The sequence below is a fragment of the Pecten maximus genome, chromosome 14 (genome assembly GCF_902652985.1).
Source record: "Pecten maximus chromosome 14, xPecMax1.1, whole genome shotgun sequence".
Classification (NCBI taxonomy): domain Eukaryota; kingdom Metazoa; phylum Mollusca; class Bivalvia; order Pectinida; family Pectinidae; genus Pecten; species Pecten maximus.
The window spans coordinates 34,098,428-34,238,704 of NC_047028.1; the positions used below are offsets into that span (position 1 = coordinate 34,098,428).

The window sequence follows — 140,277 nt, forward strand, 5'->3', positions numbered from 1 at the left end:
GTTCAAAGCCATCGGTACTTAACTCCCCTTGATGTGAAGATATAAACCTTGGAATTATGTGCGTGGTACAGGTTATTTACATGTCGTATGTAATATTTGTATATAATATCATGTATGTTCATGTTGTACATGTCTGATACGATTGCAGAAAAGAGCCTGGCAAAATGAAATGAAAAAAAAATTAATCACTTTTTTTCATGGTACATTTTTTCACATCGTTGTGTACAATTGTACGGTAATGAAAGATTTGAAAGCAGAGTTGAAATGAGACGGTCGTTTTCGTTTCTTTTTGTACCAAAAAGCGGCCAAAAACAGCCACGGTACAGAAACATATGAAACGGCCCGACATAAAGGTTATTTGGTTTGACAAATAACTCCCAGATATAGTTGTCATCACATAGCCTGTCAATTAATATCCCGGAATGACTGACTACTGGATGATTCAATCGTCATGTATACTGATGTGGGCCAGCAGAATGGTCAGTTGTCTCTTTTAACTTTTAAATGACATTTTATTTTAAAACTAACGTCTTTTATAATTTTTCAAGAGACGAATTATCTGAACTTACATTGTCAATGTATCCAATCTGCCTCAACCTCTCGAGTACAAGAAACTATAAATACCGATGAGGTCCGTCTTGGATTGATATTTTTCACTAGTGACAACATTTCCTTTTTCTGATTTGAATAATCAAAACCCTGCATACAAACGACAATGGAAAAAGTTAAAAGTGTATCAGGTATAGATTGCTATAGCAATGTAACAAAAAAATATCTAACAGTATTTTCAATACGTTTGGCAGTTGCCAGGTACTGACCGTAGGCCGGTGGGTTTTCTCCGGTTACTCCGGCTTTACGCCACCTCCAAACCTTGCACAACATTAAATGACACTGGCTGTTAATAAGGACGTTAGACAGAAATAAACCAAATCAAAAGCATCTTAAATAATAACAAATGTATTTCACTCGTGTGGCTAATATTTTGATATTTCACGATTGCGCAAATATCGAAATGTTATCCCCACTCGTAAAATATAGTTGGTTTTACTGAAGACACTTTTAGATACCATCTATGTCTCTAAAATGGAAATGACGACATTATACAGGTTTAGTTTGATAATTGTTAGCCACAAGGTGCACCCCAAAACATACACTATAGTTTCGACTCGATTTGTGTCCTCAGAAGTGATTAATACACTTTGCGGCTTGTTGTGTCGGTATTATCAAACCTATACTATTTAGGATCAGCTCTGGTCATCGTGTTGGATAACGACATTCTGATGTTCTGTTGGTACAGTTTTTTACTTCCTTTGGTATCAAAAAATGTACAAAAAGAAATAAAAAGAAAGTGTAACGCGGTACATAACCTTTCACATTATTTTGCCGGCTGATACCGGCTATCTGTACATAAACATCTGAATGTAAGCTGTAGTTCTTCTAAATTGTTTATAATCTTTCTGTAACGCATATAGTACTAAATGATTTGAATTTTAACAATTTTTTATACCATTGTATACACTTGTCTATGGTACAAAAAGATGTGAAAAATGTGGGAGGCGACGGTAATTACGTGTTAAGTCTCCTTGTGATAGACCCAAACGTTTGCTGATTGTTAGTGCTACCTCACTGAAGCATACTGCCGAAAACACCCAGCAGGATACCCCACCTGGCCACATTATACTGACAAACAAGTTGTCCCACTCCCAAAATTCTGAGTGCTTAGCAGAAATAGCAACTACAGTTTTTAAAGACGCTGGTATATCTCGGCTAGGTAACAGAACCCAAAGCCTTCCTCACAGGGGCGAATGCTCAACTGAAGACCAATAGTGAGGCATTGCCAATGGCGACATTAGGAAGAAGAAGAGACAAGATTAGATCCCAAATTTAGTCGCCTCTTCCGATCATGCAATGGGGACAGCAAGCACAATTCGTTCGCACTACCTGCAAGGCAGCCAAATACATGGAGAACAAAAGTGAGTTATTTCCATAAAGAGGCAGACTACGTACGAAAAAAACATAAAATGGAGTGGTGAAGCATGGTGATGATATTGGTATTTTATTATTACCACGCTTATGAATTGATATTCCGAATGTGTAAATATTACCTACATAAAAAATAGACAGGATTAAAAATATACATGACATTACGGAAGAGGCGCTGTCATGTTGCTAGTTTTCGCTTGATCTCTAACAATAGACCAAACATGTTTCTAATGAAATCTTATTGAGATAAGGATTTGTCATCACTTCAGAAACTTTAATAGCTAGAGGGGTCATAATAGCTTTGTCGGTTAGAGCGCAGGTCAGGTAGCCTTAGGTGACATTCTCATATTCGTGGTTCAACTCTCCCTATCCGTGTAAGTTTGTGATTCTCAAAAAAAAACTGACATACGGGCCGGTCTGTGCTGTCGCTGCTGTGTTCATGGGCAAAACACTTAATTGATCTAGATGTTTTGATTTGTTTTGGTTTGCTTTCGTTTAACGTCCTATTAACAGCCATGGTCATTTAAGGGCGTGCCAGGTTTTGGAGGTGGAGGAAAGCCGGAGTACCCGGAGAAAAACCACCGGCCTACGGTGAGCACCTGGCAACTGCCCCGCGAAGGTTTCGAACTCGCAACCCATTGGTGGAGGGCTAGTGTTTAAGTGTCGGTAGACATTATCTACTCTTCCACCGCGGCCTCTAGATGGCATACGACGAGCTTCAGTATGTTGTTCGATGCGGAAGTCACTAACTGCTACAAGGAGACCCCTCCTCAATATGACACCTTTGTTTGGTTGCTAGATAGTTTAATAAACAAAGTGAAGTATAAGAGCTAATTGTAAATGAGTTGGCTTAAAATATGGTGATGAGATTGTGACGTTTATATATTGAAGATCCTCCAATGATTTTTGCCTTTATCAATCATCAAATTAAAATAACGATGTATCTATCTGTAGTTATTTAGTATGAAAATCGGTTTTTTTGTTTGTTTATTTAATGTATTTTTATTTAAGGCCGTATACGTTTGTTATATCCGACTGTGTTTCCTCAATTGACATAGGCAGGGTTAAAAGGTCACGTGACCGCACTGTAAAACATTGTAAACAGTGAGATATTATCTCATTTTTAAATTAACATAAATTGCTCTCCTTCGCGTCCATTCGAATGAAAGTTTATTTGAGGTGTTTGACTAACGAGGTCAATATCTTAACATTTTCTTTTGTATTTCACACATGTTGTTTGCTGATTATGGTAGTACATACACAATAAACTGGTTTTATAATAATTACTATTGCATTTGTTTATATTGAACATCAGTTTTGCTTTTATATGCCTTAAAAGTAAATGTACATTGTCGATGTTTTCCTCTGTAATAATTTAGCACATATATTGATTATTAATATCTAATATATAATCCCAGTGTGTTGTTTGATATGGTTCACATTCAAGATGAAATAGAATAAAAATCGTCGTTAAATGATATAAATATTTTTTTTTTGTGATCAGTACAATGTATTTACTTGCAATTTAAGTTAAAATAATATGCGCTTAACTTGATAAACTTACTATGCTGTTCTTTAATGTCTTTACCTCATTCTATAAATCCAAATCCTTCAGCTATGTTAAGTGACAAACTGTCTTATGTAACTTTGTTGACCGGTGCCATTGGAAAATTTGTAAACGTATACAACCGGTAGGCTATCACTGCAATGCTTAAACATAGTGCATCCAATGTTGTATTCCTTATGATTAATGACGATGAACATCATCGACAATCATCATTTTCAAAATTTGAAAACATATCTGAAAGTTATAAAGAACGGAGTCAAAGAAGAATTCAGTGAGGATAATTTAGAACGGAAAGGGAACCCATCATCACACCAACTCATGCATGGAAGTGGGATGGAACTGTATAGTCCTTTTAAATCACTTATTTGTCATAAACTACACGTCGTCCGCTGTAAAGACAGAGTGTTATTGTGCTACAGGTAGTGAGCAGGGGGAGTGGATGGCATGTTCATTTTAATACGTAGAAGTTCATTTGCTCATACGACTTTATTTACATTCTAAGTGCTGATACTTGTCTATATACTTGTATACATAACAATGGACATGTCAAGCTTGTGTTTGTAAGCCAATGATAACAAAGCGGGGAGGAGTCTGAAGACTGGTGCCCGTCAACTGGCGTAAATAAACAGGTAGCTGTGATGCTTTTCAACACCAATCACCTCCGCTCGAGTTGATCCGGCAGTAATATATAGATTGCAGACATGGTAGTTAAAACGTGCTTAAACGTGGTAAACAATAACACTGGAATGTGACCGGTAATTTAAAGTGCAGCCACACTCGTCATACACATGTAGCTGTGTACACCTTATTTTTATTTTAGAGTTATTTCATTCCATTCACTAGCTAGTAGTTCTCTATTTTATTGTTGGCTCTTGGGAGCTTCAAACTAGTTGAGGAGTAGAGATAGCATTCAAGCGCTATTTTATTAACACAGGCTACAGAAAGTATTATATGCGATATGCAAATTGCCTTTTTGAGGATCATGTTAAAGACAAAGTAAATATTTTTTTTTGTATCTGAACCTTGGTGTATCAACCAAAACGTTAACACTTATGATGTAGAATTTTTTGTAAAATTAGCAGATATCATATCCAAAATTACAGCGAATACTTGTGTTGTTGGTTTTGTATCTTATTTCCTACCAGTAAACGAACACGAATTCAAACGTAATATCATTTTCTCTTACGAAAATAATCTCAACAAGCTTCCGTATGCTACAGTATGTACATATTACACAATTGATGAAATACTTGTTTGAGGTATGGGACTATTTGTATATCTTCGGGTACAGACGGGCAGTATGTATAGGTTGTTAGCAATAAATGGACACGTAAACGGTAGTCCATTCCTCTTATTGCACTCTACGATTAGGTATTAGTAGAGCACTGCTTATTGGGGAACGTTATTGATATATTATATTAGTCAGAAAATCAACACCAAGCCCATAAACATTTTTTGGTGTGAAAAATTAACGTACAGTACATTATTTATCAATGTAAAATAATTTAGTAAGCCATACATGATATATTGAATTACCATGGCAACCCATACGCTTTAATCTTTCAACGTATTTTTATAAGGAATACGTAGTTTTATGTGCATAGGACATGAATGGATATTTGTTTACAGATGAAAATAATAGTATGAATGTATCACTATTTCTGAGTGATTTGGATGAAGAATCTTACTTTAGATCTATCTATAGAGGAAACGCATTGCATATTTTAACTGCATTGCTCTATACATGTTTAAAACTTAGTTTTTTTTTTTTTATTGTGCTATCTGAAAACTCATATCAGTAAGGTGGTTATTCTACAATCACATTTTTAATGTATAAAATATAACATAATTAACTACCATTAACAATTTCACAACGTTAATTATTCTGGCAATATAACGGGCTTTTGTTACCAGGATTTCGTTCAGAGTGAAAGTACTAAAGGATCATTTCTTGTGTATTTTATGATTATAATTATACAAATTATTTTGTGATTTTGTTTTCATTGTTTGTTTGTTTGGTTGTTGTTGTTGTTTTTTTGGTTTTTTGTGTGTTTTTTTTTTAATTATAATGAAGGCGGTCTGATCAGTTAAATTGTTATAATGTTTAGTTTAGATGACATCTAGTATGATCCAAACCACATTCTGCGAATTAACACGAGTACTAACTTGAATTACGTATAATGAGAAATGAATTGACTAACCGACATTTTTGTCTTAGTAAACATAACGGTGGATGGTTAATGATGATTTAGCCTTTCCTAATGGAGCCTTTCTTCACATCTGTTTTGCTTGTTCATTGAACAAATGATAGTTTTGTACCACAGTTATAACATTTTGTCTGGGTATAGTATAGATCTCTGATGACAGAAATTAACTTAACTGTAAAACAATAACACTTTCAAAATATAAATGAGAGTAGATATATCTATATAAAAACGCAAACTACTCAAACAGCAATATGACTAATATCAGCTACGTCTGATTTATAAATACGTAAAAATCACACATAAAAATGTAACAAGCTAACTGGAGTAAACGTTATCGGGCACCAACGGATGGTATAATTGATATTTAACATCAGTTATCTTTCGAGGATTTTTCTGTTTCCAGTTTCCTTCATTTTTCTGATCCCGCGGTTGAAGCCAATAGGCATCCTACTTTATTGCAACATTGTGTTTAATAAAACCCGACCATAATCTGTATATCCTGTTTTGTGTTTTGTTTTGCTGGATTTCTATTGATAATAAAAATAATTTCGTTAAAATGATTCAATCCATCATATGAAGGCCATACTTCTGTTACACGTTGTGTTTACAGTTTAATCTAAGATCGTTAGAGTTCTGTCCCTTAGCTGATTAAATGTATTTTAGAGTTACTTCCCGTCGGGACCCTCTGACCCTGGCCAGATGGCGCTTTGATTACCACCCGATATATATCCGGGCTGGAATTCGACTGTCTTATACAAAACCGAAACTGAAAGTTGTTGTGCTTATATTCTCATCAATAGTTGTTTTCTGGTAAATAAAATCTAATACACATGGCTATATCATATTAAATTGATCAAACTCGTTAAACAATATGATAGCCAACGAATCTTAAGCAAATTATTGAACTCGTTTAATAAATCTCATGACATAGCCACTCATGTAATATCCTCTATTTAATGATTGAAGGGTTTCCAGTCTTGTGATTAAATGTTTCAGGTCAACAATATTCTGCGCCACGTATCGCATGTCCTTGGATACGACAGCTAGCAACAGGCAGAGTATCTTTATTCATGTACTACGTTGTATTTCGACAGCATGTACAGGAAATAATGAACACTTACTGTATTTCCTGCTTGTTGACGGTGGGTGATTGATCTACAATAAGTATAGGACTACTTACTCTATTTCCTGTTTGTTGACAGTGGACGATAGGTCTATATATAGTTCTACCTTCTGTTGATTCCTTCAATATGTCAGCCTCTTGAAAATATAAATCAGAAAAAAAGGAACTTGTCCTTTTAATCAGATATGTTTGTAAAGTATATACACATTGTTGTTCTTTCTATAATATTGTGTACAGCAAACGCGAATTTATCTTTGAAACAATACAACCAATCAAAGCTCTGCTGTAATGTTCTTTACAGACGAGCTTCAGTACTAATGTACTAATGTACGAAATGTGACAGCTGGATATTTCTGCATGAATGTAATAATATTGAATTCGGTCATGTTATTCGGTATATGACTCTGATGACAGTTTTATAGCAGGTCAAAGAGTTCAATATACCTAGAAAGTAATGCTATTTATTTTGTGACTAGTCCCCAGCCCCGTGGGATGATTTTCATTTCATATTTCGTGTATATATTAACAATTGTATACAGTTTTCCACAGGTTGGCATCACTGACGAGTCCTAGAATCAGCTTGATATTAAAGTGATTGAATCATAGGATACCAGTTTAGGTGTGTTTGGCCGTCTCGCACATCAGGTATTATCGGCCTTGAGAGAAGATTTTTGAAATATCAAACAATTTGACTCATTTTGGTACCGCCCTTTAGGCCCCCGGGGTAGGGGATAATACAATTTCCTATTTTGTTAGACCTTTGTCACAGTAAATTTCATCAAAAATAGTAAACGAGTTTTAACAAGAAGTCGTGAACATTTTAACTGAGAACCGACGATGGACGAAGCCTGATTAGAAAAGGTCACTGCGCTTCGCACAGGTACCTTAGATCAATTAAAACAAATGTTTCCATACCGCCCGCTATAGACACATGCGTGATTACAGTACTGATGGTGTCCGTTCTGATGCCAATAATATTGATATGGAAAATATTTCTAGATGTTCATAGAAAAAAATGGCAGCCTCCTACCCAACTATATCGTTAAATACAAACCAGATTATAATCCCTCCTATCGCTCTGGGAAAGATTTACCAGATGCAGGCGTCTGCGGTTCATTATGTTTGAATGTTTATGTAAGATCGGCGACAAAACGAAATAAGTCACATTTGATACTTATTTGGATGTCCGATGTCCCAATATGCTGACAAATACATAAAGTATGCTCACAATGTTGTTGAACAGATGTTATGCGTGCATGGGGATTGTCTAAACTAAAGTATCGGCGTGCATGTGTAAGTCTTGATCGATATCTCCGCCTACTTTCGCTTAGCGGAGCGAGATGAAGCACCACACATTCGACTGTCAAACTAATATACCTAGAGCTCATTAGCAACTTCACTAATTTAAGGCCACTGTTAACGTTGACGGTCTGATGTTCATCACTGTTATTATTCGCCCATGTATTGTCTCTATTATTCATTTCCTATTTGGTACAATCCTTTTGCAACGGAAAAACAAAAGTGTAACAAAGTGTAACAAAGTGTCTCTGACTTCAGTCAAGCCTCTGCCCTGCAGGTAGGGCGTACGAATTGTTCCTGCTGTCCCCATTGCATGATCGTAAGAGGCGACTAACTTGGGATCTTACCTTTTCTCTTCTTTCTTAACAACTTTCTTCTTCCTAATGTCCCCCTTGACAATGCCTCACTTTTGGCCTTTAGTTGAGCGTTCTCCCCTGTGAGGAAGGATTTGGGTTCTGTCCCCTGGTCGAGACATACCTTTTAAAATGGAAGTTGCTGCTCCTGCTTAGCGCTCAGAAGATTGGAAGTGGGACGACTGGTTCGCCCGTTGTCAGTATAATGTGACCGGGTGGGGTGTGCTGCTGGGTGTTTTCGGCAGTATGCTTCAGTGGGGTAGCACTCTAAATCGGCAAAAGATCCGGCCTATCACAAGGGGACTTAACACAAACATACCGCAGTCTTTCAAAACACACATACGCACTCATCACACGCATACATGTCGCACGCACGGGAGGCCGTCCTTAAATGACCTTAGCTGTTAATAGGACGTTAAACAAAATAACCAAACCAAACCAGTCAAGCCTTAATGAATGTGTTATGTGTGTATCAAATTAGCTTGAACAATTAACCGAATAGTTACAATGGTGGACATCAGACCGTCAACGATAACAGTGGCCTGAGAGGTAGTGAAGTTTCGAATGAACTCGTGGTATAATGGTTTGACAGTCGAATGTGTGGCGCTTCATCTCGCGCTGCTAAGCGAAAATAGGCGGGAAATACCTATCAAGACACATGCACGCCGATACTTTAGTTTAGACAATCCCAAGAGCTATAGGAGTGATTGGAATCTGGTTTGTATTTAAAGGGGGGCCGAGACTATAAAAGGAAATGGGCGGAGCTTATTTCAAAATGTTTCACTTTTTCAGCAGGTTTCAGCTCAGAGACAATGTTTTTTTGTATACAGTAGACATCAATAATTTATTATGCTGAAAATTGGCATGCAACTGCCTCTAAGTATGATTAAAATATCTGCTAAGTGTCATGTTTGAAAAAAAATGTATTAAAGTAGAAATTTGAAATACAAATGTTGAAGTGCTGTTTATTTGGCAGTTGCTTGTTCCATATAAGGAATGTTGACCTTTGCTAACCCCATACAACAACATTCTCAAGATTTCCCCACGTGGCCCTATCTCATGCACATGCTGTGTGTGTATGTGTGTGTATAAGTAAAATTGCATGCTTACATACCTTATAACAGAAATGTTTGGTATTACATTATTTCCCAAATTTTTGAAATGATCCCATACCGATATATCCATTCACCAAGAATTTAATCACAAAGTTGTTTTTTCATATTCAAGTTAATTCACAAAAATAAAGTAGCAAATATTTTCCACTCTGTATAGTGTTGAAACTTGATGATCTGTCTTCATGTGATATTGTAACCAAGTACTACAGCCATTTGTGTCCCATGTATGGTGTCCCAGGAGGATTTGGATAGAAGTTTCTGACTTGCATCAAACACAATCAGGAATTATTTCACGTTTTGTCCACACACATTTATCATTGCCACCTCTACCAATTAATGCACTTTTTCTGCGCTTATATATGTTGTCTGTCCAAACACCTCTTCGAGACAATAGTGTCCGATATTTCTGATACCTGGTTTTTCTTATAGCAGAATTTCGTGGAGGTGCAGGTGCACCATTTCCAAGCCATGTCTGCACATCGGTAGTAATGCATAGGTTACATTAACTGTCTTTACAATCTTCTATTTGATCTTCTTGATCACTTATCAGCCACACCAGTTATTATATTATTTATATTAAACTCGTCACATGCTGTTTCTAATGGTTCCAGGTTATGGTGGTCAGCAGTATGTGTTGTGATGACATGCTGTGTTTCCTCCTCAGATATATCCCAGGGGTTACTCACCACAGCATTATCAAAGTCCCAATCATAATGAGTGAATAGGGATGAAATTACATCTATCTGTTCAAGTGTTAGTCTAAGTTGTACAACCCTCCTTTCATCTTCCATATCTCAAGGTGATAAACTTATGACTGCTGTGGTCAAACTGTTCTGGACCAAGAAAGATTTTGGCGCATTGACGTGTTGGCGGGAGATGACCGGATCTTGGTCAGTTCATTCTGATAGGGAGTGTCAGGATGTGTTACATCATACAAATAAGGTTAAAACAGTTACATGATGTACATAATTTACTACCTGAAACCCCTTTTCAATAAGTAGATACCTTCCGGTCAATGTATAGTAAATAAAAACCCTGTTTTACATATGGGTCATTCATAGTAAAAATTCCAGAGACCAATATGGCAGAACATAATTCAGCAACTACAAGCTCTAGAGAGAGTCATGTTTCGGACTCGGGTGAAATGATGAGAAGAGGAAATGTTAGGAGAAAGGAAAAAACTAACAAGGCAATTCTTGGAAACATCAAATTTTACGTAAATTCTGAAGATAAAAAAACAGCCATGTTTGACAAAATGGACAAAGCTAAACGTGTGCTTCGGGGAAAATTGTCGAATGTTACAAACACAGAAATTCTTAATGAAGCTCTTGACCTGTACCTGAGGACATATGATGACAGCAGCACAGATGACATCAGTGACACTATGTTCCATCAATATTTGCACAGTGCCCAAGATGAAACAGACGAAGAAATTTTCTTGGTAACAAACTCCGCAATAAGAAACATGTATGTTGGAATTCATCAGCATAGTCAGATATGCAGAAAAAAACATTGATGTGAAGGACATACGTCGCAGTGGACATGCTGGGAAAGTTACTTTTATGTGCGAGGACAAACACACTTTCAAATGCGATACTTCACCTCATATAGAAGGCGGGAGGTATTATGTCAACCTTCGGATGATGCATGTTGTATTTGGCAGTGGACTTCGATTTACTCAATATGAACGTATGTGTAGCAGTGCAAATATTGGGTTGTGCTAAGAATCCTTTTTTGGAAATGTACATGATGTTTACTGTAACGTAACAGGAGAAGTAACCGAAACATGCATTAAGGATGCAATCGATGATGAAGTGGCACATACTATCCTCCAGTGTGAAGTAGAGGATGAGGAATATAAAGGCATCAACATACTGACAGATGCAAGACATGGATGGAGGAAGAATGCAGCCCAGTCTGATGTCATTGCATTAGGCTCTGCAACGCATAAAGTATTAGCTGCAATCACAGTCACACGTGATGATGACCCTGTGAGTCAGAGACACGAACTTATCGGTGCAAAAAAGATATATGATCATTTTGATGAAAATGATATTAATATAAATATTCATGGCCACGACAGAAATGCATCTATCAATAAATACCTGAGGACTGAACAACCTACTGTGACAAATGCGAATGACACTTGGCATGCCACGAAAGGTATTGCGAAAGTGCTGAAGGTAGTCACAGCGGGACCTAAAAAGATGCATGGAGTGACATGGCATTGTGAACTTTCAGATAAAGCAGGGTCAATCAAAACTCACTGTTACTTCGCAATGAAAAATTGTGGTAAATCAGCAGACAAATTAAAAGAACTTCTAATAAATATTGTAGAACATTATAAAAACAATCATGGCAAATGTTTAGAAACTTCAAGGTGTAGGACCGATGGAAACTACATCCCTTCAAAGACCATCATCAAGAACTCAGATGCTGAAAGAATTCTACTGAGAGCCATACGTGGACTTCAAATTTTCAAGTGTGCATCTGACTATGTTCACTGTATTGATACTCATTATGTGGAATCATTCTATAATGCTGCTCTAACATACCATGATAAAAGGATTGCGTTCGGTCATAGGGAGTACCAGAGGAGGACAAACATGGCAGTCCTGGACTGGAACGGGAATGTGGACAGGGAATACAGCTCTGTTTCACTATATGAGGAGGCAATGCATCCAAGAAAACGTGTTGGAAAAAAAATTATGCCCAAAAAGTTACACTTTCCTTGAAACAATATGGAAAAAAGTTACAGACTTTTACTACCAAATCTAGGTATATTGGTTTTATTGTAACCTTGAAAGTAGACAGTGAGGTGATTATAACATCCATCACAGTGGAATATAGACAGTGATGATTATAGTGGAATATAGACAGTGAGTGATATTCATCACAGTGGAATATAGACAGTGAGTAATATTCATCACAGTGGAATATAGACAGTGAGTGATATTTATCACAGTGGAATATAGACAGTGAGTGATTATAACATTCATCACAGTGGAATATAGACAGTGAGTGATATATGCTTTTCAGTACAGTAATAATTATCTTTAATTAACTGTCTTCCACAACTATTATACTCATCAATGGATGTTTTATTATCTATATCTCTATATTCATTAAGTAAATTTGTGTAAGTGAGTTATGATTATTTATAGTAACATACTAAATTATGTTTTATCTCGAGGACACTGTAGGTAAATGTACATAATGTTCTCAGTGGAAATATGATTTATCCCTTTGATATTCAATTAATAGATAAATGGATATAACAGTATATCAAATTCCTTACAAGATCATATCTAGTGTGTCCATATTATTATATTAATGATACTACATATGTAAATCTTTACAAATTATTGTACACATGTGCTATTCCTTCGTTAACTAGTTAAAGATGAATAATTACTACTTTATATGAAAATCATTAAATTATCATAATATATTTATAAATATGTATATCAATTGTTTGTTAAATAAAACAATGTATTTGTACATATTGTATGAAATATTATTACACTGTGATAGCCTGTAGCTATCAGCCAGCATCAGACCCAGCTGAGTGACCATGCACAGCCATGTGTCTGTGTTTACGAATACAGTGGGTGAGGCTATTTTTATTGCTGCCAAGCTGTAAGTCCCTCCTCCCACAATTACACGCTTGACTCCGGTAGGGGCCCAATTCTAGCGGGCCTTTAACGATATAGTCGGGTTAGCGGCTGCCATATTTATCTATGAATATTTACCAGAAACAGACGCATGTACATTTAGAAAAAATCCCCATATCAATATTATTGGCATCCTTTTATACAATCACTGTAATATCAAACTGATTCCAGGACTCGTCAGTGATGCCAACCTGTGGAAAGCTGTATAAAACTGCATACAATTGTTAAAATATAGACGGAATATGAAATGACAATCCTCTCCCGGGGCAGGGCGACTAGTCACACAATGAGTAGCATTACTGTCTAGATATATCGAACACTTTAACCTGCTATAATACTGTTATCAGAGCCATATACCGAATTACATGACTAAATTCAATATTATTACATTCATGCAGAATTATCCCGCTGTCACATTTTGTTTTAATTAGTACTGAAGCTCGTCTGTAAAGAACATTACAACAGACCTATATTTGGTTGTATTGTTTCATAAAATCTTTTTCGCGTTTGCTTTAGACAATATTGTAGAAAGAAACTACAATGTGTATATACAAAGATGTTTTTACACATGAACTTTGTTTTGATCTGTAACTGTGCACAATATTGTTTGTTAGATAAAGGAATAATTGTTATCATCTACAATTAAATAATGTCTTCGTTATTATTTATTGCTTATTTTCGGCTATGTTATCAAGCCCTTGTTCTGCATACAACCGATGATAGTCGGGTATTTTGTCACCGTATTCAAACACGGATAAGTCGAACCATCTGATAAGTCGAATATTTTGCTTGGTTCCCTCGACTTCGACTTATCCGAGTTTTACTGTACGTTACAAACATATCTGATTAAAAGGACAAGTACTTCCAGTATTGATATTTAACATTTCCTTTTTTTCTGATTTAAACTTTAAAGAGGCTGACATATTGAAGGAATCAACAGAAGACTGACCTATATATATCGTCCACTGTCAAAAACGGGAAATATATCAAGTAGTCCTAGACCGTCAACAAGCAGGAAATACAGTAAGTGCTCCTTATTCCTGTACATGCTGTCAAAATACAACGTAGTGCATGAATAAAAATTCTCCGATGTATGTCTGGTGGTAATCAAAGCGCCATCTGGCCAGGGTCAGAGGGTCCCGAAGGGAAGTAACTCTTACATACATTTAAGCAGCTAAGGGACAAAACTCCAACGATCTTAGATTAAACTGTAAACACAAAGTGTAACAGAAATATGGTCTTAATATGACGGAACGAAATTATTTTTATTATCAAATAGAATCCAGCAAAACAAAACACAATATATGATATACAGATTATGGTCGGGTTTTATTAAACAAAGTGTTGCAATAAAAAAGGATGGCTATTGACTTCAATCGCGAAATCAGAAGAATGAAGGAAACCGGATACAAAAAATTCTTCCAAAGATATGGAACTATAGTGTACCAATATAAAAACTGTAATGTAAGTGTTGTTTGATAGACCTCCAACTACATATGTATGGTTTGGTTTGGTTTACTTTATATCACGTCCTATTAACAGCTAGGGTCATTTAACATGTGACATGCATGCGTGTGTCATGTGCGTTTTGGGAGGTTGTGGTATGTTCGTGTTAAGTCTCCTGGTGTTAGGCCGGAACTTTCCCGATTTATAGTGATATCTCAATGAAGCATACTGCCAAAGACACCCAGCAGCATACCCCACCCGGTCACATTATACTGACAACGGGCGAGCCAGTCGTCCCATTCCAAATATGCTGAGCGCTAAGCAGGAGTAGCAACTACCATTTTTAAAGACTGGTATTTCTCGGCTAGGGGACATAGCCCAAAACCTTCATCACAGCGACGAACACTCAACTAAAGGCCAAAAGTGAGGCATTGTCAAGGGAGACATTAGGAAGAAGAGAAAAGAAAATATCCCAAATTTAGTCGCCTCTTACGGTCATGCAATGGGGACAGCAGGTACAATTCTTACGCCCTACCTGCAGGGCAGTATAATGAATGCATCCGAACAGTTAGTTGTTAAATGAGCATCTTCTTTAAGATTCTGAAGTTATATGAATCACAAAAGTAAAGAAAAACAATCACCTTTATTATATTTTCTCTGATTCCGGAGACATTGTACTGGAGTCTATGCATTCATCTGATAACATTTAAATAACTTCCGGACTTTTTTGGGAGGCATTTTATGTTTATAATATTACGTTATAACGATATAACTGATACACTTTCTCTATTATAAGTAAAACAACATAAAACAAAATCAATAAACAACATACACAAAAGGAACTTAGCCAACATAGTTCATGCTGTGTGTTTGCTTATGGCAGTTAATTATGTAATATTAAAAAAAAAAATATATCGTGATTGTAGAAGAACACAACAAAGTGAGCATTCCAATTTCATAATAAACAACATACTAAGTTCTAAACATGGCAATTGTATCCTAAACACAGAGCAATGCAGTTAAAAATAGACATTGCGTTTCTCTATAGTTCAATCTCATAGAGGAATCCAAATCACTCATGATAAACATTATATTACCTGCATGTACATGTAAGGAATTTATGGAGGGTATTATTTTCCAATCAAGTATATTGCTAATAAAAAGACGTTTAAAGAATAAAGTAAATGGGTTGCCATGGTAATTCAATATCTCATGTATATCGTACTAAATAATTTTACAAAAATAGTGTAATGTACGTTTATTTGTCACAAGAAAAAATATTTATGGACGAAATCCACGAAGTTTATTTATCAATTGCTTTTAATGTTAACAGTTATACGTAGAATAATACTTAACTCACATTGAAAGCAGATATTTGTAGATGGAAGAAATATCATCATTGGTTCAGAATTGGTTTCCAATAGCGATGCCCTTACCACATAATAACAAACAGATTTTGTAATATTTTGAAGAAAAAAACAAAACAGCATCAAGAGCTCGGTATTTATTTGCTGACTAATATCATATATCAATATAGTTCACAAGTTGACAGTGGTCTAGTGATATTTAATCATAGAGCGCAAACAAAAAATGGTCTGTCGTTTATGTGTCCATATAATGATAACAATCTATAAAATGCTGTCCTTCTGTATCCGACGATATATATATATATATATAGTCCCATACCCCAAACAATTATTCAGTTATAAAATATGTAAATACTGTAACAAACGGCAGCTTGCTGGGATCATTTTCGTAAGAGAAATCCATCCAATCAACTACTATCATCATGTTCCTGAAAATAAATTATCACATTAAAACGTAAAACAATCTTTATATGCACTCAACATCATTATCATAATCATCATCAGCATTGATCGATCAGTCATACCATCATCAATTATTATCAGTTCAATTGATTTCATATATTATAAAATGAAAGTACTAACAGATGGATGCAGATAATGTTCTACCAATCGGTTACATATTAATAATACATATATATGTCACATACATGATATCAAAAAACATAATTACACAATGTTGAATACCCTGTTTTGTGAAATGTCTCAAAATCCGACTGAAAATCAAAATAAAATGAAATAATACAAACGAACTTTGTCAGTTATTACATATACAGGCAAACACTTCCTCTTTTTTATAATATTAATCCGAAAGAGTTAGTAAACAGTTTCTGGGGATAATGTGTTTTGCCTTCACTAAACTAAACAATAAATATCTTTTAAAAGATAAACGGCATAGTTTTAATGCTGGTGGTTATAATATAAAACTGTTAGTGAAACAAATCAACGAACTAACGTGTTTCAACACGGATAACAAAATTATAACAGCTTGAATCATTTTTGGTGATAATAAGACCACATTTGAATCAGGATTATAATTTTATCAATGTGCGGTTTGAAAAGATACATCCACTTATTCAGCTTGCGTTCAATCATAACTGTGTTTCGTTTTTAACTGCATAAATTCATTTTGCATTTACCGCTACATTGACCAATCACATGCTTAATCTTGACCAGTAACGCACCTGTCGCGTCATATCCGGGGCCAAAAGAATATGATACGGCTATGCCGAAAAAAAAACTGAAGGGTAAAGTGTGTCATCGATTTTGACTGGGTGGCGTATGGTACATTGTCGGCTCCAACTAGTCTTATCTACGTATCAATCTCTTGGCATCGTGGCAGCACTTGCTTGAAAAATCTTTGGTTTGACACCAATATTCATATTTTCTATTGACCAATCAAAATGCTTCTTAATAATGAAACTCTTCTTCGTCTAGAAAAAAAGATGACTGCGCGCATGTTCCATTGGCATTGTTTGCTACATGCTATATTGTTAAACAAACCATAGAACATAATATGAAACAAACAATGCAGGGAAGAGCGCAGCTATCTTATCTAGCAACATACGTTGGCTCGAGATTTAGCTATGCTATAGTGTGGTTGCAGGCATCTGCATATGTTAAGTGTTTATGAAAAACAGCCTTGTTAATTAACTTAATACTAACAAGTCAATTAGGTTTTTGTCAACATAATTCAGATATCTGTATGAGACACTTCCTGTCAGCCTATTTTATTCCCAGACAAGTTCTCGTACTTAATGAGAAATAGTGAAAACAAGCTCAACTGTCAAAATCCAAGATTGCCACTTATCAGCCATTGTGTTTCCTCCATCACTCGACACCGAATGGTACAACTAGGGACCAAACGGAATCTACTTATCATGTTTCAGCTATATTCTCCATTGCTTCTGAAGATTGGTTTGGTTTGGTTTTATCTGTTTAACAACAGCTAAGGTCATTTAAGGACGATCCCCAGTGCATGCGATATGCATGAGTGTGGTAAGTGCGTATGTGTTTTATGAGGCTGTGGTATGTTTTTGTTATGTCTTCTTGTGATAGGGCGGAACTTTTGCCGATTTATAGTGCTACTGCATTGAAGCATCTGCCGAAGACACCCAGCAGGACATTCCACCAGGTCACATTATACTGACAACGGGGGAACCAGTCGAGCCACTCCAAATATGCTGAGCGCTAAGCAGAGTAGCAACTACCATCTTTAAAGACTCCAGTATGTATCGGCCAGGGGACAGAGCCCAAAGCCTTCCTCACAAGGGCGAACGCTCAACTAAAGCCAAAAGTGAGACATTAGGAAGAAGAAAGTTATTCAGAGAGAAGAGAAAAGATAAGATACCAAATTTAGTCGCCTCTTACGATCATGCAATGGGGGCAGCAGGTTCAATTCTTACGTCCTACCTGCATGGCAGTGCTTCCGAAGAAAAAGTTATAACAAACTCTAAATGTCAAAATCCAAGATAGTTCCAATTAATACGGAAATATTTATTTTTCTGAAACCACGACAGAAGAATGTGAACAAGGAGTTATCATAGAAACGTTAGAGTATTGTTTTTACACTGTCGCATGTGCCGAGTCCCTGTGAATGCATGTATCTAGTCAAATGTGGAACTAGGCGTATATCTAGACTTCATTTCAATTGATAATGTTAAGTTGATGAGATACAATAAGCTAGCAATTTAATTGTTCAATTACAGATGTTATTTTATATTGTACACCCTTTTCACGAAATTCGCTATGGGTGGTTGGATGTATTGCGATTTGCGCCTGTAATGTAAACAGGTGTACAGGTGTGTAGACAAACACGTTACCTGACACGATCACCACGTACACCTGCTCGTGTAGTTCACGTACAGTCCAGTCACAATGACATGTCGTGATGAACTTTGATTAGAAAACTGATTACAGACGAGTCTATAGTCATTTAGAGTGCTTTGTATATAAACATGTGTATCTGATAGTTGTTTATAATGTAACAAACCTTATCATCAGCTGCATCATTTGTATTTATACTGGTCTAGATTTAGCTACAAAACTGTTAACATGTGAACAATTGATCACATAGTTACTTGAATATGTGTAAACCACAAATCAAAAATAAATGATACAATCCCGGTGCTGTCAATGTAAAATTGTAACAAAAACGAATGGTCCAAAACAGCACCCTGCTGGACACAGTAGTATTCCTAATCAATATGTTTTGTTAACACACCTGTGAACAAATGGAACTACCCACTATTCCACTAAAAGGTCAACTCGACAGGTCATACTGGTTTGACTTATACATGGACAGATATGAGCTTCTACGGATTTGGTATACAGCACAAATCTCCCGGGCTTGAAGAAACATATATTTGAACAGGTAAATATTTCAGAAAATCTTACCAAACGCATTCCTCTCTAAATACTGCATAAATATTTGATGATTTAGGATGTCAAGATGATCTAAGCTATTAGTATGTGTGTGTCAGTGTAAAAAGTGCAGGGTAGGGGAGGGGCATCACGCCGTACAGTTGTATGCCTGTGACATTTAATGTACACATATGTCAATTTAATACGACATAATCCAGGAACAAGAAACGGACTAAGGCAAGTATGGTAAGAAAAATCAGGAACTCGTTTTGGTGAAATCTTTTGTATTTTGCATTAGTTATCGGAAATAAAGAGAAAAAAAATAAATGTATCAATATGTGTATGATGCATGGATCTCCTTTTGCGAGTGGGAACCAAATATCTTTATTTTTAAATTCATACTTTTTGTTCAATAAAATTATTTTGAAACTGAAGAAAAAAAAAATTCATAGATATAGAGATATGTAAGAACTATTAAAGCTTTAACAATTCAATAATTTTGACTTACTGCTACTTTATACAGATTTCTAATGTTGTAGTTAACCCTCAAAAGGAAAATAAACTATACGTACAGGAATTTCTTTACTCTTTTCAGAGACTTGTATGAAAATACGGAAACCAAAACAGAAAGAATAACGTGAGTCTCTCTGCATGACCCCCCTGTCCGACGACGATATATGTACATATTTTCGTTACATGTTAAAAACTGAAAACAACATTGTGATATATTTATCAACTTTTGCTTCTTTTACGAATTCAAAAAAAAAAAAAAAAGTAATAAATTGTTACAATTTAGCAAACACAAATCACATCATCTTTTAGCATTGACGAGTTTGGAAATAACCATCCATACTTTAAGCTGTATTAAGTAGAAGACAAATACAGGTGTAGCTATGGTAAAAAAAAAATCCTAGCTATGATTTCTCACGGGAATCAATACGTTTGTTTACGTGTAACGGGCACATGTACACATCTCGTTATTGTCTGTCTGTCTATTTCATATCTTTCCTATACTAGTTTATACAATATTTTTTTTATTGACGAAAGGAAGAGAGCCGAAAGGTATGTATGTGTAAGTATGGCCGATTTGTACAAACACCTGTACGATTATCACCTAAATAAATATTTGTCAAAATCCTTGTGTTTTCTGCTTTTTATTGGTGCACGGTAGTTTGTGAAGACAAAGAGCACGAAGTCTAAGAGGAGAGCACAGTAAGTACCAAGCATGCGTCCCACTGCCCATTTCCTGTTGTTAATAACACTTCCGGTTCCTGTCATCTTTCTACTGTTCGTTATACAAAATGAAATGTATTGATTGTTGATACTAGTAAAAACAAAAATGAATGACATATTTTTCTGACTTGTTAAATTTCTTCATTATCATATACAGTATGACATACGACACACAAAATGAAACTTTATGTAGACAACGGAAGGTTACAATGTATCATTTCAAGTATCCGTCCTGACGGACTAACGCATATACATGTAGTCTCTTTATGAAACGGTAACGGGTCGGCGTGGTTTGCACATAGCGCTAAAAAGGTCTCTGTCACTCGGCTGTCACAGCATACTTTGGCTCAGAAGGTAAAGCCAATGGTCATCACGTTCGATTCCTGTCAGGGAATATGTTTCGTGACTTATGTCTTTTTGACATTAATGTTAGGTTTTGATGATTATAACAAAATGACCGTCAAGGTGGTAAAATGTCCGCCTCAAAACAAAGATAATCGTAAAATAAGTCATGCTTGTCCTCAAGTTTGGAATTGAATTAGGCGATGAAAAAGTACTCTATCACTATACGAAGTTGAACTATCCGAGTCATGTGGTTTAAGTTTGGATATTTCAAAATCGAGAATTTTCTTCCCTGCGTGACTTTTTTGTGTATATATATGTTTAGGACCGAAGTGCAGTGTCATACAGGAGCGCAATTGTTAACATTCTCTGACCAACTGTCTAGGGAATCGTTTTACTTTATCATCAAAGAAAACATTCAAAGGAAATGTTAAAAACAAGTACAGTACATAGTGTACACGGGGAGATATGGATTATTGTGTCGTTCAGAAAAGAAGAATTTACTGAAAACAACATCAAGATTGAAGAAAAATATATAGAGAGGATGTTCGTTTACAGTATCCAGTATTCACGAAGGTATATAAATTAGACACGAACATTTTGATTACCTTTTTGTCTAATCCACAGAATATTCTGACATGAAGTTGACCATATCTCGTCGGTAGGTAGGAAATTTTAAGTGTTAAAATTGTATTCACCCAGCACTGAATTAGTTGTTGTTGCTGTAGTGCCGACTCAACTGCCGTCCTTCCCACCCAGTTTTTTTCAACAATGCTACCTCGATACCATACTTCACGTCGGATGTCATCAGCTAATCCGGTCGCCGATTGTCGCTTCTGTGTCGCTCTGAAACTGCGTACCTGTCGGAATATAACGAGCATGATCTTCTGCCGAAAAGAGGGATACTCAGCAAACAGGATTTGTCCATTTTGATCTTGGTGTTGGCTGTTCTTAAAATGAAGCATACGTTGGCCCGACAAATTCAGCAAATGTATTTAAATAAAGACTCGAGATCAGTCATTCCTTTTCTTGATGCTGGAGACATTGTATGCGTACATCATCTGACAGGAGATCCGGAAATTCTTCTTTAACGGGTTCTCAGTATAGCACTTTATCTGGCATTCTAGTTTCCGCATCTAGTAGTTTCATTTAGATAATGGTATATACGTATGACCACTGTTCACTGTTCACCAATGGGCATATCATTGAGTACTTTTATTTAGAATATCTAAAGTGAACTCTTTGATGATAGGTGGATGTTCATTACAACAAATAAGCAATACATTCAAACTTAATATGAATCACAAGTTAAGGTACGAGGTGTAGAAGGGTTTTATCAGATATATGTAAGAGATTACTCTGTAAAAGCATTAACGTTACCGGCCATAAGGAAAACGATAATCATTGAAAACACTCGCACCTTCGACGGTTTGCCGGCTGCCTATGCACTAGTACTCTCTCTCCAATAAGACACTTCCAACCGCCGTCGATACGTTATGACTCGGTGTCTGTTCCAATAACGCCGTGTCATGCGTCGTAGCGTATGTCGGTGATCGGTAAGCGTTTTGTTCTGGAGATTAGACTGAATTAAAATTTGGTTCTCCAGTGCTGAGTGCTTTTAGTTGATGACTTCATATGCATCTGGGGGGACCCAGGGTGATTATTCTAAAATGAATAAGATGTTGCTTACATATTACAGAAAATACGTTAAGGATCTGAGCCTTAGCCCCTATATCCTCAATTAACAAAGCACATTGATACATTCCCTTGGTAATACGTTTTCGATTGTTTAATATGATGTCGATGGCCGTCAGTGCTTAACATGTGTGAAAACATTCCTTGAAATAAATGCCAATTGCCTTCTATCTGTCTACTGGTTGATAGCTGGGTTTTATAACGAATTATCATTTAGCTGTTCTCATTACATGTGATTAACATGTTGATGGTGTAAAGGATTCAATTTAATGATTATAACAATGTACTTCGTTTAATAAGCAATTGCCATTTAAATAAAGCGATATGTTGTTTACTATTAATGACAGGTTGGCATCGTTTGGTATAATACAACCTTCATGTTGACATCGTGATATGTTGACATGTTTATATTTTATCGTGCTGTCAATCAGTCATTATGTTTATCACGGTGTAGGTTAAACAATTAATATATGATTAACTGTATTTTACAAATATTTACGTAAATATCTAATAAGCATACGCCATCAAAAATAATTTCAGGTGACCTGAGCGTTTTTTCCCTTGCAAATTACAACAGAGACAACATGCTAAGCAAAATACATATCTATTGTCATCACAGTTAGAACAATAAGATATTAATTAATGTAATTGTTATTCATCAAACATAATAAACATAGGATTTAACGCCAGTACAAGTAACATTACCTTAAAAAGGAAATTCAAAACAAAAATGATAAGCATTAGCAATTATCAATGAGGATGAAATCAAGGTACATTATCTAGCATACACAACGATATATACATATTAATGAATTGTAATTAATTTGACTTTAGAATTAAATCCATGTGACATTTTTGGGTGGAGACGACAAATTTCAATATTTATGATTTCTTGAATTGAAAGAATGTATCATCTTCTTTAAACAAATAAGGCATGGTTGGTAAATACGTACCCAAACATCACGATAACGGTGTCTTTAAATCTTTCCAGCATGTTCTCTTTTTTGTAATTCGTAGAAAGGAAAACAAATCCATTTAATTCAATTTCAAATCGGGTGTTATTATTTCGGTAACAATACTTATATTTTTGTTTGTTTGTTGGTTTGTTTGTTTGTTTGTTGTTTTTTTTTTAATTTGTTTCTTAAATAACGAATCTCTTACACATGGCTTTGCACAATAATTGAAATCATCAGTTTGATATCACGTTTTCCTGCATCATGATTTCTCTGTCGACGTCTCGGGTGTAATTTCTCTGTTTAACCCTAGAGTATAATGTATAACACGTGTTGTAACAATATAATGACGTCACGGTAACATTACAACGACATCACGTCGACAAAATTAGTTGAACAAAAAAACAAAAACAAAATCAAAAAACAAAACAATACCGTGAGAGCTTCACAAAGAAATATTAAACCACGTGGGAAATGTTCTCGATTGTTAAACTTGCGGCCGATAACCAAGCAGATCGGTCCTTGAATGTGAAATTTCTCAATATTACCCTTATGGTATATATTTCATCAATCATAAACATTGTACGCAAGCCTGTGACGATGAACGGAGTGTATAATGACATCTCTTTAGCAGAAACTCTGGATTTATAAATTGTCCGTTGTATCGACTGGGAAGCATACGTTTGATTGTGAATAGTAGAAGTGGATGATATATGTATTAACAGATCTTGTTTATGTAAAAAAATTTAACTAATTTGATCCACCTGCGATGATATTTTCTATCATAGTTGAAACTAAATAGGTTAACTGGTTGATTGTATTTCCTGAGAAAATAGGTTCCATGATAAATTTAGAGTGCGTAAATTCTTAATTGGGCTTGTTACAGTTTTGAAAGGTATTACCTCTTAAAATAGCCTGATTTTGTACTGAAGGTTGTATGAACTAGTTCTGCTCTATTGAAGTCATTACACAAGCTACCTGTCACACAGAGACTTCAGACAGGGTAGTGCACAATATATGTGGTATAACAGTGTATTAGAGCCTGCCTAAACACAGGGCACAATAACACTGGAATGTTAGCTTCAAAGTACAGTAAAACCTGGATATAACGAACTCACAGGGAACATACAATTTTTTTCGCTATATGCAAATTTCGTAATATGCATTTCAACATTCAGAGGTGTTGCCAATCGGGAACCGTCGGCACTTTCATTACGGAAATTATATATATATGTTTGTAACAAATCAAATAAACATGTGTATATCACTGTTAAATATTAATTTTATTTATTATGATTATTTGAAAAAAAATTCAATACACAAATTTCATTTCACAATCTATATACAAAGTTACGTTTATGTAACGGTACAGTAGGCATATTACCAATGCGAACAGGTCATGCGCATATAAGTCATTTCGTGAAAAAAATGGTAATCTTACACTGAAAGGTCTTTTTCGCGATATTTTTTGGAAGAATGATTGTAAGGCTGCCAAACTGTCAAACAACTCACTCATCTGGTACGTCCTCCTGTGCTTGGAGGCTTAATTGAACATTAGACAAAATTTCCAATGCGTCAACATAAGTCGGAACCGGGCGCGAGTCAACGTCACTGTCATCACAGTCTGATTCCTGTCCACTTTCGCCAGTATCGCTAGACTTAACACATTCAACAATATTGTCAAACGTATCACCACGCTCTGTCACAATGTGTGTTTAATGAAATAAATACGAACACTATTCAGAAGATAAGTGTTCACGAGTTGTGTATACTTAGGGGTACTTATTAAATCACCCGTCACGGGTCTCCTACTTTTCCGATCATTGCCTTAGGAACACACCCGAGAAGTGCAGAGTACGTAACATCCGGTGAAAAATCACTCGTCGGACCACAAAATATGTTCGTTAAAAACAAATTTTCACTACAGGCAATTTCGTATCAAGCATATTTATTTGGTAAGAACAAAGAAGGAGATTGCCGGGGATAATTATTTTGTTCGTAATAAGCGAATTTTCGTATCAAACGGGTTCGTAATAGACAGCCACAATCGTCATACACACATGTACGTGTGTACACTTTTCAGTGTATGTAAGAGTTAGTTCTCATAAACCACATTTAAGACTTATTTATCTTTCCCTTTTTTTTTTTTTTTTTTTCAAGCCAAAGTATCTTGATACATGCTTCACGTACAGTTGTGAATAAAACTGAATACTACCACGTGCCAGCAAAACAAAAGTCTGTTATGAAGAAACCGACTGCTGACGGAAACAGGAATTAAATGAAGCATGGCATGAAGAATGTTGTAGAGTGATGAAAATATTGATGTTTTATGTTTAATACATGGCAGCATACTTTATTCATTTCAAAGAGTCTTCGAATAACGTATATACTCACTCCATGTTTTACTTTATATTTGATTGTAAGTAAAAGTTAAACTACGTCATAACGTCATAATATTGAAAAAAAAGGATATGGCATTTTCAATGCACAAAAAAGTAAAAAAAAAAAAAAAATAATAATAATAATAATAATAATGGTATCATAGATTGATGAATCTTAAAAACGTTGTGTGCTTTTAGATGTTTTAGGTCTTTGTGTGTTTAAATTTTGATTTCTTTAGTTTTCGTTATGTGACGTAATGATATATTTAGACCCCGTGTGTTTATGAAATGTTAAGATATCGTGTGCTGTGTATTTACATGATAATGTTCTGGTTCTTTTGTCTTAAAGTTTTCGACCTTGTGTCATTAGGCGTTGAACTCTGTAGAAATCATCTGTTTACGTTTTGTTCCCCTTTAGACCTCATGTGTTAACGTTACGAAATCTTGTGTGTTTACATAATGATGATTTCAGTTCACGTGTCTTAATGATTTCTTTAGATCTTATGTGTTTACGTTTTGATTTCTTTAGACCTTATTTGTTTACGTTTTGATTTCTTTAGACCTTAAGTGTTTACGCTTCGGCTTCTTTAGACCTCATGTGTTTACGCTTTGGCTTCTTTAGATCTCGTGTTTTACCGCTAGCGCTTCATGTTGAATTTGCCTTTGTCCAGTTGGCATTCATCACCCCATAACTTCTAAATGAAAGCAGTTCAATGCTTATATTTACATTTGACAACGAATTTGAAAGGCTATATCAAGGAATTTTACTCCGATAATGAATAAACAAATCATTATCGTCAAAGACGGAACAGCATTTTCAAAAGCCATATTTTGTTATCGCCGACGTAACAATTATGACGTCACTATAATAATGACGTCATAATAAGGATTTGGAAGTTATGGACTCATAACTTCCAAGTGAGCTTGGTAAAGTTATATAGTGGGGCTGCAGTGTAAATGTAAATATGTAATGATGTTTTCAGTCCCATGTGTTTATGTTTCATATCCATGAATTGCTATCATATTTCTGTTGATGTACAACCGCAATCTGACCGTTGTCTACTTTGTATAATCATTATCGGTCATATTTTTTTCCATTGTCTGTGCTGTACATATATATTATAGGCAGAAGATTAGACAAGCTGCCGAGGAATGTGGAAGCTATTTATTTCTATTGTAAACTGTCTGTTAATCAAATTAAAGATATCATCAATACAACTAAAGGATAGACAGTTACTATTATCACTTCTCGTTTAATTATATTTATTATGGTAACCGGGATAATCAGAAATGTGGAGGTAAAGAATATAAAGGGCCTTACAAGGTCTTACTGATAATTTTCCCTCTACTGATAATAGGTCATCCGCTTAGAGAACGAAATTTAATAAGGTCTAGTCCAAGCGTGGACAGGACTATTGTTGCAGCATATATAGAAACAAGTTGCCTTCCTTTAAAAAAGGAAAGCAATACCTGGGTTATATTATTGTAGTGTTAAAAACGGTAGTATATAAGCAGTCTTGTTATGGCTCACTCCCGTAAATGACCAACCCGCATAGATGGCTCTCTCCCGTAGATGACCAACTCATAGATGGCCCACTCCCAAAGATGGCCCACACCCATAGATCGCACACTCCCATAAATGGCTCATCCCCGTAGATGACCAACCCTCATAGATGGCCAACTCCCATAGATGACCCACTTCTATAGGCGGTCCACTCCCATAGATGGCCCACTCCCGTAGATGACCAACTCCCATAAATGGCCCACTCCCGTAAAGGACCAACTCCCATAGATGGCCCACTCCCATAGATCGCACACTCCCATAGATGGCTCACTCCCGTAGATGACCAACCCTCATAGATGGCCCACTCCCATAGATGGCCCACACCCATAGATGGCCCACTCCCATAGATGGCCCACTCCCATAGATGGCCCACACCCATAGATCGCACACTCCCATAAATGGCTCATCCCCGTAGATGACCAACCCTCATAGATGGCCCACTCCCATAGATGGCCCACACCCATAGATCGCACACTCCCATAAATGGCTCATCCCCGTAGATGACCAACCCTCATAGATGGCCCACTCCCATAGATGGCCCACACCCATAGATCGCACACTCCCATAAATGGCTCATCCCCGTAGATGACCAAATCTCATAGATGGCCAACTCCCATAGATGACCCACTTCCATAGGCGTTCCACTTACATACATGGCCTACTCCCGTAGATGACCAACTCCCATAGATGTCCCACTCCCGTAGAGGACCTACTCCAATAGATGGCCCACTCCCGTAAAGGGCCCACTCCCGTAAAGGGCCCACTCCCATAGAAGGCCTACTACCATAGATGGCCCACTTCCGTAGAATTCTCACTCCCGTCAATGACACACTTCCGTAAACGGCTTACTGCAGTAGATGACCCACTCCTGTAGATTGCTCACTCCAGTAGATAGCCCACTGCAAAAGATGGCCCATTTCCGTAGATGATCACTCCCATTGGTGGCCCACCGCAACGCAACATCCGATAACTAATGATATAGGCGGTGCGCGACAGGTGTAGAACTGAAACTGAGAGCTACTTTTTATCTAACTTTATACTTTGTGCCTAGCATCATTCGTAGAATTGTGCCCAGTACAAATACTACAGATTTCTGATACATGAATACATTTTTGTCCATAAAAGCGAGACACAAATTACTTCAGAACTTTACCTATGGACGTAGATCTATTATTCTCATTATATTGACTATTCAATTCAATGGATTTTTTTACATATTTTTTTTCTTTATAGTCCAGTACGAAACTGTGAATGTGTTTGGTCTCGTAATTAAACTTGTATGTAAATTGCTGCTATATGTGTATCCTCATAGTGTTTCACTCTCTGCTGTCGCTTTTAAGATTTATCTTTTGTAAATTTAGGATTTAATTGGTAGTGAGATACAATGCGATGTGACAAGCTGCGCTCACCTCACTGACCTTTTTTAAGTAATCCATGCGTACAGGCACTTTTCTCCATTGGCAAAATCCTTAGCTCGTTGATATTATAATACTGTTACGTGAGAATCCATAACATTAGACGTTAACAGTTCTTGAAAGGTGTGGAGATAGACAAACAAAACTTATTTGATATATTCTTCTAACGTGTTGATGTAAACTGATTAATATATTGAAAGGTTTCCAAATGCAATTAGTAGTACACGTGGGAGTTTTATTTCACCAATTCGCAATAGATATGGTATAACTTCGGTTGAAAAGCCAAATATTTTTCTGTTTAAAGTTTCCACAACACCTTCAAAGCTTAGTTACACATGTGACGTGTATTGAGAACACGTGCACGACCACTTTTATGATTTTGTTAGTGTTCATGTTTCCCCCGGTTTTCTTTCACAGTGAAACCTCTCACCCAAAAGTATTAGCTGCTCAATTATTGTACAATAATGTATATAGTTAATACCGTTAAAAATGTTGTCAACCTGAAAAACTAATTCGCATGATATAACTAGTCCATGAAATCCTTGATATTATATCGATAAGGAAATTGAGACATTTGTTTTCTTTTAATCGACACGAGGTTTCGACCTGAAGTATGCCGATCGTGTCGATAAGTAATTCATATATGTCAGTATACATATAGAGGACATTGAATGGTTTCCCGTTTAATATAACATATATTTCACGAGTTTGACAGAATACCGATATTTTCACGAGCGCAAAGCACGAGTGATAAATATCCAAACATTCTGTCATATGAATGCAATGTATGTGATATTAAATGGGAAACTTCAATTTTCTTTTATTGCATTCCATATACTTCAAAACAAAATTGAAAAAAGCAGGAATCACTAATGACGTCATCTCTTTGTGACGTACTCAACGTCAACATGACGGCGCCATTTTGAAAAGACTGAGCAGCGCAATTTAAGCGTTTTCTGCTGTTATCGGAGAATCTGTGCATGAATAGCTAAGGTCAAGTGAGTATTTTGTCAAAAACAAGTCCGAATATTTCAGAAAAAAAAGTAAAATAACAAATGTATCTATCTCCACTTCGACTGGAAAAATCAACAAGTTTCATCGAGGTGAATACAAAGGTTAGCTCTGATTGGTCTAAAATGGAAAACTTATATTTTCACTGCAAAATCTTATAGTTTTACTGCTCATCGCTGCAGTGAAAATACAAGTTTTATTAGTTTGATAAATTTCTGTATTTCACTGGCAAAATGCAATAAAGACATTTATCAATCTAATCTGCTATAAGCAGTGAAAATATAATCTCGTATGACAGAATATTTCGATATTTTTCAACCAAAGTATACCACAGCAGACAAATTTGATTTGAGACTGTATTCAAATTAATATGCATCAGCGTGGAAAACAAGAATAAGAATAAGCATAGAAAAAAAGCACGAACATATTTTTTTGCAAATCAAAAGAACATACCACTGGAGTATTATTTAAGTGTCCCTGAAATAATGACTCTGCAAATGGAAAGACATACATATTTTGAGTGAGTGTTTCTATTAATTTATATGGAATATTTGCTTTAAAATCAATACGTAACCTATCCAATCCCGTATTACCTATTCATAATTTATCTTTGTGTGTATTTCTGCTATATGATCTACTACACATGCAGTAATAGTTCATGCTGCACTAATGCTGGATGTAGTTTTAATGGACCAAAAGGATGTCAAGGATTGGCTTGTTTACACAAACCTCGTACAGGGGTACGGACCAAGAGATGACCACTTCAGGACTCATTTCGCTTCAGGACTCCTTCTCTTGAAGTTGGAGACATGACACGCGTACGTCATATGAGAGGATATCTGGAATTTATGTCGGTAATGTTTTCCCTTGCAACACTTTCTCATGCGTTACCGGTTAGGAAGATAAGTAAAATCATATTCATTTATAAGAGTGTTTTTTTTTTTTTTTTTTTTTTAGATGAGAGGATTCAGTACAATTGTCACAACCAAAAATAGCATACCATTCAGTACATGTGTTGTTCTAGAGATGAACAGAAAATCGTGTTTCTATTTGATAAATATTTAGAGTTGTATTTCAAACGTCGAGATGTCACTATAGCCATAATTTGTCTTTTCTTGTTCAAATTTCCATTCTACTTCTAGTAGATAACAATCATGGTAAAAAATACTCATTTAGTATTTCATTTCAATGTTAAACATAATTGCTGTAATTTTTGTTATACGATGGACATACAACGTAACCTCATTTTATGTATAATATAATTTATTAAACTCAGTGATCAAATTTATCAGAAAATGTTTTCGAATTCAAATGATATCAGTGATTGTTGTTTAATTCTGTATAGCTTTAATATTAAAGAAAGGTTTCGGAATGCATATCTCAAGACATATTTTGCGTTTAATATTAAATTCCTATAACGAATCAATGTTTATCAAACCTGAACATATCTAACACCAGATTTATTGTTTACATCAAAATTCACTTTTTATCTGGTAGCTTATTTTATAAAAAATGAATTATTGAAGTGAAAAAGAACATGTTTTCTTGCAATCCGTTTATTATCAAAGTGTAGGTAGTACAACATAATACATTTAATCAACACGATAAGATACCATGCATATATTTTATATGTACAACATGCTAATATTAAAATATATACATATGTATACAGATATATAAAATGGACTGCCTTAACGCATAATTAAGGAACTCGCATAGGGTAGGAATACCACCTATGCGAACAACGTACGGATCACGTATGGGTGTGGATCCTTCATATAATAAGCAAGCAGAGATCATACTTAACATGTACAATTAGGTATCGTACCTAAAGGGTAAAGGTAGGGATTGTACCTAAAATGTAAAGGTATGGATCGTACCTAAAATGTAACGGTATAGATCGTTCTTAAAATGTAAAGGTAGGTACCGTACCTGAAATGTTAAGGTATGGATAGTATGTTAAGGTAGCGGTCGTACCTAAAATGTAAAGGTAGGAACCGTACCTGAAATGTGCAGGTAGGGATCGTACCTAAAATGTAAAGGTAGGTACCGTACCTAAAATGTAAAGGTAGGGATCGTATCTAAAATGTAAAGGTAGGTACGGTGTCTAAAATATCAAGATATGTACCGTACCTAAAATGCAAAGGTATGGATCGTACCTGAAATGTAAAGGTAGGAATCGTACCTAAAATGTAAAGGTATTAATCGTACCTAAAATGTAAAGGTAGGTACCGTACCTAAAATGTAAAGGTAGGGATCGTACTTAAAATGTAAAGGTAGGTACCGTACCTAAAATGTAAAGGTAGGGATCGTATCTAAAATGTAAAGGTAGGGATCGTACCTAAAGTGTTAAGGTAGCGATCGTACCTGAAATGTAAAGGTAGGTACCGTACCTAAAATGTAAAGGTAGGGATATTGCATAAATTATAAAGTAAGGGATCGTAGTTAAAATGTAAAGGTAGGTACCGTACCAAAAATGTAAAGGTAGGGATCGTACCTAAAATGTAAAGGTAGGGATCGTACCTAAAATGTACAGGTAGGTACCGTACCTAAAATGTAAAGGTAGGGATCGTACTTAAAATGTAAAGGTAGGTACCGTACCTAAAATGTAAAGATAAGTACCGTACCTAAAATGTACAGGTAGGTACCGTACCTAAAAGGTAAAAGTAGGGATCGTATCTAAAATGTAAAGATAGGGATCGTACTTAAAATGTAAAGGTAGGGATCGTACCTAAAATGTAAAGATAGGGATCGTACTTAAAATGTAAAGGTAGGGATCGTATCTAAAATGTACAGGTAGGTACCGTACCTAAAAGGTAAAAGTAGGGATCGTACCTAAAATGTGAAGGTAGGGATCGTATCTAAAATGTAAAGGTAGGGATCGTACCTGAAATGTGAAGGTAGGGATCGTATCTAAAATGTGAAGGTAGGGATCGTACCTAAACTGTAAAGGTAGGGATCATTCTTAACATGTCCAGGTAGGGACCATACTTAACATATCCAGGTAGAGATCATACTTAACATGTCCAGGTAGGGACCATACTTAACATGTCCAGGTAGGGATCATGCTTAACATGTCCAGGTAGGGATCATACTTTACATGTCCAGGTAGGGATCATACTTAACATGTCCAGGTAGGGATCATACTTTACATGTCCAGGTAGGGATCATACTTAACATGTCCAGGTAGGGATCATACTTTACATGTCCAGGTAGGAATCGTACTTAACATGTCCAGGTAGAGATCATGCTTAACATGTCCAGGTAGGGACCATACTTAACATGTCCAGGTAGGAATCATACTTAACATGTCCAGGTAGGGATCATACTTTACATGTCCAGGTAGAGATCATACTTAACATGTCCAGGTAGGCATCATATTTAACATGTCCAGGTAGGAATCATACTTAACATGTCCAGGTAGGAATCATATTTAACGTGTCTAGGTAGGACTCATACTTTACATGTCCAGGTAGAGATCATACTTTAGATGTCCAGGTATTGATCATACTTAACATGTCCAGGTAGGTATTATACTTAACATGTCCAGGTAGGGACCATACTTTGCATGTCCAGGTATGGATCGTTCTTTGCATGTTAATGAGAAATTGTACTTAACATGTACAGGATGGGATTGTACTTAGGATGTATATGTATAAATCGTACTTACCATGTACGTATGAATTGTGGTTAGCATGTTCAGATAGATATTGTACTTAAAATGTACAAGTAAGGATCTTACTTACATGTTTAGTTGACTAAATTAAGGATCATATTTACTACAATGTATGACAATAAGCACATAGAAATACATATACGATCAATACTTTTGAATATCAAATTTTGAAAATTTTAAAATGAAAAAAATAAAAAAAAAATAGACACATTCAAGATACATTTTTCTTTAGAATATGAACATATACATACATACATATATATGTATCATAAAAATACAATCAAAATGTCTAATACAATAAAAGTATAAAAATGTATACATACATTCCAGATAAACTTTCCATTAGAATATGCACACTATAGATATAAATATATATCATAAACATACCATGAAAATGTCTAATACAATAAAAGTCACATTTTTTTTCTGTTCAAATTACTACCGATTGCATTGTTGTTATGCCTAATTTGCGCTTAAAATTGCTACTCCGAGGCCAATTTTTCAACTTTTTAGTTTAATTTTTATATATATCAAGGCCCATTACATTGCTATCACACAGATTTTGCTTCGCAAATTTGCTAGAATTGCAAAACCCCGGGCCTTATTTACCATTTTTATTCGGTATTGTCATCCATTTCACAGGTTCTAATTGCAATCTGACATGAAAATGTTTAAAAAAAGCGAGAAGTATGCTTTACAGTATTGTTTTCCCTCAAATTTGCACAGAGCAAAGGTCAAAGGATATCAGACCGTTGATAGAAGTCCAGGCCTCAAAGACTGTGTACTCTGAATGTCACTCGTTTACCTCCTCATAATCACGATTTACCATGAGCTACCTCGTTTTTTTCCCGGCTCTCAAAGACAAAGATAATAGTCAAACGAATTGTTGCTCTGGCATTATTCATTAAATTTTACGTCTTGTGAATAGTAAACTTCAAAGTGTGACGTCATACAAATTTAAAATCCTGCTTAATAACACATGCAAGATCCTACTTGATGGGTAAAAAGAGATCTGTTTAACACGTATTAATCACGCTTAAAGCATGTACGTACAGTTGAGTGTAGACTAAAGGTTACACCGAAGTGCACTCCGAGTGCACTCCATTTGGACTTGGAGTGCACTCCGTTTGGACTCCAGGTAAACTTGGAGTGCACTCCAAGTGGACTCCGAGTCTACCTGGAGTCCTATAAGATACCATGCCTACCCCAGTTCTATAATCAGACTTTATCATATATATATATTAATACTTTGATGCTTTTAATATAATTTACATATAAATAAATAGATATTTACAAATTATGCTTTTGTTCTGTTAATATTACTATTAACATTTGTTTAGTCTACTGGGAATATTTCTTTTATTGTTAATATATGGTAATAATGTCTAGATCTATATGTTAAATTTATATTTATTATTTAATTTATTTATTAAAAGACAGTTATACAATTTATGCTATAATCAGGTTTCTATGAAAGTTAATTGCTTATTATTTCATATTTCATTAAGATGTAAGTAAATTGTATTTCATTTTTTTAAGGAATTGAAAATTATTTCAATTAGAATATTTCTTACTATACATATATCATGAGTGTAAAGGAAGTTCAGATAATATATCTATATTATGTTATTGATTATTCAAAATACCGAAAGTTTACAGTATTTAATGAATTATGTATGTGTTTTCTATATAAGACATTCTCTACATATATGTACATGTACTCAATTCAGGCAAGTAATTATAAAATAAACAATCATTTTAGTTTATATAGGTTATATATTTAAATGTATCATCAGAAAAATATACATTTACAACTGTACATATTTACGAGCATTACCTAGTTAAATTAATATTCTGACATAACGTACACACAAGTATGTAGTTCTGGACTACCCATAATAAATGACAGTATCTGTTTAATTGCTATTATTATTGCCCATGCATGACTGACTCTGGCCTGACACCCCTGATATTGTGCCAGGTGAGTTTTAGGAGCCAGCTACAGGTTTAGTTTAGTTTAGTTTATTCAACTTGAAGCCTTACGGCTCATAAGTATAACATAGAAGCATCAACATACACATATATACAATACGTAACTAATTGTTATAGAGGATGAACAAAACAGTAGGCGTAACTGGTGAAAAGCATCCGAAAACATTGATTTTAACAACAAAAACATAATCAGAGTATTCAGGGGGGTGGACAAAACAATAAACATAACTGGAGACAAGTACCTTAAGTCATTAAAAAAAAGTAAATAATACAGTTTGTAAGAGTAGATAGATAGTAGTTACCAAACAATAGGTATAACTAATATAAGTATATAGGATTTTTCAAATGCAAATATATACTTCGTGAGAATAATTACATGATGAACAAACAATATATATAAATAGATATAAATAGAGATAAGTAACTAACATCGTTAATACAACACTAAATACAAAGTGTACATAATTTAGATGAATAGTTAGGGTATGAACAAAAAATAGGTATAGCTGGAGATAAACACGTACAAACGATATTGATCTATACTAAAGGTTGGAATCCCGACCGTAGTAACCAGCTTGACTATAAATATTTTCCAAGATTACATAACTCTTTTTTATTGTGAACAGAAAGCAATTGGACAAGTTTAAAAGAAGACGGGTGATTCCAATAATATTTTTAATGAATCTTTTTCGAATATCAACATATAGTGGACAAATAAGGATGAAATGGAATTCGTCCTCTACTTGGTTCTGGTTGCAATAACGACATAACCTATTTGACCTTGGAATATTACGATACCGGCCTTCTTCTATATAAAGCTTATGCGATGAAAGTCTTAATTTCGAAATAAGTTTACGATACGGATCAGGAATAGATTTTGTTAGATAGAATTGCAATGTGAAGGTGTCAACAATATATTTATACAGATAACATTTAGAAGATTTTTCAATAAATTCATTTCTTGCTTGAATAAAAGCATCAATCAAACTCTGCTTAAAGCAATGTAAAATACCTTTTCATTATCAACATAATGAGTTAACCAGACACTACCGAAACCAGAAGATATTAATATTTTTTTAACTTGGCAACGCCAATTACAATTTCTGTGGTTGCAATCCTCCATATCTTCATAAACCGACTTAAGAACAATATTCTGACATTTGATCAATTTCAGCCAATATTTTATTATTCGACATTTCCTGACGATATGCAACGGCAAACGTCCTAATTCCGAATATATCCTGAAGGAAGGCGTACTTGTCTTAACAACAAGGATCTTTCTCAAAAAATCAACATGAACCTTTTCTACTTTGTCTGCAACATGGAAACCCCATGTTTCGCAACCATAATTGAGAATAGAGGAGACGTAAACATCAAAAACGTTCAATTTAGATTCTACATTAAGGGATAAATTATTACAAATTTTCAACACATTATACATACATTTACGGCCTTGTTCTGCAATAACACCTTGAGTTTTTGTGAACTTACCATTAAAGTTAAATACTATACCTAGGTAGTTAAAACGATCAACAATCTCTATTTCATTGCCATTAAAGTAAAAAATTTCGACAACTCGCAATCTACCACTATTACGAAATACAACAATTTTTGTTTTATCAGTATTGACTGTTAATTGCCAATTGTCACTATATTGTTTTAAGGAATCTAACATTTTTTGTAAGCCGGGAGCAGTTTCTGAGAAAAGGACAGTGTCATCTGCATACATAAGAAGAAAAAGTGAAACATCTCTTAAAAACAAAGCGTCACAGGAGGAATTAATTAGTTCATTTTCGAAATCATTAACATACATAGAGTAAAGAAAGGGAGACAACCCCTCCCCTTGCATCAAACCTCGGGAGCAAGAGAAAAAATCAGACAATTCAGACTTAAATCTAACACATGATTTCAGACCTTTATATAAAGACTTTAAAACATTTAATAATTTCCCTCTGATTCCACTCTGGAAAAGTTTCAAAAACAATTTATTTCTATTCACGCTATCAAAAGCCTTGCGATAATCAACAAAACAGCAATAAAGTTTACGATTGTTTGAAAGCATTTTCTTAATTATACCATGTAAAGCAAAAACAGCATCATTGGTTCCAAAACCAGGTTTAAAACCAAATTGGGCATCAGAGACGATGTTATTCTCTCTAGACCAATCCAACAATCTATTGTTTAAAACACTAGTAAATAATTTAGATAAACAGCTTACTAGAGTTATTCCTCTATAATTATTTGTATCGTTGGCATCGCCCTTTTTGAACAAAGGAAAAATTATACCCTTTGACCATATTGAAGGAAAAACACCAGCATCAAAAATTACATTAAAAAGTTTGGATAAAATTGGAGCAAATGACTCCTTATATTTTACAAAATAGTCATTAAGAATATTATCAATCCCAGGAGTTTTACCCAATTTGGCACTTTTTAAAACATTCATAACTTCATTATCAGTTATAGTAGAGTCTAAATCAACATAAATCTTTGAATTGTCAAAATCTGAAATATCTGGATTATCGGAAACAACATCACCACTGCTAACAGCTTTGAAATGATCAAAAAAGTCCCCAAGAGTCAAGTGGTTTGTTGGACAGTTGGACTTTTTCTTAAAATATTGATAAAAAAGTTTCGGATTTTTTTTACGTAACAAGCTTAGACGGTCCCCTTCTGATCTAAATTACTTACGTTTAACTCTTCTTTCATAACGTTTATACGTACGTTTGGCTTCAACAAGGGACAACCTATTTAAAGGGGTTCTATCAGATACAGGTACTGCCCTGGGTTCACAGAAATACCTGTGTCAATACTGTCACTGTATGGCTTCAAATAATAAAGCTGTGCAAAGCAGGGTCACAGAGTTATAACCTCGGGCCAATTAACAGAACAGTAAGATTATCTCCTGACTGAAGGAAAGGATTGTAGCTCCATTTGAGAGGCCTTAATCAAACCAAAATTACATGTATAAACGCAATACAAGTGTAATTAAGGTGGAAATGTCAAGATAAGTTGTAAAACCATTAACAAATTGGTTAACAGGTTTAAGAAGACAAACTCTATTGAAATGAAGTCATTCTTTACTGAAACGTATTGGCTGGTTTATGCAGGTGTCCGGTATGTAGAGGTACAATGTTGAATGATACAAGTTTAATCAAAATAAATGCAAATCAAATAAAGAAATGATGCAGTTCTTATCTTGTTATATTCAAAAATATAAATGCATATTGCTTAAAAAAATTAGTTGTAAAGAAAGAGATTCAAATTTAAACAAGAGTCCCATGGGGCCTGTATCGCTCACCTGGTTGGATTTGACCAAGTGTCAAAATAATGTACATGTTCAATTTGTCAATACATATACAAAAATGTACTCTCTGAAAGACCATATGGATTATTTTTACACAATAATGGTGTTTAAAGAAACTAAGTCCCTTAGGGTGGGGAAAACCCTTTGGCCTATTTTTACATAAAAATTGTGTTTATCCCTTAATGCCCAGCGATACTATACATTGTACATAGTTATGGGATTGAGGGTCACAGTAACCATTTATGCAAAATCTGTTCCCCCATCACCAGGGATGTTTCTGACCAAATTGGGTTCAAATCCATTTAAAACTCAAATCTCTATTTCCCCTATTTGGCCCCTCCCTTCAGGCCCCTTGGGGGTCAGAGTCAATATTTATATAAACTCCCTTTCCCCCTTCCCCTAAGGATATTCCAGACCAAATTTGGTTCAAATCCATTCATAACTTTATGAAAATAACGATTTAAAGGAGTAACCCCTATTTCCCTATTTGGCCCAGCCCCTCAGGCCCCTCAATATTTATACAAACTCTTCCCCCCCCCCCCCCCCCCCCCCCCCCCCTTCCTCTCTGGATTTTCCTGACCAAATTTAGTTAAAATCCATTCGTAACTTAATAATTAATAGCGATTTAAAGGATTAACCCCTATTTTCCCTATCAGACCCCAATCCTCAGTCCCCTGGAGATTCAGAGTAAAACATTATACCAACTCGGTTCCCCTTCTCCAATGAATATTCCTGACCATATTTGGTTTAAGTCCATTTAAAACTTTATGACTAGTAGCAATTAAAAGACTAATCTCTATTTCCCCTACTTGGCCCCGCCCCTTAGGCCCCTAGGGGTACAGAGTAAAAAATCATATAAACTCTGTTCCCCCTCCCCTCAAGGATGTTCCTGACCAAATTTGGTGAAAAGCTATTCAATACTTCAGGAGTAGTAGCGATTTAAAGGAGTGACCCTATTTCCCCCCGCCCCTCAGGCCCCTGGGGGTTGAGAATAAAGATTTAAACAAATTCTGTTCCTCTTCCTCCAAGGATGTTCCTGACCAAATCTGGTTCAAATTCATTAATAACTTTATGACTAGTAATGATTTAAAGGATTAACCCTATTTCCCCTATTTGGCCCTGCCCCTCAGGCCCCTGGGGGTTCAAAGTAAAAATGTATACAAACTCTGTTTCCTTTCTGCCAAGGATGTTACTGACCAAATTTGGTTCAAATTCATTCATAACTTTATGACTAGTAACGATTTAAAGGATTAACCCTATTTCCCCTATTTGGCCCCGCCCCTCAGGCCCCTGGGTGTTCAGAGTAAAAATTTATACAAACTCTGTTCCCCTTCTGCCAAGGATGTTCCTGACCAAATCTGGTTCAAATTCATTCATAACTTTATGACTAGTAGCGATTTAAAGGAGTAACCCTATTTCCCCTATTTGGCCCCGCCCCTCAGGCCCCTGGGGGTTCAGAGTAAAAATTTATACAAACTCTGTTCCCCTTCTGCCAAGAATATTCCTGACTAAATCTAGTTCAAATTCATTCATAACTTTATGACTAGTAGCGATTTAAAGGAGTAACCCTATTTCCCCTATTTTGCCCCGCCCCTCAGGCCCCTGGGGGTTCAGAGTAAAAATTTATACAAACTCTGTTCCCCTTCTGCCAAGGATGTTCCTGACCAAATCTGGTTCAAATTCATTCATAACTTTATGACTAGTAGTGATTTAAATGATTAACCCTATTTCCCCTATTTGGCCCCGCCCCTCAGGCCCCTGGGGGTTCAGAGTAAAAATTTATACAAACTCTGTTCACCTTCTGCCAAGGATGTTCCTGACCAAATTTGGTTCAAATTCATTCATAACTTTATGACTAGTAGCGATTTAAAGGAATAACCCTATTTCCCCTATTTGGCCCCGCCCCTCAGGCCCCTGGGGGTTCAGAGTAAAAATGTATACAAACTCTGTTCCCCTTCTGCCAAGGATATTCCTGACCAAATTTGGTTCAAATTCATTCATAACTTTATGACTAGTAGCGATTTAAAGGATTAACCCTATTTCCCCTATTTGGCCCCGCCCCTCAGGCCCCTGGGGGTTCAGAGTAAAAATGTATACAAACTCTGTTCCCCTTCCCCCAAGGATGTTCCTGACCAAATTTGGTTCAAATTCATTCATAACTTTATGACTAGTAGCGATTTAAAGGAATAACCCTATTTCCCCTATTTGGCCCCGCCCCTCAGGCCCCTGGGGGTTCAGAGTAAAAATGTATACAAACTCTGTTCCCCTTCCCCCAAGGATGTTCCTGACCAAATTTTGTGAAAATCCATTCAATACTTTAGGACTAGTAGCAATTTAAAGAAAAAGTTGACGGACGACGGACGCCGGACGACGGACGCTGCACCATGGCATAAGCTCACCGGCCCTTCGGGCCAGGTGAGCTAAAAATGAATAATTTCAGTGTAATTCAAAAAGAATTAATGAATGTAAATTCACCATTTCCCAAAACCAACCTATAGCTTTATACCCGTAATTAGTACACATTGTTCTCATCCAGGAAATAAGATTATAGAGCCTGAGGTAAAATTTGCCTCAGGGTAGTTGGACATGGTAACCTATGTACCATTTACCTGTAAAACTGACCTGTTGGAACTACATCGTTTTCTATTCCCATTCAGTCAATATCTGTCATGATGTGTGTCACTCATACATTGTATGTAACAGATACAGGTCATGAATGTACAATGGTTGTTCAAGCCAATTATAAAATAATAAAGTTAAATGTTCAAACTAAAAAAAAAAATGCATAAGGTTCGCTGCAATTGGTGTATGGAATGTTTGATAAGTATTTACTTAACTCAAACATGAAAATTATATTAATCTATGTTGATTTACATATTGACCTCTAATACTATGCATGCTTCCATTATAACATCAAAGACATAAAGTAATAGTACCAGTTTGAAATAAAAAAAAAAAATCAAATATTTTTTTTTTAATTTTAATGACTTATAACTGTTTTAATATTATAATACTGTAATAGGAATGGACAATCATATAATTTCAAAAGTGTCAGATATCGACCGTCACAAATCTGTACCTATATATTCTATATGACCTTGGTATAGGTCAGCCTGAGTTTCCTCTAGCCTTAACACCATACCAGACATGGTGTCAATGCCAGAGGAAACTCGGGCTAGGTAAAGGTAAGGTGCGATGACCAGTTTCCATCTAACAATTAAGGGGGTCTTTATCTAGTTAGATGACTGTGTGTACACCTGTCCAGATCTTCACACTTTATGAGGTAAACTTGGAGGAAGGGGTCATCATTGGGGTCAGTGTAATCACGTTTGATATACAGGTAAATATTATTGACCTGGAAGTTGGGGGGGGGGGGGGGGGGGGGGGGGGAGGATGTATCTGATTTAACTGTTAAAAGAACTCCATGTATGACATGGATTTAATGAGGCAGGTATAGCAAAAAAAGTAGGTTTACCAAATAGAAATGTAAGTCTGATGTTAAACTGTAAATCAAAATTACACTTAGATCCAGAATATGCTATCAAGGTGATTAAAAAAAACTTTCTTTTTTGTTGTATGTTAAAATAAATATAAACTGTTGGAAGAAAAGTATTCGAAATTTATTCAAAACAGTACTTAGTACTTCGAGTACAAGTTATGTCCAGTACACAATCAAACTCTACATTTTGAGAGACCACAATCAACTTGCCAAATACATTTTTGTGTATTGCCAATTTTCTACTAATTGACGTGGCTTGTTAAAACTCTTCAAATCAAAGGAATGCTATCATACATTTTCCAACGAAGTGCCAGATCTATTCATTTTATATAGGGCTAACTAATAGAAAAAATCAATTATATTAGATGCTGTTAGTTAACCAACGAAAAATGAACCAACAAAATAATAAGATGATAAATACAAAGATAAAACAATAAAACAGAAAAGAGTTATCGCCCCTGAAACTAAGGTGAAGGGGTTTTTCTCTCTGTCTCGAAGCTTTCGGTATTTTTGATGAAATACTGAGATATATGCAAGTTAGATACACGTGTCGATTGTATTATGCACATGATTGTGTAGGACTATAAATCTTCTTGACTTAAGTGGGGAGGATTATCAAAACTTGGAAGAAATGGCAATGTCGCAAGAGACATCCGAGAAAATGGAGGTCAAGATGGCGGGAAGAACTGAAGGCAAACCATCTTTTGCTAACATCATAAACGCCAGTAGCCAATACCATACAGAAATGGATTTAGCAGAAGGATATGGATCGGCCAAACCAATCTTTTTACTTGAAAAAGATATTTTTGGCCTGACTCAACCGCAAAGGAAAGACTGGCTCACCCACCAGGAACTTTACAAGGCTATTGGAGAAAAGATAGAGGCGAACCATGTATGTGGTCTGCAACGAACAGGGAAAATGTGGCGGATATATGTAGACAATATGAACGACCGGACCAAGCTGCTAACTACAGGTACTGTAATACGCAAAAAACTTGTTCATTTATTGTCCACAAATCCCAGGCGTCAAGATAATAATCCGGAATACACAACCAGAATCCGTGTTTCAAATGTACCCCTTTCGGCCGATGACGGGCAAATTCAAAGAGTGCTCACACTATACAAGTGCGTAATAAAGTCTGTGTATCGAGAGAAGTTGAGGGTAGACAATAGACTAACAAATTGTGATACGGGAGACCGTATAGTGGTAACGGACAAACTAACCACCCTCCTCCCCAGAAGCATGAAAATTGGTAGATATAATGCAACCGTATTTCATTCAGAGCAACCAAGACCAGATATACAGATTGATACCAGTAATGCGATCTGTAAAAAGTGCTTACAGACAGGGCATGTGATCAAAGACTGTAGAAATGTATGGGTATGCAAACACTGCAACATGCCAGGGCATCGTATGATGGACTGTCCCACCATACTGCAGGACACACCAATTGGAACTATACATGATCATGAACAAGAACTAAATTCAGGTCCCCCGGGGGAACGCAATGTGCAATGTGAACAGCTAACTGACATTGACAGCACAAGTACATGCACAGATGCAGATCGCGACAGTGACTCATCGGATGATGAGATAAGAAAAGAGACTATTTCGCGCGCGCGTTCGAGTAAGTCAACCCCAGTACATGAACAGCGCAGAAAGAAGAATGCGAAAAGATCTAAAGGTAGAAAGATCAATCGTTTTTCTCTCGAAGAGTTCATGAGCACTTCTAGTAACGTGAACGGTACCCCAAAAGACTCAAAAACACTGCTGAAACAAACCAGCAGAACTCCACCTTCTCCTCTAGAGGACTCCTCAAAGAAAAAATCCAAGTTGCAAGTGCAAGTGCAGGTGCACAGAGACAGTAAATAGCACCCACATCATGTTCAGTAACTGCAAACAAACACTTTTAGTGTTGAATTGGGTTAATAAAATGAACAAAACTGAGATATTAAAACAAACTTTTATTGTTATCAAAAAAGTAATAAGGATACATGCATGCAACATAATGTATGTGATTGTATCCAGATATAACAAAATGAATAAATAATACGAATGATAAAAAATGATCAACACAAAGATGTACATATACTTTTATGAGAAACTATTAATTTTATATATATATTTAAATATATGTATATTATACTGTTTACATAAATGTAGAAAAATTACATATGAAAAAAATATTTTGTGCAAATATGTATGTGCATGTAGGAGGCATAAGTACAATTGTACATCAAACATGAATGCATATATGCAAAATGAAAAGTTTAATTATTAAAGTATACATGCAATATATATACAAATTATCATTAGCCATGTATGAGAACATATATATGTATATAAGTTGTGTATGCATATCATTATTCACGGATGAGAAAATGTACAGGTATATATGTTGTTTATACATTTTATTATCCATGTATGGGAGCATGTATATAAGCTGTGTATACAAATTATTATTCACGTATGAGAGAATGTACATGTATATAAGATGTGAATACATATCATTATTATCCATGTATGGGAGCACGTGCATGTATATAAGTTGTGTTTACATATTATTATTTACGTATGAGAGAATGTACATGTATACAAGTGTTAGTATAAATGCACTCAAACTTTTATTTAATTATTTTTTAACATATGCAAATTTCATGAATGAAGGAGTAAGAGTAAGTTTTCACATAATATACGTGTACGAAAAAGGCACATATAATTGTATAGATGTATCCAACTGTTTTGAATTTGTTGCAAAATATTTGAAAATGGAAATACACTACGTAAAATGTAGGTGGATACGTGCGAATGCATTTGTGTATGTATGTCACAAGCAATTACATATACGTATAAATGCAGGTGTAGTGCATATTAAGATAACACCATTTATATATTCAAAACATAAAAGAAAGTATACACAATATGTATGCTTATGCATGTATGATATCAACCTAATATTCAAGTGTAAAGTATTTTATTACAAGCCACTGAAGTCAACTATGAATAATGTATTAGAAAGTAAAAGTGTAAAATGTTGGCAGAAAAGAAAAAAAAAGTTGATATATATGTATGGATGTGTATACAATTATCATTACAAAGTATGCAAATTACTGTGCTACATTATGAATACCTGTATATTAGGCATACAGATACCTGAATACTTTATACCTAAAATCAAGTATAGAATGGGTAGTATATGTTTAGTGTATAGCTGTAAATATTATATAAAGATGTGTACATGTTCGTTTAAAGTGCAAACATGTCTAAGTATCAATCTTTAACAAAATAAGTCAAACGTAAAAAAAAAAAAAAAAAAAACACACACAAAAAACCAACAATTTACCAAGAACATAATCATGAGTAATAATACCAAGCACCTACATTTCATAACATTAAATACACAGGGATTAAGAGATATATCAAAGAGAAATCGCCTGCTACAATATATAAAGAAACAAAAGGGTGACCTTATTTTCTTGCAAGAAAGACATTATACACCAGAATTATTTCCACTCCTAGAAAAAGAATTTAGTGGGAATATTTATCACAGTATTGGAAAAAGTGATAGCAGAGGGGTAGCAATTTACATTAGTAAGACTGTACAATACACATTAATTGATCAATACAAGTCAGAGGATGGAAGAATCTTAATCCTAGTTTTAAAAATAAATAACAATATATATATACAATTACAAACATCTATGCACCAAATGATCCAACCAAATGTAACGCTTTCTTTAAAAAGATAAAAGAAAAGATCTCTGAAGTAAGTGTCGGTATTAATATTATTGGTGGTGATTTTAATGAAACTCTAGGAAAAATAGATAGGAAATAACGAAAAAAGCAAACTAAAAATAGAAAGCCTGTTTTTGGTCTGACAGATTTAATTAAGTCCTTTAAAGTTATTGATATTTGGCGTATGAAGCATCCAAAAATTATGCAGTTTAGCTGGAGGCGAAAAAATGGAAAAGAGACAAGCAGGTTAGACTACTGGTTGATAACAAAAGATTTCTTAAATAGGGTAAAGTCATGTGACATTAGACCTGCGCAGATTCGCTCAACTGATCATTTAGCAATATCACTAAAATTGCTAAATGTAGGTGAAAATAGAGGAAAAGTGAGCTGGAAACTAAATAACAGTATATTAAAAGACAAAAAGTACACTGTAAAAATAGAAGATATGTTTGGAAAAGCAATAAGAGAATGTCTAAAGGCAAATTTAAATAAAAGACAAACATGGGATTATACCAAAATTCATATCAGGGAAGCTACAATAAATTTCTGTAGAATAAAAAGTAATGAAAGAAAAGAACATATTTTGTATCTGGAAGAAAAGCTTGTGCGTCTTTATGCAAAAAATGATAGTGTAGAAGAAACAATAACTGAAGAACAGATTAAGATATTAGAAAAGGAAATAGAAGAATATTATGATTATAAAGCACAGGGAGAAAAAAATAGAGCAAGATGTCAGTATGTAGCTAATGGGGAGAGAAGCAATAAATATTTTCTGGGATTAGAAAAGCAAAGACAGTCTAAGAAAGTTATACATGAAGTTCTAGATAAAGACAATGTTTTAGTAACTGATGAGAAAAATCTCCTTGATGTGATACGGTTGTTCTATAAAGATTTATATACAAGTAAAAAACTAGATATAGAATCCATGAAGATTTATATAGAAAATACACATATTCAAAAAACTTTAAATGAAACAGAAAAAGAAATATGTGATGGCGTTCTAACAAAAACAGAATGTACACATGCTATAAAAAAAAAATGAAAAAAAATAAGAGCCCTGGCTTAGACGGTCTAACCGTAGAATTGTATGAACATTTTTGGAATATGATTGGGGACACTATTATAGATGCACTAAATGAAGGGTATAGTGAAGGTGAAATGTCAGAATCGCAAAAATAGGTTTATTGTCATTAATTTATAAAAAAGGTGATGAAACTTCCTTACAAAACTGGCGACCTATCACTCTGTTAAATGTAGACTATAAAATTGCAGCATATGTTTTAGCACAAAGATTGAAAAAAATAATGCCAAAAATTATACACACGGACCAAAATGGATACATAAAAAACAGATTTATTGGATTTAATATTAGGCAAATACAGGATATAATAGACTATTCAGAGAACTTTCATATACATAGTGCAGTTGTATTTTTGGATTTTAAAAAGGCTTTTGATACTGTGGAATGGAATTTTATGCTAGAGGCTTTAAAACATTTTGGATTCGGGGAATCTTTTGTATCTTGGGTAAGAACAATGTATTATGATATATATGGGTGTATATCTAATAATAATTGTATTTCTGATACTTACCAAATATCGCGCGGAATTAGGCAAGGCTGCCCGTTTAGCTGTCTTATCTTTGTGATAGCAGTTGAAATTATGGCAACTAGAATAAGGGAAAACAATAGGATTAAAGGAGTTACGATTAAGGATAAAACAATGAAAATCTCCCAACTGGCCGACGATACAACTTTGTTCTTAAAAGCAGATGAAATTAAAGAAGCAATTAAAGAAGTAGATTGTTTTGGTAAACATTCAGGACTTGAATTAAATAAAGATAAATCTGAAGGAATCTGGTTGGGCAAAAATAAAAACAAGAAAGATGGGTTTGGGATAAAGATGTCGAGAGAAAACATTAAGTCTCTTGGTGTGATATTTGGAGTTTAAAAAAAAGGAAGTAGAGCAAATTAACTGGGGAAAAACATAGACTCTATAAATTATCTAATCAAGAATTGGAAAAAAAAGAAAACTCACTTTAATAGGAAAAAGTACAATAATAAACTCACTAATAATACCTAAAATAACATATCTATCATTAGTGCAACATGTTAGTACTGAACAAACAAAAGTTTTGGAAAAAATAGTATTTAAATATCTATGGGATGATAAACCAGATAAAATTAAACGAAGTGTAATGATAAATGAATATGAAGAAGGGGGGGGGGGGGGGGGGGGGGGGGGGGGGCTAAAAATAAGAGATATTGAAACACATGTAGAAATGCTAAGAGTAACATGGGTAAAGATACTTTTTGATGCAACACAAAAATATTCTAACTGGACCATAATACCTAAACTTTATTTTGATAAATTTGGTAAGGACCTGATGCTTTTTAGGATGAGAATACAATCATTAAGGATAATAGATAATATAGAAAAAAATCCCCTCATTTTACAGAAATGTCCTAGAGTCGTGGATAAAAGGGCCTGTTTCCAGTAATGTTAATTCTCCATAGCAGCCTGCCCCCGTATAATTTCTTATCTAGCTCAACTACAGTTTTTTTCTTTTCCGAAGAATAATTTTACACCTTTCCGACACCCAGATTTCATAATGTCAGTGAAAATGTATTTTTATAAAGTTGTCATTTTGAGCATCAAAGACATAAGGTCGTAAATAAAAGAAGGTTATCTCGAAATTGTAATTCGCAACATAGTATAAATTTCTTTTGATAAATATTTCCAAAACATCGTGTTTATTCATAAAACATAAAACAAAAATTTTCTCGGATGAAAATGCACTTGCAGAGACACAATTATGAAGAAAAATGCCATAAAATTGCAATTTTCTCCCGTTATATAGTTTTGGATGCAAATTTCCATCACAAAATCGGATAGAGCTTTATTTGTTTCATATGTATACCAAAAATCAGCTAATTCCATGTGGTGGAACGTTCTCATATCGCCGCCTGAATGTGGTTGTAAATTGAAAGAAAATGGGAAATGAGTAACAACCTTGTCTGAAACCCTATTATATAGCTCATTATATACAAAATTTTATATTGAATATCAGAGCGGATATTTTCATGACAGTTTTATGATATCTAACGACTAAATAAACAGTATCGATATAAAGATTTAAAATTCTTTTGAATCAGGTTCTTTGTTCATTCGTTTTTTTCCTTAAAGAATCAATGCATCTTGTAGTTCATTGGCGGGTCCACTTTTCTCCACGATATGTTATCAGAAAATATGTCAAGGTCAAGGTCTAAGCGCAAGGTAAATCAAGGTCAAAAATTCAAAATGTAAAATGAGTTAATTTTTGACTGCATTGCAAAGTGCATGAATAATGAAGACGAACGGTGCAAGTTTTATGGTCGTGCGATAAAAAATGACGTAGAAATGGCACTTTGAAAAATGTTTGTTTTCCCGCCAAAATTCAAATTTCCCCCAAAATGCCCTTAATTACCCTCTCCTCTGCTCCAAAATCTTTACATACACAGATATTATATTTGGCACAGTGACAGCATGTACGGATGCCTACAAACTTGATTGCTTTTCAATGACCTTGACCTTCGTTCAAGGTCACAGAGGTCAAATGATCAAAAATCGAAAATTTCAAATTCTCTTTCAAACGGTTAATTTTTATTGTATATTTAAGAAAACGTTTGTTTGAAGATGTTTGCAACGTTTCCAGGTCAAAACGTCAACTTTATCTCAGAAAAAATACATAGGAAAACATTTAACTGCCAAAATTAAATATTATCCTACAATTACACTTGAAATGTTTTTCCTCCAATACTCTGACACCAACAGACTTGATAATTGGCACATATAAAGCATTAATGACTGGCTACAAAAGGTATGCACATATTTGACCTTGACCTTCGAAGTTCAAGGTCACAGAGAGGGTTGAAAGTCAATTGATCGGTTAAAGAAGGGAAGCGAAGAGAAAACGAAGAGAAATCGTAGGTAAAACGTAGAAAAGCGTTCGTCAGAACGAGAACATGTCTGCAATCATTTTCTAGTTGGTAATCCTGTGTTTTGATCTTGATCTAGTTTTGTTTGTTGTTCTGTCTATTTGTCAGCCAATGTCTGCAACCACGGGGACTTGTGAAGTAGCCATCTTGGATTTTTTTTATGAAAAAGTGTTTCTCTCACTTTTTTTTCATATCTGTGTACATATTCTCAACATACCGAGCAAATACTCTCGTGTTTTTGTTAATTATCTAAAGAAAGTGGAAAATCGGCAATTCAACAATAGGCTAATTCAACCCAAGATTTGAAAATGTTCCACCACTTACATATTGATGATTTTTCCTCTCATCAATAGCATATTACGTACTGTTTAAGATGATAAAAATTGGTTTGCATCCAACGCCCATAAAAGGGTGTATTCTCTAAAAAATACAGTTTTTGTGTCTAAAATGTTATCATCGAAAATGGCATTTTTGAGATTGTTTCTTCCATAAAACAGCCAAATGGCGCGATGGAAACATGATTTCTTGTCACAATCATGCCATGAACGTATTCTTTACGGTGACCATCATTTGATTAGATTTTCATTAATATTTTACATAACATGCACATTTTATCAACACTTAGACAGCTTCTGAAAGGTACAACTTTGAGGAACCATAAAAAACAAACCAAGTGACCTAAATCTTTATACTTTATAGATTTGTAACCTCAACGGCATGGGCAATGCACCACCAACAGGAAATTTGAATCAGAGAAGGGGCCATTTTGGAAACAGGCCCTTTAATGCAGAGGAAAGAAAAAATAAACCCAAACACATTCAAAATGAAATAATTTGGGGATATACTCACATTACCTGTGGGGGTAAATCAATCATATCAAAAAATTGGATAGAAAGTGGTATAATAAAAATGGAAGACTTATGTGATGAAACAAGAACAATAAATGATGCCTATATTTATGCGAAACTAGTTATTAAAGGAAATTGGATTGCTGAACTAATGAAATTAAAAAAATCAATACCTAAAACATGGATTGAAGAAATGAAAAAAACTGAAAGGACAGAAACAAGTAGGCCTAAGGACGAAATTGAAAGATTAAGTGAGCATACAAATAAATTCATTTATAAAACCTTACTTAAAAGTAAGAAGGAAAATCCATATTTAGTAGAAAAGTGGAATAACAATATTCAATGCGAGAATAACAATGTACAAGAATGTTTTAAATTTATATTCAAGAAATTGCCTGATAATGTCTTAAAAAATTTTAAATGGAAGCTGATACATAATATTATTCCAACTAGGAAAAATCTTAAAAGATGGCGGATTGAAAGTACAGATGTATGTCCATATTGTAATAAAGTTGATGACAACTTGCATTTTTTCATAGAATGTTCACATTCAGATGAGTTTTGGAATATTTTAACAACGAATTTACATAAAATGGGAATATTTACAAAACTAAGAACATCAAAATATATTGTCATTGGGTATCAACCAGGAAAAAAGAAGTTTCAACAGTTAAATTTTCTACTTGTACTTGTAGGCTATAATATATATAAATCATTTTATGTCAGTGAAAAAAGAACAAAAACAGTAGATATTTACAATATGTTCATGGCAGACCTTAATTTCTACACAAAGTATTTCCATAAGGTCCTGGACCAATAGTTGTAGGTATGGTATGCCGACAGGAACCTGGGCAGATTTTCGTCTTCATGCTCCAAATCCATTTTAAAAATAGATTAAATAAAAAAAATTAACACGAACAACATAAATTAGTTAAAATAATAACTCGACCTTCTTTTTATATAAAAATCACTCAATCATTGTCATTTTTGCAGTTTTTTATAACTAATTACAACACCTCATGGATATTGTACGTTCGAACGATGTAATATTTGTTTCTCGAGTAGATGGAATCACAGGTCTGGCAACGTTAGGCCTACAGTAAGCCTAGTAAGAATCAGAAATAACTTAGTCCAAGTAAAGCAGTATATGATTGAAATTATTCTCAATAATGTAAATTTAAATTCTGAACTGTTTACATGCAGTAACTACGAATAAGACTTACTCGGTAATACTGTAAAGCGCAGTCTTCAAACAACCGCAGTCGATGACACGTGTTGTGGGCAGACGTTATACACTAGTACTCCTACACGTGGTAAACTCAGCAAGGAGCACTTGATTTGGAGTAAGCTCCCCTAACAAGGCTGCACAACACCATTTTAACATGTACGAATAAACGGAATTAATGAAGTATGGCGAATGCTAGCCCTCATGTGTGAAGACATTTTTGTATTCTGTTGGTGTCTTTGAAAATAAAATATTTTGAACCTTAAAAAAAAAAAAAAAAAAAAATATCAACCACACGCCCCAAATCTCAACTAATAGCTAGAATATACAAATCATAATGCGTTATACAGCTAATAGATTAGAATGCCCTAATTAAGGCGAATACCTTATGTATGTTTAAAATAGGTTGAAAGTATCAAAACTTGAAAAATAAATATTTGTATGAAAAAAAAAAAAAAAAGGTAAATAGCTAGTTATAAAACCACTTAATAGCTCAGTTCTAAAACTACTCAAATATGGCCCGCAGATAACACAGTTCTAAGACAACTAAAACCATGGTCTGTATATTCATGTAGATAGCTCAGTTCTAATATTCATGTTGATAGCTTAGTTCTAAAAACCATGGTCTGTATATTCATGTAACAATATCTCAGCTCTAAAACTATGGTCTGTATATTAACGTAGATTACTGATCAGTTCTAAGACAACTAAAACTATGGTCTGTATATTCATGTAAATAGCTTAGTTAAAAAAACTATGGTTTGTATTCATATAGATAGGTAATTTCTAAAACTATGGTCTGTATATTCATGTAAGTTGCTTAGTTAAAAAAAACTATGGTCTGTATTCATATAGATAGCTAATTTCTAAAACTATGGCCATTTTATGCAGGTATGTTTGTTGTGATTATAAAAGTATAAGTTATCATAATACTCAGGATGCGTTGTACACAGTATATGGTAATAAGAATAATAAAACAACAACCTCAATTTTTTGACCATTTTTGACATTATCAAATTGAAACAGATACTGTTGCAAAAACTAAGAAATACAGCTATCACCATGATTAGAAACGAAAAGCAAAAGTATCCTTCAAAGTTCTTCTTACCGACATGAACATCCCCCTGGAAAATGGTGGTGAATAGTTAAATTTCTGCGGAAATGAATTGTAAAGGAAAGTGCATCTTATAGATAAGTCTGAATGATTCAATTTTTATCAAACATTTGTTTCTACAACTGATAACACCCATAGACGATGTTCCATCTTATAAACCTCTTCTCCCAAATCAATTAATCTATGTAATATTAATATTTCTACTTAGCAAGATGTATCTTACTGCTCCATCTCATTAATACTGTATATAAGAAGTCCCATGCCTGGACTCAAAAGCACCCAGACCAACGGTGTATCTGAATCACTTTTACGCCTTCACAATTTCTTTAAATAAATCTGTGCAATCAGGCTATTTACAACATATCCAGAAAAGTGTTTATGCTGAAATGCTATTTTTAAGGGCACTGGGATGAGGAATTGTCCACCTATAGAGACTAACCAACCAATTGTTTTCCCATAGACTTTAGTGTTAACGTTTTGGAGTATTTCATTCAAATTCATGACTTCAATATGACAATTATGGTTTATAACAAAAGTTTAGGGTCTGATATAACACCTAATCAAAAAAAAAAGTTGGGTCCTTCAGCTCAAATTTGCTCCAGGGTAGCCATTTTGAAAATGGGCGAATTTCGCAGTAAAAATTCTCAAAAATCTGAAATGTTTACCTGTTAATTGTTATAACCTGAACTTTTGGGGAAAAAATCAATAGGACTTACGAAATTATTATCAACATTTCTTATTGATAGTTACCTATCAGGCTACATGTCTATTTTCTCGCTTCATAACATACTGGCCAATCAGTGGCTGTCAGACATTTTATCCTGGGCACAACTTTCTATACACAGGGGCTGTTTCAAAAATCTATTTTTTCAATTGGTTGGTTGTTCCCTATAGGCCTTTCTATGTCGCATCATTTTTAGATGTTTTATTCAGTTGTCTATCATCAATTATAATCTCGAAAGCCTAATCCGAATTTCTTCCCAAAGAATCTACAGTTGATCAACTATTATGAGTAAATGATACATTATTTCGACAACTTAATAGAAGAAAAGAGCAAGACTAATTTAATTTTGTGATATTAGTGGACTATTTGATAAGATTTGCTATGATGGACATGTATGATAAATATGAAATAGTATGGTTTAAAGACAATGTGCTGGATCAAATTGATGGACATCAGCGTCTTCATTGAAAACTTTATCAGCTTTGTCAAATAAAATTCAGTCAAATGTCAAAAAAAAAAAAAAAAAAAGATAAAACAGTTGTTACATGTTTAAGGAGTCAAAATGTATAAGAGTATACATCTATCTACAATGTATAAACATTATGTATATATGTACTTGGTTACAGGTACATGTGATACATGTGGACCCAGGTAGGATTGGGGCCTGATAGGACTCCAGGTAAACTTGGAGTGCACTCAACTGTATGTATGTATGTATGTATGTATGTATGTATGTATGTATGTTTAACTTAAAAAAAATAGCAAACACGCGATGCATGTGACCACTCTTGACATTTTGTATTACCCAGTGCGATATATCGACTGAGACGAATATTATACTTCCGAATGGTTGAACACCGAGTCATTACATCATGGCATGCCTGGTCCAGTCATGTTGCCATATATTTTTACCGAATTTACTAGTATAGAAACAAAGTCTTCTAGTGAAGCGAGCTTTGTGACGAAGTTTCCAAGCCGTAGTTATGCGCGTGTGCAGCAAGTAATATAAGGCGTAATCAGATGTTTTGTTATATTCTGGATTTTGGATTATCCTATTATATAGCGAGGTAGTTACATTTTTTTCAAAATATATATATATTGATGTTTATATATATTTCGATGTCTTATGTAGAAATGTATAGAAACATTTATTGTAGTATGTCATACAGACAGCATATAAAACGAATACATCAATGATTAATGATGGACCGAAATATCTATATAAACCATATATAACCCAGCCACCACACAATAATAACACATAAAAGAAGTTTATGAGTCAGTGATAATGATAAAAGGTACAAATACATGTTTCACATTTACATTTCTGTGGCATTATACTATACAATAATAAAATCAAACTAAAAGCAAGATTGTTTAGATTGTTTTCGATGAGACAATAAAGAAAAAACATTATTCGAGATACGATATGTACTCGCTTTTTCGTGATTTTTTTTTTATATCGCGGATAAATTTAGTTTGCTTTTGTTTGTTTGTTTGTTTGTTTTTTCTCTTTTGATTTTTTCCCAGTACATCACACAAATTATGAATATTCTATAAGTGAAATAATATCAATGGGTCTTGTTTAACTGATTTAAGCTACCGTTAGTGAGATTGGTAATATTGTTTGTGATAAAACAAATTTTTTTGTCAGTATCTCAGAGAATAATTTCATTCTGAAAGTATATATCATGTGTAATAGTTTTAATACTGATTCAATCACAAGTCAGTTGATCCTCCGAATTTTCCTGATAAGTGTTGTGCAATTTTATAGCAGTTAATGTCACACATTTTCATTGCTGTCAACAGCCTGCCTATTGTTGCCTGCTGCTGGAATGTGTTTACCCAGGTCCGAAGAAGGGCACCCATCATGTCCTGGAAGTTGTTCGGTCGGTCGTGTACGTGTTGATCTATAATTGGCGGCGACAGCCCGAGCTCAAGACACAGGTTGAAGTACGTGATACCAATGTGTCTCACTATTTCTGTTATCTCATCATCAGAAGGGACTCTGATCCAGACCTCATTGGGAACTCTACCTGTGATAACGAAAAAGATATCTTGCATATGTTAACATTCTGTTCTAATGTACTGATGTCAGCGACTAATTGTTCGCTTAATATTGTATTTTTGTTTGTACTATTAAGCTCACATTATCCAGAAAACATGAAACGGACACGTGTACGTTCGCTGTTTCGTCTTAAACGCAAACGGTACGGAAGTGCTACGGAAGTGCTACGATAATGTTAGGGTAATGCTACGGAAATGCTACGGTTGACGCTCACAAATAATCGACCGTTTCTGAATAATTGTCTGGTTCTTATAAAAAGCGGATCCTACACGAAGCGAACACGTAGAAACGACAGTGAAATGGTGTCTGATGGAGTGAATGTTGTATCGGGAATTGGAAGAACGTTTTATCAAACCGTACTATTATAGAAAACCTCAGTATGCGAAAATGTGTACAACTTTTAGAAACCGGAAATATTTATTGTAATATAAGGATCTTTCAAATTTAAGAAAAAAATATAATTTTCGGCAACAAAAGACAATAGCATTTAATTTCAAAATAAAATCACTCTCTACATTAGCACTGCTGTCGCGTATGTGTTGTCTCTGTGTGTCTGAACTTTATTGTTTTGTTTTTTATGTATTTATCTATATTTTCACTGCATTTATTCACTGTATTTGTACTGATAAACCGTTTAAGTAATACACTAATTGAATTGAAAAACTTGTATCAAAGTGTTAATTTAGGTACAGGTAAACAGATCAAGAATTCTGAACACAGATTGGCCAGGCTATGATTAGACCCCCTATAGGGCTAATTGTAAAAATGAGAAACTGACCAGGTGTTGTGATGACTTACACACCTGAGCCTGATGACTCCTAATGAATATATATATATATATATATATATATGGGGCAAAGAAGTAATTCAAACAGTGTAAACAGTAAGGTTTGTTAAATTTTCGAGGTAATCCGCCCCTTTATCAAAACACAAAAAATTACAAATACAGTCACATAATATATATAAGAAGTACTGGAAATATAGTAAAATACAATATACGCATGCGCCGTTATACTGCCATGTCATACCATCAGTTGATTATGATTTGTTTAAACGATGTAGAGTTATAAGCAGAAGTGGACGACCTGACTCTCATCAAGGTATACATTTTATGTTAGAGGAATTTAATCGTGATATCAAAAAGTGGGTAAGTGTACTCACAGATAGAACGAAATGGCAGGCTGTTATAAGAAACCATTCTTTTTTTTCAAAATTACGTAAAACTTTTCATAAACCCTTGTCTATCCCTGCTGAAATTAATTTCATTGGCTGTTAACAGGAGGCCAAGAAGCGAATATACGCTTACAAAAAGCCGTTAACTGTTATTGCTATTTATCCGAGACCGCCTTGAACACGTCCTTTCCCTTCATATATTAGCGAAAGAGATGAATTAAGAAAAATATTGAGAAAACATTATCTGCATCACCAATCAAAAACAGAAAAATATATTCTATTGATCAGAGGTCAGAAATGTGTGAAAACCAGAACAACTTTCGACAATACAGTAAAGAGAGAGGGAACTATAGTTACGTCACTCAAATTAAAAGGTAGTTCCAGAAGTACTTCCGGTCTAGAAAGTATCTGTTAGGGGTTGACAGAGAAATATATCACGTCTAAAACTAGAGATGGATATGGTGAACTGTGGGAGAATACCATGTCACGCGAGATCTCGCCAGGTCACAAGACCGCGGTCATTACAAATATGGCCGCGAAATGTTTTGAAACTAGCTATAGGCCTATAGACTATATAGACTACATTTTTTTTCTCTGAAGTGCACAGTATGAAAGAAAAATCAGTTCGTGACTGGCGTTTAAAAAAAACCGCGGAAGTGCTAAGTAGAGCACTCTAAAAAATCGTTTTTGAAACACCCTTCTAGATTCTTCGAGATGTATACAACATGTAGCTACATGTGTATTTTTAGCAAGCGCACAACATGTTTGTTTGGTTATCCGAATTATGTACTGTCGCCTCAGACACGGAGTCTGTTTCACACAAAATATTCTTAAAATATTTGTGATCTACTTTCAACGACTTAATTTCTGAAAATAACGATAAAATCATACACAAGATTAGCGTTTTCGAGGAAATACTCGTTCAACGGCGCATCACTTATGAATGACTAACGGCTTGTCAATGTGTAAAAACGGCTTTGATTTCAAACAATAAGAAATTATACAACTGTTTGCAATTTAGCAATATCTGCATACGTATGGGAAATATATAATAAAGTTGAATTTGTGTTAAAACAATTTTATAAGCTTGTCTATCGTTTACGTTGACATTAGGAATAACATTATTTCTTCTGAACATACTCACGTCATTTATATGATTAACTGAACATTCAAATATAGTTTTGCCTGTGTCACAAACAAACAAACAAACAAACAAATGAGGAAATCCCTATTTGAATGTAATTTTACGTTCTAACAACGGACGACATTCTATTGATGTCACCCAAAATATCAACTGTATATACTAGCATGTAGTAACTGTTCAATGCTCAAATATAGGTCTATACTGTTACTCGTTTATAGATTTCAATATTATGCACCTATAATAAATTACAATATGATGTACCTATAATAAATTACAATATAATGTGCCTATAATAGATTACAATATAATATACCTATAATATATTACAATATGATGTACCTATAATATATATCAATATGATTTACCTGTAATATATTACAATATAATGTACATATAATAGATTACAATATAATATACCTATAATATATTACAATATAATGTACCTATAATGTATTACAATATGATGTACCTATAATATATATCAATATGATTTACCTGTAATATATTACAATATAATGTACATATAATAGATTACAATATAATATACCTATAATATATTACAATATAATGTACCTATAATATATTACAATATAATGTACCTATAATATATTACAATATAATATACCTATAATATACTACAATATAATGTACCTATAATATATTACAATATAATGTACCAATAATATATTACAATATAATGTACCTATAATAGATTACAATATGATGTACCTATAATATATTACAATATGATGTACCTATATAATATCCTATACGGCCCCATCTCTTTATAACTTACTGTTACTCGCGGAAGTATTTCATATAATATATGCCCTGATGGCCTCATCCCTGTAACATCTCTAACATACAACACATCCTTGTGTGGAAACCTTACGTCATGTAGCATTACCAATAAATATGATTATATAGTATATAACTTACTGTATCGCGAAGATCGACTGCCAGTCAGTGCCGTATCTGGACATCGAGAAAGCTTCGTCCTCGACCTCTCAGCCATCATTAATACCTCAATCTCGGTTGGGCCTGAACAGTCGGACTAAAGGGACACCCGCCCACGTTCAGGTCAAAATTATGGGTTTTACCTCAGGGCTTTAGGAAAGTCGTTTGTGATTTATCTTATACATATTTGGGCCTGTAAGTGGTCTCCACTTTAACTCATGCAGTTTTACCTCTGTTTCACAAAACTTGATTAGTACACGGAATTTACTCATCCGTGACCGACAATGACAAACACGTACGTACATATATACAAACACTTACACAATATCGTAAACAGACCCGGAGTTTGTCTAGCAGACAAGGTACTCCCTGTCAGACACCTGTTGAGCAGTCATGACGTCATCATTGGTAATGATGTCAATTAAGAAGAAGATTAAAAATTTGAGTTACATTTATCGGTCACATATTAAGTAAAACACTTTTCATAGATGGTTTATTATCGGTTGATAAACTGTCGGCAAGAATTAAGGTAGATTTTCCCATGGGCATGGTCCTTGTTCTGCATGGACGCTCAAACAACCCGAAATATACCCCGAGTTTCCCCTGGCCCTGACACCATGTCTATGGATACAGGATTTTCCATAAGGGCGGCGTGCCAAATTACGTGGGGTCCGGGGAGTATTCACCGGGAAATTTTTTAGCAGGTAAATGCAACATCCTTCATTCTAGTGTATTTCACGATACGACCAACCCCTTCCCCCTTAAAGCCGCCAGTGGCACGTTGCAGTCAGTTGTCACACGTCTAAAATTACCACCATAAGTCTTTTTTAACTTGTTTATATTTACCCCTACACACAAATTTCCGAGTAAGTAATAAGTGTTTCAGTAGTGTGAAAACCGTCGAGGGCTGACGGGTGACCCATGACCTTCACACCCGACAGTGAAATCAAATTCAGGCCATCTAGGCACGTCTTATCTTTTGTAAGCACGTTTCCAAGAAAATATAAAGAAGTTTCTCAGTAACTTAAACTTTATTACGTGTACGTTAATTGAGTTCCAAATATTTAGAAATTGAAATTTCTAATATTCTTTTTAAACATTCCATATGTAACCTTCCTTATCTGGATAGTTGTTAACTGTTTTAACCATCTCACACTGTAGTTTGTGAGCAGTTATTTCAAGTTATAAATCACCGTGTAGTTTGCGAGCAGTTATTTCCAGTTATAAATAACGTGTTTTTTGTGAGCAGTTATTTCAAGTTATAAATCATCGTGTTGTTTGTGAGCAGTTATTTCCAGTTATAAATCACCGTGTAGTTTGTGAGCAGTTATTTCCAGTTATAAATAACCGTGTTGTTTGTGAGCAGTTATTTCAAGTTATAAATCATCGTGTTGTTTGCGAGCAGTTATTTCCAGTTATAAATCACCGTGTAGTTTGTGAGCAGTTATTTCAAGTTATAAATCATCGTGTTGTTTGCGAGCAGTTATTTCAAGTTATAAATAACCGTGTTTTTTGTGAGCAGACAATTGTGGTCATAATCTTATGATAAAGACATGCATTACATTTTGTCCAGTACAACCTTAATAATTCTCCATTTTTGCATTATGTAGTTTCTTTTCCTTAAGCAATTCCTGTATAAACAAATTGTATCTAATACATGTACATGTATATATATTGTGTACATTGTTTATGAACCCTCATTTGTAGTATCCTAATGTAGCAACATTCATCTTACTCTTAGATCTCTAGATCTGTCTGTCTTCCTGTCATTCTTCTTTGCTTTCCTTTCTTTATAATCATTATAAGTAAACTGTGTCACTATTAAAATCGTTGTAATATATATTCTATTGAGAGGGCTTTTATAAGTTTTTAAAAACTTGTGCCCAATCCAATTGTTTCTGAACAATAACATGTGTTCAAATCAAATCAAACAATTTTTTTATATCTTAAAAGTATGATAGAAAATTTTCTAACATAAATTGTTGGACTAGTTTTCCTCTATTTAAAATGATATTTGAAAACTCTTTAAGTACTAATATTACATAATTGATTTCATAGTCCTTATCAATACCATGTACACCAATGATAACAGACATTGGATGACGAGGAACCATAATACCATAGACTTCTTCTATTTTTCTGTGTTGATGGAAACCAAACAGACTTAACATGGAAGCATTCCCAGAAAGAAAGCAAAAATGGTTTCCCTGCCATCAAAACAAAATGGTTTTCCTGCCATCAAAACAAAATGGTTTTCCTGCCATCAAAACAAAATGGTTTCCCTGCCATCAAAACAAAATGGTTTTCCTGCCATCAAAACAAAATGGTTTTCCTGCCATCAAAACAAAATGGTTTCCCTGCCATAAAAACGAAAAAGTTTCCCTGCCATCAAAACAAAATGATTTCCCTGCCATCAAAACAAAGTGGTTGCCCTGCCATCAAAACAAAATGGTTTCCCTGCCATCAAAACGAAATGGTTTCCCTACCATCAAAGCGAAATGGTTTCTCTGCCATCATAACGAAATGGTTTTCCTGCCATCAAAACGAAATGATTTCCCTGCCATCAAAACGAAATGGTTTCCTTGCCATCAAAACAAAATGGTTTATCTGCCATCAAAACGAAATGGTTTCCCTGTCATCAAACAAAAAATTTTTTTCTGTCATCAAAACAAAATGGTTTTCCTGCCATCAAAACAAAATGATTTCCCTGCCATCAAAACAAAATGGTTTCCCTACCATCGAAACAAAATGGTTTCTCTGCCATCAAAACAAAATGGTTTCCATACCATTAAAACAAAATGATTTCCCTGCCATCAAACAAATGGTTTCCCTGCCATCGAAACAAAATGGTTTCCCTACCATCGAAACAAAATGGTTTCCCTGCCACCAAAACAAAATGGTTTCCCTGCAATCAAAATAAGTGTACATCTCTCTTAATCTACTAACGACTCTTTATTAGTTTAGTATTCGTATATACAAGTCTATGTAACATTTTAAATTGAAAGTGTGTCTCATCTGTAATACTTCTTGGAAGTAAATAGAAATATTTCATGTGTCCAGAGGTATTTTGTAACAATTCATGCCATTTCAATTGACTAGTTTCTGGCAAACTTTTTATTAAGTCAATAAAACAAAAATATTTTTGGACTTTGTTATGAGTAGATACGTACAAAATTAATTAACAATGGTCAGTGAATTGGTTGGTTAACTTCAATCCTACTAAAACAGAAACCTTATTAATATCCAAAAAGACTAATTCCCCAAGTCATCCCCCTCTACATATGAACAATATTTTGCTTTCTGAGGTAAGTTCACATAGGCATCTCGGTTTGACTCTGTCCAACAATGGCGGTTGGACTGATCATATCAACTTGATCATATCCAAGGTTTCACCAAAATTGAATATTTTACGCAGATTCAAATTCACTTTAGATCGTACTTCCCTTCAAACTCTGTATTTTACTCTTATCCGACCTATTTTTGAATATGGGAACATTGTTTGGGATAACCTTACAAAAACTCAGTCTGACATGCTAGAAAATCTCCAATTAGAGGCAGCGCGTATAGTTACTGGCGGAACTAAACTCACAAGTAGAGTAAAACTTTATCTTGAAACAGGCTGGCTTCCCTTAGAGCAAAGACGTAAACACCACAAAATAATTCATTTCCATAAAATGGTTCACGGTCTCCTTCCTCAGTATCTACAAGAAATTCTTCCTCGACGTAATAATAGCATCCATGATCACAATACTCGTGTTGGAAATAACTTTCGCCCTCCTCCTTGTCGCACAAGTCTTTACATGAAATCCTTCCTGCCATCTGTAATCCCTTTGTGGAATTCCTTGCCAGATGCAATCAAAAGTGATCCGTCCATAACTAAATTGAAAAGTCATTTGAATAAACCACGCCACAAAGTTCCACATTACTTCCTTAGCGGTAATAGACTGGGTCAGATTCACCATGCAAGATTAAGGATGGAGTGCAGCCCACTAAAATTTAATCTATTTCATAAAAATCTTATAGATAGTCCTCTATGCATGTGTAATCATGAAGATGAGACCAACGAACATTTCTTATTACGTTGTCCACTTTTCGCGCAGTTTCGCTTACGTTGTTTTAGTGCTCTAAACTATCCCTTATCAACTGAAATACTACTCTTCGGTGATAACGAACTCACGTATGATGAAAATCTTTTGATTTTTTCCAGTGTTCAAGAATTTATAATTATTTCTAAAAGATTTGAATGATTGTTTTTATTTTTTTATTCTTTATTGTTTGCACAGCTGTTACAGCAGGTTGTATATCTCATGTCATGGCATAAAATTCCTCTCTGATCTTTTTCTTCTGGTCTTTTCATCTCTCCTCTTTCCGAATTTCCCCATTTTTCATTTATTCAAGTATTACATTGCTCACTTACGTATTCTCCCACTTGCTGCCGTTTACTCAATGTGTCATAAAAGGAAACGGATTAATATAAGTCCTATACTTGTTTCCGAATCCTATTCACATTATGATTGTATGATTGTGTATTGTATATGTATGAATTGAATGAATAAAATAAAGTTTATATTAAAATTAATTAACAGCATGGAATATTAATATTTCCAATGTCATTTCTAATAATATTTTTTCCAATGTGTTGGAATAGCACGTACAATACCATAGTATTCTGTAAAATTAACTACTTATACTCTGGAACTTCTGTTTTTTTTTCTTTTTTTTTCGTGAAATTTTGGTTATTCTACTCCTTGACTGGAAAAATCATGATTTTGGTTTTCTTTGTATACTAAATGAAGGTTGACATTTAGTGCAAGACGATTCAAGTTTATTCAATGATTTTATAGAACCTCAGGAGAATCCGACAAAATTAGCGAGACAAAATTAGCGAGTCGACTTCAAATTATAAGCTTCCAACTTACAGATTTCCAAATCAAGTTATTGTAATAAACTTTTTCATATTCAACAAATGTACTAATGTAGTAAGTACCATTGAAAACACCAACAAGAAATATATTTAAAAAAGATAAACGGCATAGTTTAAATGCTGGTGGTTATAATGTAAAACTGCTGTTGAAATAAATTAACGATATAATGCGTTTCAGCACGGATAACAGAATTATATCAGTTTGAATCATTTTTAATCAGGAATTTAATTTTATCAATGTATCATTTAAAAAGATTCATCCGCTTATTCAGCTTACATTCAATCTTAACTTTGTTTCGGTTTTAACTGCATATCTGCAATTTGCATTTACCGCTACATTGACCAATCACATACTTCATCTTGACCAGTAACGCCACCTGTCGCGTCATATCCGGGGCAAAAAGAAAATTATACGGCTATGCCGAAAAACACTAATTGTTTGAAAAGGTCAAAAAACACATACGAGTTGCTTCCCTTGTACCATTGTCAATATGATACATTGTAACCACAGGCGTCTACTTCTATAAATAGAGAAAAAAATATTGGCACTACGTATGAGTAGGGCCTAATATTTTTTGTCTATTAATACCATCCAAAGGCAGACGCCTGTGATATAACCTATATTAACACAGACAAGTCAAAATATACGTAGTGTAATAGTGTCATTTTTTATTAAGCTTAGAACAATGAAATGTGGGAAAAACAACTTTGATGAGTTGGTGGGCACCATAAAAGCATGGTTTGTTTTGATTTGGGGTTTATTTTTTTTTTTATACTTTTTCATTGTTTTTTTTTTGGGGGGGGGGTCATCGGCACCATTGACAAGGCTCCACAAAGATTACACCAATTACATCTAGCATATACACACAAAGCATAAATACACATTCAAAAGCAATATCATACTATCATACCCACATGTTCATGAGAGAGAGAGAGAGAGAGAGAGAGAGAGAGAGAGCATTACAATTTCTTACCCCAAGTACCTGTGATTATTACCACAGATTTACAGAATACACAGAGGGTCGATCGAGTTATGTCCCCTGAAGAGAGGTATCATATAGGTGGCGCGCAATGCTTATCGATCAGCTGCAGCAGATGACGAAAGTGGAAGAGGGCCGGTGATTCGGGTAATGTCAAACAACGGATTATCTCGGGGAATGGCAGGAAAATCTTCTCTTGACAACGTTACAAAGAGGTGAGCCCTGTTTTTCGCCTTCATGGTATATAAGATAATCAACTGACAACCACCCGTAATGTTTTAATTCCTGGACTTGTACTATTGTTATCGGAGGCCGGAGGGTCGTAGGCCTATCGAATTTGTACATTTGTATCAACCGGGCACTTCAGATTTCCATAAAATTAGCCTTGGGTATGTCAATTAAGTTTACATAAGACACCTGCTGTATCATAATCATTTAACTTTAAATGTTCCAAACTATACACTATATTTATGAAAGCCCCCTCCTCCGCTATAGTGCAGTGTTACCGGTAGGCCTACTGTCTAAGAGTTTGCAGCATGGAACTTGACATTCATCCTCATTTACAAGAATGTAAGAAATTCTCTCATGCACTGCTTATGTATGAGCCAAGAGCTTGTGTATGGCATAGTCATAGCTATGCATTAAAACAGTTACTGTGAAATAACATGTAAAACTCAGTTATATAATTGACTTTGATGCCAAAGACTTCATACATACATCGTAGTCATATTGTATAGCTGTACTGGATTAGGCTAATTTGTCAGGAAGTTTTGAGAATCTTCCTGTGGAATAAGAAGTTAAAAAGCATATATTTGTAGATGGACGATGTCTGGTGTATGTTCCATGTCAGGATCAGAGTAAATTCGGGCTAGTATATATTCTACAATTGTATATATTTTACTTAGCTGTTAGAACATACACTTCGATCTTTGTCTCCATTCAATAAAGCCGGAATTACCATGCGAGAGATCCGGTTTTGATTCGCATAGTACTCATCAGGAATGTTTTTTTTTCGTTTTCATTCTCACATTAATGTATGGTATGTTTGCTGGGTTCATCGCCCCATGAACAGCGAGGGTTATTTTGAGGTGGAGTCTCCTTGTAGTAGTTGGTGACTACCTCACTCAACAACATATATCTGGATCGAGGCCTGTCGCATGGCATCCAGAGCAATTAAGATACCATGACAACAAAGATCGCTCTGTTTCTCAGCTTTCTGAGAAACATAAACCAGCAATGGGTAAGGGAATCACAACCACAACCTCGCATCTTCACCCAATCAACTGAGCTATCTTGACCCTTTCTTTATGTATAGATATTGCCATGTAGTTATTATTGTAGAAATGAGACCTCGGAGGCTCCATAAATATAATTGTTATACGGCAACAATTTAAGTCTACACCTGTAAATATAACTTACAAGCCTAAAAAAATAATACACATGTTTCCGCTTACATGTCAGAAAAAAAATGTCTTTTTCTCCAACACGCTAACCATATGAAATGTTCTAGCCAACTTCGGGCATACTACCGTAATATGCTAACCCTATAGGAAATTTTCGTTGCCAGATGCCGGCATACTACCGTAACATGCTAACTATAGGAAATGTTTGTTGCCAGATGCCGACATACTACCATATACGCAGTCAAAATGAGGTACAATCCTTAAATATCAAATTTGTTCATGACATAATATAATGATTTACCCTGAATCTGAATTCATGTCTCATTTATCAGATCCCACCTATATACTTTACAACATTAATTGTAACTTTCTAGAATTTCCTGTGAGGATATATTCGATCACACATAGTCTATGCGGATCTGGAATCCGGAAATGGACATTTTTTGCAGGATTTTTTTTCCTCTCTTCTGATTTTAGACAATTGTTTTCTAAGAAAAAACATAACTAAAAAAAGAAAGATCTATACTTAATTTCTTTTTTTCTTTTTTTTTTTTCAATGAAACTTATACATGAATTTGATTTAAAAAGAAGAGCCTTCAATTTCTATATTTAGATTATTAAAAAAAAAGATCATTGATTAAATATATGGAATTATTGGAAGTTAAATTCAATTGAACTAATGTTTTTGAATATGCATACATTTTATTTAGTTCAAAATTGATGTTTTATCAGTATATATATACATTTGAACACAATTCATCTCAGGATTTTTATTTGACTCTAAGTATTTTACAACTGAGAGTCACTGACTCCTGATATTTTGATCCTACTTTTATTTACTGTTCAGTAGTTTCATTCACTATTCAGTACAAGTTATAATAACTCAGCTGCATTTACTTGTTATCAAATTGAATACTATTAATCAATTAATTTTTTTTTTTTTTGTTGATGAATGCAATATGTTTAGTAAAAATGTTGTTGCGCGCAATCTCCAGTTTGAGGAAAGTCCTCAAACTGGAGATCTCCAGTTTGCCAACATTTGATCCTTGACAGGTATGCATAGAGTACCCTAGCTAGTTCTTTCTGACAAATCAGTACATTAGACCTAGCTTTTACTTCAAGCTGCTCTGTCTGATCGAGTTGTAGGTTCTTGAAATTATGAAGTTCGAATTCAGCACATGTTCAAATGATGACCACAACAGAAATAAGATGGCTTTTCTTGCACATGACTGACAGGTTTCACTGCATGTGTATATAATTTTTGACAAATTAATTAAGTTTAAATTTAGGATTTAAAAATCTGGAGCCTCCATGTCATAGGAAAGTTAATTGGAATTGTTTATGGAGACTTTTCGTAATCGCAGTAAATTTTGGGATGGCTGTATGTATCAGCAATAGAAGTTCTTTACTTGAAAAATAAAAAATAAAGTGAAAGAGCAAAATTTTAGGGCGACACTATTTATGACAACTTGTAGGTAGTCTCAAGCCATTGTCTTCATATTAATATAACCATTGTGTGCACAGCTTTCATAAATATGCATAATTATCTTCTGTTTAAGATAGCGTTTTAACAAAATTTCTCTTTGCATTAAATTCATGTGATAAAAAAATCATAATGATTAAGAAACCAATTACAAACCACTTGTCATTTTTGCAGGCGTGTTTAAAGTTATCACATGCTTTACTATGGAATGAAATTTCTTATTATATTAGTTATAAACTTCGAGTGGAGCGAGATTTCAAATTCGTTTAATTTATAGTTGATAAATTGTCTCTTTAAAATGCAGTGTAAGATAGCAATTACTTTAGCAGAAAAAGCGTATACATTTTAATGCAATAAAGCAATAACACTTAACCCTTAACTTGTTTTCATTCAACTTTTCAAGTGTTAAGGAAGTTAATTAAGAAAAAGTTCATTATCGTCTATATATGGTATTATGTCCAACTGCCAATCACACAAAATGAATTACCGGCTTTGTGAGAAGGAATTTTAAATAACAACAAAATTAACAAGAAATATCTTTAAAAAAAGATAAACGGCATAGTTTTAATGCTGGTGGTTATAATGTAATACTGCTGGTGAAATAAATCAATGAACTAATGCGTTTCAGCACATATAACAAAATTAGATCAGTTTGAATCATTTTTGGTAATAATAAGACTGCATTTGAATCAGGAATATGATTTTATTGATGTGTCATTTGGAAAGATACATCCACTTATTTAGCTTGCATTCAATCTTAACTTTGTTTCGTTTTTAACTGCATATATGCATTTTGCATTGACCGCTATACATTGACCAATCACATACTTCATCTTGACCAGCAACGCCACCTGTCGCGTCATATTCGGGGCCAAAACAAAATTAGACGGCTATGCCGAAAAACAAATTCCTTGTGTAGGGAAATGTGAACAAAAATTGGTTAAACAAAAAAAACTGTGTAAGACTTTTTTTTTTTATTTACAATATACATTTATATGTTGGAGAACAAAGCAACAACAAAAAAAATTATTATTTGCCAGTTGGTCTGCTTGTCAAAATTTGAAAATATTTGTAAACATATCCATATATATAGGTGGATATTGTAGATACAGCCGTGTGATGTACATGTATATGTATGTATGATTTTGACTGCATGTGTGCTTGACAGGAACATGGCAGAGGAAAGCAAACAGACTGAGTAAGTCTATCAAGGTTTTTGACATTGCATTTACTTTCACCATATTCCTTAGACATATACATATATAGTGAAACCTGACGACTTTACAAACAATGGCCATTGTATTTATCCAGTAATAAATTAGCCAATCCTTCACATGTCTATTGTAGCGCAGTGGAAATTTTAGTTTTTCATTGTAAACCTACACCCTACTTTGGGTATACATGTCCCCATCCCCACCTTGGCTTATTTATATTATGGGATAAATAATAAACAGTTAACTAATAAGATGTCTTGTGGTATATGTAAAAAAAAAAGCAGTAATTAATGAAAAATATCTTAAAACTCCATTTATTTACCACAAATGAGGCCACATTCTTCTCATAATTTATTATTAATTATTGTCAGGTTTCACTTGAATCTTCACCATAATGTTACCCACAACATGAACCTACTCTTACCTGGAAAATTAAATTTGCATCATTAACTTTTATATTAAAGCCTTTATTCCTTAGCCTTGTACTTATTTACCCTTTACCTTATATAGTAGCGTACCTTTTGTAGTTGAATTGAGTACAAATTCCATAACAATATTTTTATTCTGCCTGTGGCGAATGACTTTCTATTGAAGTTAAATCAAAGTATAGTCAGAATGACACCGTAGTACATTTTATATAAAACTGACATTTCGGTGCTGAAGAAAACTGCAGTGTGTGCAACTTCATTGTGAAATGTCAGTAAATGGGGGAAAAATCAATAGGTGATATATATGTCTCCTGCCCGCAGGACATGTTATTGATTATTTATAGGTAGGTAGGTAATTATGTCAGAGTTTGGCAGCTGTGGATGAATCTCTCTTGTATCTGTGGACTGTAATTATGATGATTGATCAACATTAGGTTGTATTGTTAATGTGGATTTTATAATATCTTAATATTGAAAATTACACATCAATTTGATTTGCACATATGTTGACTCTAGCAAAGTTGTGCTGCTTATAAGTTTCAAGATTTATTCCCATATCAATATAACAAAGGGGAATTAATCTCGTTAGTATTTAAAAAATGTAGCACCAAGGAATTAACAAACACTGGACTTGATCAGGGAAAATTGATGTAAATATAGAAAACATTTAACCCTCAATATACAATATACAATTTATTTGATCAGTACAGGGATGGTGTGACTGAGTGCGTTGGAAATGAACGAAAATTGATATAAGTGAACTGAATCTAGTGAATTGATGCTGAAATTGAAAATCATATTACTGGAAAGATTTAAGAAAAAGCATAGAAAAATATATATAATGCAAGTATAATTCCTGATGGAAAGGAAACATTTTTAGGAAAAATTTTCAAATGACATATATATATATATACATTTACTTTTTGAGAAAGATTTTATTACCATTTAATGTTTTTGTGTAAAAAATATCGATTACATGTATGTATAGATTGAAAACTTCCAAATATCCATGTGTTTCTACTTACTTTTTTACTGTATATTTTTTAACTTCATGCTTATCCATGTCAATCAATTTTGGTACCCCATTATCAATTACGAAAACAGAAATTAATTTCCATTAGTGGTGTTACTTTACATGCACCCCAGGTGTCGGAAGTAATGAAAAAATCTCTTAAAAGACTTCATCAGCGGCGTGATGAAGAAATATGACATAGCATGGAGGAACGATATGGTCTAGTGGTAGGACTCTGAGTTAGGACCTGACTGATCAGGTCCCTAGTTTGAGGCCCGACATGGGCTAGGACCTGACTGAATAGTCCCTAGTTTGAGTGACGACACGGACTAGGACCTGACTGATCAGGTCCCTAGTTTGAGGCCCGACATGGGCTAGGACCTGACTGAATGGTCCCTAGTTTGAGTGCCCGACATGGACTAGGACCTGACTGAATGGTCCCTAGTTTGAGGCCCGACATGGGCTAGGACCTGACTGAATGGTCCCTAGTTTGAGGCCCGACATGGGCTAGGACCTGACTGAATGGTCCCTAGTTTGAGGCCCGACATGGGCTAGGACCTGACTGAATGGTCCCTAGTTTGAGGCCCGACATGGGCTAGGACCTGACTGAATGGTCCCTAGTTTGAGTGCCGACATGGACTAGGACCTGACTGAATGGTCCCTAGTTTGAGGCCCGACATGGTCTAGGACCTTACTGAATGGTCCCTAGTTTGAGTGACGACATGGTCTAGGACCTGACTGAATGGTCCCTAGTTTGAGTCCCGACATGGTCTAGGACCTGACTGAATGGTCCCTAGTTTGAGTCCCGACATGGGCTAGGACCTGACTGAATGGTCCCTAGTTTGAGTGACGACATGGTCTAGGACCTGACTGAATGGTCGCTAGTTTGAGTCCCGACATGGGCTAGGACCTGACTGAATGGTCCCTAGTTTGAGTCCCGACATGGGCTAGGACCTGACTGAATGGTCGCTAGTTTGAGTCCCGACATGGGCTAGGACCTGACTGAATGGTCGCTAGTTTGAGTCCCGACATGGTCTAGGACCTGACTGAATGGTCGCTAGTTTGAGTCCCGACATGGGCTAGGACCTGACTGAATGGTCCCTAGTTTGAGTTTTGACATGGGCTAGGACCTGACTGAATGGTCGCTAGTTTGAGTCCCGACATGGTCTAGGACCTGACTGAATGGTCACTAGTTTGAGTCCCAACATGGGCTAGGACCTGACTGAATGGTCACTAGTTTGAGTCCCGACATGGACTAGGACCTGACTGAATGGTCACTAGTTTGAATCCAGACATGGGCTAGGACCTGACTGAATGGTCCCTAGTTTGAGTCCAGACATGGGCTAGGACCTGACTGAATGGTTGCTAGTATGAGTCGTGACATGGGCTAGGACCTGACTGAATGGTCACAAGTTTGAGTCCTGACATGGACTAGGACCTGACTGAATGGTCCCTAGTTTGAGTCCCGACATGGGTTAGGACCTGACTGAATGGTCGCTAGTTTGAGTCGTGACATGGGCTAGGACCTGACTGAATGGTCCCTAGTTTGAGGCCCGACATGGTCTAGGACCTGACTGAATGGTTGCTAGTTTGAGTCGTGACATGGGCTAGGACCTGACTGAATGGTCACAAGTTTGAGTCCCGACATGGGCTAGGACCTGACTGAATGGTCCCTAGTTTGAGTCCCGACATGGGCTAGGACCTGACTGAATGGTCGCTAGTTTGAGTCCCGACATGGGCTAGGACCTGACTGAATGGTCGCTAGTTTGAGTCCCGACATGGGCTAGGACCTGACCGAATGGTCACTAGTTTGAATGACGACATGGGCTAGGACCTGACTGAATGGTCGCTAGTTTGAGTCCCGACATGGGCTAGGACCTGACTGAATGGTCCCTAGTTTGAGTGACGACATGGGCTAGGACCTGACTGAATGGTCACTAGTTTGAATGACGACATGGGCTAGGACCTGACTGAATGGTCCCTAGTTTGAGGCCCGACATGGGCTAGGACCTGACTGAATGGTCCCTAGTTTGAGTGACGACATGGGCTAGGACCTGACTGAATGGTCGCTAGTTTGAGTGACGACATGGGCTAGGACCTGACTGAATGGTCACTAGTTTGAGTCCCGACATGGTTAGGACCTGACTGAATGGTCGCTAGTTTGAGTCAGGACATGGACTAGGACCTGACTGAATGGTCACTAGTTTGAGTCCCGACATGGGCTAGGACCTGACTGAATGGTCCCTAGTTTGAGTCCTGACATGGGCTAGGACCTGACTGAATGGTCCCTAGTTTGAGTTCCGACATGGACTAGGACCTGATCATGACTGAATGGTCACTAGTTTGAGTTCCGACATGGACTGGGACCTGACTGAATGGTCACTAGTTTGAGGCCCGACATGGGCTAGGACCTGACTGAATGGTCCCTAGTTTGAGTTCCGACATCAGCACTTGATCCCGATGTATCCATATAATTCTCTGAATCCTGGCAGGTCAACAATGTGTATCCTTATACTCTGTTGTGTCCCAATTTACTCAGCTGTAAATAAGTATATGATAGAGCAGACTTAGAGACTTTGTGTGTAAGCTTTTAGCATCGAATTGACATTCTGGGCTGTGTGCTCCCATGGGAGGTGAAAAAGACAATGTCTAGTCGCTAACTTGGCCCTGAATAACGATCGCGACAGATAATATTTTGTAAACCGCTTTGATACAACTATATTGCTGTGACCTTCAAATTATTATGATTACTATTTAGAGATCTATTGGTCAAAAGGACATAATTTTTTACACCTACCCCAACCCTTATGTAATCCAATTATCCCTTCTCCAGTCCCCATATAAGGCAAAGGGATAGGGCCAACAGGGGAGAACTTCTGTAAAGATTGCTACTTTAGTAAGACTGAAGTGTTCTTCATCTGATAATTCATTTAAATTGAAGAATTAAATATATTGTTAAAGAACCTAGGAAAAGTACATATAGCAATATTATTGGAACATCATCCCATGGTCTAGGATAAGCCTTCGCAAAATTAATGGAACATCATCCCAGGGTCAAGTAGCCTTGGCCAAATTATTGTAACATCATCCCAGGGTCAAGTAGCCTTCGCAAAATTAATGGAACATCATCCCAGGGTCAAGTAGCCTTGGCCAAATTATTGTAACATCATCCCAGGGTCAAGTAGCCTTGGCCAAATTATTGGAACATCATCCCAGGGTCAAGTAGCCTTGGCCAAATTATTGGAACATCATCCCATGGTCAAGGAGCCTTGGCCAAGATAAGGACGGCATCCAAACATGCATTATTGAACCATGCAATAGAAATAAAATAAAATAATTTCATGCTCCAGTGATCAGCTGGTATTTATTTTTCTGTTAAGATAAGAACGAGACTGACGTATCATATTGAACTGCATGTAAACAAGGTATATAGAATGACAAGGATTATACCCAGGGCCTCTATTGTAAGCCTAGTGCATATGTTACATTGAGCTCCATGTACATATTATATCATTGTGATGCCTTTCAAATGAATATTCTCCCTAGTTCTTCCTTCCACAAATAATTTATGCTATAACACTTTCTAAATTTTTCTTTAATTTTGAACATTTGTATTTCAAGAAGGTAAGGTCAAGGTAATAAGTCAATTTTATGCCCTCTGAAAGGTGATTAATTATATCTAATGAAATTGTGTTGTTGCCATGTGGATATTTGGTACATGATACTGGTATGTTAATGATAATTAGTTATAATGGTGAGGATCACATCGTGAGTATTCAGGGGTCATGTATGTTGATACTGTTGGGTGGTCGGGTGGCAAAGAGGTAACACACTTGACTTTCACCTAGGCGGATGAGATGTGAAATGTGAAAAGGTATGGGGTCACCTCCCACAGTAATTAAGACACACACCCCCACCCCCACCCCAACATATAATTGGTGTCTGTTAATTTAAGTTACCATGGTCTGGCTAGGTCATCTTTAACTCACAACAATATCTTTATAATATTGTATAACAATTTAACATCAATACATACCATATATATGAGACCACATTTAAAAAGATAACTTTTTTCAGGTGTTGAAAAGCCTTTATTTCCAAAAATTATATTTACCTCTACCAGGTCTCCTAGCTAAACTTTGTAGAGCTTCTCATGCAAGTTTTACGAGAACTGCATCTAAAGATGGTTCCACTCTACCCAGACTGTGCCATATTGTGTGGCTATGTAACCTGGACGTTATTTACAACAATATTCAAATTATTTAGAAGTTATAACTCGGCATACAAGCCGAACCCAATGGAAATGGATGAGGAGCAATTGGACCAAAGCAACCCATGAAACAGCAATCACTTCATGATCACTGCAGAGAGAACCCAAATTCAACTTAAATCAAAATTACACTAGAACAAAATGTCAGCTTTCCTTGTAGCATATAACTTAACCTTCCAGAAAAGCATGTAAGATCACATTTACTGATTGTCTATACAATGTTAATACTGCATATGTAAACAATCTTCCAGAATGGAGCCACCTGTTTGTATTATACGGCAAACCAACACGTGGGCACATGAAGATTATATATATATATCCTCGACGTAATACTGTTCCAATGTAAACACATACAGGACATTACTACCCAGCTCAGCTTTGATGAATTTTATGTGATATTTGTGTTGTATTTTCTATGAGTGACTTCCTATGGATGCACAACATTTGTGAGGTTGTAAACCTCCATTGCATATATCTTATCCAAGATTTTCGCTTAATCAGGTCAACAGTTTGACAATGAACACTTTAAGAATTTCAGCTGCAGCATGCATGCATCTTTAAACTCAGTGTACTTCATGGCATAGCCAGATGGAATTTGTAAAAGTTGTCCTCGTGACACCGTCCTAGTGGTCCAAACATGTCAACGACATCTAGATCACAATAAAGAAGTCAAATATTCCTGGAAGTCGTGACGGCTTTATTTCCAAAAAATTATATTTACAACATATCAAGTAATATATTGTAGGGATAATTGTTGTCATTGATATAATAAAATTAAGTCTTATAAGGTTGATCTGCCCGCTTTTCCAGTGAAACATTTGATTATAACAAAAAGCTATAAATATTATTTATTTTACAACATTTGTGTGTAAGGGGTCTTTTTGTGGGAGCTAGCTAGGATACCCGACTTCCCAGAACAAGCCTGATCAGACCTGGGACTATAGATCGAGTGTGTGTTATCACTGCACCACACCCAACCACTTACATAACAAATTAAACATGGTAACTACAAGTCTCTGAATGGCAAAGGTAAATACAAATTTGTCCCTGATTTATATTCAAGGCCCGCGGCGGCCGAGTGGTTAAGGTTTCCCGACACTTTACCACTAGCCGTCCACCTCTGGGTTGTGAGTTCGGAACCTACGTGGGACAGTTGCCAGATACTGACTGTAGACCGGTGGTGTTTCTCTGGGTACTCTGCCTTTCCTCCACCTCTAAAACATGGCACGTCCTTAAATGACCCTGGCTGTTAATAGGACGTTAAATAAAACAAACAAAACCAAACCAAATATACCGGTATGTGAAAATCACACACTTACATGTATCCTTATCAAATATATTGATCATTACACCCTCTCCCACCTACTGTAGGTAAACATTGTAATGTTATGTAATATAACGTGACATCATAATTTTCAAATAAATATTATATATTTTAATAAATTAAATCTGTAAACATAGTTTTACAACAATTGCATGCAGTTAAATATATAGTTGTCCTACTCCATTAGGACAGACAGGAATGAAAAATTAAGTATTATTATTATTCATGTGGTGACTTTCTTAAACCTTGTGATTCTTGTAATATATACTGAGACATGTTTCAGAGTTATGTATAGGACTAGCATTGAATTCATCTCAATATTTTATATATGTACAGTGAAGTGTTAGTTATTGTGTGTAAGTCCGATAAGTAGGTAATTGTAGTCCGGATGTCTACTTTATATCTATCGACTACTGTACAGACGGTCTCCTATAACTTGTGATGTTATATCTGTGATTTTCCAGGAATTCTATTTCAGCCTGCAGACTTGTATTTAATCTTACTTAGCTTTATTGTTTTTTTCCTGATATCATTGGTAAATGATTCACAAGCTTTGAGGGACAGCTAATGGAGTTTCATTGTTTACATATATATACATTTTGTGATTTTATGTTCAGTACAAAACACTTTGTCTTATCGTGATTTCAAATATACGGAGATAATGCAATATTTTAGAAAGGGTTGAATCAGCAACAAATCAGTTTTCACCATCATTTTTCAGGAATATTGTTAAATAGAACTTCTACGGGATTTAGGGGAAATTTTAATGATTTTCCAGGCACTTCCCGCGTAATCAGGGATGGTTGACATCTATGTAGAAGTGTCTGCGTTAGAAAATTTTACATGGTGGGAGTCTTAAATCTGTACAGTATTGACCTGTAACTATAGTTGACTAATATCAGAGCTGAAATACTTCAGTAGTCTTCAGTTGGTAATAAACAGAGTATATAATATATATTCAAACGGTAGACCAGCATTTAATATTCCATTCCAGGGTTCCTACATAAATTAAACAAAATCTGTTCAAGGCAGTTTTCTCAAATATGAATCAAACATCCACCATCTCTCATGCATAAAGAGAACAAAAAGTGGTACAAAATTAAAATATATACCAACCACACCCTTGGTGTCAAAACAATACAATATTTGGAAACAAAATTAAATACCTCAGTTGTAGATATACAACAGTATACATCAGTGTCTCTCAATCTCTAAGTTATTCTTTATTCTTCCAATTTAGGTTGTTTAATTGTATTAAATTAATCTCTCATTTTAATTTGAGCCTCATTTTTTTGATAATTGAGGGTGTGTCGACAAAGAAACCAACAGCCCTCAGGTGATATTCCTGATTGATCACACCCTAGAGATTGACAGAAATTATACCCTAGAGATTGACAGAAATTATACCCTAGAGATTGACAGAAATTATACCCTAGAGATAGACAGAGAAATTATACCAAAGAGATTGACAGAGAAATCACACTCTAGAGATTGACAGAGAAATTATACCCTAGAGATTGACAGAGAAATTATACCCTAGAGATTGACAGAGACATCACACCCTAGAGATTGACAGAGACATTATACCCTAGAGATTGACAGAGAAATCATACCCTAGAGATTGACAGAAATTATACCCTAGAGATTGACAGAGAAATTATACCCTAGAGATTGACAGAGAAATCACACCCTCGAGATTGACAGAGAAATTATACCCTAGAGATTGACAGAGAAATTATACCCTAGAAATTGACAGAGAAATTATACCCTAGAGATTGACAGAGAAATTATACCCTAGAGATTGACAGAGCTATTATACCCTAGAGATTGACAGAGAAATTATACTATAGAGATTGACAGAGAAATCATACCCGAGAGATTGACAGAGAAATTATACCCTAGCGGGTGACAAAGAAATCACACTCTTGAGATTGACAGAGGAATTATACCCTAGAGATTGACAGAGAAATCACACCCTCGAGATTGACAGAGAAATTATACCCTAGAGATTGACAGAGAAATCACACCCTAGAGATTGACAGAGAAATTATACCATAGAGATTGACAGAGAAATTATACCAAAGAGATTGACAGAAAATATACCCTAGAGATTGACAGAGAAATTATACCCTAGAGATTGACAGAGAATTCACACCCTAAAGATTGACAGAAAAATCACACTCTAGAGATTGACAGAGAAATTATACCCTAGAGATGGACAGAGAAATTATACCCGAGAGATTGACAGAAATGATACCCTAGAGATTGACAGAGAAATCACACCCTAGAGATTGACAGAGAAATTATACCCTAGAGATTGACAGAGAAATTATACCCAAGAGATTGACAGAGAAATCACACCCTAGAAATTCACAGAGAAATTATACCCTAGAGATTGACAGAGAAATTATACCCTAGAGATTGACAGAGAATTCACACCCTAAAGATTGACAGAAAAATCACACTCTAGAGATTGACAGAGAAATTATACCCTAGAGATGGACAGAGAAATTATACCCGAGAGATTGACAGAAATGATACCCTAGAGATTGACAGAGAAATCACACCCTAGAGATTGACAGAGAAATTATACCCAAGAGATTGACAGAGAAATCACACCCTAGAAATTCACAGAGAAATTATACCCTAGAGATTGACAGAGAAATTATACCAAAGAGATTGACAGAGAAATCACACCCTAGAGATTGACAGAGAAATTATACCCTAGAGATTGACAGAGAAATTATACCCTAGAGATTGACAGAGAAATTATACCCTAGAGATTGACAGAGAAATTATACCCTAGAGATTGACAGAGAAATTATACCCTAGAGATTGACAGAGAAATTATACCATAGAGATTGACAGAGAAATTATACCCTAGAGATTGACAGAGAAATCATACCCTAGAGATTGACAGAGAAATTATACCCTAGAGATTGACAGAGAAATCACACCCTAGAGATTGACAGAGAAATTATACCCTAGAGATAGACTGAGAAATTATACCAAAGAGATTGAAAGAGAAATTATACCCTAGAGATTGACAGAGAAATCACACCCTCGAGATTGACAGAGAAATTATACCCTCGAGATTGACAGAGAAATTATACTCTAGAGATTGACAGAGAAATCACACCCTAGAGATTGACAGAGAAATTATACCCTTGAGATTGACAGAAAATATACCCTAGAGATTGACAGAGAAATTATACCCTAGGGGGTGACAGAGAAATCACACTCTAGAGATTGTTAGAGAAATTATACCCTAGAGATTGACAGAGAAATCACGCCCTAGAGATTGACAGAGAAATTATACCCTAGGGGTTGACAGAGAAATCACACTCTAGAGATTGACAGAGAAATTATACCCTAGAGATTGACAGAAATCACACTCTAGAGATTGACAGAGGAATTATACCCTAGAGATTGACAGAGAAATCATACCCTAGAGATTGACAGAGAAATTATACCCTAGAGATTGACAGAGAAATTATACCCTAGAGATTGACAGAGAAATCACATCCTAGAGATTGACAGAGAAATTATACCCTAGAGATTGACAGAGAAATCACACCCTAGAGATTGACAGAGAAATCACATACTTTGGGTGACAGAAATCAAACCCTAGGGTGGCAAGAGAAATCACACTTGAAGTGACAAGAAATCTTGTTAAAAACTGAGACAAATCTGTGAGTGGTGTGAGGAAAGGCTGTTTTATTACCCAATACTCAGGGATATATATATAATAATAGATTTCTGGTTTCAGTGATTTACAGGGTAGCTATAGCTTTCATTTGTCAGAACCTACAATATTGAACACATACCTTAAACATGTGGATCAGTAGCCTAATATAGATAACATTTTTATCTGGTATTTCTGTATAGTTTACCATCAACTTATACTGGTTGTATCTTTATTGTCAGCAGGTACCTCAATTGGTTTTATCTTTATTGTCAGCAGGTACATCAAAGCCTGGTCAGATTACAGGAACATTGATTTTAATATTAATTAATCATCATATACAGTTATGCTAAAACTTTAAACTGCTTTAAAAAGTATACATTGAAAATATATTTGAAGTTTTCTTCATAAAATAAAAACAAGCAAGAAAATGCTCTAATTCCTAAAATTGAAATTTTGCCGAAGATTTCTGCGAGTGTATCACTCAGGATTAAACAAGTCTGTCCTACTGCTTTCAAACCTGGGTAATATGTGTGGGATAAACTCAATATTCTTGATTAAACTTACACTGAGTTTGACATCCCCACCGATGAAGAGAAGATACACATCTGTTTCACACATACAAGTTATAGAATAGGTCTAAAAAGCTTTAGACTATACCAGCTTCTTCAATAGAGCTTGCTTTTCATAGTAAGGCCATCACTATCAGAGGATAGGCTAATCAAATTGCACTATATCTGTCCTCTAGCTGTGGTCATTGTAGTTGTTCATCAATAAACAATTTATTACTATTACTATTTCTTTAGAGGTAGTCTGTGGAAGAAGATTTCTCAAACTTGATGTAAGGTTGCTCTGTCAGACAATTATTATGTCCATTTGATTTGAGAGGGATGACATGGAAGAAGAAAAGTTGACGATGGCTATATTTGAATTAACTTATCAGGTCACCTTAGTCGATGCCTGAAGTCATGATCTATAGTAAAACGCTATTTCTGAAATCTCGCAGGAGTTACAATCCCTCAAATTTAGCCCTTTTTGTTGGGGGAGTGTATCAACATAGAAGATAGAACTAAAATATTTAGAAGGTGAGCTGTCATCTCACTGATGTCCCTTCCGAACATTGTTCCCTTACATTATATTAATTAACTGAAGTGTACGGACATGTATATGGTACATGGGAAGCTTTCATATTTAATCATTGTTTTTTTAGTATTGTTGTATGAACCAGGTTTTAAAGATAAACAGTTATTGATATTGTTTAGTTCTTTATATGTAAGATGTCTATTACTTCATTTCGCATAAAACTGAGATGTAAGCATGTCAGAAACGCATCAAGCTGATATTTTTACTTCTACTGGGTCCCTGCATCATGTATTCACAAGCGACAAATCTTAAGTGTATTTTATCTCCTTTTTTGAAGAGCTCGCAAGCTGGGGAGACTAGCTTGGAAATTTCATACTGCTTTTTGTCCATCGTTGTGCATCCTCTGTTCCTCTACAATTTGCATCGTTTACTTTCTATTCAAAAACTAAGAGGCCCATTAGGGTTATGATATCGGGCCAGTTACATACTAGGATAAAGGGTGACCAAGTTTGTTCATTATAATGAATGACCTGCCCTTCACCTACTTTCAATGTCACGGGGGTCAAATGTATTAAAATTTGAACTAAATAATCTTCTCAAAAACCAAGAGTCCCAAGGTATTGGGCTAGCAACATGCTGGGATAAAGTGCTACAAAGGCTGCTCAAATGACTGACCTAGACGTTACTTTCAATGCCAAAGCTGTGCATGGGGTCAAATATGCTAAAATCTTTCTACTGACTTCTCATCACCGAAGAGGCCCAGGGTCATAATATTTGGCCATTTGTGTGCTGGGATGAAGGGCTACCAAGTTTGTTCTTATGAATGACCTTGACATTTGCATTTCTTGACTCAGGAGCTTCAAACATCGTTATGGAAATTATACTGGTTTCATTAAAAAAAAAAATTTGACTAATTCTTGATTATTATCGATCATTGTCCAACTGCTATTTATAGGAAAGTATTTTCCTGGTCAAGTCGGACACAGTAGACTCCAATAAAGTCAATGAAAGTAGGAATGACATCTGGAAGCAAAGCGTATTTCAGTATGAAATTTGGTATTTTCCCGATATTTCATTACGTGGATGATGGCCACCTTTAAAATATAGGTACACCTAACTAAGTACCATTACAGTATATATACTGCTCAGGTAACACAGGGCACAGGAATAGACTTGGACTAAGTCGTTTTTAATGAAAGCTATTTTTCTGTTGGAACATATGGTGAAATGAGTCACGTCAGTACTGTATATAACATCAGTGGCCACAATGGAATGATGATATGTGATAACTCTACCTGTAATTATTGTGTCCTAGCCTCTTGTCTGTTTCTATTGGAAGAAGGTTATCATCCCCTGCTGTCTACTGGCCATAACAGGTTTTGATTTCATTAATTCTATATACCTGGTGATGGAATAACATGTGATGTTAAGGCAGTATGGTAAATTACGTCACGTGACAAGGAATCTGTATAGAGTTAAGGGGGTATGGTAGTATAATATGTCACGTAACACGAGACTTAAAGGTGTATGGTAGTACAATATCTTGCGTAACACACAATCTGTATAGAGTTAAGTGTGTATGGTAGAGTTAAGGGTGTATGGTAGAGTTAAGGGTGTATGGTAGAGTTAAGGGTGTATGGTAGAGTTAGGGTGTATGGTAGAGTTAGGGTGTATGATAAGAGTTAAGGCAGTATGGTAGAGTTAAGGGTGTATGGTAGAGTTAAGGGTGTATGGTAGAGTTAAGGGTGTATGGTAGAGTTAGGTTGTATGATAGAGTTAAGGGTGTATGGTAGAGTTAAGGGTGTATGGTAGAGTTAAGGGTGTATGGTAGAGTTAAGGGTGTATGGTAGAGTTAAGGTTGTATATGGTAGAGTTAAGGATGTATGGTAGAGTTAAGGGTGTATGGTAGAGTGAAGGGTGTATGGTAGAGTTAAGGGTGTATGGTAGAGTTAAGGGTGTATGGTAGAGTTAGGGTGTATGATAGAGTTAAGGCAGTATGGTAGAGTTAAGGGTGTATGGTAGAGTGAAGGATGTATGGTAGAGTTAAGGGTGTATGTAGAGTTAAGGGTGTATGGTAGAGTTAAGTGTGTATGGTAGAGTTAAGTGTTTATGGTAGAGTTAAGGGTGTATGATAGAGTTAAGGCAGTATGGTAGAGTTAAGGGTGTATGGTAGAGTTTAGGGTGTATGATAAGAGTTAAGGCAGTATGGTAGAGTTAAGGGTGTATGGTAGAATTAAGGGTGTATGGTAGAGTTAGGTTGTATGATAGAGTTATCGGGTGTATGATGCAGTTAAGGCCGTCATGGTAGAGTTAAGGGTGTTGGTCAGACGTTACGGGTGGTATGGAGTTAAGGGTGTATGGTAGAGTTAAGGGTGTATGGTAGAGTTAAGGGTGTATGGTAGAGTTAAGGGTGTATGATAGTACATCACGTAACACACAATCTGTATATAGTTAGGGTGTATGGTATGGTAGAGTTAAGTGTATGGTAGAGTTAAGGGTGTATGGTAGAGTTAAGTGTGTATGGTAGAGTTAAGTGTTTATGGTAGAGTTAAGTGTTTATGGTAGTATAATATGTCACGTAACACGCAATCTGTATAGACTTAAAGGTATATGGTTGTACAATACCTTGTGTAACACGCAATCTGTATAGAGTTAAGGGTGTATGTTACAATTACATCACACCGTGTGATCTGTACTTGTTAGAGGTTATATGTTATGTTACGAGTTATACATGGGATTTGTGTTAGAGTTAAGGTTATATGCTACCTTACAGAATATACATGTGATTTGTGTTGAGTTTAGGAAATATATGCTACCTTACATATTATACCTTTGGTTTGTGCCTTAGACATTCATCTTCGCTAGCCAAGGCTTCTGATTGCGTTACACTACACGAACCCTTGGCAGATATAGGCGTGTTCAAACCGTCGTGCCTTGGAATCCCAGGGCACCTCATCAAATCGCGTTTTACATCCAGGCTTGGTTTCACAGTAAACAAAAATGGCGGCGCCCAGTACATAGCTATATTGTCGACTTTGTCTTGACATTTTACCTAAAAACAGAGACGTACAATCATTGGGAAACATTCGCAGTGATTGATCAATTGATAGAAGTCATTGATCACATATCTCATTAAAATGACACAAGCCTCCATGTGCCTTTGTAAACATTACCGATGAAGTAAATCGGTAACGTTCGTTTTGATTGGTCGAAAATTTCATGTGTAAAGGGTGGTAATTTCGAATCTCTGCTAGAGGGCCAGAACTGACGCCTATATCTGCCAAGGGTTCGTGGAGTGTAACGTAATCAGAAGCCTTGGCTAGCGAAGATGTAGACATTTTGCCTGTGATTTGTGTTAGAGTTAAGGTTATATGCTACCTTACACGTTACACCTGTGATTTGTGTTAGAGTTAAGGTTGTATGCTACCTTACACATTATACCTGTGATTTGTGTTAGAGTTAAGGTTATATGCTACCTTACACATTTGTGTTTGAGCTCATGTAGGTGGTATTTATAAACCAGTTAATTATACATTATTGTATGTAACTAAGTTTTATGCTACCTTTCATTCTACAATGTACCTGTTATTTTTTATAAGGGGTATAAGGCTGTATACTGATCATGACTGTATGTCATAAAATATGATTTGTGTTATATAATGCTACTATACACAACTTTATAATAATATCATAATCTTAAAAGACTTATACTTATCCAGTATATATTCCGGGATTTTTTTTACTTTTCAAGTAAACGCAAACCATTGATTTGCCATGAATATAGGAATTCTTACCATTTCACTTTTTACGTGGTAGTTGTAGTAAGATATTGACTTTCATTTTGACATTATTTTACAGTAAAGTAGACGGCTATGGGTTTGAGCGAGACGGAGACTTTGACCATTCCTCCTATGACGAGTTTATGTCCAGATACCTGGCCGTACTTGCTCGTAGATCATCCAGGTGGTCGGACGTCATCAGCAAGAAAAACAGGGTCTCCAAATCCCGGAAAGGTAAATTGTACAATGTATCTAGACCATGTTATACTATAAAGTACATACTTGTGAATATTAATATTCTTGATTTTGCTTTTAGGAAGGTTTTGTTAGCTCACCAGACCAAAAGGGGGTCAGTTTGGCTAAATTGATATAAATGACTTCTTCTCTGAATTGCTCATTTTTAACTGGTATATGATCCCTTTTGGTAGGGATTCAATATCAATATTGGGGGGGGGGGGGGGGGGGGGGGGGGGGGGCAAAGGGCAGGGTCAAAAGGGGTCAATTTGTATAAATGACTTCTTCTCTGAGCCTAAGCAATGGATATCACTCACGTTTGTGTGGTAGCATCCCTTTGGGGTAGTAGGGATTCAAAATTATACAAATGGCAGGGCTGACCCCCTGGGGGAGGAGGGCAGGGGCCAAAAGGGGTCAATTTGGCTCTAAGTAATAGCTATCTCTCATATCTGTGTATTCCTACGGGGTTGGGTTGGGCCAAAAGTTAATTTCATTTCATGGCTTAATGCACTTTTTGGCAGAAAAACCTCACATCTTTAGAATTAGAATAAAACTAATGTACATGTTCCCATATAAAATGCTTATGATATTTTGACATAGCAAGACCGGTGTCAAATATGCTTAAACATCAAGCTTGTTTCATATCACATGAAACCAAGTGAGTGATACAGGCCCTCTTGGCCTCTTGTTTTGCTCATCACATGTACATGAGAGTGAATGTTTTGTTTACATAGATATACATTTATGTGTTGCTAAATATATATATATACTATAAGTTAAATGGTCTTTAAATCATTGAAGCATGTTTGTTAGAAATATAAAATCGGCTTTAGTTGATCAATCTGTGCTATACCTTTATATAACTACAGCAGGCCCAGAACTAACTGGTTTTATCGAATACCTATGTGGTAATTGACTAGTTCTAAACATTAACTGTAGTCTATAGTATAACCTGTTCTGTACCCTGATTTTAAATGATGGATTTGGTTCATTAAGCATCCATTTCAAGTATACCTAGTAATAAGATGACTCACTAACCTATAGGTTAACTGGTATTTCCATTTCACATCGGCTACATTTCCATGCGTTTAACATACTGTATTTAACAGTGTGCATCAATTTAGTGTATACATAAGTGTATATCATAATATGGACTCAAGTATTGGTTTGCACAATTTTCAATATATTCTTACAGAACATTTTTTAGCTCACCTGACCCGAAGGTGTTGGACATAAAGAGATAAACACAATCCTGTTATAGATATAGGCCCTGGGTTTTTTCTCACCCCTAGGGACTTAGTTACTTTGATAAATCTTGAAAACCATTTGGATCCCCAACCCTATAACCATAATTATAGCATCGTTGGTCATAAAGAGATAACCACAATCCTAATCTAAAAATATGTCATTGAGTCTTTCCCCACCCCTACGGACATAGTTTCTTTAATATATCTTTGAAACCATTGAGATCCCCTCCCTACAACCATATATAGCATTGTTGGGCATAATGCAGATAAACACAATCATGATGTTGAAATAGGCCCTTGGCTCTTTCTCCACCCCTAGTGTCTTAGCTTCTTAGTTATATATATATTTTTTTTTTTTTTGAAATCGTTGAGATCCATATATAGCATTGTTTTACATCAACAAATATAGGTATAAGATAGAATTAGATTAGTAATAGATAGAACATGAAAATTATTTTGACATTTGGTCAAATCCAACCAGGTGAGCAATACAGGCCCTATGGGCCTCTTGTTTTCTTTAACCCCCAAATAAAAGTAATATCTGATGGAGGAGATGGACTTGAGCTTATGGGTGACTTAATTCACCAAAGTTTTCTTGAAGGACTGAAGATTAGAACAAATTATGCTATATTACTCGGATTGAAAGCGGTAATTGGCCGATTGGAATAAGTTATTACAATAAAATGATTTAATGAGCTCACACACATGGGCTGGGTTTGTAGGGGACAGCAATGGCAGCCGAAATATCAGATAGATCAGTTTTGAAAATGTGTTCATTAAACACAGATGAAAAGATAGAGAAGATTTATTAAGGTATATGACATAATATCTGGTTATTGTTTCTGGTTTGTAATTGAAAAATATTGCCCCCTTCTTACTTTCTTGTAGTAAGAAAATTAGATCATTTGTTCAGTTCTTCAAATTGCCAATAAGCTAGAGACAGAAAAAAAATGATCCACACTCGCGCTGCAGGTACACACATTGAAAATAAGCTGGTCTAGGAAATAAGCCAGTATCGAAAATAAGCCCACACATCAGTACTAAATCATGTAAAGGATGTGGCAATCATGATTATTCAATCAAATTTAGCGGCTTACACACTAAAAAGATTTAAAATCTCAAGAGTGAGAGCATGTTATATACTGTAGATTGACATAAACTTGACACATCGACGTTTTTTTTGTTTACAGTAAAGCGATACTGCAGGAAGGGCATCCCCAATGAGCACCGTCCAATGGTAATTATACTTCTGAAAAGCTGAGATGCCATTTTCATCACTATTCTTTAACTTACAATTTTCCACAGGAAAGTATGCATTATAAAATTTGAGAGAGAAGAGTGGATATATAAATGTTGATGTGAAAATTAAACAACAAAAAGGGTGGCAGCAACATGCATCAAAATTTTGAAATACTGGTACATGTACATACTTGACTAAAATTTAAACATATATTTTGGATGGCTTGGCCGAAATTGTAAAACATTTAGTTAGGATGGCATGACTGAAATTTGAACACATATTTTCGATAATTGTCTTGGCCAACTATAACATCAGGTTCGTATTAAAGCTACGTAGTTTTCTGCAGTCAGTCATGCCATTTAGAGAAGTTAATGTGAGACTGAGAGACAAGTTCAATCTTGGATCTCTAAACAGGCTACAACTTAATGTGAGGTGTTAGTTGTTTTCACACCAATATATATATACCAAATATACAAATTCACGTGTTGCTAATTCTTACTTTTTCCATACGTGAGGTCATCCTTTGGTTAGACCTTTGTCAAAAAGATTGACTATAGATTTGCATGTAAATGGTATTTTCAGTTGATATGATAAAGAAAAGTAAAAGAAAAAATATGAATAACATATCAGAGAAAAAAAATGAATATTATTACATCTCAGCAAAAAATAAGGATATCATTTCACAGTAAAATTGATTTAATCATTCATTGCTTTTAGAAGATGATATTCGATCTTCTATAAGGAAGAAAAAATTGTGTAACCAGTATATCACATGTGATCTGTACCAGTATATATAATTTATATAACGGTATACGAATTACATGATATATATACCTGATATATATATTCACCTCCATCGATTTACAGTCACACAGATTCGGACCATTTGATGTGATACTGATATATAATCATAGTTATTTTTAGCAATCTGCCCGACAGCTGTCCAATAAATGATATTGGTATATTGTATAAATCTATTAATTGACTGATATTTTCCTCCTTATGTGTCTGAGTCATCACATCAGCTGATTTCATCAGAATTCGACCTAATTTTCGCTATATATACATTAGCATGACCTACCCAAATCATCAAATGCTTCAGATAATCTCTTCTTCTAATCGGATTTTACAGAAAAAAATAATTTAAAAACCAATTTTTCGGAAATTAAAATATTTAAGTAACAGAATGTATTAATTACAACTGTGACAATTTTACATTAAAGTTGATTTCAGTACCATTTTAGGTCTTGATGGGCATGCAGCCTTTCAAAAACCCTTTCACTCCTAGAAAACTTGAGAAAGATATAATGTCTATCATGCTGTACTGTTATTTTAATCCCTTTCTCAGAAATAGATATACATGTACATTATTGATCGTGAATCAATTCTACACCAATGCTTGAATGAGATACGATTCTTATGCAAGAAAGATAAATCTGTGTGTGAATAATTGGAGAAATGTCTTTTGTTTTATTTAGACCCATATACATACATGTAAATAGTCGATATAGATTTGAATTTCCTGTCCTAGTTGTACCGAGAGAAATATTTATAATATATGTACAACTCGTATCCTTGTATGTAAATGAGGGGCAGGGCCAAAAGGGATCAATTTGCCTATTTTGCTAAAATAACTTATTCGACTCTGGAAGTAAACATTTGATATCGCTCATATTTGATAGCATCCCTAGTGGTGGGGATTCAAAAAGCTGCAAATGGTCCAGCTGAGGGGCTGGGCTCAAAGGGATCAATTTGGCTACCGTATTTATTCTAATAAACGCCCCGGGGGCGTGAAATTTTTCCAAGGGGGGGCGTTTAATGGAGATCAAAATTTCAGAGTCGGTAAGTTGTGAGATATGTTGTATGTACCCATTTCACACCATGAAACATGTGTATATGTATCCAAAACATTGTAAAACTAAGTGACAAACATTTTGAGTATGAAATTGCAAGAAACATAAACTTTGTTATTTATACTTACGGTAGTTGTACATTACGTACAACATATACATTGTTTGAAACATGGGGTCGAGTGTGTTAAATTGTGTCATAAACCGGTCAAGATCCAGTTTACTCTCATCACTTGTAGTTTATTATATCTGCTATCAATCATGTCGGGTTTGAAGTGAAGTTATATGAAGTAAGTTTCAAAGTGAAAGTTGTAAACTACGCCGAGCAAAAGGGAAAACATGCGGCAGCTACTGTGTTTAAGGTTGACCGGAAACGAGTGTGGGACTGGTGCCAAAACAAACAAAAACTAAAAAACATTTCTAAAACATCAAAACGCTGTAAGGGAGGAGGAAGGTCAGTAAAATTCCAAAATATTGACGTCCAGGAAGCTGAGGATGTACTGGAAAATTTAATGGGAGGTGCAGTTGAACTCGGTGAAAGTGAAAGTGAATCCACCGGAAGTGATGATGACAGCGAGGTCAGTGGCGCGTATGACAGCCCGGGACATTAACGTTTGTTGATACGATATAGTGGTACTGTGTATATAGTTACTGAAACTTTGTTTTGTGGTTTGTGTTAGTTTTATGTTGGATATCCTTTAAATAATTACCTCTGGACACACGTGGATGTGCCACGGTAAGTTCTTTTTCTCAAATTGAGGAATTTTCTTTCCAAAAAAAGGGTGGGGGGGCGTTTATTAGGGTGGGGGCGTTTATTAGAATAAATACGGTATATTGCTATAACCATTTTTTTTTGTGTTTTGAGATTCTCACCCCATAGCCATATATACATTGTGACAATGCTTGACATGAAGGGATAAACACAACCCTGATGTAAAAAATTCCCAACCCCTAAGGAATAAGTTTCCTTGCTATATGTTTGAAATGGTTTAGATCCCCACCCAATAACCATTTATAGCATTTCTGGGCATCAAGAGATAAACAAGTTCATGATTTAAAATAAGAAAGACATACGGTTGTTCCATACCCCTAGGGTCTTAATTTCTTTGTTATATCTTTGAAACTGTTTAAATCCCCACCCCATAACCTTATAAAGCATTGGTTTTCAACAAATGAAGCTATAACAAATTGAACATGTATATATTTTGACGTTTGATCAAATCCAACCAGGTGAGCGATACAGGCCCTCTTGGCCCCTTGTTAGGTCCCCATGGAATGATTTAAGGGAGACAATTAAATGACTAGTACTTGTGTAGCTTCTTCTCCCAGAAATTAATTGCTTGGGCCGTACAATAAAATGTAACTTAACTTCTTATCTGTTTAAGATATGTTTATGAAACTTGCATCACCTAAAGCTAATGTGCAGCTAGTGCATTATGCCATCTAAGGTCACTGTGACCTAATTGACCTCAAGGTCAAATGTCATACTCTATATTAATGGTCATAGAGCACCTGATTACCCAAAATCAATACTTATGAAACAGATATAAGAGCATGAATGTATTTGTACATGAACAAACAAAAAGTGCTGTACATTCCTATGAAAATGACAAATATTATCAAAATTATTGAAAAAGTAGTCAATTGATTGGCACTTTGTAAATCAATGCCAATTTCTAACGCCGTTATAATAACTGTACGTGAATAAATAGAAGATTGTACAGCGCTTTTTTCAAGTTTCTAAGTAAGATAAACAAATGTATCATGTTTATTTGTAAGAAAAAATACATTAATCAGGTGCTCTGGCCATATTTACTGACCAATTGTTAGTGCTGCCTTTCGTGCTGGTCACACGACCACGTGATAACATGAGAACCAAAGAATAATTTAGAGATATGTTAATGAAATTCGGAGTATAGTCATCGTACATTCAGCATCTGAAGCCAGGTTATGTGTAGGTGTGAGCATATAATATCCAGTCTTTCCAAACATCTGTTTAACAGAAACAATTGTTAGAATTACCTACATCAAACTTAGCAATGAAGTGGTTTTCAGAGCTTCATAACTCATTAGAATATTGTACTTAATATGTAAGTGATGTTGTAGGTATGGATGTGTGTCAGCGGTGCCCTGGAGAGCATGAATTCCAATCCTCGTCTGTACCAGACCATCCTGAAAAGCCAGCATGATGACTCCACTGTGGAGGCCATCACTATAGGTCAGTATTTTTAACTCAACAGACCCAAAGGGCCTGTGAGCTTATGCGATGGTGCGACAACCTGATTTTGGGCCTATAACATGCTGCAGTGAAGCAAGCTTATTTGTCTGTACTGTAACTTCATTGATCAAACACATATTGTGTAAAAAGTCCGTGTGAGAGCTCAACAGTCCAGGCAAAGTAAACAAGTGCTCAATAATTTGGAAAATTGAAAACATTTGAAAAAATGGATGAGAATCCCAAAACATCATATTGACCAGAAAAAATTAACATAAGTTGACAAAAGCAAACAGATATGTATAAAACAAATTATTTATTACGGTGCAAAACTGTGCCCATTTTCGAAGTGTAAGGTTATTAATTAATTGTTTTTCAGATCTCCACAGAACTTTCCCCGACAACATATACTTCAGCGCAAATGGCAATCTGAGGGGGCCGTTGTTTAACGTTCTTATAGCTCTCTCCCACAAAAACAGCGACCAGGGCTACTGTCAGGTGAGTAGAGGGAGATATTTATCCTGCCATCATCAGATTGTGACTTTTCACATTGCCACACATCTATGGTCCAACATCAGTCTTCCCTCCACAAACAAATGTTGTTATTGCTGTTTTTTGAGAGGTACTGGAAGGATACTTCTCAATCTGTAGGTTCCCCTTAAGGGTCCCTTGTTATGCTCATTTTTGAGCTGATTTGGAATACAAAATGACTGACAGGCAGCCATCTTTGATTATGATAGATGTAATTTGGGTTATTGATCACAATTCTGAAAGGAAGTTTCTCATACATGATATGTAAGTTCCCTTTGGTGTCTAGCTGTGCCCATAAAATTTTGAACCTTAATAACCAACAGGCAGCCATCTTGAATTTGGATGGTCTTTGTTTATTATAGCTATATTTATCCAAAAATTTTAAAAAGCTTACATAGATTTGATAAGATTTTCCTTGTTATCAAATTTTTAGCCCACTATCATCAGATGGTGGGCTATTCAAATCGCCCTGCGTCCGTGGTCCGTGGTCCGTGGTCCATCCGTCCGTCCCTCCGTCTGTAAACAATTCTTGTTATCGCTATTTCTCAGAAAGCACTGAAGGGATCTTTCTCAAATTTCATTTATAGGTTCCCCTTGGTGCCTCATTATGCATAATGCATTTAAAGACCAATCAGAAAACAACATGGCCGACAGGCAGCCATCTTGGATTTTGACAATTGAAGTTTGTTATGGCTATTTCTCAGAAAGTGCTGAAGGGATCTTTCTCAAATTTCATATATAGTTTCCCCTTGGTGCCTAGTTATGCATATTACATTTTGAGTCCAATTGGAAAACAACATGCCCGACAGGCAACCATCTTGGATTTTGACAATTGAAGTTTGTTATCGCTATTTCACAGAGAGTGCTGCAGGGATCTTTCTCAAATTTCATATGTCGGTTCCCCTCTGTGCTTAGTTATGCATATTGTATTTTGAGACCAATAGAAAAACAACATGGCCGAAAGGCAGCCATCTTGGATTTTGGCAATTGAAGTTTGTTATCGCTATTTCACAGAAAGTACTGAAGAGATCTTTCTCAAATTACATTTGTAGGTTCCTCTTGGTTTCTTATTATGCATATTGCATTTTGGGACCGATCAAAAAAACAACATGGCCAACAGGCAGCCATCTTGAATTTTGGCGATTGAAGTTTGTTATCGCTATTTCACAGAAAGTACCGAAGAGATCTTTCTCAAATTACATTTGTAGGTTCCTCTTGGTTTCTTATTATGCATATTGCATTTTGGGACCAATTGGAAAACAACATGGCCGACGGACAGCCATTATCGCTAAATCTTAAATTTTATATATAGGTTCCCCTTGTTTGAAAAGTACTAGAGGGCTGATTCTGAATTTACAGATTAGTATGACTTAATTAGAGTAAAGGAAAAGAAGAGAAAAGATCAATCTGACATGGAACCTATGAAGATCATTCAATGGTGGGTGCCAAGATCCCTCTGGGATCTCTTGTTAAGGGCAAAAAATCAGTCTTTTGCTGAACAAATAAAAACAATTCATTGAGATTTGTAATATTGTCTGTATTTCAGCTGTGTTTGAAATGTTTCAAATGTAATTGATATTTGTAATGTTGTATTTTTGTAGGGCATTAACTTTGTTGCTGGTTTACTTCTTTTGATTGTGAAAAATGAGGAGAAAGTCTTCTGGTTGCTGGACACGCTGATGAATGACATTCTACCAGGTACGATATTTCTAGGTTAGTCAGTAACCACTACCAGGTACGATATTTCTACGTTGGTCTGTAACCACTACCAGGTACGATATTTCTACGTTAGTCAGTAACCATGACTACCAGGTACGATATTTCTAGGTTAGTCAGTAACCACTTCCAGGTACGATATTTCTACGTTAGTCAGTAACCATGACTACCAGGTACGATATTTCTACGTTAGTCAGTAACCATGACTACCAGGTACGATATTTCTACGTTAGTCAGTAACCATGACTACCAGGTAAGATATTTCTACGTTAGTCAGTAACCATGACTACCAGGTACGATATTTCTAGGTTAGTCAGTAACCACTACCAGGTACGATATTTCTACGTTAGTCAGTAACCATGACTACCAGGTACGATATTTCTACGTTAGTCAGTAACCACTACCAGGTACGATATTTCTACGTTAGTCAGTAACCACTACCAGGTATGATATTTCTACGTTAGTCAGTAACCATGACTACCAGGTACGATATTTCTACGTTAGTCAGTAACCACTACCAGGTACGATATTTCTAGGTTGGTCAGTAACCACTACCAGGTACGATATTTCTAGGATGGCCAGTAACTAGAGGGTCCCACAATGGGAGGGAGGGAGACTATTATTTTGCAGTTTATGTATCAATTCTTCAGCTATACAGACAAAATGTTTTCATGTCATCTGAAATTGACCTCATTTTCAGGACAATTTCAGGTCAATAATTTTTCAGATCAGATTTATATCATATATGAACACATTTTGCCTGTGTATGTTGTAATGCCTCATCTCCTACACTACCTATCACTGGAGTTTCATGCTTAGGGCATAGGTTCACTCTGACCTACATGTTTGTATATTTTGACCAACACCAAGGGAAAAGTTTATCCAGGCTGTATCTTCTACACTACTTGTCACTGAATCTTCATTACTGAAATCTAAGATGTGTCATAATCCAAAACTGGGTCACGTTGACCTATATTTTGACTTGACCTACATCATATACAAATTTTGCCTGGACAGTACTGGTCACAGGACTTCTTAACTACTTGAAGCATGGGTTCATCTTAACTGGGGCATGGGTTTGCTTGTATAGAAATTCAGATATTGCCGAATGAGTTTGTGATATTCCTGAATTTATTCACATTTTAACAACAAAACCAATTGTTGAATTCAATGGGTCTGTTTAAATCTGGTTGGAACTGTAACTTTCCAAATTGTCTTGTCGTACAAGACATACTCTTCTTTTCCATCCCTTCGAAAAATTTACTCTGGTAACAACTAATATGTCTGGGTAACATCATAAGCCATGACAAATTGTGTTTTATAAATTTGACAATTACAATGAAATCTTATATTTGATGGAATTACACAACTGTGTAAACTTGTGAAAATTATAAAATTCAATGATAAATTTGAAGGTTTAGACATTTGTAAATGAGTAAGAATGAGGTATACCCTGGTACTTATCCTCGGCATCACAGTTCTACTTCAGTTAGGTCAGTTTTTATTAACTTTACTCTCATATTATAATTAAGAGTTTGTGTGAATGATAATCATCCACAAATTAAATATTATTATATATTTTTTTTTTTTTTTTTTTGTTATTTCAGATTTCTATGCTCCTGACATGAAAGCCACTCAGGCAGAACAGGAACTTTTAGGAGAGATAATCAAGTATGTTGTTTTCTGTGAATTACTGTCTTCCCATTTTTGGAAACAGATATACTCTCAAATATTTTTCTTCACAAAAATTATCACCCCACCAGGAACAAAGTACAAATGCACCATTGCATGATGATATAATGTTTTACAATATCCCCCAGACCCGAGATCAAAAGTTGATATTGTAATGCCGTCATCCATCCATTTACATCACCATTTACGGTCAGTAACACATGGGCAAGGGGACCAATCAGGCACAAACTTTACACATTACTTCTTAAATGGAACTGCTTCTTTGAAATATTTTTTTATCAAAAGGTAATGGAACTGCTTGTTTGAAATATTTTTTTATCAAAAGGTCAAAGTTCAAGGTCATTGTAACAAACAATAGAAAAATTTAAGGTCACCTGGGTGAAATAGGCTATAATCTTCAAACAACTTCTTCTCAATAACCAAGAGGCCCAGGGACTTGATATTGGGCCTGTAGCATGCTGGGGTGAAGGGCTATGAAATTTGTTCAAATAAATGACCTTGACCTACATTCATGGTCACAGGGGTGAAATCGGCTTAAATCTGAAAACAATAGTTTTTAGCTCACCTGCCCGAAGGGCAAGTGAGCTTATGCCGTGGCGCGGCGTCCGTCGTCCGTCCGTCGTCCGTCCGTCCGGCGTCAACTTTCCATTCAAGCAACTTCTTCTCAATAACCAAAAGGCCTAGAGACCTAATATTGGGCCTGTAGCATGCTGGGGTGAAGGGCTACCAAGTTTGTTCAAATGAATGACCTTGACCTTCATTCAAGGTCACAGGAGTCAAAAAGGCTAAAATCTTCAAACGACTTCTTCTCAACAACCAACAGTCCCAGGGAGTTGATATTGGGTCTGTAGCATGCTGGGGTGAAGGGCTACCAAGTTTGTTCAAATGAATGACCTTGACCTTCATTCAAGGTCACAGGAGTCAAAAAGGCTAAAATCTTTAAACGACTTCTTCTCAATAACCAAGAGTCCCAGGGACTTGATATTGGGTCTGTAGCATGCTGGGGTGAAGGGCTACCAAGTTTGTTCAAATGAATGACCTTGACTTTCATTCAAGGTCACAGGAGTCAAAAAGGCTAAAATCTTTAAACAACTTCTTCTCAATAACCAAGAGTCCCAGGGAGTTGATATTGGGTCTGTAGCATGCTCGGGTGAAGGGCTACCAAGTTTGTTCAAATGAATGACCTTGACTTTCATTCAAGGTCACAGGGGTCAAAAAGGCTAAAATCTTTAAACGACTTCTTCTCAATAACCAAGAGTCCCAGGGAGTTGATACTGAGTCTGTAGCATGCTGGGGTGAAGGGCTACCAAGTTTGTTCAAATGAATGACCTTGACCGTCATTCAAGGTCACAGGAGTCAAAAAGGCTAAAATCTTTAAACGACTTCTTCTCAATAACAAAGAGTCCCAGAGGCCTAATGTTTGGCCTGTAGCATGCTGGGGTGAAGGGCTACAAAGTTTGTTCAAATGAATGACCTTGACTTTCATTCAAGGTCACAGGAGTCAAAAAGGCTAAAATCTTTAAACGACTTCTTCTCAATAACCAAGAGTCTCAGGGAGTTGATATTGGGTCTGTAGCATGCTGCGGTAAAGGGCTACCAATTTTGTTCAGATGAATGACCTTGACCTTCATTCAAGGTCACAGGGGTCAAAAAGGCTAAATCTTTAAACAACTTCTTCTCAATAACCAAGAGTCCCAGGGAGTTGATATTGGGTCTGTAGCATGCTGGGGTGAAGGGCTACCAAGTTTGTTCAAATGAATGACCTTGACTTTCATTCAAGGTCACAGGAGTCAAAAAGGCTAAAATCTTTAAACAACTTCTTCTCAATAACCAAGAGTCCCAGAGACCTAATATTTGGCCTGTAGCATGCTGGGGTGAAGGGCTACCAAGTTTGTTCAAATGAATGACCTTGACCTTCATTCAAGGTCACAGGAGTCAAAAAGGCTAAAATCTTCAAACGACTTCTTCTCAATAACCAACAGTCCCAGGGAGTTGATATTGGGTCTGTAGCATGCTGGGATGAAGGGCTACCTAGTTTGTTCAAATGAATGGCCTTGACCTTCATTCAAGGTCACAGGGGCCAAAAAGGCTAAAATCTTTAAACAACTTCTTCTCGATAACCAACAGTCCCAGAGACCTAATATTTGGCCTGTAGCATGCTGGGGTAAAGAGCTACCAAGTTTGTTCAAATGAATGACCTTGACTTTCATTCAAGGTCACAGGAGTCAAAAAGGCTAAAATCTTTAAACGACTTCTTCTCAATAACCAAGAGCCCCAGAAACCTAATATTTGGCCTGTAGCATGCTGGGGTGAAGGGCTACCAAGTTTGTTCAAATGAATGACCTTGACTTTCATTCAAGGTCACAGGAGTCAAAAAGGCTAAAATCTTTAAACGACTTCTTCTCAATAACCAAGAGTCCCAGAGAGTTGATATTGGGTCTGTAGCATGCTGGGGTAAAGGGCTACCAAGTTTGTTCAAATGAATGACCTTGACCTTCATTCAAGGTCACAGGGGTCAAAAAGGCTAAAATCTTTAAACAACTTCTTCTCAATAACCAAGAGTCCCAGGGAGTTGATATTGGGTCTGTAGCATGCTGGGGTGAAGGGCTACCAAGTTTGTTCAAATGAATGACCTTGACCTTCATTCAAGGTCACGTCGATCAAGTATGCTTAAATCTTTAAATGACTTTTAGTGAAAAGCCAAAGTGCAGAGAGACATTATATTGGTCCTGTAGCATGCTTTCAAATAACTGCAGGATCCATATATGAAAAGATCACTGCATTGCAGGTGAGCGATTTGGGCCCATTGGGCCCTTGTTTCGATAGCCATGAGTCTCTGAAACCTGATATTAGGCAAATATTATGCTGGAATGAAGAACTAGAAAATTTATTGATATGAAAAACCCAGCATACACTGATATTTGAATAAAGAGGTAATCAGCATAGTATGTGTAGAAATGACCTCAATCAGCTTCAAAATTGGTGTAAAGCCAGGTGAGCGATACAGGCCCATAGGGCCTCTTGTATTACTGTACACATGCATCATGGTTCAGTTATAACCTATAGGGTTTGGATCAAACCTGACCCATAGTTGGTTATCCAGGTACCTGTTAATCAAGTCCTCCTTTGTTACAGATGGAAGGCCCCGGAGATACACGCACACCTTAAGAGTATGGACATACAGTGGTGCCTGGTCGCCACTAAGTGGTTCCTCTGTCTCTTCGCCGATGTCATGCCAGTCGAGGTAAACATTTTCAGATCAGGTCCTCGATTTTAATCATGAAGTAATGTAACATAATAGATGTGTGATATTTATTTTTAACTTTTGGATTTTCATGGTATTTACAATACTATAATTTCTAATTTGTTGGGAATGTTGAAATGTTCCAAACCTAAATTATTTTTAGCTCACCTGCCCGAAGGGACTTGATATTGGGAGTGTAGCATGCTGTGGTGAAGGGCTACCAAATTCGTTCAAATGAATAACCTTAACCTTCATTCAAGGTCACATATATGGGTCAAATATGCTAAATTCTTCAAAACAATTCTTCCCAATAGCCAAGAGGCCCAGGGACTTGATACTAGTTTTGTAGCATGCTTGGGTGGAGGGGTTCCAAGTTTGTTCAAATGAATGACCTTGACCTACATTAAAGGTCACAAGACCTGATATTAGGCCAATATTCTGCTAGACTGAAAGACTAGCAGAAAATTATTGACATGAATAAACCTAGCCTATATTTAAATTAAATGATAATCAGCATAGTAAGTATCTACAGAAATGACATAGATCAACTTCAAAGGTGCTGTTGAGCGATACAGGCCTATTGGGCCTCTTGTTTCTCCTATGATCAATAGGGGATATATATAGCCACACAAAGGGACCCTTGGTGACCTGTCCGTGTTCTCGCTTAAAATGAAGATTTCATTTCAGACGACGTTAAGGATCTGGGACTGTTTGTTCTACGAGGGAGACAAGATTCTGTTAAGAGTGGCTGCAATGTTGATTATACAAAACAAGGAACAGTTTCTGGCCTGTCGAAATTTTACAGAGACGATGGACTTCTTCAAACAAATCGTTAATAACCCAAAGATTATTGATTGTCATGTCTTTTTACAGGTTAGTAATTTTTCTGATTTTTATTGTAATTCAAATGAATTATAGCCCAGAAAACTGTCATATAATTTGTATTTCTGCTTATGTTATATTTGATTCCAATTCCCAGAATTGTCAGGATACATTGAAGAAAATTGCATGTTATCTTTCTGATAATTAATACAATTCAAACATAATTAACTTCATTGTTAATCATAATTGGTTCTCCCTACCATATGAGAAAAACACATTGACATGATTTTATGTCAAATATCTTACAGAAAAAATTGTGGATCGATGCTTTTAGCATTAAAAAAAATGTATCAAGAAAAAAAGTCAATATGAATGATAAAGTACCTACAATGTATGATGATCAGTTCAGCATTAAAAAAATGTTTTTTAATGATATTTCTTTTACTTTTCCAGAAGTGCTTTACAGAAATCGGACCATTTCCAAGGGCAAAGATAAAAGCTCTGAGAACGGAGTGCATGCAGAGAGTAAAATGATAAATGGCGCGTCGGTAATGTTACGGTAGAATTATTAATTGTATATTAATGTTATGTCAGTAATGTTATGATAGAATTCTTAACTGTTAATCCTAAATGTGATACATGTACAACCAAGATCTCTGCTTCACTTTAATATTGGTGATCAGTGTTTAACATTTGCTGTCATTATGTTTGTTTTGAATACAATATTACAAAGTGCTGTTTGATTTTATGTTTAATTTCTTTAGACTATGTTTTTTGCAATTTTTTCGCATTTTTTGTTGTTGAGCTTATAGACATAATTAAAATATAATGCCAAGCATAAATTGTCATTAAGAAAATCATTCCAGCAAGTTTTTTAAAAAGGGTTTGATACCTTGATCGTTTTTCATGCCAGTATAAATATGATGGTATGCTGCATCTCGGATCATTTTTTAGTCGAACTTTAAAGATTTTTAACGATAATTTATATCGGACGTAAGTCAAACTTCGTTATCGCGAACTCAGATTACTCAAAGACTCTGCTTAACTTGAAGTAAAAATTCAGTTCTGACAGCCAATAATGCTGCATGAAATATACTCCGCTACCTCAAATACAAATATGTACTCGGGATATCTCACGTTTTTTTTCACAAACTCTCTGACTTCAAGATAACGAGGTTTGACTGTAGTTTTGATAAATTTTAAAAGATATGTATCATCATGTAACATTGTGTATTTTGTATGTCAGCTTATAACACAATATCGAATGAAAGCATTGAGGAAACTGCATGAGAAGCCAATATCCAGAACTGAAAATATGAGAAAGTCAGGGATGTGCGGTATTTTAATGAAATTCCGTTGAACCATATTATCGATTGCATTTTATTATAGTGATAATATATTACATGCTTGCTAAGATGTTGTTTTTGTGATATTTAGGTTTACATTTGTAAGATATCTGTTAGGGATATTTCATATACATTTCATATAATTTTAAAGGTCATTCCATTTAATATGTACAACGAATGTGAAACAGCGTATACACCATAATCATTTACGCAGAGATGTATCGACTATGTTAAATCATGTTGCCATATGTTATTCTGAAATACTCAGTGAGAAACACGTCAGATTTCGTTGCATATCTTTATCAAAGTAGATATTTAGAGAAAAGATCATGCCTGTATTTTTGTTAATTGTGTTGCCATGTTCCATCTAGTCATTCCAATAGTATATAATTATTTAGATTGTTTTATGATTTAATAGAAGTTTTTTGAATGTTTAATTAGTGTTGGCCATAATTGCCTCTTACAGATTTTGTCCAGTAACCATGTACCTTGTAACATGGATGTGTTAATTGGCATACCGCGGTGTATAACTTAATATTATTTTTAAAATCTTAACTTTTCAAATGTTTTTGCCAATATCCATGTTTTACATTAATTGTTTTTAAAAACATATTTGATTACATATCCATGAAAATGAACAAATTAATGTTCAAATCCATAAAAATGAACAAATTTATGTTAAAATCCATAAAAATGAACAAATTAATGTTCAAATCCATATAAATGAACAAATTAATGTTCAAATCCGTAAAAATGAACAAATTAATGTTCAAATCCATATAAATGAACAAATGAATGTTCAAATCCACAAACATTTAGGTGAAAGCAGGCTTTGTTCTATAGATACATATCTTAACCATATATTGAGAAAGTTTTTTTTATTATCTAACTTGTTAACCTTTCTAATCAGACTCAGATATTCCATAAAAATGAACAAATTTATTTTAAATTCATAAAAATGAAAAATTAATATTCATATCCATATAAATGATCAAATTAATGTTCAAATCCATTAAAATGAACAAATTAATGTTCAAATCTATTAAAATGAACAAATTTATGTTCAAATCCATAAAAATGAACAAACTTGTGTTCAAAACATTTAGGTGAAAGCAGGCTTTGTTCTATAGATACATATCTTAACTATATATTGAGGAAGTTTTTTTTGTTTGTTTGTTTTATTTAACTTGTTAACCTGTAAAATCAGACTCCAATATCTGTCATCCTGTCGTGTTTGACACAATATCTCTAGTCCCCTTATAAAAACCATGAGATAAGTCCTTTTAATTCTAACATCCTGTGTAACAAAACGTTGATCTCTCAAGTGTTGAAATAGACACAATATACTGTCCTAATAAACAAAATATGCTACATATGTGATTGTGGAAATCCAATGAATTTATCAATTTTGTATGTTAATTATACTTTTATTTGTTTTTTGTTTTTTTGTTTTTTTGTTGAAATAATAATCAGAGTCCCATTAATTACAACCTCCAACTGTTGAATAATTAATTACTAACTGGTGTCAGGGAGATGGTTGAAAACGTGAAATGACTGTTTGTGTTGTATGAACATTATCCTCATGTTTTTGACAAAAAAAATGTGTTGAAAATATTTAACTGTCTCTAAACATCAGTTGTGAAAGCAATTAATTCAACAGATTTTAGGACAATTCCTGGGAGTCTATTGTAAATTGAATGTTTCACTTTTGAACAATTTTTCAGCCCATATTGTAAAGTGAAATCTTTTGGCATAGGTTAAAATAGCAAAAACCTGGTACAAGTATACAATGTACCTGCAGCTTCCCTACAAAATAAAACTGGCTACAGTTGATATCAAGGTACAAGTTGATGTTATTATCATGTTTGTCAAATTTCATTTGAATGATATAATTATTAAGTCTACTTGATCATGGCTTACTGTTGAAGAATTGGAAGACTTCTGAATCAGCTAAATGATTTGGTAATTAATTCATCCTCATATTCGAGGGGTCGTGTTCCCATACAGAAGAGCAGATAACTTTGTTTCTACCACAATACGCCGTGTTATGTGCCGAATGTTGGATATATATATATGTCATATACCACTAGTGGTATATGATCTTCCGGCCTTTTGATTGGTCAAGAATTCGAACTTTGACCTAAGCTGCAATTGTTATTGACGTCATCAATAATCGAATGACATCACATCACCCGGTCCCGGACATCACCGGTACACTTTATTTGCATACGCGAAATTATCCTAGACCATGTTTCCCTTTGATTCAAGCTGATATTATTGTGGTAGAAACAGGTCACATGACTCGTGATTGTTGGATAAGGAATTTATTTCACACTCGTAAGTTATTCTTTAAAAGTTGTTAAAACTCGTGTGAAATAAATTCCATATCCAACAACCACTCGTGTTACCTCTATTTATATTATAACCCCAGGAACTAGCTGTCCTGTACTGTTTCTTAATGTTTAATATTATATGCTTTACCAAAGATTGAGCATTATATAATCAGAATGGTGGACTTGCACAAATCAAAAAGGAGAACAGAAATATCTGATACCAGTGTCTCTTATTGCCAAAATAAGCTGTCTCCTTTTTATCCCTGATGTCCAATGTTTTTAATTTTAATATTTACAATTTCTGTTTCCATACTACAGGAATATATTGCTTGTACTTAAAATTGTAGCTATTTTCCAGGATAATGTCTGGGAAAGAATGAAAAGGTACGACAGGACTTTGAAATCTTAGACAGAAACATCAGATGACTTTCCTCTTTATTTAATGCACAAATAATCTGTGACCATCGGATCAAAACCTCATGACTGAAAAACATTCAAATGTGTTTTTGAAGGAAGGGGAGGTAAGCACCACTGGTGTCTCAATCATGAAACGGGAGGTAAGCACCACTTGTGTATCAATCATGAAAGGGGAGGTAAGCACCACTTGTGTCTCAATCCTGAAAGGGGAGATAGCACCACTGGTGTCTCAATCATGAAAGGGGAGATAGCACCACTTGTGTCTCAATCATGAAAGGGGAGATAGCACCGCCTGTGTCTCAATCATGGAAGGGGAGATAGCACCACTGGTGTCTCAATCATGAAAGGGGAGGTAAGCACCACTTGTGTCTCAATCATGAAAGGGGAGATAGCACCACTGGTGTCTCAATCATGAAAGGGGAGGTAAGCACCACTGGTGTCTCAATCATGAAAGGGGAGGTAAGCACCACTGGTGTCTCAATCATGAAAGGGGAGATAACACCACTGGTGTCTCAATCATGAAAGGGGAGGTAAGCACCACTGGTGTCTCTGTCATGAAAGGGGAGGTAAGCACCACTGATGTCTCAATCATGAAAGGGGAGGTAAGTACCACTGGTGTCTCAATCATGAAAGGGGAGGTAAGCACCACTGGTGTCTCAATCATGAAAGGGGAGATAGCACCACTGGTGTCTCAATCATGAAAGGGGAGGTAAACACCACTGGTGTCTCAATCATGGAAGGGGAGATAGCACCACTGGTGTCTCAATCATGGAAGGGGAGATAGCACCACTGGTGTCTCAATCATGAAAGGGGAGATAGCACCGCCTGTGTCTCAATCATGAAAGGGGAGATAGCACCACTGGTGTCTCAATCATGAAAGGGGAGGTAAGCACCACTGGTGTCTCTGTCATGAAAGGGGAGGTAAGCACCACTGGTGTCTCAATGATAGAAGGGAAGGTCAAATTACCCAGTAATGTAGATATTGAAATACTGTAAACTATTTGAATCTATGATGAAAATGTACTGAATTGCTTTTCAGATCAAGATAGAAATGCTATTTTGGGGCAGACTATAAATGTGTTCAGTGTTTAAATATTTATGATGTTTGAGTAATCATATACACTTAAAATGACTTAATATATTTAAACTTGTGTGAAAATTATTGCAGTCTCAAATTGAATATTTGTTATTAGATTGATACAATAAAACTTTTGTTTAGTCTACCTCCTATATATAGATCTAGGTGAAGATGAACTTAGTTTTAAAGCTGTTGATCATTGGTCCTACATAGTTGCCATAAGTTCACATTATCTACACAACTCAGTTTGTATTATTTGTATGTCCTTAGTTTTGAAAAACTACTATACAGCCATTTACAAGTTTCAGGTTTTCCACTTACAGGGTCCATTAATAGGTGATTAAGTTTTACCGTTATTATAATTTGTTGTCTGTCATCCATCCACCAACAACACCTCATTAAGAGCTGAGGGGCAGGTCCATGAGCGCCTGGTCATATGGAGGTAGAAGGGTGGGCCCAATGGGAATCAACTGGCATAAACAGTGGCCTTGAGCTTGGTCCCCTTGGGGTAGAAGGATGGGCCCAATAGGGATCGACCTATATAAACTGAGACCTTGGCCCCCTGGGGTAGAGGAGTGGGCCAAAAAGGGACAGGTATAAACAGTGGCCTTAGTCCCCTGGGATGGAGGGGCAGGCCCAATAGGGACTGGTATAAACAGTGGCCTTGGCCCCCTGGGCGTGGAGGGGCAGGCCCAATAGGGATTGGTATAAACAATGACCTTGGCCCCCTGGGGATGGAGGGGCAGACCCATTAGGGATTGGTATAAACAGTGACCGTGACTCCCTGGGGATGGAGGGGCAGGCCCAATAGGGATTGGTATAAACAGTGACCGTGACTCCCTGGGGTAGAGGGGCAAGCCCAATTGTGACAGGTATAAACAGTGGCTTAGGCCCTGGGGTGGAGGGGCAGGCCCATAAACAGTGGCATTGGCCCCCTGGGGTGGATATATGAAGAGGGGCCCGGGAGCCCACTGGGGACTGGTATCAATATTAGCTTTGGCCCTGGGTGGAGGGGCCAATAGGGATAATAAAGCTGAGAAAAAAGGAAGTATTTTTAAGCAAAATTTACTTTGAATGAATGGAAATATGTTTCGTCATGATTGTCGATATATCTAGGTAATGTATATACATGCCCTATAGGCTTTTTTTGTTTCTTTTGATTTAAGTTGTTAAAAACATGTTGAAAAATATTACAATGTATAAGTATATTTTTGTCATTATTTTTGTTGTGTTACTTAAAGAAATTTCATTTCAACTTGAGAATGTGTGGTACTGTAATGAACTGTGGTATACATATCACAGGTACTTGACACAAACTCCTAACCCATAATCCATATTGTATGCATTAGATGTATAAATATATTAAAATATGGACTGTGGAATCAGAAATTTGCGACAAGTCCCTGTGTAAAATATATGAAAATAATTCCCTCCATGGTAAATTTGGGAGTTACCATGGTTACTAACTGACTGTAGATTTGGTATCATTGATTGAATTGTAGACACAGTAATGGGTCTTATTGTAATAATAGACAATCTACTTATGTGTCACGCACCACTGACTCAAGAATTTAAAATTCTTATAAAAAGTATTTATTATCATATCCTGAGAAATTCTTTTATCAAAGTGACATTCATATCAATGAATTAGACAACGGTACAAACTGTGTGTAATATCATTATCAAATACTGAGAACATTATCTATGAAGTTATGTTCAATATCTACTATATGTACAAAACTGTGTGTAATATCATTATCAAATACTGAGAACATTATCTATGAAGTTATGTTCAATATATACTATATGTACAAAACTGTGTGTAATATCATTATCGATTACTGAAAACATAATCTTTGAAGTTATGTTCAATATATACTATAGGTACATGGTACTTGGTACAGCGGTTCAAACTGTGTGTAATATCATTATCTAATACTGAGAACATTTTCTGTGAAGTTATGTTCAATATATACTATAGATACATGGTACTTGGTACAGCGGTACAAACTGTGTGTAATATCATTATCAAATACTGAAAACATAATCTATTAATATACTATATATAGGTACATTGTACTTGGTACAGCGGTTCAAACTGTATTTATTATTTATGAAGTTATGTTCAATATATTCTGCGTATAAGTGTGAGTATGATAGTTCATGTCTTTGGTGCTTTCAGAATGGATTTAAATATTATCAACCATTTTAATGCCAGCGTAGTATTAGTGTGCATTTATTGCTGCTTAAATGTTTTTTGGTGTGGTGACATTTTGATAATGTCTAATTTGATTGATAATGAATTAATAATTTGATTGTTTCATTAATGTAAATCACAATGTTGTATTGAAATCGTTTGATAAATGATAAATTTTATCAGAAATAATTTAATGTCTCAGTTTTATCCGACTCTTCAGATCTCATGCTTGGAATCAATGAATAATTTTGATGTTCACAGGAGTAATTCAAAGTTGTTTTTTTAACCCACCATCACAAGATGGCTATTCAAATCGCCCTATGACGTCCATGGTCTGTGGTCCATCGTAAACAATCCTTGTTGACTCTATTTCTTGAAAAGTACCAATTGTGCACATTCAGTTTTTGGTCTGATCAGAGAAACAAATGGGTGACAGGCGACAATCTTTGATTTTGACAGTTGAAGTTTGTTATCACTATTTCTTAAGAAATAATTGTAGGATTTTTTTCAATCTTCACATGTAAGTTCCCCTTGGTTCCTGCATGGTTGTGCCCATTTGATTTTGAGTCTCACAGATCAAAAAAAACAAAATGTCTTCACAGTTGAAATTTAGCTATTTCTAATTTACGAAGATTTTCTTATAATAGATCTCCCTTAGATTTCCTACATGTATAAAGGTTTTTGTCATCAAATCATTAAGGTAGAAAAAAAATCAGTCTTACAAAGATCCAAAGAAGATCATCCAGTAGCTTCGTGTCAAGAATCCCCTTGAATCGCTTTTGCAAAAAAAAAGTGATTGTTACCAAATAAGGATGAATGGATTTAGCACACTTCTCTGTAAATTGCTAAGTGGTTTAATACATGGAGAATCTAGTGTTAGGGGCATTTTTTTTCTTTCTTTTTTTTAATAAATATCCAAAAAAAAATATAAAAAAAAATTGTCATGCATGAAATCATATACAGATATGTAACCATTTTGAAGTGATAAATGATAAATATTACATTATGGAAGAAAAAAAACTTGACCTGATCATGGAAATAAAAATAAAGCAACTAATTATTGTTTGTTTTTTATCACATTAAGGAATTGTTTGTTTGTTTTTTTGTTTGTTTATGTTTTTACGGCCCATCGACAACTAGGGTCATTTAGGGGCAAACAATATAATATCGCATTTCTAAAGTTAAAATAAGATAAAATTTGTACTTTTTAAAATCATTCGTGTTGTATATTTACATCATATGATAAAAAAGTTGGTTAAAAATGTTAAAATATATATATGTACGAAAAGATTATGAGAACTTTGTGATATCAATAGAACGTCAAAGAGTAACGTAAAAGACATCAAAGTCTATAGAATAGATCGATTTCTTTCAAGTAGCTAAATATTGTTTTCGAATCCACGGAACTGAAAAGGGTTTTCATATCCGGGACTCGAAAGTATTTATCACAAATATGTTTGAAATCGGAACATTCTATTAAAAAATGCTCCACTGTGAATTGAGCATCACATGCGTAACACACCGGTGGATCCTCTCGTTTCAGAAGGAACGAATGAATAGGATATGTGTGCCCGGTACGGAGCTGAGAGAGGACAATTAAGGAGTTATCTCCCTTATTCATTTCGTAACATTGCTGTTATGACTAGTACTGAGCCCCACAGGCCTCCCGACTGCTTTCAGTATGTATTGGTGTACACAGGGGAGAAAGCTCTTATAAGCTGTACTCGTGCAAAAGTAGACCCGACTTTCAATCGGAAATCTTTACTCTGGAGGGAGCATTTTATGAATGTTTCATTTAAGGGTTGAATCTTGATTTGGTCGATTTCATGGGGTCATGAATTGAGTTGCTCTTGAGACAAATTCAACATGAACTGCTTAGCAACTCAATTCATGACCCCATGAAATCGACCAAATCAAGTTTCAATCCCTATATTTCAATTGTCTTCTTTTTTCAAATAAAAAAATTCTGTCTTTATTAAATGTATTGAAGCTTGTGCAAGTCCAAATGGGGAAAACCCAGAGGAGTTCCGGATTGTGCATGTCTTGTTGGTCGAGTAAAGATAGTCCGTCGTTTAAGGATTGAAAAACAGCATTATTTTGTAAAAAAAATAGAAGTATTTAGCATATCTGGTCTTTCAAAAATACAAGAATACATTATAAATTGCAAGAGTTATCTCCCCTTACAAAATTCATGTATTCATACGCATTGATCAGTGTTATTCTGGTCAAATTCATGAGCAAATGAAACGGATTAAGTTTGGTAGTTTCATTGAGTGCAACTTGGGTAAAAATTGAAATATATGCCATTAACAGCTTATATTTTCATTTCATCCCCAAGGTACATGGCTTATCGCAAGACCAATCAGAGAAATGAAAAGGCTGTTGGAGCCATCTTGGATTTTGACAATGGTTATTATATATATATTATATATACCCCCTCAGCGAAGTTAGACGCATCTTGTCCAGACAACTCCTAAACCAATGGGCCGATTTCAAGGACACTTCCGCAAATGGAGAGGACCATGTGTAGATGTGCATGAAACTGTTAAATTCCGTAATTTTGGTTGTCCTGGTTACTGGTCACTTTATTCATAGGTTTTACTTGTCTGGACAACTCCTAAACTTGTGACCTGATTTTCACAAAACATTATGGGAATATAAGGGAACATGTGCAAGTTACGGGAATGTTAGGGAACATTTAATTTCAAATTTGTTGTTGCTATGGTAACTGGTCACTATAAACAGGTTTTTATTGTCCAGACAACTCTTCCAAAACCTGTGCACTGATTTCAACAAAACTCATGACTAAATTCTCTTTATTATGAACAACACATATTCCAGCCATTCTGAATTTCATTAATAGGGGCTTGCACAATTATCTTACTTAGCCTCTAAATTACAGTTCCAGTTGTCCATTGACTCATACAGATTGTGGAGGTACATGTATAAGTCAGCCATCCTGGCGACAATTCTAGTTTCTTAAGAAGTATTGGGTGGATCTTTCTCAATTTCATCTGTAGGTTTCCTTCGGCTACTAGTTGTGCTCTTTCAATTTTGGGAATGATGAGTGTAGCATGTTTTCTAAAGTTAATTTATTTTGAACAGTTCTGATGATATGCTGAATTTTTGAAATTAATGATTTCAACTTGTTTGTAACCATCAAAATATTGAAACTGAAAAATATTCCATTTGTGAGAATTTACCAATAATAATTGAAATAAGCAGGCATGCTGGGTATTGCTTTGCAATACATGTCCCCTACTGGCTTCTGCTAAAAATAGTAACAGTGACCTTTAACTTGACCCAAAATCTTGAATCCCTAACTAGATCTGTAGCTACTCATACTGAAGTTACCAACTTTCACCAACATACCTCAAAGCATGGCTGAAAAAAAGTGCCAAAAAACTGAGTGGATGGACTGACAGACAGACGGACGGATGGGAAGGAAAGTCCCACCGGTTTGACCAGTAGGGGACTTATAATTGAAACAAACACCATGATTAATACTTTTGTATACTTATTTATTTTTATGACAAATCTACCCACCATGTACATAGTGTAATATATGATGATACAAGGGGAAATGAATGAGACGATCTATAATTACAAACTTAATAATTTTGTTCTTGGTTACACGGAAATGACGCTGTAAAAACAACACAATTATTTATTACCACTTTCACCACAGCTACCCTTAACGCCCTCATTTTTCACAAGTTTATCTTCCATCGTTCACAGAACTGTCTCCAGTTCACCTGTCCAGGATTTCTACGTCACTCCCTAGGGTATGACAGATAGCATCAAAACAATGATGTCATAGCATCAAAACAATGATGTCAAAGCAACAATACAATGATGTCACAGAAACAATAGGTCACCTCAACATTGTATTACAATTTTTTTCAAAATTTTTGAACAACTCTGAACTGGACCCTGCGTAAATAAAATATTATGATGGGAGAAAAATAAGTATCCCCTACCAAGAGGATGTGACAAATCTCCGACCCTTGGGGCGATATTCTTGAATGTCCAATTCTCGACAGATGCTCCGATTAAACAACTATAAGTTGCCCCGGGGGGTTGGAGATTTCTCGCCCTCAACGTCTGGGAGGATTCCATTAATCTTTAACACAGGAATGGCTAGATTGTAGGAAACATGGCAAAAATATCAACCCATATACAACTTTTAAAAAAAAAATATCAAACAAATGCAATCAATGTTATATTCATCCCTATAAATACAACTACAATTTGTAAACATCTTAGTCTTACATTTTGTCTCCCCCAAAAAATAACAGCAAGTCTTCAATTATTTCCCTAACGTTTTTTCAAGGAAAATTTTCTAAAATTAATAAACTTTATTTGGCCATTCTTCAATGATTTGATAACATTCCAAACCTCCTTATTCTCATGACAATTAAAACTGAAAATGAAATGGTCAAGTCTTCAGATTTTAAAATGAGCATCCACACATCACTATACCGTAATTTCCAGATTTAAACAATAGCATATGTAGCCCCTGGCTGGGGTTTACACAGGAAATTACACTACATGTATTACAATGGTTTGAAATTGAATTACAATTTACAACTGATCAATGGTTTAGCTCCAATCTGCTCTTTTACGATGTTTGTCAGGCGAGTAATTTTGATTATTCGGATACCTATTTATACGATGAAAAGCAAAATATATCACAATTAGAGATCAATAAATCATAACCACATATATACATACAATGCAACTCTGCAGACTTACCAATACAGTAGGTTTTCAGAGCTGACAATATAATAATTCCTTCTTTTTTAAGAAGAAAAAGATCAATGCAGCACTTCTGATGGAATTTTGTGTTACATTGGAAAAGTGGAATTGTTTGGTGAAACATGAAAAAAAAAATTCCGGACATCATTTTTTTCTTTCTTGTCGGAGAGAAGATTACACTACCATGTGAATGACAGCGTCAAAAGTTACCCTGTATATTTCTTTCACGCTAGGTGGATGATATGTGTAGTTTATAAAGAGCAACACAAAAATTTAATTTTGAAATTTTTACTGACTATTTGGGCAAACCTACATGATTCATGATTGAACAGATTCGTCTTCTATAGACTCCACTTGGGACAAACTTTTTTTTTAAGTTGATCTAAAACCTCTGTTGGAATTAAAACTTTCCCAGTAATACAAAAGTCTAGATCTGTTTTCAAGATTGAAAGTTAACACCCAACTAGGTTTAATTCTATATGATCATTATTATCACTACCTGAAAAAGCCTGTGGCAAGGGGGAAAATAACGAAATGTTTTTTTTTAAACTGTGTCAGAAAATTCGTGACTTTTTGTTCACTTTAGGGAAGTAATATGCCTTCTAACTAATTAAACAGACTGTTTTCAGCTTGAAACATGGCAAAAAAATATCTGATGATAATATTTATTACAATTGCGGCAAAAATGATACCAGTACATGTATTTCAGTAAAATTATACTAAACAGGGGAATGTTTTATTATACAATACAATCATAATTAACAACTGATAAATTAATAGCTGTTTAATTACACACACTCTCTAAACAACACTATCACATCATCTTCACAAAGTCTGCGCAGTCGAAAGACGTGTACCAAGACGGTGAATTCTATATTAACTGTTTCCTTAATTATCTGCAACTTTTCAATATAAGATTCTAAACAAGAACAATAGAATCTATAATGATTTAAAATATTGTCAGATATTTAAATTCAAGGTCACAGGACAACATCTGCCGACTACGCTGGTGGATTTTTATATATAATTAGCATAATATACAGGGGATAGGGACTGAGATAGCAGTGTAAGTAATATCACATCCACACCAACATCTTACGATCGACGTTCAATACGATACATATCTATATAAAGATTTTAATTCATTTTAATAAATAGCAACACCGATAAATCAAATCATGATCATTATGTTCTGATAAAACAAGACTAGATACATATATGTACATTCTTGATAAAAAAAAAATATTACAAAACAGTTACATCTATACAATACTACAATCAATCAAATGAAATAACAAATACATACATGTATTTAAATTTTGTTCCAGTTTTTATATAAGTATTTCTACGTTGGTATATTTTTATCTTAAACCAATCTGAAATCTGTTTAACTCGCTGTTTTCTTAGTCTGATGGTTGTGATTTTAATGACATTGTAAAAAAATTTTTTTTCGTAAAATTGTCTTTTTACTAAATGAAAAACGTTTGTATATCTTTAAACTGATCAACATCTTCTACTCAACAGTTATCATCTTACAAACACATCTAGTCACGAATAAACCAACATGGAAGTCTATATAGATCTAGTCCTTCTTTAGTCGTGTGGTGGTCATCCTATAAATGATGCTGTCCCTCCCGGGGTCGATATTCCACATACCGTAGCAGACAGCGAACAAGACGATGGCCATGACGATCATTAACCACAGAATTATGTTAAACACGCTGGCGTAGTCCTCGTCGTAATCTTTGGACAGGTTCATGTCTGGTATATCGCTCGTCACCTCCTGTCAAAGTAAACTAGACTGTTAAATGGAGTCTTTGTTTTATAGGAGAATTTTTTATTTGGAAATAGGATATGTTTTTACAAAATTAAAATTTTACAGTATACAGTAAAATCTGCCTTTACTGACACACTTTCGGATTGAGTCAATGTGTCAGTAATAGTTGAACCTGACTTCATTGACTCTACTGAAACACTGTCGGATCAAGTCATTGTGTCTAATAGGAAAGAGTGTCAGTAAAGTCAGTGGTCGGTAAAGTCAGTGGTCGGTAAAGTCAGTGTTCGGTAAAGTCAGTGGTCGGTTAAGTCAGTGGTCGGTAAAGTCAGCGGTCAGTAAAGTCAGTGGTCAGTAAAATCAGTGGTCGGTAAAGTCAGTGGTCGGTAAAGTCAGTGGTCGGTAAAGACAGTGGTCAGTAAAGTCAGTGGTCAGTAAAGTCAGTGGTCGGTAGTGTCAGTGGTCGATAAAGTCAGTGGTCGGTAAAGTCAGGTATGTAAAGTCAGCGGTCGGTAAAGTCAGTGGTCAGTAAAGTCAGAGGTCGGTAAAGTCAACATTGGTTAAGTCGGCGGTTTATAAAGTCGGTGATTTGTAAAGTCAGTGGTTGGTAAAGACAGTGGTTGGTAAAGTCAGTGGTCGGTAAAGACAGTGGTCGGTAAAGTCAGTGGTCGGTAAAGTCAGTGTGTCTGTAAAGTCAGTGGTCCGTAAAGTCAGTGGTCTGTAAAGTCAGTGGTCAGTAAAGTCAGCGGTTGGTAAAGTCAGCGGTCGGTAAAGTCAGTTGCCAGTGGTCGGTAAAGACAGTGGTCGGTAAAGTCAGTGGTCGGTAAAAACAGTGGTCGGTAAAGTCAGTGGTCAGTAAAGTCAGTGGTCTGTAAAGTCAGTGGTCGGTAAAGTCAGTGGTCAGTAAAGACAGTGGTCGATAAAGTCAGTGGTCGGTAAAGTCAGTGGTCAGTAAAGTCGGTGGTCGGTAAGGTCAGTGGTCGGTAAAGTCAGCGGTCGGTAAAGTCAGCGGTCAGTAAAGTCAGTGGTCAGTAAAGTCAGAGGTCGGTAAAGTCAACATTGGTTAAGTCGGCGGTTTATAAAGTCAGTGATTTGTAAAGTCAGTGGTTGGTAAAGTCAGTGGTCGGTAAAGACAGGGGTCGGTAAAGTCAGTGGTCGGTAAAGTCATTGGTCGGTAAAGACAGTGGTTGGTAAAGACAGTGGTCGATAAAGTCAGTGGTCGGTAAAGTCAGTGGTCGGTAAAGTCAGTAGTCAGTAAAGTCAGTGGTCGGTAAAGTAAGTGGTCGGTAGTGTCAGTGGTCAGTAAAGACAGTGGTCGATAAAGTCAGTGGTCGGTAAAGTAAGTGGTCGGTAGTGTCAGTGGTCAGTAAAGACAGTGGTCGATAAAGTCAGTGGTCGGTAAAGTCAGTGGTCGGTAAAGACAGTGGTCGGTAAAGACAGTGGTCGGTAAAGTCATTGGTCAGTAAAGACAGTAGTCAGTAAAGACAGTGGTCAGTTAAGTCAGAGGTAAGTTTTGCCAGGATTCACTGTTTACATGTACTCATAAGGTAGAAATAGCCATCAATTAGAAAAGTCTGAAAGGACATGTCAACTGTTTTACTTTATTTACAAATTTCTGCAGTTCATTTTGAAATATTGAGATTGAAGTTCAAACTTTAGAGAAATTTATAGGAACACATATAAAAATGTTACTAATCACAAAAGCAGACTATCTAATGGATTGAACCTCTGATCAAATGACAAGCATTTACATCTCCTTGAGAAATCCGTACCGTTGACAAAATTGCTTATTTATTTTAATCAGTTATCTCCCTTTGACTACCGACTGATTCACAATATGCATAATTTTCTCTAAATAATATTTTCCTTTATATTATATTTGATACGCCTTGAAGTACTGGAAACTTACAGCAGCCTTGAGGCTTCTCGCTTTCCTTACAAAACCTTCGGCTTTTGGGGTCAAGGTCAATACCTCCACCATAACATTGTCTTTGTAGAGGTGACGGAAGTCGTCCGTGATCTTAAATAGCAAACACATTCATAACATAATATAATTCAATTTTTTTGTTTTTCTAGAGCTAAAAAATGTAAGAAATAGCTATATATATAGCTATCATTCAATGATGAAGTCCATTGTTCTTGTTTCTTTGCCGATCATCTTAGAAATTATAGATACAGTAAGAGTGTGTACTGATATATACCTATTACTTCAATACGGGTAGACAACTTAATGTGAACATGCCACGGTAATTTTTTTGTTTTTGTTATGAAAACTGTAACTAGATCTGTAAAACACAGATTATGATTTCCCCACTTCTTTCCTTTTTCTTGACAATTCATTTTTTTGTTATCCTGACCACACTAGTGACAAACACCAAAATCTGACGATTTCTGTCGAAATAAAATATTTGGGCACAAACAACAGACAAAAATCTAAAACTGAGTCCTTCTGATGCGATTCTGATTATGGTATAGACCTAAAATGCCTAAAATATCAACAAACCTTATGAATAAAGTCGGTGACTAGGTTTGATGCATCTGCTGCCTCCGATGATCCAGCACCATGTTTTCCAACGACGTCTCTAAGACCACCGATGTTGAAGGACAGAAGATCGGGCGATTTGGATGAAAGCATCTCTGGTTTGTCCGACAACTGTTTTTATTGAAATAGGAATTTGAAATAAATACTGTACTTTTGATCTTTGGAATCTTATCCAGCTGGTCAAAAATCAGAATTCGCCTGGTTCATATAGAGTATAATTTCAAAGATTTTACTTATATTTTCATACATATGAGATATGTGAAGAACAGAATCTTAAACTCTTGACTAAATGATATGGAATTTATCAAACCAGCAGACTCGGTATGCCACAAGCCTGTGTTATATAGAATTACTGATTTGGTTTAACAAATTCCATTGGACATATTTAATTAGCACTCATGTAGAATCCTCAATATATATAGACCTAAGCTGTCCTTAAAATACTGCAACAACTGATAGAAAGATACAAAAAAACTAAACTAAACTAGATCCCAAATATATACAATAATGCCTCCTATGTGATCTTTATTCAGAAAGTTTATAAAAACCAAACTAGATCCCAAATATATACAGTTGGTTTATAAAAACCAAACTAAATACCAAATATATAAAGTAAGGCCTCCATGTGATCATTATTTAGAAAGTTTATAAAAACCAAACTAGATCCCAAACATATACAGTTAGTTTATAACAAGAATTCCACGGAAGTGGAGGTGTCGCCTGTGTATGCGAATAATTAAAGGGTCATAACTCTTTAAAATTAGGACTTGAAAAAATAAATGGCTATAACTCTTTTAAAAACTTGCGAAAGACTTCCCATGAAATTTTGAATTAATTCCAGTAATTAAAGGGCCATAACTCTTTAAAACTAGGACTTGAATAAAAAAAAACAATAACAAACTTGTCCACAGTATTATGGTAACGAACATTCTATTTTCGCAAAAAAAATTAAAGGGCTATAACTCTTTTAAAAAGGTCTGAATAAATTTGGTTAACGAACTTGTCCACAGTATTATGGTAACGAATCTTCCCATGCAGTTTCAAATTAATCCAGTAATAATTATTCAAGTTATTGAGTGGAAACCATTTTCGCAAAAAATTAAAGGGCCATAACTCTTTTAAAATGGTGCAAATAAATTTGGTTAACGAACTTGTCCACAGTATTATGGTAACGAACCTTCCCATGAAGTTTCAAATTAATCCTGTGATAATTATTCAAGTTATTGAGTGGAAACCATTTTCGCAAAAAATTAAAGGGCTATAACTCTTTTAAAAAGGTGCGAATAATTTTGGTTATGGAACTTGTCCGAGCTATCATGGTAATGAACCTTCCCATGAAGTTTCGAATTAATCCGTTCTAAACTACTAAAGTTATCGCACGAAAACCATTTTCCGGACGACGCCGACGCCGAAAAGTAATACCTATATGTCTCCTTTTTCAAAGGCGACACAAAAACCAAACTAAGTCCCAAACATATACAGTAAGGCCCCTGACATTATGTACTCGATCAACCTGGTATCCAGGATATCTGGAGGTAATGTACTTACAGTGTTAAAGACGTCTTGGATCATCTGGAGTTCACCCATCAGTTTAAGGTGGGTTGGTGATGAGGAGTTGAGTGTGCCAGTTGTCAGGGTCTGAAGGAGCGAGTCGGGATCTGTCAGTCGATCAGCCATACGACGCATAGTGTCGGGTATCTTACGGAACACATCAAAGTCTGAGTGTACGTCAAAAAACTACAACAAAGAAATACGGAACACATAAAAGTCTGAGATATTATTGCCATAAAAAGGAAAGAAAATACAATATTTCAGTGAATTTTACAGAATCTGTGGGGGAAAATGGAACAAAAATCCTAAGGGGAAATTAAACTGCCCATGAACGGTAGATTAATCCCTGTTATCGTACAAATATGTTATATCTAGCCTAATAGTGTTTTGATATTCTAACATTGAAATAAACTATGTTATTCTTGTTTAGTCAAAGGTTGAATGTTTCCCAAGGTTTACCAGGATACAGCAGCTGACAGAGAAAACTAATAAACTTCTCTAAATTTAGTTTACCAAGTACATATCATTACATTTTATCCAAATATCTGTTTTAGGTTGTGGAAGATCAGATTTAAAAAGGTAGTTAATTACACTGTTATCTAGTCCAGCATCCAAGAGGAGAGGAGTTTTGTCGAAGAATGTGTTCTGAAGGTCGTTCATCAGATCCCCGATATCTACACTTGGCACGTCCTGGAAAATGAAAACAAATATCAGCTGATAAAGGATAACAACAGTAATATAAAAATTAAACAAAAATTACCTGCATAACATAAACAATTGATAAAGGAAGACTATTTATGACTTGTGCCCTCACCAGACCTCCAAATCATTATCTAGCAAGAATTACCAGTAATCATAGCCACTAAATTGTTTTGTTGCACTGATATTTGAACACCCTGACATGATCATTTAAACAAGAAGTGACAAATTGTCTATCAGTTGGTGTGAAGCCTGGATTACAGATTCACTATCACTGTGCCATTGAAACATTCTTTTTCAAGAACGCCGATGTGGCGCAGCAGTATAAGCTGCGGGTATTTCTGGCTAGGCGTTTGGGTGTTGTAGGTCATGAGTTCTGGGTCCAATCAGGGCAAGATTCATAAAGTTGTCTTTCTTCGTCAATTGTGTCACTATGTTATATATACATGTATATATAGATATGAATTGTGCAAATATTAGAAGATATCATATTAAATATATAGTGAAACCTCACCTTCACGACAATCTCAAAATTTAGACCACTCTGCTATTACGGGCACTTTTATAAATAGTGATAACAAAATTAAATTTCTAAGGTCAAAATCCATGATGGCTGCCTGTCGGCGATTTTGTTTTCCTAATTAAACTCAAAACTGACTGCATACAAAAACAGGGACAAATGGGAACTTACAAGTGAAGCACTGCTATGAAGAACGGATATCAAATCTTTGTGAACCTGGTCTGAAATCTTGGTAATCGACAAACTGGAATGAATTATCATTTTGCGGTGTCTCTGCTATACTTACACTTGTGACTGGGTACTTTGCAATGCTCTTTATTTTAAGTGGATTCTGCTTGATGCCGTCATATCCTGTCACAGAGATTAAAACATTGGCTTTGGGTCGTTTGAACAATGATCCATGCTGAAGGCCATTCCATGACACCTCCTGCGGAAAATAAAATAAAAACAATGACCAAAGGGGTCTTATAACAGTGTTAACACCCAAACAGGTCCTCAGATCATTCTCATTACTTTCAGAAAAATCAGTTTCTAAGAAGATAAAGATTTCAATTTCAGCTTGTAAAATTACAGCACTTTTATTGGTTTTTAAACTGGCACTATAACCATAAATTTGTCAGGGCCATGCGTGCACACTGAACCAAGTTTAGAGTAGTCTGTTCACAACCTAGATATATATTTTTTATCTACGTCTGTGGTTCACAAGAAGGTAAGTTTGCATATATATATTCTATGTCTTTATGTGATCATTTGTAATTTACCTGTGTCTTGATAATTAAGAGGCAGATTGCCTCGAACATTTTACAATTCACTTGTATGTGCTGTCCTTATTACTACTTGACAATCATCTATTTCTAGTAATACGCATCCAACGAACATTAGTTTGTTAGGATCCAGTACCTTTATTGGATTATACCGTCATTATTACTTACTAGACCCTATATATATATATATACCTGAAAACGTAATTAAAGACCTGTCTGAGTTTGATTAGTATGTAAACAATTAACACCCCACAGTATAAATACTCTCCATTGGTCTTCGAAGGTGACAGACTGAAGCCATCAAAATGATGCACATGAAACCCGATACTTATTGTAAGATACGAAGATCTCTGTAAATACTTATCACTATAAATACTTACCAACCTAAAGAAAATGTTTTCATAATTTTTAAGAGCAAATCTAACATGTCTATTACTGGTTAATACACAGAGCCTTATAATTACCTCTGCTGGAACTCCGAGGGTATGGGAGATGACTTTAGGAACATCACTTGTCTGAAGCTTCTCTGACTGTTCCTGGAAGTGAACATACTTCGGAGCATGTGTCACGATTAGTTCCTGGGAAACAACTCCAGCTACAGAAAAAATATGACTTGATTATAATTACAAATTGGTTAATGATTTCATCTTAGAATATGATGTACGGTAACATCTGAAAAGCATATCATGTTTAAACAGAAGTTTAAATAGAAACATTGATTAAATGGTCCATCCTGTTAAATTATTTCTGTTTGATTATGGAAATTTGTCAATACACCCTGTTGTATTGTTATACTAATTATATATAACGATACACAAATCATGACCTCAATTAGTCAACCCAGAACAAAACAATGGCTCCTACTAAATATTGGTGACAAAGTTCCAGCTGCAAAAGTAGTGTACACTTTTATAACTCATCAAGATGGAGAAACAATTACAAGTAGTTGTATATTTCAAGTTCCAGCCATCACCAAATCCAAAACTGAATGTATCTGAAAATTTACAACAACATTTGTTTGTAAATTCCTGTTTGCACTACAGTAATGTATTGCTCTTTGCATTGATATGCTACAGGCCCATGGCCACTAGTTATCATGAATTACACCCGGCCAAATCAAGTTGAATATTTTAGTAACATGACTGCAAAGTGGTATTAGTATGGACTCTTTGGGGTATCATAAAATCACGACCACGGCACACTTTCAATGTTGGGGTCAAATGGAATCATACTGGCTAGTCTTACTTGGAATGGGGCTGGAGTGGACATTTTCACATCCGATCGAGAATCGGGGAAACTATACACGTCCAGTATTAATGGAGAACGAAGGCATCAAGCGAACAGCTCACTATTTTATTTGGAGAATATTATGGTGTGTGTCTGCTCTTAGTGACACCCTGATACTATATGACTACAGAGAAACAAATTATCCGGTCGATCTTGCGTCTGTTTTCGAAATAATATCTCAGTATTATAAGTTGACGTCAACGAAATTCCTGTGTTGTTGGCCAGGTAAGGTCATTTGTGATTCTGCACTAGGCCTAACGGATTTTCAATCACAGAGCAACTAAACGTGTATTTATTCATGATCGGGGATTATGGTTCGTTGTAAACATAAGAAATATACTAAATCGTGAATAATTTGATGTTTACGTAATGTACTTTACCGATAATCAATCCAAATATTCCTGCAAGCAGCGGAAGTTTCCTGTCAGTCGCCATTTTGGATAGCCATGTGACACGACGTCAGAGCGAACGGAACTCCTCGCCTCTATTGTTTTCAAAGAAAACATCCGAGGTACACCGAGCGAAAAGTCACGAGAGTCAGACGATGTTCGAAACACTAATAGGCCTAGGGCTTCATACTGCACGCCTAGAGGCATTTTTCACGAGGTTTAAAAAAAAATCATAAATGTACATTTTTATAAGCTTCTCGAATAAAACTACTCGATTCAACATGTGGCAGGCCGTTTAGGGTTTTATTTGTTTGATATTCACATATATCTGTATTTAAATCTGATAAAATTAGTTATGAGTATATATACTCATAACTAATTTTATCAGATTTAATACAGATGCTTTTAATCACTATTTTAAAGATATAACTTATAGGCCAATTTCTAATTATAAAGAAATAAAGATACCTGTATATGCATTCAAAATATAAGTATCTGTATTTAGAAAGAGCAGAGACTGTCGTATAGACTCTGGATAGAAATTGATAAATATATATATAGACCTATACTATATCTTTAAAATTTAAATACAGATACGTATACCCGAAATAGATACATTTGTACGTCATGTACATGTATACTCAAATGGCTTGTCATATGAGTCTGTGTATTAGTCATGATAATGTTATTTAATGGCATTTTTTAACTTTAGAAATGAAAGCTAGAAAAAAAAGACATGAAATATAGTTATTCAAGTTTTGCAATTAAAACGAAACAATCATTTATTTGAAGTAGTCTCTGTACATTTTTAATGAATTTATTGTACCTCAAAATATATACAACCCTGTTTATTTTCAATGTTTAATTGAAATAGCCATTGAGATACATGTATGTACATCTATGGCAAGCCATGCAAGTTGTCATTTATTCACGGATCAACGTTGCTGTTTGAATAAATGACAATTTGGATATGGCAAGCCAACCTTATATAATATATAAGATATCTTTTATATAATTTGGTAAAATACTGGATCAACATTACTCCGCAAATATACTGCTAGACTAGTTTACAGACGCGTGGTGTAAAGTCACAGCTAAACAGTATATGTAACCCGAGGTTTAGGAAACTCGAGCTACACCCACTAGGGGATCCAGAATTTGCTATAATCATTACATTTTCCAAAATTTTGGCCCCCAAAACCCCGGCCAAAAAAAATTCGGCTCGCGCCTACGGCGCTCGCATTACCAAAATAATTATGCCCCCCCCCCCCCTTCGAATTCCTGGATCTGCGCGGGCTACACCAGACATAGTGTCAGGTCAGAGGAAACTCTAGATACACCAGACATGATGTCAAGTCAGAGGAAAGTCGGGCTACACCAGACATGGTGTCAGGGCCAGAGGAAACTCGGACTACACCAGACATTGTGTCAGGGCCAGAGGAAACTCGGGCTACATCAGACATGGTGTCAGGGTCAGAGGAAACTCGGACTACACCAGACATGGTGTCAGGGTCAGAGGAAACTCGGAATACATCAGACATGGTGTCAGGGCCAGAGGAAACTCGGGCTATATCAGACATGATGTCAGGGCCAGAGGAAACTCGGGCTATATCAGACATGATGTCAGGGCCAGAGGAAACTCGGGCTATACCAGACATGGTGTCAGGGTCAGAGAAACTCGGACTACACCAGACATGGTGTCAGGGCCAGAGGAAATCGGGCTACACCAGACATGGTGTCAGGTCAAAGGAAACTCGGACTACACCAGACATGGTGTCAGGGCCAGAGGAAACTCGGGCTACACCAGATATGGTGTCAGGGCAAGAGGAAACTCGGGCTACACCAGATATGGTGTCAGGTCAGAGGAAACTCGGACTATACCAGACATGGTGTCAGGTCAGAGTAAACTCGGACTACACCAGACATGGTGTCAGGGCCAGAGGAAACTTGGACTACACCAGACATGGTTTCAGGGCCAGAGGAAAAGCATATTATGGTTTCACATCTATCTTGGTTCAAAACATGTCAAAATTCGATGAAAGATGTTTTTAGTCCGAAAGGAACTCTCCTACGAAATATCAGCATCGGTATACATATCTATGTTAATGAATTCATAGCAATCTTTGTAAATCTTCTGAACAAGTTCCAACACGTGCAGAGTCTAGCAGAAAATGACACGTCCAGAAATTAAAATATCCATTTTGATCGAGGGGCAAAGGGGAAAATATTAGGATCCGTTCACTTAATATTTAAGCTTGCAATTGATAAACTCTTCAAATATTTCTTAAATGTGACGGACGATGGAGGGAGGTCTTATCACTATATCTCCTCTCCAACCATGCAGTTTGTTGTGAGGACATAGATTACGAGTCGACAATATGTTGTGCCAAAACTGAATGAACGGCAATTATAGACTGTCAAGTGTGAATTGTTTGATTGTCACGTGTACGTCCCACGAACATTTTGCCGTCTATAAAAGGCATTTTGACGGTATACATATACTCTCAGTTTTATTTTTAGTTAAAACCGACCTTGACCTTAGAATTTTTCTAAATCCCTATATCTGTGAATCATCATGTAAAATTTCAGAAAGTGTAATTTTCTTAAATGCTTTAGATATATGATGTTCATTTGACGGTATATCCAAACTTCTATTTCAAGTAACATCGACCTTGACTTTGATAGTAGGAACCTTTATCAAGGTCAAAGGTCTTAGTTAAAGCATTTTCGACAGTTTAATCCGGGTTCTATTACTTGTAAGGGCGCCCACAGGCATCTGTTTCTGGTTAGTATTTCTCATACTATATCAACCTTCTCATACTATATCAACCTTCTCATACCATATCAACCTTCTCATACTATATCAACCTTCTCATACTATATCAACCTTCTCATACTATATCAACCTTCTCATACTATAATCAACCTTCTCATACTATATCAACCTTCTCATACTATAATCAACCTTCTCATACTATATCAACCTTCTCATACTATATCAACCTTCTCATCCTATAATCAACCTTCTCATACTATATCAACCTTCTCATCCTATAATCAACCTTCTCATACTATATCAACCTTCTCATACTATATCAACCTTCTCATACCTATATCAACCTTCTCATACCTATATCAACCTTCTCATACTATATCAACCTTCTCATACTATATCAACCTTCTCATACCATATCAACCTTCTCATACTATATCAACCTTCTCATACTATATCAACCTTCTCATACTATATCAACCTTCTCATACCATATCAACCTTCTCATACCATATCAACCTTCTCATACCATATCAACCTTCTCATCCTATATCAACCTTCTCATACCATATCAACCTTCTCATACCATATCAACCTTCTCATACCTATATCAACCTTCTCATACCATATCAACCTTCTCATACCATATCAACCTTCTCATACTATATCAACCAGTAAGATAATCGGAATCAACCTTGCTGATATAGTAGGATTAAGGACGTGCTGACAGCCGGACGGACACTGAGAACAATAGGACACCCGCTAGCAGGGTCCTAATAAACAACTAAACATCTCGAATGAAGTTTCTTACATTTATTCAATTTCAAGCACCAAGAAAAATAAATTATTCATATTCAAGCAACCAGAAAAATCAATTCATATTCAGCATTCAACACTTCTAAACAGAATGAATTCTGCTACTGGCTTCTGGTGTTGGTCTCGTAAATACTGTAGCCATTCAATCGGCATCCCTCATGATAAAAGGATTCATAAAATTTTCCAGCACTATTCAAATCATGATTCAGTAATAATTGTCCGTTAACATAATAATACAATGTAGTAGAAAGTCTTTTTTTTTCATAATATAATAAGTGATATCTGATGTAAATGAGAGAAAAAGTCAATAATAAGAATATTGTATAATTCATGATTGCAGATCTTGTTCCCGACGTTAAGTAATGTCTGTGAGTCTCTATCCGCACATAGGGGCGACAACTCTTCCGTGTTTGATCAGAGGAGGCAGACGAGCCTTGTTAACAGGGAAGGGGTTGGGCAGCAGCTGTTCCCGGGGCCCCGGGGGCGGGTATCTGATGGGGCGACTGTTCTTCATAACTGGGACAACACTGTCGGCTACGTAGTCTCCTCTGTAAGATAATAGAATCATAGAGTCACACAAACACATTCTAATAAATTGTACAGAGAGGATGACAAGCCAACTGAATTGCAAAGTTTGATGTTAAATTTTTTCCAATGTACTTTCTGACAGCAAACAGAGAATCGTTATCATTTAGGACCTTCGAAAACAAATATTAAAATTCCTCTCTATATTTACGAGACACTCACCTGTCACCATACAGCTGTGTGAGTATACAACTGGATTCTGAGTCTGAAATGGAAAATTTAAATTTTAAACCTTAAAGCTCAATAATTTCATATACATTTATGTGAGCTCAATCTTTATAATTGTAAATATTAGAAGGCTGTAATATTACTTAACTAGGTCGTTACCAAAGATATGTATAATTGAATTTACTAAACTCTGTTCAAGGGCGTAGCTGGGTCCGAAAGTTTTGGAAAGTTTTGAAGTTTTGAAAATGTTAAAATGGAGTTAAAACAAAGTGGATGGTCCGGCTTTTTCCCCAGTAAATTTTATTTTTTATTTCTATTCCCGATGTGTCAGTGTCACTATATGGTTCTACTATTAGTATACAAGGTGCATTTGACTTCATATTGATACTTTTTTTTATGAATTTGCGTACAGGTAGCTAAGCGCCTGACTTTTATCTCACAATCTTGCTATAGAAACAAACAAAAGTAGTACTATTGCCCGAAATGATGTCGATATTGTAATAGCTGTGACCAAAATGATGAATTTCTCTCTCTATTTACATGTCTTAGAAATTCATAATTAGGAAATTATGTAATTGAAATGACTTTTGAAGGGGTAGCTATCGAGTCTAGACAAACTGCTTCATCTAGTTATTTATTGGTCAAACTGCCGGACAAATCTTTTTATGTATGGGTGTAGAAAAAACTCACTGTCATTGTAAATAGGCATGTGCACGGCCTTGACCGGACGTGGGCCAACACGGGCAGTTCTTGGTACAGCATTCCTTTTGGGGTCCACAACAGGGGCCAGTTTGTTCTTGTTGACGGGGAAAGGACTTGGAGTCAGCGGATCTCGGGGTCCGGGGGTGGGGTACCTTATAGGGCTGAAAGTGGAACAAAATGCAAACTTATTCCTAAATGGGTACATTTTTATTCAGAAATATTAAGAATTGATAGGAAAACTTGGGACATCCTCTCGTTAGAAACCATTACTATACAAATTATTACAAATTACCATTTCATATGTACAGTAGATATTAAACATTCCAAGTTTTGCTATATTGACATACTTTGGGTTGTTTAATGATTCAGGCAGAGACTGAGAGACTCTAGCTGGCCGATCGATGACAGTGACATTCACACCTTAAAACCAAATAAAAGAAACATAAAAAATAAAATAAAACTACACAAAAAACAAACAAACAAAATAAATAAATTAAAATACAATAACAGAATACAGAGTACTACAGTTTGGACATAAGAACAGTACAGGTTTGAGAATTTATTATTAGGAGAAAAAAAAAACAGTAAAAAAATGAAACAAATATTTTAAAAAAAATATCATAATTCATAAATAAGGAATACAAATCAAATAATAAAACAACTGAAAAAGAAAAAGAAATTTATTAAGTTCATCAGAGGCCTACGATAAAGTTATATAGGTCTGTAAGTCATTTGGATCCTGAGGATGTTTGTCTACAATGCACAGATGACTTACTTGGGTCACAGACGGGCATGCGTTTAGGTTTGACTGAACGTGGGACCACTCGGACAGTTCTTGGAACAGCATTCCTTCTGGGGTTCACCACAGGGGCCAGTTTATTCTTGTTTACGGGGAAAGGACTTGGAGACAACTGCTCTCTGGGTCCGGGGGTTGGATACCTTATAGGACTGAAAGTGGAATAATTGTACTTAAAGTATTATCTTAACATTTCTTTTTAATCAAACAAATCCAGTGTTATGAGGTGAAGCGTAGAACTACTCCGACTTAGATCTTGCCTGCTTTTATCACCAAGTTTGAGGTTATTTTGTAGATAAATAATGCATGGTATATAAAAAAAAAATCACAAAATACATGTTTTAAAATGCTATGTAACGTTATTTCTGATCAATTACGTACTTGGTATTCACTTCAGCTCCCGGTGACGGGTTTGTCTTCTGGTCAGTCAGAGTGAATTTCACATCTGGAAAATGTGAGAAATCTTTAATAGCAAATGTTTAAGTAATCATTGTACATAGAACATTGCGTGCCATAATAAGCTGAATTTCAGACTTCATACGATTTGAATATTTACCATTGTAAGTAGATTTTCTGTGAATAGCATTTTCCTCCTTCTCAAAGGGTGTGTCTTTTGTTTTGGGGTTTTGACAATACCAAGGAATGTCTTTTTCGCCAGTCCTGGGTAAGTCACAGGACACGTTTGTAGTGTCATGTTTAGGCCTAGTTGTTGATTTCCGTGTCTCTGGTTCTTGTGAAGGTGAATCGTTTGTCTCGTATGTTTTTGATTTCTGGACACGAACTCCGTGCCGTCTGTTTAACTTGTTTACTTCAGGTTTTGGCTCCTTTGGTGGAGTTGGGACAATGTCAAAAGTACTGAGATCAGTGAAGTCGATCTTTTTACCTTAAAAAATCAATGAAATATGAATAGGCTTTAGTTTGATACATAAAAATACACATGCTTTGAGAATACCACAAGTATAAGTACGAATATAAGAAACGCCCCTATTTCAGCGCTACTGTACAAAATGGCAGAGGATTCAGTCTTGTTTAGATCTAAATATTCACAGAACGATGAGCCCCCATCGCGAGTTATATCAATATGTATGTCTGTTATAAACTTACTTTCCATTCTGTGGGTACGCAGCGCCTTCCTAATGTTTGAAACTTCCATTTTGCGATTATATATTACAGAGAAAATATCCTGCTAGTTTGCTACAAATGTCCACGTTTCGTAGCGACCGCCGGTAAAACTCACGTGAACGAACAATGGGCAATGTTCTCTTTTGATTGGTTAAAAATCACGTGATACTGAGGTCGTTTTTGATAGGTTGAGACAATGTTAATTCTAAAGAAAAAACCGGCCGAGATTAAGTCCGGATAATACTATTAGTAAATATGACTCGAATGGAAAAAAAATACAGATGAGTATACATGTATATATTTTGTTTATACTATACGATTGATTGATTTTTATTTCATTTCCCACATACCGAAATAAACATCCATTTGCAGACTAGATTTCTAAGTATTTGGATCAAGGCGGCAAGTCGGCTCGTTATGGAAGTTTCATGACTGTGTACATTTTTTTCGCTTGAATCAAATTTACATGACCGAACCACTTTTCAATGTCATGACAAAAATATATATATGTTGTTAATTCTCTTAAATTTGGGTGGGTCAGGAGATTGTACAACACTGAAGGGAAATGGAAATATATCTTAAAAGAGAATTTTGATGTGGATGTACTATTAAATATTGGTGGGGAATGTATACATATCTCACTGTAGTAAATTATGTACTTATAATTTTGGAAGGACGTTTTTCATGCCTGGTATAAATTCATTAACTCTAAGGAAATTAAAGATCTCCAACAAAATTCATTTTTGACTAAGTGCATTTAGCATAATAAGGACATAACTGTTGCTGGTAAACCCGTGTTCTATAAATCATGGTATAAATCAAGAATACATACAATTGCAGACCTTCTAAAGATTTCAAAGGACATAACTTTCTATTCATTTGAAGAACTTTCACAAAAATATCAATTACATACAAATTTCCTTCAGGTCCAGGGATTAATATCTACAGTTCGGAAATGTCTGCCTGAATGTCAGGAAGGGCAAAATCTATTACAAAATTTTGAATTACATGTATGTAGATAACTCTATATTCCTTTTGCAATAAATTAACAGTCTTTTCTTTTTGGACTCACAAACAATGGTATTAATGAAACAGTTGACAATATAGTCATCAAACAATACATTTACAGAACGAGGTGTCTTAATAAATCCTTAAATGTTAACGCATTGGCAAACAACACAAAATAGTACTATATATACAATACGCAGAAATTCATATCAAACGGTCGGAACGATTATTTCAAAGCACAATTCACGAATACTTGGGGTATATGGAAAAACTTTATTCGTCTTGATATTTAAAAGCCAAAACTAATTCCTGACTGTTTACAAATACTTTTATTTTCTTTTTATAATTAAAGCTATGCCCTTACCATATTACTCCCCAAATCTCTAACCTTAAGGAAACTCTTATCTTTTGATTTCCATCTTTCAACAGAAATAAATAATTAACTATATATATGTATCAAAATTCAAATGAACCGCAACTATTCTCTTTGTTTCTATCACCTTTTTTTCTTTCTCTCTTTCCGTGTAAGCATGGGTGTATGGGTGTAAAAGAAACAATAAATGCTTATATAAATATTGATACAATAAATAAGTTTTAAAATGTTTTATGTGAGGACATGTGTGTATGTAGGAATATATATGTACTCTATGAGTGAATGAGAGTGCAATTGTAAAAATATGAACGTTAATGTACAATACTGTTTCTATGTGTTAGGTGATTATACATGTATATGTTTCATATACATCATGATTTTAAAATAAAAAAAAAAATATCAAGAAAAAAAAATGTTACGGTACATGCCAGTTTCGGATATGACATACTTTCTATTAAATTCCAAATAGGCCTCTTTTATTGAATATACACGACAACATGGTTTTTACGTAGGCTATGACAGAAAACCCTTCTTTTGTGTAAAAAGGAAACGTCACGATGTTTTGATTTTAACTTATTTGGTTGGGTAAATGTAGCAAACGGATTGGACTCAAATTATTTCAACATTAGAAAATCTCTAATCTGATCAATTTGAGCTCAAATCTCAGTTTGAGATGTTTTGTGCAAGCGGGGCCTGGTCTCAATGAATACAAATGTGCGTTTTTATACAATAAATGTTAGAGTAACAAATGCAAGATTATAGCAGTAAATTATATTACTTAACCTTTTGCTGGATTTAATATTCTTTCTTTCAATATCACCCTCGTTAAATTACCAATATTTTGTATTAACCCTGGTAAATACTAGCCGCAATATACCGCTCGGCTAGAGAGATCTTTAGCTCATTTTTACATGTATCATTACCGGAAGAAGGTATCATAGACAAAGTTATTAAACAATAGCTTGTTTTTTATGTCATAGTTTATGTTATAGTAGATCGTAGAAACCCAATGTCATCATTTATGGCATTATAAGGTCAAAAACTGTACCTAGAGTTCCACATGGGTCTAATAAAAAAAAAACGGACGTGTCATTTTCCAACTAAGTATAAAATTATCTGCCGTCCATAAACCAATGAATGAAGGCCTTATTAGAATTATGATCAGATATGTCCTTTTCTATGTCGATATTTTAGCTGTGTATTACAGCGCTGTAATCATCTATTTGGGTTACTATACGTTAATTATTAGTACGCTGCACTAGGGAATATTTTGTTACATTTCGGTCAGAATGTAATTAGCTGTCACATTATTCTAAGTTTATAGAAGTTATATAGATAGATACGTAATTCGAATATACTACAAACAATTTTAACCTCCGTAATGGGAGTAATGTCCATTAACGGGTCCAAAACTCGTTTATATATAATAACATCCCGCCATTTAGATGTTTTCTCGGGTATCTTCTTGTTAAAATAATATCAATGTTGAATACTAAAGGTATGATGAAGACTTAAGCACTGAAAAAACGAAGGGCTCGTAAAAGATACACTATATATATGATCCATATCAAAATAACATAATATGTGGTGTGGTGTGGTGTGGTGTGGTGTGGTGTGGTGTGCGGTGTGGTGTGGTTTGTGTGGTGTGTGGTGTGGTGTGATGTGGTTTGTGTGGTGTGGTGTGGTTTGTGTGGTGTGGTTTGTGGGGTGTGGTGTGGTGTGTGTGGTTTGGCGTGGCTTGGCTTGGCGTGGCGTGGCGTGGTGTGGTGTGGGTGTGTGGTGTGGTGTGATGTGGTTTGTGTGGTGTGGTGTGGTTTGTGTGGCGTGGCGTGGCGTGGTGTGGTGTGGTTTGGTGGTTGGTGTGGCTTGGCTTGGCGTGGCGTGGCGTGGTGAGGTGTGGTGTGTGTGTGTGTGTGTGTGTGTGGTGTGGCGTGGTATGTGGTGTGTGTGTGTGGTGTGTGGTGTGGTGTGGTTTATGTGATGTGGTGTACTGTGGTGTGGCGTGGTTTGTGTGGTGTGCGGTGTGGTGTGTGGAGTGATGTGGTGTGTGGAGTGATGTGGTGTGCGGTGTGGTGTGGTGTGGTGTGGTGTGGTGTGGTTTGTGGTGGTGTGTGGAGTGATGTGGTGTGCGGTGTGGTGTGGTGTGGTGTGGTGTGGTTTGTGTGGTTGGTGTGGTGTTGTGTGCGGTGTGGTGTGTGTGTGTATGTGGTGTGTGTGTGGTGTGTGGTGTGGTGTGGTTTATGTGATGTGGTGTACTGTGGTGTGGCGTGGTGTTGTGTGGTGTGCGGTGTGGTGTGTGGAGTGATGTGGTGTGGTGTGGTGTGGTTTGTGTTGTGTGGTGTGCGGTGTGGTGTGTGGTGTGCGGTGTGGTTGGTTTGTGTGGTGTGGGTGTGGTGTGTGGTGTGGTGTGGTGTGGTTTTGTGTTGGTGTTGTGGTTGTGTGGTGTGGTGTGTGGTTTGTGGTGGTTTGTGGTGTGGTTGGTGTGTGTGTTATGTGTGTTTGTGTGGTGTGTGTGGTTGGTGGTGTGTATGTGTGGTGTGGTTGTGTTGTTGTTGTTGGTTGTGTGGTGTGTGTGTGGTGGTGTGTGGTGTGTTGTGTGGTGTGTGGTGTAGTGTGGTGGTGTGTTGTGTGTGTGTGGTGTGGTTTGTGTGGTGTGGTGTGTTGTGGTGTGTGGTGTGGTGTGCGCTGTGGTGTGGTGTGGTGGTGTGGTGTGGTGTGTGGTGTGTGGTGTGGTGTGGTGTGATGTGTGGTGTGGTGTTTTGAGGTGTGGTGTGGTGTGGTGAGGCGTGGCGTGGCGTGGCGTGGCGCGTGGCGTGGCGTTGCGTGGCGTTGCGTGGCGTGGCGTTGCGTTGCGTTGCGTGGCGTGGTGTGATGTGGTGTGGTGTAGAGAAAGTGATGTTATGTGATGTTGATGTGATGTGATGTGATGTGATGTGGATGTGATGTTGATGTGATGTGATGTGATGTTGATGTGATGTTGATGTGATGTGAAGTGATGTGACGTGATGTTGATGTGATGTGATATGATGTATGATATATGATACGATATGCAAGTACTGGGGTTCATTGCTAATTTCCACGAGTCGATTCTTGAAGTGAAATTTTCCTCCAGAGACCTGATTACTTTGACTAATAGTTTTAACAGTATCCATATCTCCGCCATATAAAGCCTGTAGAGTCTGAGGACGTAAGGTAGTCTGTTAACACTGTTCAACACAGACACTCCATGAATTCCCCTGATGATACTTTAAAATTAACTTTAAAACTTTCAGGCATGCGTTGTGTACACAGCCAATAGTGATACTATCAATGCAGCCATTTGAAAATTTAAATAAAAAATGTTTTCTATGCAATCTGGTAATATGACAAGACTGACATGCGACATTTTTCTGGTTATCCACACGTGAATGCTGATTTTTCTTTTTCTTTCTTTATTTATTTTTTTTTTTTTTTTTTGCGGAATATTGTAGCCTTGATGATGTAATACTGTTTTGTATGTTGGATAAAACAGATGTTTCGGAAGAGTAAGGTCTTCAGCTGCATCGACGACATCGCTATGCAAGTCATTCACTTTAGGAGTTGCTTCGTTATGCCTCGCGTTCAGGTCGATGGAGCGAAGGAGCGATATTGGAAATTTGGCCCTAACGGAACACCATATTATGGCCAAAATATGGTGTTCCGTTAGGGCCAAATTTCAAATATCGCTCCTTCGCTCCATCGACCTGAACGCAATGGAGCGACGGAGCGAAAACACGATGGCGAAGGAGCGAATCGCTCCTTCGCCATCGTGTTTTCGCTCCTTCGTCATCGTATTTTCGCTCCTTCGCTTCTTCGCTCCTTCGTCCCTTCGCCATCGTGTTTTCTCTCCTGGCGTTTAGGTCGAAAGAGCGAAGGAGCGATATTGGAAATTTGGCCCTAACGGAACACCGTACTTCTTACATTTAGCCATGTGTCAAAGCGTCACGGGCTGTCAACAACACAATCAATGATAAATTTGAGTTTATTAACTGGACGGTATGTTGGACAAAACTGCCTTCTTTCCTCTTCTATGTGAGGTGTTTCCTTTACCAAATTACTCATCTATATACTCGTCCTGGTCCTCCTCGTCTGGGTCATACGATTGGCGCGCCACATTCCATCCAGAGCAATTCGGGTACAAGGTATTGCGGGCCGCGTTGGCCGAGTGGTTCAGGTGTCCCGACACTTTATCACTAGCCCTCCACCTCTGGGTGGAAAGTTCGAAACATACGTGGGGCAGTTGCCAGGTACTGACAGTAGGCCGGTGTTTTTTCTCCGGGTACTCCGGCTTTCCTCCACCTCAAAAACCTGGCACGTCCTTAAATGACCCTGGCTGTTAATAGGACGTTAAACAAAAACAAACCAAACAGGGTCTTGCCAAAGGACACAACCACTGACAGCACAAACTGGTCCATTTTTCAGCTTCCTGAGAAACACAAACCGACACGTTTAGAGAGCGTCGAATCACGCACCTCTGAGCTTCTTCTTAGGTTTAGGGAACTCTCCTACCAACTCCGTATTCACGGTAGTCAAAAGTGGCGTGGTGTAATAATAGCAGTCAATCACCCCTATGTGGTGTAGACCGAGATAAGCTTTTAAAAGTTGAGCACTTGGAAAGACTGGCGCTAAACTTTAACAATAGATTTGTCAATGATCCTGGCATTGTAAGGTTGACGATTTCTATCCTGTCTCCTATTAATTTATTAATTTATTTATTTACTTTATTTTTTGTAAAAAGATGATTTTCCTTAGTTGGTCTGATAAGCTTAATAATTGATATAAAAGACAGCCTACATCTGCATACAATTTAAGGAAAATCCGGAAAAGGGAAATAGAAAATACAGTCTTGCAAACGGCTCCGAAACTATAATTCAAAAGCCAACAAAATCGAAGGCTAATAAGAAAAAATATTATATACTTTCTTTTCTATTATACAAAAATTGATGAACATAACTAAAAACATTTATTAGGAATACCATTTTTATATTATCTGAAATCCACTATTGAATTAAAATTTTGTAATATGATTCCAATTAATCTACTAGGATATTTATCAACGATAAATATACCTTAAACACTAATACATATTAAGGGATTGGTGATTAAAATAATTAACTTCTTAGTTATGTACGTATATTTCTTAAAAGAATATATCATTTATTCATATAAAAGTACCGGCCCAATGTTAAATTGTTTCGGGTACAGTAATTTTTATTTCGCCTAATCAAATATATACATAAATTGACCTCACGCAGGAACAACATTTGATTAAAATAATAACACTCAGGGATTACAGCACTGAGTGAAAGAGGCTTCCTGCTGCATCGACGTCACCCTGGTGATTACGTCACACTCTCAAAACGAGACTCAGGGCGGTGACAACGGAGCCACTAGGTAGCAAATATGGAATACGTCAGACCTCATATCGGGTAAGGAAATACAATACTTTTCATTGTTATCGCGATGTTGAACATAAAACTTTCCCATGGTCTTTAACACCTGCTTCTCTCGAGGTCCTTCCTTCAGCAGTCGGCATCTGTCACGAACATCCTTAAATGGCGTACAAGTCCTGGAATATGGGAATGTAAAAAGTACTTTTTGAGCCATAACAAACTCCAATTGTCAATAATCCAAGACCGCTGTCTGTAGCATCTGCACGTGCAATTTGAGAAAGGTTCAAGGCGTACTTCCTGAGAAATATAAACTCTCTGAATCCAAGACCGCCACCTAGACATTACACTTAACTAAGCATTATGTAAAATTACAGAATATCACTTTAATAATGCCTAAAAATAAAAATAAAACGTTATATACAAAGGCACCATGGAGGACACGTCTTATTGCCTGTGAACATTGAAGGAAAAAATCCGTCAATAATGTCAGAAATAGTGCTAACAATTATTTCAGTTACTGTAAACGTGGTTATTTTCGCGGGGGTTAATTTTGCGATTTCGATATGTAAACTATATGGGGTAATTTTCACGATCGATCCACATTCGTTTGTAGTTCGAGATTTCGCAAATTGATTTCAAAATAATACGCGTGGGGGGAATTTTCGCGATCAAAAGGACTCCTTGAATTAGCGTAAATTCCCCCCTCGCGTAAATTTCCACGTTTACAGTAGCCATCTTGGTTTCCCATCGGTTCCAAAATGTGTGGAATACAGCGATAAAATTCCGAAAACGAGCCTTCCTGAACTTTCTGATAAATACCCATATCACGAATTAATTAAAAACTTTACGGGGAACGATGGATGGCAGGCAGACCGTGGACCGCGGCTGACAAGCGATTTGAACAACCACCATCTCGTAAAAATCTTGCTCTCAGATCGAAATATGTCTGTATGTTGTGCTGGTGTGATAAATTTATCCCAGTGGTACTCACAAGTATAGATACTATAAAACAATATTTGTAGCATACCATGTATGAGAAATGGTTTGCCGTAAATATGGAAACATGCATATGTTGATGATGAAAGTTCTCTGGGACAATTTTTTTTTTTTTGTATTTCCATGGGTGGGGGATCACAGAGTTTTGGTATTTCCATGGGTGGGGATTACAGAGTTTTGGTATTTCCATGGGTGGGGATTACAGAGTTTTGGTATTTCCATGGGTGGGGATTACAGAGTTTTGGTATTTCCATGGGTGGGGATTACATAGTTTTGGTATTTCCATGGGTGGGGGATTACAGAGTTTTGGTATTTCCATGGGTGGGGGATTACAGAGTTTTGGTATTTCCATTGGTGGGGGGTTATAGAGTTTTGGTATTTCCATGGGTGGGGATCACATAGTTTTGGTATTTTCATGGGTGGGGGATTACAGAATTGTTTTGAGGATTTATGAAATGATAATTCATATAAAATGGTATCGGTATTTAATCTGGAGTCGGGTTTGGTAGGCATGTCTGTGAGTTGTGCATTGTAATCAATAGTAATTATAACAATAGGCTTTGTTTAGTCTTGATGACGTATTGAGTCAACGACTCGTCTTACATATGGTCACACAAAATGTACATTATTTACAGTATCATTACAATATTGATATCATTAGTTAATTAGAAATACAACAGGTTAAGTTGAAATAGTAATTGGATACACAAATATGTAATACATTAAGCTGTAAATAGTTAAGTAGTAATATAATGATTGACAAATATCACAGTTATATTATTTGAGATTGACATATTGCACTAATGTTCCAGTTTCCTTGTTTTGGTTTGTTTTTGTTTAACGTCCTATTAACAGTCGGTGTCATTTAAGGACGTGCCAGGTTTGGAGGTGTAGGAAAGCCGGAGTACCCGGAGAAAAACCACCGGCCTACGGTCAGTACCTGGTAACTGCCCCACGTAGGTTTCGAACTCGCAACCCAGAGGTGGAGGGCTAGTGTTAAAGTGTCGGGACATCAGCATGATTGACCTGGCTCCACACTGATTTACCGATTTTTTAATTGGTACAGATACTACTCTCACAGCTTTGAATGATTTTTCTAAAACGTAGTATATTTCAATAGTAAAAAAGTCAATACATATTCAATTACGACACCTTATAATGCGGTTTGGCGCATTTCTTGAAAGATAAAAGACTTTTCAGTTTTGTACATAAGATGGTAAACTATTCCACATGTAAGGACCTTGGTAGGTAAAAGATCTTTTGTATATCTTTGTTTTAAAAGATGGCATGTAAGATGCACTCTATGTTGATAATCTGGTAGATCTTCTCTGAATTTCAGTTGACAACTTAAAAGTTTTTCAAGTAATCTGGGGCCATATTGTTAAGGACTTTGTACATCAGAATAGAATTGTTGTGTAAAATCCGTTTTTTAAAAGCAAGGCATATGAGTTTTTTTTAAACATACCCGTTGATGGTGTATTAAAATCACATTTAAAATAATCCTGGCAGCACGTTTTTGAAGATTTTAAATTTTAGCAATGTGATTTTGTGAAGCATTTCCCCATATGGTAGAACAGTGGTCGAAATGGGGATTTAGAAAACAAATATAGTAAGTCAGACAAGATGATTCGATGAGAAAATGTCGAATACGTCTTATTTAGAAAATTTGGTAAGATAACGTTTTTTATGTTTCTGCAATTTGTTTGTCCCACATTAGACAATCATCTATGGTTATTCTAAAAAGTTTTTCTTGTTTCACATTTTCTATTGTTACGTCGTTTATTGAGACAGGGAGCTGTTCGGTTTGTTTAGATTTGCGTTGAGATGTTCCAATTAGCATAACTTTAGTTTTTATCGGCATAGCCGTACACTATTCTTTTGGCCCCGGATATGACGCGACAGGTGGCGTTACTGGTCAAGGTGAAGTTTGTGATTGGTCAATGTAGCGGTAAATGCAAAATGCAGATATGCAGATAAAAACGAAACGAAGATAAGATTAAATGCAAGCTGAATAAGTGGATGTATCTTTTCAAATGACACATTCATAAAATCATATTCCTGAATCAAATGCAGTCTTATTATCACTAAAAATGATTCAAACTGATATAATTTTGTTATCCGTGCTGAAACGCATTAGTTCGTTAATTTATTTCACCAGCAGTTTTACATTATAACCACCAGCATTAAAACTATGCCGTTTATCTTTTTAAAAGATATTTCTTGTTTAGCCATGATATCATAGCCATGCATGATTATCATTATATTACTTATAACGACATCTCCATATATGTAATAACTAGCCACGACTGATGTGTGATATCACGTGACCATTCCTTAGGTTGACAAACCTCACACCAAGACTTTTGTATGATATCACGTGACCATTCCTTAGGTTGACAAACCTCACACCATGACTGCTGTGTGATATCACGTGACCATTCCTTAGGTTGACAAACCTCACACCATGACTGCTGTGTGATATCACGTGACCATTCCTTAGGTTGACAAACCTCACACCATGACTGCTGTGTGATATCACGTGACCATTCCTTAGGTTGACAAACCTCACACCATGATCGATGTGTTATATCACGTGACCATTCCCTAGGTTGACAAACCTCACACCATGACTGCTGGGTTATTTTCCATGTTGACTATATAATTACTTGACAGAACCTTCGTTCAGTACACATGGATTTTCAGTATCCTCGTGTTGCACATGCCTCATAACATATTATGTACCCGGATAACAGCCGATAAAGGCTATGATAACTACAATCACTCTAGTCCACGCCTCGGAATGTCCAATTCCATATCATTTAATGTCTCCGTTTGCCGTTATAAATCACACGTTGGATTCTAATAAAACACAAGTTGAATGCCCGGCTGTGGTTGTCTTATCAATAATCTGTAAGATATGAAGCTACACCAGACCAATTCTTCATATATACATAGATTTTGTAGTCCTATTTGCCAATATCGACAACTTATAGATGTATATTAAAAGTCACAAGTGACCAATTATCCACCAGTTTACCTGTGGCTAAGTCTGATAATAATGTATTGAGTATAAGATTTACTATATTGTGGTAGATATGCCTGTAATTTGTTTGTTTGTTTGTTTGTTTGTTGTTTTGGTATTGTTTAGCGTCCTCCCAATAACTATGGTCATTTATGCACGGCCTCTACTGTGTATGAGCGGCATGCGTGTTGAAGATGTCATTTTACAAAGTAAATATTGGATGGCTGCGATATGTCTCTGTTTGCCCCTTCGTGACAGCGATGTTGACTTTATAGTGCTACCTCACTGAAGCGTACTGTCGAAGACACCCAGCAGTGCTCCTCGTGCGGTTGCATTATAGTGACAATGGGTAAACCAGTTGTCCCACTCCTGAAATCTGAGTGTTAAAGGGGCTTTCCTTCGTTTAAATAACGTTTTGGTTGTCAAAATTTAACTTACAGGAAAATATGTATTTTTTCCAAGTAGTAAAAGTTTTGATCTTTACATTAATAAGGCAGTTATACTCTCAAGATAAAACAAAGTTCTTCGAGTATTAAGTCCTCAAAATTCTTAATTCGACCCGAAGTATCACTAATTACCGCAAAGACATGCGGTATTTGTATACGATACGCATTTTTCTTGTACATTTCGGCGTTAATTTCATTGCATGTAGGCACAGACGCTCATATAATCACTGTTCAGACATAGATTTCACCAATAGCAATTCTGCATGTTTCTGACGTCCGAACGAAGGAATGCCCATTTAAGCAGGAGTTAATTCTTGCATGTCTCGGCCAGAGGACAGAACCGAAATCTTCCACAAAGGGACGAACGCTCATGAGGCAGTTTTGAAGGAGACATTATGTAGGAGACATTTGTTTAGAAAGAAGGGAAATGTAAGAAAATGTTTTTATACGGCTATGTCTTAAGAGATATCAAACATATATTTTAAACTATTTTCTAATATT

General features: G+C 35.7%; 3 protein-coding genes and 1 long non-coding RNA gene across 5 annotated transcripts; 2 read left to right on the plus strand and 2 right to left on the minus strand.

The window, feature by feature from the left end:
* The first annotated feature begins 65,487 nt into the window (after positions 1-65,487).
* LOC117342242 (growth hormone-regulated TBC protein 1-A-like) lies at positions 65,488-103,092 on the plus strand. Of its 2 annotated transcripts, XM_033904299.1 has the most exons (11): positions 65,488-65,646; positions 69,486-69,515; positions 85,192-85,346; positions 87,784-87,830; positions 91,790-91,901; positions 92,278-92,396; positions 94,031-94,127; positions 95,753-95,816; positions 98,973-99,081; positions 99,769-99,954; positions 100,357-103,092. In XM_033904299.1, exons 1-11 carry the CDS (start codon positions 65,582-65,584, stop codon positions 100,435-100,437), a joined length of 1,065 nt encoding a protein of 354 aa, XP_033760190.1. In that variant the 5' UTR covers positions 65,488-65,581; the 3' UTR covers positions 100,438-103,092. The 2 variants fall into 2 exon arrangements, with proteins under 2 accessions (XP_033760190.1, XP_033760191.1); XM_033904300.1 differs by lacking the exon at positions 69,486-69,515 and having other exon boundaries at positions 65,489-65,646.
* A 482-nt stretch (positions 103,093-103,574) lies between these two features.
* On the plus strand, positions 103,575-108,331 carry LOC117342243. Its single transcript, XR_004535768.1, has 2 exons — positions 103,575-106,961; positions 107,147-108,331. It is a non-coding gene; the product is annotated as an uncharacterized LOC117342243 (long non-coding RNA).
* A 2,443-nt stretch (positions 108,332-110,774) lies between these two features.
* LOC117342038 (renin receptor-like) lies at positions 110,775-121,659 on the minus strand. Its single transcript, XM_033904002.1, has 8 exons — positions 121,550-121,659; positions 120,347-120,477; positions 119,405-119,545; positions 118,491-118,589; positions 117,897-118,085; positions 116,310-116,459; positions 115,716-115,826; positions 110,775-113,815 (listed from the first exon to the last, which is right to left on the minus strand). Exons 1-8 carry the CDS (start codon positions 121,602-121,604, stop codon positions 113,615-113,617), a joined length of 1,077 nt encoding a protein of 358 aa, XP_033759893.1. The 5' UTR covers positions 121,605-121,659; the 3' UTR covers positions 110,775-113,614.
* A 3,478-nt stretch (positions 121,660-125,137) lies between these two features.
* Positions 125,138-128,616, minus strand: LOC117342915 (extensin-like). The gene is made up of 8 exons (XM_033905214.1): positions 128,503-128,616; positions 127,955-128,281; positions 127,780-127,843; positions 127,378-127,550; positions 126,950-127,022; positions 126,591-126,763; positions 125,895-125,937; positions 125,138-125,695 (listed from the first exon to the last, which is right to left on the minus strand). The coding sequence occupies exons 1-8, from the start codon at positions 128,549-128,551 to the stop codon at positions 125,524-125,526; spliced, it is 1,074 nt and encodes a 357-aa protein (XP_033761105.1). The 5' UTR covers positions 128,552-128,616; the 3' UTR covers positions 125,138-125,523.
* Positions 128,617-140,277: the final 11,661 nt, after the last annotated feature.

Coding starts and splice junctions, on each gene's coding strand:
- LOC117342242 (XM_033904299.1), top strand. CDS start 65,582: ATGTCAAACAACGGATTATCTCGGGGAATGGCAGGAAAATCTTCTCTT. Junction 85,347..87,783: donor GGTCTCCAAATCCCGGAAAG/GTAAATTGTACA, acceptor TTTTGTTTACAG/TAAAGCGATACTGCAGGAAG. Junction 94,128..95,752: donor GATGAATGACATTCTACCAG/GTACGATATTTC, acceptor TTGTTATTTCAG/ATTTCTATGCTCCTGACATG.
- LOC117342038 (XM_033904002.1), bottom strand. CDS start 121,604: ATGGCGACTGACAGGAAACTTCCGCTGCTTGCAGGAATATTTGGATTG. Junction 120,478..121,549: donor AATATTTGGATTGATTATCG/GTAAAGTACATT, acceptor TTTTTTCTGTAG/CTGGAGTTGTTTCCCAGGAA. Junction 118,086..118,490: donor ATGCTGGACTAGATAACAGT/GTAATTAACTAC, acceptor TCTTTGTTGTAG/TTTTTTGACGTACACTCAGA.
- LOC117342915 (XM_033905214.1), bottom strand. CDS start 128,551: ATGGAAGTTTCAAACATTAGGAAGGCGCTGCGTACCCACAGAATGGAA. Junction 128,282..128,502: donor GCGTACCCACAGAATGGAAA/GTAAGTTTATAA, acceptor TGATTTTTTAAG/GTAAAAAGATCGACTTCACT. Junction 126,764..126,949: donor GAATCATTAAACAACCCAAA/GTATGTCAATAT, acceptor TTCCACTTTCAG/CCCTATAAGGTACCCCACCC.